The following is a 144,179-nucleotide window of genomic DNA, read 5'->3' as shown; positions in this document are numbered from 1 at the left end:
AATTGTCTTTGTCTGACTTATTTCACTTAGCATTAATACCCTCTAGGTCCATCCTTGTTGTCACAAATGATAAGATTTCATTCTTCTTTATGCCTGAGTAATATCTCATATATATATGGAATATTATCCATATATATATGCATATATATATACATACACACACACACACACACACACACACCCCACATCTTCTTATCCATTCATCACTTGATAAGACGCTTTGAAAAACCCATAAGTGGAATTGCTGGATCATATGTTATTTCTATATTTTTAGGGAAAACTCCATACTTAATGTGTACTGCTTAAGATATTACCTAGTAATGCATCTTACTACATTTAACCTAATGCTGAAGAATTAAAAATTTATAATAAAAATAGTCCTGGGCTTTCCTGGTGGAACAGTGGTTGAGAGTCCGCCTGCCAATGCAGGGGACATGGGTTCGTGCCCCGGTCCGGGAAGATCCCACATGCCGCGGAGCGGCTGGGCCCGTAAGCCATGGCCGCTGAGCCTGTGCTCCGCAACGGGAGAGGCCACAACAGTGAGAGGCCCGCGTACCACAAAAAAAAAAAAAAAAAAATAGTCCTTTTACATCAGAATCGAAAAACTTAGAATTTAAGTTTCATAGCAATCTATTTTAGGAGTCTGAAAACTAACCTGTGGGTCAAATCTGGTCTGTCACCTGCTTATTGTTTAATAAAGTTTTATTGTAACACAGACTTGCACATTTGTTTACATATGTCTACATATCATCTGTGGCTGCTTTTGTGCTACAAATGCTGAGTTTAGTAGTTGTCACAAAGACTGTACCATCTACAAAGCCAAAACTATTTACTATTTGACCCTATAAACAAAGTTTGTTGACTTCTGCATTTATTTAAAAAGTACATATCATTCTATCTTCAGTTTGAATACAGTATCTTCTAAGATTTTTTCACGCAATTTCTCCTGCCTACACTGTTCTTCCCTTCTGTAGATTGTTGTTAAAATTATAGATATATCCATACGATTCACTGCTTGCTTTTTCTGTTTTTCTTACAAGTATCTTCTGAAACTATACTTATTTGATATTCTTTATTACAGAGCCCATTTTAAATACCATTTCACTGAAATATATTTTTATCTATACATTAGTATCCACTTATACAAGCAAGCGTATGACAAGTCAGACAACATCATCAGTTCATAAAAAGTGTCATTAGATGAAAGCATCATTTTTAATTTTTCCATATATTCTCCAATAATAGTGTTTGTCATTTGTTTCCATTAACTGAAATCAAAAGACATAATGGCTATAAACATAAACTCTGCATTATTACTGATACATTAACCAACTAATGTCTTGACAACCTCTCCATTAGAGATACTAAAACTCCCATTCTTGAAAAACAATTAATGCACAACGGTCTGCAAGCAGAGTTAACATCTTGATTTTATAGATAAACTTGAAGAAAAACAATGTTATAAACTATGAAAAGGATAATATATAGTTTTTGAGAAGATAATGCATGCTCAATAGTAAAACTCAAACAATAAAGTACAAGCAGAAAGAAATTCCACAAACTTGGTAATTAAGTAACCATTGTCAATATTTGATGAGACTCATTCAATCAGAAAACTACATAATCCAAAATATTACAGCATGTTGAAGTTTCACAAAATCAACCCATCTTTGCATCAACACCACTCAGATGCAGAAACGAACATCACCACACCTCAAAAGACCCTTAATGTCTCCTACCAGTCAATATGTCCCAAGCACAACCACAATCCTGAATTCTCCCAACATAGACTTGTTTTGTCTATATCGGAACTTTGTGTAATGGGATCGTAAAGAATATGGTTTTTTGTCTTTGGCTTCTTTCACTCAACACTGTGTTTTTGAGATTTATCCATATGGTTGCTAATATACTAAGTGTATAAAATCTCCTTGCTGTATAGTGTTCCATTATTCAAATAAACTATAACTGGTTTATTTTTCTACTCATGAGAAGCATTTAGATAGTTTTCAGTCACTAACTGCTACAGATAATGCTCCTATAGGCATATACACATATTGATTCTAGATAATTATATTACAGATGTGCATATGTTTAATATGGTAGATAATACCAAACTTTTCCAAAGGTGTTCTACCAGTTTACGCTCCAAACAGTAATATATATGAACTCCAGTTGTTAAACACATTCATCACATTTTGGTATTTTTTCTTTTACATTTTAGCCATCGTGTTGAGTATGTAATGAATCCTAACTTTGCTTTAATATACATTTTTCCTGATGACTAATAATGGTATGCATATAAGTTTTGGGTCATCCCTTTCTTTTGCCAACTCTTGTGGGGTTATTTGCCTTTTATTATTAATACATTGGAATTCCTTATATTTGGGGATATGAGTCTTTTCTTAGAAAAATATATATTTTAAATAACTTTATCCATACTTTGGCCTGTGTATTTACTCTTATAAAATGCCTTTTATGAGCAGAAGTTCTTATTCTTAATATAGTCCAATCTCTTATCTTTTCCTGTATGGTTATTGCTTTTCAGGGCCGGGTTAAGAAATAATTCCTACTCCAAGATTTTGAAGATATTTCCCTATGTTTTGTCTTGTAAGAGATAACTATTTTTACTCACATTTAAATCTATAACCTACCTGGAATATATTTTTGTGTTTAGAGTGAGGTAGGGGTCACATTTTTGTTTTCCTGTGTACCTATTTAAATGAAACCACAGTATTTCTAAAAAATACTACATTTCACTGCAGTGGAAGATTTGTCACACATGAGCTAACCATGTAAAGTATATGTCTGTCTGGCTTCTCTTTTATTCTGTTTTACTGACCTTTTTTTTTTTTCTATTATTACACTAATGCTTCACTGTCTTATTTACCAATGTTTTATAAGAGCTTTGCTACCTAGTGGTAAATGATGAGGATACCAGCAATTGTGATACAAAACATCTTTGCTTTATGCAATTTTTCTTATGTTGTTCAGTGGAAGAAATACTTTATCTTCCCACTGAACATTTTGTCATTAAATCGGGGCTCTCTACCTCACTAGTAAACGTTTTGCTGTAAAGCTAATTTTACCCTTGATGATTCTGTTTCCCAGTCTGATACCAATAACTAATAGATCTCAACTTGAGGGTAAGAGAGTTATTTGAGTGCAGACTTTACTGAAAATACAGTGCCATGGGCCACAATACGAAAACAGTTCATATGCAGGCGTGGTGACCGAGCATCCCAGATCTGTCCACTTACATTTGCCATCTTGTGATGCTATCTTCAGAACATTACCTATGGGATTTCTGTAATATCTAGATCTATAAGAGAAAAACTCAATGCTACTGTTGTACTGCTTGGTAACAAAGGCATCAATATGTCTTTTGTTTCCCATCTTTGAGAAATTTTTCCCATACTTGGGGAGTAAGGTAAAAGAAAGCTCTGGGTTGTTTCTTTACTTATAGCTGTAAAGGATACTAGATATCTTGATTACATCAGGAATTCTTTAAATGTATGCTGAAAACTTGTTCAATATGTCATAATTAGTGTACATGCATATTTTATTGGGTTAAAATATCAACATTACTATAGGCAAGGAGACATTACATTAAGATTAAATGAGAGACTGTGTCTATATCACTTTTAGAGTTAAACATTGACAATAAGAGTATATAACAATAATTTCAAGGTTCTCACCTTTTTCATATTAGTCACCAAGTTCTGTCAATTTTGCATGTAATTACACATTTTCCATTCATATAACTTAGCTCACTCTAACATTTCATCCTCACTTTCACCACATTTTTTTACATATTGTAAACATAAGTTACTTGTACTGCATAGCAAATAATGACTAAGTCATAATTGTCCAAGACCTGTGTATGAGTTGATTTTTGGTTTGCAATGTCTATCACACCACCTTCACATGAAATTCTTTGTTACACTTCAAGAATCAGCTTGTGTTTCACTCTTATTATCCTCACATTTACCTTCCATCTCGTCCTCCATAGCACTAAAAGTAATTTCAACATAAACCAAGTGTCCCTTTCCATGGAATTTTGGATTCTGTTGTCCGATTGTGGGATTGGTCTTAGTCTTTATGTTCTACTACTAATAATGGGAAAATAATTTAACTTCTCAATTTTCAACTGTGTAACAGGGATGGTAAATGCATTGTGATGATTAAATTAGATAATGATTAAGCTTAGGAACATTAGAAGGTCTGATGACTACTGTTAGTAGTATTATACATCTATTTAGTTTATTGTAATATGATTATTGATTTTTCCTGTCTTCCACTTCTGAGACATTGTGAGCTCATTAAGGAAGATTCTGAGTTGTTCATGACTTGTTAGGGTCAGGCCAGTTTTCATGTAGTCTAAACCTAAGGCAATGCCTAGTGCTAAAATTGTGTTTACTAATCTTTATAATAAATAGACTCTACCTAATCAGATGGTTATACTGAAGGCTCAGATAGTGTTAATATTTTAGCAGAATACAAAATGTTATACAAATGTGTATATATACATATAATACCAAAATTTACTTTGCAGTTTTCCTCTCCAATCTCTAAAAAGAAGGAAAAAAATGATATTTTTCTTTCTTCATGAAAATTGGATGAGTAATGCTGGCAAATTTAAGACAAATTCTGAAAAACTTTAGAAATGAGCTCTCTGGAGAAAATGTGCAAAAACCACCGTATGTTCTGCTGTTTTTACCTTTCATGATTCATGAGTCCAGAGGTAGTCGTTACAGACATAAACTCCGTATGAAACTAGACAGCTTATTTATTTTCAATAAGAAAAATGGTTAGTGCCTCACGTTAGCAGCTTTTAGGGCATTGAGGAAATGTTTCCTGAACTCTATTCTCCCCAGTATGTATACTCACCTGTGATATTATAAGAAAAACATTTTAGGGCTTCTCTGGTGGCGCAGTGGTTGAGAGTCCGTCTGCCGATGCAGGGGACACGGGTTCGTGACCCAGTCCGGGAAGATCCCACATGCTGCGGAGCGGCTGGGCCCGTGAGCCATGGCCGCTGAGCCTGCGCGTCCGGAGCCTGTGCTCCACAACGGGAGAGGCCACAGCAGTGAGAGGCCCGCGTACTGAAAAAAAAAATTAATAATACCATACTAAATACTCACAAATATTTGATAATTATAAAAGTCACATACATTTTTAAGTATCCTAATAATATAGTCACAGTTTTCAAACAGATTGAAGGTACTTACATATAACTGCCTATAAGCATTAAATATACTTTTATGTACCAAGAAAATTATATGAGTAAAAAATGTAATGACTATATTTGAGTAATATATTTGAAGATATCCAGGGTGGCACAGCTGCCTAGAATATATAAAGTAGAGTTTTGTGCCAAATTCTTAATGTTCTAAGGAACTACTGCTCAAAAAAGAGAAAGAAATTGTGAGCAGGTGGTATTTTTACTCTTTATTATATTATTCTCTGGTTTCTTCCCTTTGGCTACCATTTCCTACCAGATGTGCTTTTGATCTTTATTTTTAATTTAAAATAGACTTTAATGTGATCTATATCTTTACTTGGCTTCATACCCCAGAAGAAAATGTAAGCTTATATACTATTTAATAACCATGATAAGAAAATATTGTAGAGTTAAAGGAAATAATAATAACTTAGTGAAACATGTAGAAAATAATTCTTCAATAAATATTGGATTTTTTTTAAAAAGAAAAAAATTGGAACCACAAAACCACTTTTAAATTTCAGGTTACAACATAGTTAATAGTCAACATATTTCTAAGAGTCAAAAAATACAATTATGTCGCTGTATATCAGCCTTCCGATGGTAGATGGAATACATTTTCAACATTAAAATGGTCTCAGTATCTGTACATGATATGCCTCTAAAATATGTAGACTTAGTAATTTTATTCTCTTTTGGAATTAGTTTCATGACAGAATCATAAATTAATTATTTCTCTTAAATAGTGGAAGATTGAGGAAAAATCTTCTTAAAGAAGTCACAGCCCTTAACAGGGTTTATTTTCTATTTAGATTAAATGTAGATAAGTTAGCCATTATTTTAATCATACTTTTTAATGCAAATATTCATAAATTAGAAAGCCAAATATAAAAGCATATAGTGAATGTAACAGTGGCCAACTGTGTTAGATCCCATAACTATCCAGAAATAAACAACCATTCCTTGGCCACAGGGGACATGGAGCAGAGGTAAATGGAAGGAAGGATTCCATATCTAAAGCTTGAATAGAACGATGACAAATGTAATGTCTGAGTGTTACTGAGCCCTAAATAAAAATGTGACCCAAACTAAAGGAATAAAGGAAAATATCCCATAGAAAATAAGAATGGTTTTTATCTTGAAACTTGAGAAATATTTTTTCAATATAAATTAATGGAAGGGAGTGATTTATGAGGGAGTTCTGGGACGGGGCATTCCTAGAAGTTGAAGGATCTCTTATTGTTTAAAGGTGTGGCAAGAATAGGAAACATAGAAGCTGCTAAAATTACAATATGTTTTCTAACTCCTACACACACACAGAGACACTCATATACACATACACACACACACTCCCCTTTTTTATACTGTGACCAAAATAAATGAACAATTGAATAGAGATAAGGAAGAAAATCTTTTTGTCATTTAGACATGGGGGTATATAACGAGATGAACACCGTGATTAGATGCTTATCTAGTTCCGTGTAACAGATGCGACTTTAGACTAAACACACACGCACATGTCCTTCAAAACAATAAAAAGCATAGTTCTCCTTGCACTGGAGATGCAATATTGGTTCCTAAAATGCTCAAAGAGCATGAACATCAGAGTGAAAATCCACTTCTATCATAGCACAATACTTTTGCAGAGCCTGCAATCCTGTCTTGTTGCACGGCCTCAACTTCTCCTTCTATATCCACCCACTCCTTTAAATTTAGAAACACCAACTGTCTAGAGCTGTCCTGACATTGCACTGAGGGTGCATGGACCCATGCATCCCATATAGTGCATTTATGAGGGAGTTCTGGGACAGGGCATTCCTAGAAGTTGAAGGATCTCAGTATGGAGGTTCCTGAAAAAACTAAAAATAGAACTACCATATGACCCAGCAATCCCACTACTGGGCATATACCCAGAGAAAAACATAATTCAAAAAGAAACGTGCACCTCAGTGTTCACTGCAGCACTATTTACAATAGCCAAGACATGGAAACAACCTAAATGCCCATCAATAGAGGAATGCATAAAGAAGATGTGGTACATATATGCAATGGAATATTACTCAGACATAAAAATGAACAAAATTGGGTCATTTGTAGAGACGTGGGTGGATCTAGAGACTGTCATACAGAGTGAAGTAAGTCAGAAAGAGAAAAACAAATATCATATATTAACGCATGTATGTGGAACCTAGAAAAATGGTACAGATGAACCGGTTTGCAGGGCAGAAGTTGAGACACAGATGTAGAGAACAAACGTATGGACACCAAGGGGGGAAAGCCGTGGAGGGGTGGTGGTGGGATGAATTGGGAGATTGGGATTGACGCATATACACTATTGATACTATGCATAAAATAGATAACTAATGAAAACCTGTATAGCACAGGGAACTCTACTCAGTGCTCTGTGATGATCTAAATGGGAAGGAAATCCAAAACAGAGGGGATATATGAATACGTATAGCTGATTCACTTTGCTGTACAGTAGAAACTAATGCAACATTGTAAAGCAACTATACTCCAATAAAAATTAATTTTAAAAAAAACAGGCATTCTTGGGAAAGACCCTACTTAAGCTTTCAGCTATCATTAGTGTTCACCTGACAATTGTATTCAAGTATCCATGAATTCTGATCTGTTTGTTTAACAGTAAGTACTACCTAGTCAAATACCTTATCTTAGAACTAAGAAAAACAAGGAGCAGACTTGTGACGTTTGTTTATAAAGTCTCACAGCAAATTGGAATGCATTATTGAGACAATAAAAATTTATAAGTAAATTGATACAATTTTTTAACATTAAGCATTGTAGATAAACTGAAAAACTCCTACATTAACCGTTAAAACTTATATTCAAATTTAAGTAACTGTGTTATAATTTTTTAACCTGATTATTTCTTACCTAGTACTGTACCCTGTGATTGGATTACTCCCATCAGATAAGTCAGTTTTAAGAAAACATAATTTGATAACAGTATGTAATGGCTGCTTCTATGTATTGATACTATTTTACTAAGGCCTTTAAATATCTCTGGGAGGAAAATCTACTTTATCAAAATAATAGCTCGATGGTGCATAAATTTCGTTTACTCTTTGTCTGCAACGTCAGTTATGCTGACTTTGCTATTAACATAAATCTCCATTACTTACAACAGTGCTCAGTCTATGCAAAACAAATTACATATTCTGCTACCTCATTATCCTAAACTAATGTCAGCCTTGAATTCTCCTGGATAACAACCTTTAACTGTGTTAGGCAAATTAGGTAAGATAGCAGTGTATAGCTGACTTACCAAGCAATAAATAATAGCCTGTTTTATTTTGGTTGGGCTATGTGATTTAAAAAAGAAAAGGTTTAGAAACACCCCATAAAGCAGTTATTTTCTGCATTATACTGATGTTCTGAAATAAAGGTTTAGTCAGTACGTTTTCAGAAGAGGGAATGTAAGCAAGACTTCCACTTAAAGGTGACAGATTAAATACATTAATTTGGCTCCACTTACCCCCAAATTCAAATGTAATGAACATAATGTAATTTTTAATGCATAAACTTATAAGAACAAAAAGCACGGAAGGGATAAAAATAACAAAAGGAGCAACAGCAAAAATGATCCCAGGTGGAAAGCAGGACTAGTGACAGTTACTAGCTCATTATGTGTTTTCTAGGTGGGAATGAGCATTCTCCAATTCTTACGTTTCTTTCTATGAAAATGAGATATCTTGTTTTAAAATCTGCTCTTTGATACATGCCTTACTCCTTTTCAGAGAACTAAAGTGCTTTGCATCATTTCTCAATCAGGGCCCTTGGTGTCTCTTTCTCTCACCTGGACAAGTGTGAGTCCTGACCTTTTACAAGGTCTATATAGACACAGGAATCTTACAGAAAAATATACTCTAGCTTTGTAGAGAGGCACAAGTGATACTCTGTTCTTCTACTTGGTCACACTTTTGTCTTATTTCAGAACTTGGTTCAGATCCTGAGTGATCAACAGAAGTGCTATTTTATTTTGCCTTTTCAGTTACTTTATTTTTCATCATAAAAATGAATTTAATTATACTTGTAAAGTTAATTCTGTATTATTTCTTCTTTATATTTTCTCTTGTGTACAGGAATAATAATAACTACTTTTACAGCTGTTAGATGTACCAGCGGTTTTAAGCACACACACATAATTTACTCTTCACAACTCTGTGAAATAGATGTTATTATTTCCCAGATTAGGAAGATAACATATAAAAAGTATAACTAACCATTCCTAGGTTACAGACCAAATAAATGATAAAATAGGGATTCACACTCAAGCAGCCTAATTTCAGAGTTCATGTTTTTAAATTTACTTTATATATCACATAAAGTTTTTACTAAAGTCTTCATTAAAATTGTATACAATATAAAATAAAACAAAATAATGTTTTTCAAACTACTGATGTTGTACTTACTTTTTATTAAAAGCCAAGAGTCAAAGTTAAGTGATTTTTCACAACATAAAGCAAGTTCAGAAAAGGACATTAAGTATGTAATAATATATAGGAAGTAGTTTGTTTTGTATTTTATTAACTGTATTTTATGTGCACATAATAACTACCTTTATACAAATATATTAAAAAAGTGAAATAAATATATTAAAAACCTGTCAACAAATCACATGATTAACAATAAAGTCCCCTGAAGTACTGAACTACTTATTAATTATAACTGCAAGAGAGAAAGAGTGGGGGAATTGATTTCTGAATTAATATACTAATTAAAATTTATGAACTAGACTTCTGCTTCTGGCAATATCAAATAAAATAGCCAGACTTAACCTCCACCACAAACAAGTGGAGAATAGGGAAAAAAACACAAACAAAAACAAACAAACAAAAATAGACCTTGGACAATTGACAGCACAGGCCTGGGATTCCCCAAAGTGAGAAAATAAGTAGTGTGAGAAATAAAATTGTCTAGAGACACATTATGAACCACAAGGCAGAGAAAGAGATCCCAAGTAGAGCACAGTAATATCACTGAGCTAAGCATAAAGAGATTGAAGTTCAGGAGCACTGAGGTAGTTGTAAGTTGTAAGGCATAGTTCGACATAGGAGGAACCTATATAGAAAAAGAGCACCAAAACCCTGAACAGTAATTGCACTGAGTCTTTGCAGAATACTAAACTGCATATGTGGACAATGCAATGAAAGTTTATGAGATTAGGAAAAATGACAGGATGGTGGTAAACACTAGAAAATTCTCAGAGATTACATGGGGTGCAGAGATATGAAAGATCCAACCAACATTACTGGAGAATCAATTGTCATAACCTAGGACATTCCGTAAAGTTCCCAGAAGGTTAATATTTTAGTAGTAAAATAATTACAGTAGTAAGCCTAATATTTCTAGCCTAGAAATAAGACTACTAGTAGTAATAAGCCTAAATTTGCTCCAGCGTAAAACCTATTTTACCCTCAAATTAGCAATGCTTCAAAATAAGTCTTGAGAAAAACCAACCTGATATGTGAATAATTTAATTGCCTTCTAGAAAAAAAGTCAGCACTCTTTAAAGGAGGAAAATAAATTTTAGACATTCAGCAATGTAGTAGTTATACTGTCCTGCATCCAATTAAGAAAATTCCTAGACATGCCAAGAATCAGGAAAATGTGACTTATAAGCAGGAGAATAATAGTCAATAGAAGAACTAGAATTGGAAGAAATGATGAAAGTACCAAAGAAGGACTTTGTGTATTTGTGTGTTGTAGGACTCAAGAAACTAAAGGCAAATTAGAATGAGGGAAAGTAGCTATAAGGGAGATATTATCGAAAAGAAGTTATAAGATGATATTAAAAGATTAACACACTTGAAGAATATCAGTAGGGTTTATCCAAAATAGAGTATAGAGACAAAAAATAGATTAGTGGTTACCAGTAGGGAGGAGAGGGAATAGTGGGAAGAGACTGCTAAAGGGTACTAAGTTGCTTTTGGTGTTGAAGAAAATGTTTTGAAATTAAGTAGTGGTAATATTTGCACAACTTTGTAGATACAGTTGACCCTTGAATAACACAGGTTGGAAATGTACAGGTTCATTTATATATGGATCTTTTTTCAATAGTAAATACTACAGTACCACACGGTCCATGGTTGGTTGGATCCGTGGATGCAGAGGAACCCTGGATACAGAGGACTGACTATAAATTATACGCAGATCAACCCCTCGTTGTTCAAGGGTCAACTGTATGCTAAAAACCGCTGGATTGTACATTTAAAAGGGGTGAATTTTATGGTATGTCAAATTATCTCAATATAAAAGTAACCAAAAAAGACATTAAAAATACTACCTAACAAAACTCTTCTTGAACTTAGCCACAAAAATCCTTAACGACATATTAGAAAATTAAATCCAGCAATACATAAATGTATTGATTCCCCATGAAAAGATAAGTTTATTTCCAAGAATGCAAGGTTGGTTTCACTTTTGAAAATAAATCAATGCGATTTTCATAGTAATCAGACTAAAAGCGCCAATCATACTGTCATCTCTGTGGAAACAGATAAGGCGTCTGACAAGATGTAACACAAATTTGTCATAAAAATCTTCAGCAAATTAGGAATAGATGATGGAGTTGCATATTGTCCCTCCAAAATCATGTCTACCCTAAGCCTCAGAATGTGACCATATCTGGAAATAGGGTCTATATTGATAGAATTAGTTGAGATATGGTCATACTAGATTAGGGAGGGCCCTAAATCCAAGTACTCATGTCTTTATAAGAAGAGAAGGGGATACACAGTGACAACACACACGCAGGGGACAGCATTGTGTGAAGACGGAGGTAGACATAAAAGAGATGCATGAACCAGCCAAGGAAGAGCAAGAATTGTCTACAAGGGGCTTCCCTGGTGGTGCAGTGGTTAAGAATCTGCCTGCCAATGCAAGGGACATGGGTTCGAGCTCTGGTCTGGAAGATCGCACATGCCACGGAGCAACTAAGCCCTTGCGCCACAATTACTGAGTCTGTGCTCTAGAGCCCGTGGGCCACAACGAATGAAGCCCAAGTGCCTAGAGCCCGTGCTCTGCAACAAGAGAAGCCACCGCAATGAGAAGCCTGTGCACCGCCATGAAGAGTAGCTCCCGCTCGCTGCAACTAGAGAAAAGCCCGCACGCAGCAACGAAGACCCAATGCAGCCAAAAATAAATATATTAAACAAATAAATTTTAAAAAAAATAAAAAAAAGAATTGTCTACAACCACCAGAAGGCAGGAAAGAGTCAGCCATGAGATGATTTCTCCCTCAGCACCACACAGGGAGCCAACCGTATATTCATCTTGATTTTTTTTTATGCTTATCCAGTTTCTTTTTTTTTTATTAGTTTCTGCTTTATAACACAGTGAATCAGTCATACATATACATCTGTTCCCACATCCCTTCCCTCATGCATCTCCCTCCCTCCCACTCTCCCCATCCCACCCCTCCAGGCGGTCACAAAGCACCGAGCTGATCTCCCTGTGGTATGCGGCTGCTTCCCACTATCTATCTACCTTACGTTTGGTACTGTATTTATGTCCAGGCCCCTCTTTCGCTTTGTCACAGCTTAGCCTTCCCCCTCCCCATATCCTCAAGTCCATTCTCAAGTAGATCTGTGTCTTTATTCCCGTTTTACCCCTAGGTTCTTCATGACATTTTTTTTAATTCCATATATATGTGTTAGCATACAGTATTTGTCTTTCCCTTTCTGACTTACTTCACTCTGTATTACAGACGCTAGGTCTATCCACCTCATTACAAATAGCTCAGTTTCGTTTCTTTTTATGGCTGAGTAATATTCCATTGTATATATGTGCCACATCTTCTTTATCCATTCATCCGATGATGGACACTTAGGTTGTTTCCAGCTCCGGGCTATTGTGAATAGAGCTGCAATGAACATTTTGGTACTTGTCTCTTTTTGAATTATGGTTTTCTCAGGGTATATGCCTAGTAGTGGGATTGCTGGGTCATATGGTAGTTCTATTTTTAGTTTTTTAAGGAACCTCCATACTGTTCTCCATAGTGGCTGTACCAATTCACATTCCCACCAGCAGAGCAAGAGTGTTCCCTTTTCTCCACACCCTCTCCAGCATTTATTGTTTCTAGATTTCTTGATGATGGCCATTCTGACTGGTGTGAGATGATATCTCATTGTAGTTTTGATTTGCATTTCTCTAATGATTAATGATCTTGAGCATTCTTTCATGTGTTTGTTGGCAGTCTGTATATCTTCTTTGGAGAAATGCCTATTGAAGTCTTCTGCCCATTTTTGGATTGGGTTGTTTGTTTTTTTGCTATTGAGCTGCATGAGCTGTATATAAATTTTGGAGATTAATCCTTTGTCAGTTGCTTCATTTGCAAATATCTTCTCCCATTCTGAGGGTTGTCTTTTGGTCTTGTTTATGGTTTCCTTTGCTGTGCAAAAGCTTTGAAGTTTCATTAGGTCCCATTTGTTTATCTTTGTTTTTATTTCCATTTCTCTAGGAGGTGGGTCCAAAAGGATCTTGCTGTGATTGATGTCATAGAGTGTTCTGCCTATGTTTTCCTCTAAGAGTTTGATAGTTTCTGGCCTTACATTTAGGTCTTTAATCCATTTGGAGCTTGTTTTTGTGTATGGTGTTAGGGAATGATCTAATCTCATACTTTTACATGTCCCTGTCCAGTTTTCCCAGCACCACTTATTGAAGAGGCTGTCCTTTCTCCACTGTACATTCCTGCCTCTTTTATCAAAGATAAGTTGACCATATGTGCGTGGGTTTATCTCTGGGCTTTCTATCCTGTTCCATTGATCTATCTTTCTGTTTTTGTGCCAGTACCACACTGTCTTGATTACTGTAGCTTTGTAGTATAGTCTGATGTCAGGGAGCCTGATTCCTCCAGCTCCGTTTTTCGTTCTCAAGATTGCTTTGGCTATTCGGGGTCTTTTGTTTTTCCAAACAAATTTTGAAAGTTTTTGTTCTAGTTCTGTGAAAAATGCCAGTGGTAGTTTGATAGGGATTGCATTGAATCTGTAGATTGCTTTGGGTAGTAGAGTCATTTTCACAATATTGGTTCTTCCAATCCAGGAGCATGGTATATCTCTCCATCTATTTGTATCATCTTTAATTTCTTTCATCAGTGTCTTATAATTTTCTGCATACAGGTCTTTTGTCTCCTTAGGTAGGTTTATTCCTAGATATTTTATTCTTTTTGTTGCAATGGTAAATGGGAGTGTTTTCTTGATTTCATTTTCAGATTTTTCATCATTAGTGTACAGGAATGCCAGAGATTTCTGTGCATTAATTTTGTATCCTGCTACTTTACCAAATCCATTGATTAGCTCTAGTAGTTTTCTGGTAGCATCTTTAGGATTCTCTATGTATAGTATCATGTCATCTGCAAACAGTGACAGCTTTACTTCTTCTTTTCCAATTTGGATTCCTTTTAATTCCTTTTCTTCTCTGATTGCTGTGGCTAAAACTTCCAAAACTAAGTTGAATAAGAGTGGTGAGAGTGGGCAGCCTGGTCTTGTTCCTGATCTTAGTGGAAATGGTTTCAGTTTTTCACCATTGAGGACAATGTTGGCTGTGGGTTTGTCATATATGGCCTTTATTATGTTGAGGAAAGTTCCCTCTATGCCTACTTTCTGCAGGGTTTTTATCATAAATGGGTGTTGAATTTTGTCGAACGCTTTCTCTGCATCTATTGAGATGATCATATGGTTTTTCTCCTTCAACTTGTTAATATGGTGTATCACATTGATTGATTTGCATATATTGAAGAATCTTTGCATTCCTGGAATAAACCCCACTTGATCATGGTGTATGATCCTTTTAATGTGCTGTTGGATTCTGTTTGCTAGTATTTTGTTGAGGATTTTTGCATCTATGTTCATCAGTGATATTGGCCTGTAGTTTTGTTTCTTTGTGACATCCTTGCCTGGTTTTGGTATCAAGGTGATGGTGGCCTTGCAGAATGAGTTTGGGAGTGTTCCTTCCTCTGCTATATTTTGGAAGAGTTTGAGAAGGATGGGTGTTAGCTCTTCTCTAAATGTTTGATAGAATTCACCTGTGAAGCCATCTGGTCCTGGCCTTTTCTTTGTTGGAAGATTTTTAATCACAGTTTCAATTTCAGTGCTTGTGATTGGTCTCTTCATATTTTCTATTTCTTCCTGATTCAGTCTTGGCAGGTTGTGCATTTCTAAGAATTTGTCCATTTCTTCCAGGTTGTCCATTTTATTGGCATAGAGTTGCTTGTAGTAATCTCTCATGATCTTTTGTATTTCTGCAGTGTCAGTTGTTACTTCTCCTTTTTCATTTCTAATTCTATTGATTTGAGTCTTCTCCCTTCTTTTCTTGAAGAGTCTGGCTAATGGTTTGTCAATTTTGTTTATCTTCTCAAAGAACCAGCTTTTAGTTTTATTGATCTTTGCTATCGTTTCCTTCATTTCTTTTTCATTTATTTCTGATCTGATCTTTATGATTTCTTTCCTTCTGCTAACTTTGGGGGTCTTTTGTTCTTCTTTCTCTAATTGCTTTAGGTGCAGGGTCAGGTTGTTTACTCGAAATGTTTCCTGTTTCTTAAGGTGGGATTGTATTGCTATAAACTTCCCCCTTAGAACTGTTTTTGCTTCATCCCATAGGTTTTGGGTCGTCGTGTCTCCATTGTCATTTGTTTCTAGGTATTTTTTTATTTCCTCTTTGATTTCTTCAGTGATCACTTCGTTATTGAGTAGTGTATTGTTTAGCCTCCAGGTGTTTGTATTTTTTACACATCTTTTCCTGTAATTGATGTCTAGTCTCATAGCATTGTGGTCGGAAAAGATACTTGATACAATTTCAATTTTCTTAAATTTACCAAGGCTTGATTTGTGACCCAAGATATGATCTATCCTGGAGAATGTTCCATGAGCACTTGAGAAAAATGTGTATTCTGTTGTTTTTGGATGGAATGTCCTATAAATATCAACTAAGTCCATCTTGTTTAATGTATCATTTCAAGCTTGTGTTTCCTTATTTATTTTCATTTTGGATGATCTGTCCATTGGTGAAAGTGGGCTGTTAAAGTCCCCTACTATGAGTGTGTTACTGTCGATTTCCCCTTTTATGGCTGTTAGTATTTGCCTTATGTATTCAGGTGCTCCTATGTTGGGTGCATAAATATTTACAATTCTTATATCTTCTTCTTGGATCGATCCCTTTATCGTTATGTAGTGTCCTTTTTTGTCTCTTCTAATAGTCTTTATTTTAAAGTCTATTTTGTCTGATATAAGAATTGCTACTCCAGCTTTCTTTTGATTTCCATTTGCATGGAATATCTTTTTCCATCCCCTTACTTTCAATCTGTATGTGTCTCTAGGTCTGAAGTGGGTCTCTTGTAGACAGCATATATATGGGTCTTGTTTTTGTATCCATTCAGCCACTCTGTGTCTTTTGGTGGGAGCATTTAGTCCATTTACATTTAAGGTATTTATTGATATGTATGTTCCTAATCCCATTTCCTAAATTGCTTTGGGTTCGTTATTGTAGGTATATTCCTTCTGTTGTGTTTCTTGCCTAGAGAAGTTCCTTTAGCATTTGTTGTAAAGCTGGTTTGGTGGTGCTGAACTCTCTCAGCTTTTGCTTGTTTGTAAAGGTTTTAATTTCTCCATCAAATCTGAATGAGATCCTTGCTGGGTAGAGTAATCTTGGTTGCAGGTTTCTCTCCTTCATCACTTTAATTATGTCCTGCCACTCCCTTCTGGCTTGTAGAGTTTCTGCTGAGAGATCAGCTGTTATCCTGATGGGGATTCCTTTGTGTGTTATTTGTTGCTTTTCCCTTGCTGCTTTTAATATGATTTCTTTGTGTTTAATTTTTGACAGTTTGATTAATATGTGTCTTGGTGTATTTCTCCTTGGATTTATTCTGTATGGGACTCTCTGTGCCTCCTGGACTTGATTCACTATTTCCTTTCCCATATTAGGGAAGTTTTCAACTATAATCTCTTCAAATCTTTTCTCAGTCCCTTTCTTTTTCTCTTCTTCTTCTGGAACCCCTATAATTCGAATGTTGGTGCGTTTAATGTTGTCCCAGAGGTCTCTGAGACTGTCCTCTGTTCTTTTCATTCTTTTTTCTTTATTTTGCTCTGCATCAGTTATTTCCACTATTTTATCTTCCACCTCACTTATCCATTCTTCTGCCTCAGTTATTCTGCTATTGATCCCATCTAGAGTATTTTTCATTTCATTTATTGTGTTGTTAATCGATGCTTGATTCATCTTTAGTTCTTCTAGGTCCTTGTTAACTGTTTCCTGCATTTTGTCTATTCTAGTTCCAAGATTTTGGATCTTGGAAATAGAATCTTGGATCATCTTTACTATCATTATTCTGAATTCTTTTTCAGGTAGGCTGCCTATTACCTCTTCATTTGTTAGGTCTGGTAGGTTTTTATCTTGCTCCTTCACCTGCTGTGTGTTTTTCTGCCTTCTCATTTTGCTTATCTTACTGTGTTTGGGGTCTCCTTTTTGCAGGCTGCAGATTCGTAGTTCCCGTTGTTTTTGGTGTCTGTCCCCAGTGGCTAAGGTTGTTTCAGTAGGTTGTGTAGGCTTCCTGGTGGGGGGGACTAATGCCTGTGTTCTGGTGGTTAAGGCTCGATTTTGTCTTTCTGGTGGGCAGGTCCACGTCTGGTGGTGTGTTTTGGGGTGCCTGTGGCCTTATTATGTTTTTAGGCAGCCTCTCTGTTAATGGGTGGGGTTGTGTTCCTGCCTTGCTAGTTGCTTGGCATAGGGTGACCAGCACTGTAGCTTGCTCGTCGTTGACTGAAGCTGGGTGCTGGTGTTGAGATGGAGATCTCTGGGAGATTTTTGCTGCTTGATATTATGTGGAGCTGGGAGGTCTCTTGTGGACCCGTGTCCTGAAGTTGGCTCTCCCACTTCAGAGGCACAGCACTGACTCCTGGCTGCAGCACCAAGAGCCTTTCATCCACCCGGCTCAGAATAACAGGGAGAAAAAGTAGAAAGAAAGAATTAGTAGAAGAAAGAAAGAGAGAGGGAAAGAAAGGAAGAAGGGAAGAAAGGAAGGAAGGAAGGAAGAAAGAGAGAAAGGAGGGAGGCAGGAAGGATGGAAAGAAAGAAAGGAGGGAGGGAGGGAGTGAGGAATGAAAGCAAAAGGAAGAGTGAATGGAAGAAGGGAGGGAGGGAGGAAGGAAAGAAAAAGAAAGTGGGAAGAAGAATGGTGGGAGGGCGGGAGGGAGGAAAGAAAAAGAAAGAAGGAAAGGAGGAGCGGAGGGTGCGAGGGAGGAAGGAAAGAAAAAGAAAGTGGGAAGAAGAACGGTGGGAGGGCGGGAGGGAGGAAAGAAAAAGAAAGAAGGAAAGGAGGAGTGGAGGGTGGGAGGGAGGAAGGCAAGGTAGGAAAAAAAGAAAGAGCAGGTAAAGTAAAATAGAATAAAGTATGAAATATAGTAGCGTTATTAAAATTAAAAAGTTATTATTGAAAAAAAAACGGACAGATAGAACCCTGGGACATATGGTGGAAGCAAAGCTATACAGAGAGAATCTTACACAGAAGATTACACATACACATTCACTAAAAGAGAGCAGGGGGAAAAATCAAAACTCTTGCTCTCCAAGTCCACCTCCTCAATTTGGGATAATTCGTTGTAAAAAGAGGAAAAGGGCGAGAAGTCTGAAATCTTGCTCTCTAAGTCCACCTCCTTAATTTGGGATAATTCGTTGTAAAAAGAGGAAAAGGGGGGAAAGTCTTAAATCTTGTCCTCAAATTCCACTTCCTAAATTTGGGATGATTCGCTGTCCATTTATACACTCCACAGACGCAGGGCACATCAAATGGACCGTGCAGCTTTAATCCGCTGCCTCCGAGGCTGCACAGAGAGACTTCCCTGTCTCTGCTCTCACAGCTCCCGGGTCTCAGCCTTGGACCTGGCCCCGCCTCTGCGCGTAGGTCGCCGGAGGGCGTCCGTTCTTCGCTCAGACAGGACGAGTTTAAAGGAGCTGCTGATTCGGGGGCTCTGGCTCACTCAGGCAGAGGGGAGGGAGGGGCGCGCAGTGTGGGGCGGGGCTGTGGCGGCAGAGGCCGGCGTGACGTTGCAGCAGCCCGAGGCGCTCCGTGCGCTTTCCCGGGAAAACCGTCCCCGGGTCCCGGGACCCCGGCAGTGGCGGGGTGCACAGGCCCCCCGGAAGGCGGGGCGGACAGTGACCCGCGCTCGCACACAGGCCCAGCGGCGGCGGCGGCAGCAGCAGCCCCAGCGTCCCACGCCCGTCTCCGAGGTCCGCGCCTTTAGCCGCGGCTCGCGCCCGTCTCCGGTGCTTCCCCAAGCAGCCCTCTTAATGCCCTCTCCTCGCACACCAGGAAACAAAAGGGAAAAAAGTCTCTTGCCTCTTCGGCAGCTCCAGACCCTTTCCCCGGACTCCCTCCGGGCTAGCCGCGGTGCACTAACCCCTTCAGGCTCTCGTCCTTTCGCCAGCCCCAGTCCTCTCCCTGCGCTCCGACTGAAAGCCGATACCCGAGCCTCAGCTCCCAGCCCCGCCCGCCCCGGCGGCCAAGCAGACAAGCCTCTCGGGCTGGTGTGTGCCTGAGGGCACCGATCCTCTGTGCCGGAATCTCTCCGCTTTGCCCTCCACAACCCTGTTGCTGTGCTCTCCTCCGCTACTCCTAAGCTTTCCCCCTCCGCCACCTGCAGTCTCCGCCCGCGAAGGGGCTTGTAGTGTGTGGAAACCTTTCCTCCTTCACGGCTCCCTCCCACTGGTGCAGGTCCCGTCCCTATCCTATTGTCTCTGTTTATTCTTTTTTTCTTTTGCCCTACCCAGGTATGTGGGGAGTTTCTTGCCTTTTGGGGGTCTGAGGTCTTCTGTCAGCGTTCAGTAGGTGTTCTGTAGGAGTTGTTCCACGTGTAGTTGAATTTCTGATGTATCTGTGGGGAGGAAGGTGATCTCCGCGTCTTACTCTTCCGCCATCTTCCCAAGCTCTATCTTGATTACTTCAAATTTTTGGCAATTATGAATAAAGCTGCTCTAAAAATCTGTGTATAGGCTTTCATGTTTTGCATTTGGATAATTAACTAGGAGTGTGACTGCTGGATTGTATGATAGGTAAGCCTATATTTAGCTTCATGAGAAATTTACAAAGTGCTTGTACCATTTTGCATTCCAACAGCAATTAACGAGCTTTCCTGTTGCTCTATATCTCCACCAATATTTGGTGTTTTCCATGTTTTGGAGTTTAGCCATTCTGATAAGTGCTTAGTGGTTTCTCGTGAAATGAAGTTTTCTTTTTTTTAATAAATTTATTTTATTTTTGGCTGCGATGGGTCTTTGTTGTTGCGCGCGGGCTTTAGTTGCGGTGAGCTCGGGCTACTCTTCATTGCGGTGCACGGGCTTCTCATTGCGGTGGCTTCTCTTGTTGCGGAGCTTGGGCTCTAGGCGCGCGGGCTTCAGTAGCTGTGGCACGTGGGCTCAGTAGGTGAGGCTCACAGGCCCTAGAGCGCAGGCTCAGTAGTTTTGGCGCACGAGCTTAGTTGCTCTGTGGCATGTGAGATCTTCCCAGACCAGGGCTCGAACCCATGTCCCCTGCATTGGCAGGTGGATTCTTAACCACTGCGCCACCAGGGAAGCCCAGAAATGGAATTGTATTAATTCTGTTTTACTTTAGTTTGGATGCAGACCCTATTTATTTATTTATTTATTTAGTAATGTAGCTATAGTCTAGTACCTGAAAACGTTTATCCTAGAACCAGATTGTCTAGATTCAAATTCTAACCCTACATTTTGCTCCTTGTGAGACATAGGCTAACTACTTAGCATGTGCTTCAGTAGCCTTATAGATAAGATGGAGATAATAATACCATCTACCTCACAGAATTGTTAAAATTCAGTTAGATTATCATGGAACATATAAATAACAATAAGAGTATCTGGCCTATAGTAAACTCTTTTACCTTTAATTGTATATAATAATTTCATTCTTTTCTTTTATCAAGGGGAAGGAATTTAGAATGTAATTCCAAATATTGATAGAACTAGGGTAATTATTTTAATTTTAAATTAATTAAAAAAACTCAGTTACATAAAGATAGAATTCCTCTATTTCTGCATCATTACCATATTTAGCTTTCAGCACAGTATTTAAATTTCAATTCAGTAACTTCACAGTTGTACGTCTTTTTACAAACTTTCAATATTGAGAACAGTGGCCTGAAGAATTTTTAAGCTGTTTTTTTTTTTTTTTTTTTGGTGGGAGGGAGAAGAAGGATAAGTTTTAACCCCACTATTTTGTAATTTAGTTTGGTCATGACTCTGATTTGATGAAACTGAGATCAGTATGATAAATGAAATTGCAAAGTTCAAGACTTTGCTCCACTGTTTATTGTTAACTATTCAAATGAACTGAATTCTTAAAATTTCAGTTGTTTCCAGAACATGCCGCTTCTGAAGCATCTTAATCTCAATGTGTAAGCAGATTGTTATTATTCATCTAATCCATCAACCATAACTGCATTGCAGGTGGTCTGGCCCTAGGAGGGCACAAAGTTCATAGACTTAATTATTACAAACAGTATGTCTTCTATTTTAATTTTCTAGTGGAGGGTAACTCTGGGTCAGTCATGCAAGGAACTGACTTAAGTTCCATGTCCTTGAAAAATATTGCCACCTCAGTTTAAATTAATGGTCTAACAGCTTCGACCATTTGGGGAGCACTCTCAGTAGTCATATGTCCTAAATTTGACTACTTTCATATTAGCATTGTTAAGACATTATGGGAATTCCCTGGCAGTCCAGTGGTTAGGACTCCACGCTTTCACTACTGACGACCTGCGTTCAATCCCTGGTTGGGGAACTAAGATCCCACAAGCCATGCAGTGTGCCAAAAAAAAAAAAAAGACTTAATTAAACCCCAGAACACAGTCGTGCTTGTCATGGGCATCATGTTTAAGAGTTCTTCTCGATATACAGACTGCCAACAAACACATGAAAGGATGCTCAACATCTTTACTCATTAGAGAAATGCAAATCAAAACTACAATGAGATATCATCTCACACCAGTCAGAATGGCCATCATCAAAAAATCTAGAAACAATAAATGCTGGAGAGGGTGTGGAAAAAAGGGAACACTCTTGCACTGCTGGTGGGAATGTGAATTGGTACAGCCGCTATGGAGAACGGTATGGAGGTTCCTTAAAAAACTACAAATAGAACTACCATATGACCCAGCAATCCCACTACTGGGCATATACCCTGAGAAAACCATAATTCAAAAAGAGACATGTACCAAAATGTTCACAGCAGCCCTATTTACAATAGCCCGGAGATGGAAACAACCTAAGTGTCCATCATCGGATGAATGGATAAAGAAGATGTGGCACATATATACAATGGAATATTACTCAGCCATAAAAAGAAATGAAATTGAGCTATTTGTAGTGAGGTGGATAGACCTAGCATCTGTCATACAGAGTGAAGTAAGTCAGAAAGAGAAAGATAAATACTGTATGCTAACACATATATATGGAATTTAAGAAAAAAAATGTCATGAAGAACATAGGGGTAAGACAGGAATAAAGACACAGACCCACTAGAAAAAAAAAAGAGTTCTTCTGTCACATCAAAATTTTCTTGGACACCAACCACCACATGATAGATCTAATTGGATGGTAATATATATACATATATGTAGCTGAGCTCTCTTCCACTGCAATAGAAACGCCATAAATGATTTAACTTTTTCATAGAATTTGTCCTGTGAATTCTCAGCCTTATCTTCATTACACTGAATAATGGTGTTTGCCTTTGATAATGCTATTTTTGGTTATGGAGTGTGGGGCATGATTTTTCTCCTGCATTCAAGAGATAATCCTTTATAAACTCTCCATTCCTAAAAAAAGTTTTAACGGAGAAAGGGTATTTTTCAATTCCTATGTGATTGGATTTTGCAGCATAATCATTTATTATACATTTAATATTAATGTTTTATAAATCTGGGGAATTTCCAACTCTGCTGAGAAATTCCACTGGGAAAAAGAAAAGAAAAAGAATAATAAAATAAAATGTCCCTGTACTACTCAGTGCTCCTTTCTTGGTAGTGGAAAACACATTTCTAAGAAAAGTGGAAACTTTAACAACTCAAATATCTTCAAGATAAATATTGCCCTAAAACTTGCCTTATCATAAAACCATACAAAAATTAGACAGATTTAAAAAAAGGGAGTCAGAATTGTTTATCTAATTGATCAGAGCCAAAGGGCCAGTGATTCTTTTTTAATATTGAAATAATATAAAAAATAAGGTGAAACATACCTTGTGGTCCATAAGTCAAAGGGATTCCTTAAAAGATATTGTATTTATCATAACTAAATTTAAAAACTCTAGTTTGCAAACAATATTGAAAGCAGAGAGATTAAGAAAAATTACCAATTTTTGAAACCTTTTGGACATTTTTAAAAAAATAATAACAAATGGTATTTTATTAAATTTTAATAAACTGTGTACAACATAGAAATACTTGCCATATACACCATTCTTGGACATTTTCTTACAATTGTAAATATTCAGAGCACTTTACTATATTCCACAACAGCATTTTTTAAGGTTTATTTTTCATAAAGGAACAACTGTGTAAAAGATCAAGCAGCATCAATTGTCTGTTTCATTGCCCTCCAAGGCAATCTGTGGAATTAAATAATTGCAATTTTGACCTCTACTGCAAATGATCAATCAGCTGAGGCTTCTACTAAAAGTCCTTAATATGACAAAGACAAAAGAAGAAGATACAATTGTCAGATGAAGTGGCCAGAGATTTACTGATCTTATTTTTTAAAGTCTTTATTTGCACAGTAACAAATATAAATATTTGATTATTTCATTAAGTTTATCCAGTGAGTATTTATTTATCAGCTAAGAGGCCCTAGGCACTAATCTAGCCATTTGGGATCTAGAAGTAAATAAAACATAAAGAGACCCCTTTACCTTATGGTACAAGAATTCTTTTGAGAAGACAGATATTTATGGGGAAAAAAAAGTAAACATGTTGTGTGTTAGATTGTGATGAAAGTTAGGGGGACAAACATAAGTTAGGGTAACAGTCCCTGTGGTGAGATGTGGTGAGCTATTTTAATAGAATAATGTAGGGTGACTTCTCTAATAAAGCTACCTTTGAAAAGGCATTGGAAGAAATTAAATGAACAAGCCAAGGCTCCAGGATAAACTTGGCAGGCAGAGCGGATACCTAAAGCAAAGGTCCTGAACCTTCCTGCTGGTCCAGTGGTAAAGAATCTGCCTTCCAATGCAGGGGACACACGTTCGATCCCTGGTCGGGGAGCTAAGATCCCACACGCTGCGGGGCAACTAAGCCCGTGCACCTCAAATACTGAGCTTGCGTGCTTCAACTAGAGAGCCTGAGGGCCGCAAACTACAGACCCCATGCACCCTGGTGCCCGTGAGCCACAACTAGAGAGAAGCCCACACTCCACAACGAAAAGATCACGCCTGCTGCAACTAGGACCTGACGCAGCCAAAAAAATACGGGAACTAAATAAATAAATAAGTAAATAGACAAATAAATAAAGAGAAGACCTAAGATAGATAAATAAATAAATGAATAGAAGGCCTAAGATAGATAAATAAAGAGAAGGCCTAAGATAGATAGATAAATAAATAAGTAAATAAGTAAAGAGAAGGCGTAAGATAGATAGATAGGTGAATAAAGAGAAGGCCTAAGATAGATAGATAAATAAACAAATACATAAATAGATTAAATCAATCAATCAATCAATAAAGTAAAGGCCCCAAGGGGCATTGTGTGTGCCTGGAAGTGTGAGGAAGTCAATGTAGTGGATGAAGACAAAGTAAGGTGGTAGGCAGTGAAGTTGGAGGGGTCACCAAAAGGACAACTGGCAGTGACTTAATTTGCTGTGTGTGTATGTATTTACCTTGAACCAGGAACTCTGCGTTCAGGCCACACACCTCAACTCTCCATCCCTAAGTGATACTTTAGAATTTGTTTTTAATGAGAAAGAGGGAAGAGAAATAACAGGTGTGTATCTATTTGCGTGTGTGTGTTTATTCTTTCCTAAAAACAGTACTAAATTCTTTGATTTTATTATTTAAAAGAACTGTTAGGAATTTTTATTTCTATTATACAGTTGAAGAAATGGTCCACAAATTCTGTTTTTTTCTGCTTCCTAAACATATCCTCTTGCTACCTGCCCAAACAGTCATTCTGGGATCCCAGGGTGGCCAACAAAAAGTGCTAATGTATGCCTTCAAAGAAACACAAGGTAGAAATGACTTGGAAGTTGGCCCCAGATTTATCTGGGTTTGAATTCTAGTACTGCTACTCGTTGGCTAGGTTAACACTTGTTAACATAGTCATGCAAATATCCCAGGCACTTATTAGTTTCATTTGCCTGTAAAATGAGTATAATAATATCATGTATGTAAAGATTAACATATATAAGGAAGCTAGCCTAGAATCCCCAGATGAAAATAATAAATATTAGTTCCCATCTTCTCCCTTCCTTCAATTAGGAGATGGAGATCAAGTGGGGATTCAACCTGGTTTGGGGAAATTGATGGACAGAAAGAAAGCATGCGCAGGACCTGCCTTGTGAGGCAAAGCTCACTTCCCAGTGGAGAGTGGAGGTGTGTGGTCTGATCCCTTGAAGAGTTCCTGGTTCAAGGCCTGAAAAGAACTGAAGGTAAGGAAAGGGTGAGAAAGAGGGAAAGGGAAGTAGCAGCTGTGTATCTATTAAAATAATTAACAGCTAACGCTATTAAAATAATTCAGGGGAGGGCTTCCCTGGTGGCACAGTGGTTGAGAGTCCGCCTGCCGATGCAGGGGACACGGGTTCGTGCCCCGGTCCGGGATCCCACATGCTGCGGTGCGGCTGGGCCCATGAGCTATGGCCGCTGAGCCTGCGCGTCCGGAGCCTGTGCTCCGCAATGGGAGAGGCCACAACAGTGAGAGGCCCGCGTACCGCAAAATAAATAAATAAATAAAAATAATTCAGGGGAGATTTGAATTTAGAATTGGTAGAGGTGGAGGTGGGGATGGTGGTGATATTCTGATGGTTGAACTAGCAGATGTGAAATAGGAAGTGAAAGAAAGTGAGGGGTTAATCATGATTATCAGCTTTTTGCCAAAACCCCCCCCCAAAAAAAACTGTAAGGCGTCTGTGGGACTATGGAGTGAAGCAAATTGGGGCAGAGAAAGATCCCTTCTGTTGAGTAGACAACACAATTGAATATGACTCAAAAGTTTGAAGGAGAAGATTCAGGAACACAAACAAATTGGTATGTAAATCTGTGAGACCAAAAGAAAAAAAAAAGAAACAAACAAAAAAAAACGCATTAATTGCTTATACAATAAGATGAAATCATTTTTCATTTTATATTTACTCACTCAAATATTGTCCGAATTTAAGAAATGCTAAGGGTTTATCCATTTTGAAATTTTCCATTTAAAGAAAAAAATAATATTCTCACAGACATATTCATCAAGAATGAGATGACCAGAACTTGAGGAAAGTAAAAATAATAATAATGTTTTGTGAATTTTATGCAAGTGAACTTTCTCGAGATGCTTTTGACTATTAATTTCTCTTCCTATTTTCTCTGCCCTTAGATTTGTTTCATGAACCACTGCTGAGAATGAGCTTAATGAGTAGTTTATTGGAGTTGGAAGTCACAAGAAAAACATACCAGGAGAAAATAAGATTTATGAATATGTACATCATTGCACTCTAGATTATTTCACTTATTAGTCAATACAATCTATTATAATTATAAACTATAATAATAACTAAGGAAATTTAGATTCAAAGAGGTCATGTAAAATGTTTTAAGGTCTTGTCTTAGTTTGCTAGGGCTGCCATCACAAAATACCACAGACTAAGCTGTTCAAAAGACAGAACTCTTATTTTCTCTGGAGGCTGAAGTACAAGATTGAGTTGGTTTCTCCTGAGCCCTCTGTCCTTGGCTTGGAGAGGGCTGCCTTCTCACTGGGTTCTCTAATGGCTTTTTCTCTGTGCAGATACATCCCTAGTGACTCTTCCTCTTCCTATAAGGACACCAGTCACATTGCATTAGGGCCCACCCATATAACCTCATTGAATCTTAATTTTCTCTTTAAAGGCCCTATCGAGAAATACAGTCACATTGTAAGCTATTAGGAATTAAGACTTCAACAAAAAAATTTAGGAGGACAATATTAAGTTCATAACACTCACATGGCTATTAAAAAAATAAAACTGAGATTTTCATACTCTCAGACTCCAAAATCCACCCTCTTTCCAATATACTGTGCACTGTTTGACCTCAGACCTAGGCCTGAGACTAAAGATAGAGGTAGGAACACAGAGCTGATAGGGAGCAGAGATCATTCGAAGAGGCTTATGTAGTGGAGTTATATAAATTTTGATACTTCAGTTATTGCTCACTCTACCTTGATTCAAATTACCTGTATGCCATTTAGAGCTTTTTGGTTTCTTTATTAATTAATTAATTAATTTTTATTGAAGTATAGTTGATTTACAATGTTGTGTTAGCTTTAGGTATACAGCAAAGTGATTCAGTTATACATACATATATACCTAATTTTTTTCAGATTCTTTTCCCTTATAAGTTATTAAAAATTATTGAGTATAGTTCTCTGTGGTATATAGTAGGGCCTTGTTAGTTGTATAATTTATATATGGTGGTGTGTATATTTTAATCCCCAACTCCTAATTTATTCCCTCCCTCTTTCCCCTTTGGTAACCATAAGTTTGTTTTCCATGTCTGTGGGTCTGTTTCTGTTTCATATATAAGTTCATTTGTATCTTCTTTTTTTTGATTCCACATATAAGCAATATCTTATACTTGTCTTTCTCTGTCTGGCTTCACTTAGTATGACAACCTCTAGGTCCATCCATGTTGCTCCAAAATACAGCTGGATTAAAATCTCAGCAAGGCTCTTCGTTAATCGCTTACCAAAGGTAGACTCCTTGACTTTTAATTTACAGTTCTTCATCTCTAACTGGGAAAATCCTGTTTACTTTTCAGAGCTATTGTGATGTGTAAATGAAGCGGTAGGCTGCAGCAGGGTAGCTTTTCAGTAAATGCTATCTCATCCTGTCACTAGAGATTCTGGAAATTTTTAACCCTTGGGTCAAGCGTCTCAGTGTCTTTCATGACTACAAATATACTTTGAGTGGCCCCAACACAAACTATCAAATAATAAGGTATCTTAAACCTGTTACAAGTTTGTTTAATATAGTGTTTGAGATTGGAACAAAAGAACAGTTTCAATATGGAACCATCTGTAGAAGTGAAAGGAAGTTTGTGCCAAAAATATTTCCTCTGGCTAAGTGATGAATGCTTTGATCTAGAAGTTGACTTAATATAAAATTGCCTAATTTGTATGCTGAGAGAGAGAGGAGGTACAGAGCACTGTTAGAGAAGCGTTAGATTTTCCTGAGTTTAGTGTTTTATCAATTGATGCAATTAATTGTTTCTAGTCTATGTGTGTATGTATATGTATTTTATGTATATATATATATATGTATATATATATGTTTCTAGTCTATGTATATATACACATATACATCATAAGACTATATATAAATACATATTTGTAGTATATATAAAATATATAAAAATATATGTAAGGAAATATAACATTTTCTTATTGAAAAGGGGGAAATTAGTAAAGAACAATTATTGTATAGTTAAACTTATGTAATATATGAGTATACCCTAGAAAAAAGATCAATTCATATTTGTCTGATATATACATATGTATAAGACAGTTATTACTTGTCCTATATAGAAAGAAAACTTACTACATTTGAGATAGTATTTAACATGTTTGGAATGACTCCAAAAATGATTTGAAATAACGTGAATATTAGATGAAAATTGCCCTTTGAATATATTACCTACTGTGTGTAATTGTTACTACTGTAAGAAACTTATCACTAGTATTATAAGCATCCTTAATTGTAAGTTATTGTTTTAAACCCAATTTTACATAAGATAACGCACTGCAGTGCATGTTGGTGTCAGTCCTTCTGATTTCAGACAGATCTTGAGTGCAGATGGGGACTGAGGAATGAGTTGAGGACACAGAGCTGAGAGTTCAGAGAAACCAAGACTAGAATTCGTAGGTCAGAGGAACAGTGACAGGGCTGCACAGAGAGAGAATTCCAGATGGCAGCAGAGTGCTCCCCTCCAGCATTTGGCTAAGTGCTGATCAGGGCATGTGTCTGAGGTTAGGGAAAACCACCTCAAGGATTGGGTGTAACAAGGCATGGCATTCACACAAAGACAGTCATAGTGCATGTTCTCACCCCACCTTCCCGACTGGAAAACCTCAAAGTTTACAGGGTGCTGTACACAGAAGGGTTTTGCCTCAGTAGTGGGAAAAAAATTAGCCTAAAACAAAACTGCAAAAGTTCCAAATAACAAATCTTATAAACCAGATCCAGAGGATCAAAACATTCCTAAGGAATTTTAATAAATCTCAAAATTAAGCATAAGAATGTTTATAGAAATAAATATATCTAACACTCACTATGTAAAATTCACAGTGTTAGAAAACCAATGAAAAGTTACCAAGGAAGTGTTAGAAGTAGTAAGCACGGATATTAAAACAATTATTATACCTGTACTGCCTATGTCCAAAAGGAAGTAGAAACAAAGAAGATAAAAAGTAATGCAAAACAGACTTTCAAATTTCTAGAGATGAAAATTACAATGTCCAAGATGAAAATAAATTGGATGTAATTAAAGACAAACTAAATATGGTCAAAAAAAGTTTAATGAACAATAAGCAAAGGGGTAAATAAACTGTACTATATTCATAAAAAGTAATAAAATGACAAAAAGGAATGAATTATTGACATACACAACATGAATAAATCTCACATATGCTGACAGAAAGAAGACAGACAAAAAGGGTATATATGGTGGAATTGAACATATATGGAATTCTAGAAAAATGCAAATTATTGCATGGTGACAACAGATTAGTTGTTGCCCGGGATTAGAGGGGTAGGTAGAGTTGGAAAGAATACATTAAAAAGACCATGAGGAAACTTTTTTGTCAACAGATCTGTTTATTATTTTGATTGTGGTGATAGTTTCATGGTTTTATACATACATCAAAACTCATCAAATTGCATACTATAATATGTGCATTTTATTATATAAACAACTTAATAAAGCTGTTTTAATATTAATTTACATGAAAGTATGAAAGAACATGTAATGGATTTTCCTATCTCTTCAAACTTGTGTTTTAAAGACTTGAAATTACCACTGTAATGTTCAAAGGAGCAGTTTTACAGGGTTCACCACTGTAAAAATTTATATAGCCTCATTTTTCTTCAAATTAAAAAAATAACATGGATTTAATGGCAAGAATGAGGTTTCATTTTTTATTATCTATAAAATTGCAACCACGTGTGGTAAAAAAAATCTCTCTGGGTCTCTTACGTATTTTCTGACCTTGAGAGTAGAGGCAGTGACTTCTAATTTTCCAGATTATCTTTTCAAAGACTCACCATTCAGTCTAAGAACTGAACATGACTCTTACCTTGATATCACTTGCATGACTCTGGTGACCTTTCCTCTTTTCTGATCCCCTCAGAGGTAACCACTATCTTCAGTTTTGCATTTAAAATTTGTTTGCTATGAATTTAAGCTTTACCAAATAAATTGAGAGAATTTATGGGTTATTTTTCTGTTTTTTTTGACATATCTCCTAGTGTTAAATATGCAAGAACAGTTAGGCAAACAACTAATAACAATGTCTGCAGCATAGTGTGATATTTTCAGTTTTTAAAAATTCGATTGTGCCAAATTATTTTCTTGAGGCTTCCCTGGTGGCTCAGTGGTTGAGAGTCCGCCTGCCGATGCAGGGGACACGGGTTCGTGCCCCGGTCCGGGAAGATCCCGTGTGCCGCGGAGCGGCTGGGCCCGTAAGCCATGGCCGCTGAGCCTGCACGTCCGGAGCCTGTGCTCCGCAACGGGAGAGGCCACAACAGTGAGAGGCCCGCGTACTGCAAAAAATAAATAAATAAATAAATAAAATAAAAAAGGCTCTGCTTTCCCCCATTTAAAAAAAATATTTTCTTAATCTCTTGGATCACCATATTCACCCAACAGAACACTAATGTGTGTAATAGTTGCACTACTTCCCTGCCATCTCTTAGTGATATCTCTCTGTGCTTTCAATTTGTATGTTCCTTATCATTAGTGACACTAATCACTTTTTCATATGGTAATGATTCTTTAAATTTTTCCCCCTAAATCCCTGATTTTTTCCCCATATTTTTCTATTTTTAATTAAAAAAATTTATTGGAATATAGTTGCTTTACACTCTTGTGTTAGTTTCAGGTGTACAGCAAAGTGAATCAGCTATACCTATACATATATCCCCTCTATTTTGGATTTCCTTCCCATTTAGGTCACCACAGAGAACTGAGTAGAGTTCCCTGTGCTATACAGTAGGTTCTCATTAGGTATCTATTTTATACATAGTATCAATAGTATATGTATGTCAATCCCAATCTCCCAATTCGTCTCACTCCCCGCTTCTCCCTTGGTATCCATATATTTTTTCTGTATGTCTGTGTTTCTATTTCTCCTTTGCAAATAAGATCATCTATATCATTTTTTTAGATTCCACATACATGTGTTAGTATACAATATTTGTTTTTCTCTTTCTGACTTACTTCACTCTGTATGACACACTCTAGGTCCATCCACGTCTCTACAAATGACCCGTTTTCGTTCCATTTTATGGCTGAGTAATATTCTATTGTATATATGTACCACTTCTTCTTTATCCATTCCTCTGTTGATGGACACTTAGTTTGCTTCCGTGTCCTGGCTATTGTAAGTAGTGCTGCAGTGAACATTGGGGTGCATGCATCTTTTTGAATTATGGTTTTCTCTGGGTATATGCCCAATAGTGGGATTGTTGGGTAATATAGTAGTTCTATTTTTAGTTTTTTAGGAACCTCCATACTGTTCTCCATAGTGGCTGTATCAATTTACATTCCCACCAACAGTGCAAGAGGGATCCCTTTTCTCCACACCCTCTCCAGTATTTATTGTTTGTACATTTTGTGATGATGACCATTCTGACTAATGTGAGGTGATACCTCATTGTAGTTTTGATTTGCATTTCTCTAATGGGAAAATGAAATGTTTTATCTGGGCATTTTTTTTGTGTGTGTGTGTGGTATGCGGGCCTCTCACTGTTGTGGCCTCTCCTGTTGCAGAGCACAGGCTCCGGACGTGCAGGCTCAGTGGCCATGGCTCACGGGACCAGCCGCTCCGCGGCATGTGGGATCTTCCCAGACCAGGGCATGAACCCGTGTCCCCTGCATCGGCAGGCGGACTCTCAACCACTGCGCCACCAGGGAAGCCCGCGGAAAAGCTTTGATGCCTAAAAATGTCTTCTCATCTACTAACTGATGGTTGGCGCTCAACTCTCATCCTTTTATCTCAGAATCTCATCCCTTTAGCTTAAATCTTTTTTTCCCATTAAAATTCAAATACTGGTTGTGCTTTAAGATCGTAGTCATTTTTACCTCAGCCTGAATGATCCAAAAGCAAGTTTTGATGATGTGCAAGAGGGAAGAGAACTTGAGGGCATAAGTGTTCTGCAGAGGGTATTAGGGAATAGAGAAGACAGAGCAATAAATAGACTCACAGGGGAAGCTCAGAAAGTGGAGCTTGATGAAACAAGCAAACATCACGGTTTTGCTAAGGTCTATTCTAATTAGTTGTTATTCGTGTGTAAAAGTTTGCCTAAAAAGCATAACCTATGAGTGATTTGTGCCCCTGCATATTACGGATGTATCATAAAATTCAAACAGTGCAAGGAACACACAGATGACCACATGGCCTCAGCCATGCTCCATTTTGTAGTCTGCCCACTTTGAGCATCAGAAAATGGATTGTAGAAATCTGGTTCATCTTATTTTAAACTTCTCATTCCCCAAATTTGAAATAGTATTTATTTAAAAACCAGGTTCTTTATAAAGATCGCAAAAACACTATAAAGTATTCATTGAAAAGAACCTAACATTTACTACTGTAGTACATTATGTACAATTTATTGACTATTTCTACTGAATATACATGTATGTATTACATAATCTAACATTTATATTAAGTATAACTATAATATGATTTTTTTTAAAATTTATTTTATTTATTTATTTTTGGCTGTGTTGGGTCTTCGTTGTTGCATGCGGGCTTCCTCTAGTTGTAGCGAGCAAGGGCTACTCTTCGTTGCGGTGCACGGGCCTCTCATTGCGGTGGCTTCTCCTGTTGCGGAGCACGGGCTCTAGGCACACGGGCTTCAGCAGTTGTGGCACGTGGGCTCAGTAGTTGTGGCTTGCGGGCTCTAGAGCGCAGGCTCAGCAGTTGTGGCGCACGGGCTTAGTTGCTCCGCGGCATGTGGGATCTTCCCGGACCAGGGCTCGAACCCGTGTCCCCTGCATCGGCAGGCAGACTCTCAACCACTGCGCCACCAGGGAAGCCCCTATAATATGATTCTTGTGTCAACCCTGACAAAGCTGGTGAAATCCTTTGCTACAAAAATATGTCTCTGCCTTATATTTTTGTTTCAGTATTAGTTTCCACATTTGCCAGCAAGATACTTTTCATCCTACTAAACTAATAGGCCACTTAGTTGAATACTGGATAAAATACAAATGGCAGAGAATTCTCCATTTCTGTTTATAATTTTAAAAATTTCAACTAAAAGTGCAAAGCTTTTATCAATTTCTGTAGCTTGCTCTCTTCCTAAACCTACTTGCTTCTTCCATCAATATTTAAGTTTCTGGTTTTAAATAACTGTGACTCTCCTTTAACGTGTTCTCTGTTAAAGGCTTTCTCTCCCTTTAGAATTGTTAGTAGGAGAAGTGGTACTTTTGTGGGAAGAAAACTGCATCTTCTCTACTACCCAGCTGTCAGGACTATAGAGCTACATCCTCAGTTGTATAATCAGAAACCTGGCCTGGCATCAACTAGTGGGATTAATAACCACTTTTTCAATGCCTTGCAATTAAAAGATTTACATCAACTTCTCTTTGTTTTAACAATAGCATATAGAACCCAGTGTGGGTGTGGCTCATGATTCTGCTTCTCTGACTCATGATCTTAGACTTCTTGCTTCCAACTTCCTAATGAATGTGCCCTTTAGCAATTGCTGGGGGCCAGGTTTGTTTACTGCTACTCCTTTCCAACAGTTCAATGCCACGAGGCATCTCTTGAATGTATTTCTTTGCTACAACGTATTTCTCTCCCCTGCCCTCACCCCACTCTCAGGTTCTGTTGCTTATTTAAGATTTGCATCTGTAAAGAGTCCTTTGGGTTTGTTTCCTTGGTGGACTGGCTGTCTTCCAAGATTTTGTTGTTAATCTTGTCTGACCTTTTAAAGATGACCTTTTGGTGTTTTTATAAAACTTCTCAAGAAAAGGAAAACAGAAGTGCTCATCTAACCCTCTTCTAAAGACTATGCAAAAAAGCCAGTTGTTTTAAAACATTATGGCTGGTGATATAAATGGCTGCAGCATATTATATCTACACCTGCATGTTTTTAACTTCCAGAAACTAAAAATCAGCTCTGCAACATGCAATCAGCCATGAAGAAAGAAACAAACAAAAACCCAGTATTGAAAGTTTTTTGCCTGATACCTGAATGTATTGGTGAACAAGCCTGCTACTTCTAGTATTTACATAAAGACAGTAGTCAAATAACCAATGCACTAAAACAAACAATTCTTCTGTGAGAAAAAAAGAATGATGCTACTTAGAGTTGATGGACATGAACTTTAGGAATTTTAGAGCTGAAAGTAATCTTGGAGGCCTCCTTTTATAGATGAGGAATATGAGGTCTATGGTGGTTAAGTGAATTGTCCAAGCCAGAGATGGGACTAGGGTCAAAGTTGAGGTCTTCTGCCAGGATGTTGAGCTTACTCTTTGAACTTGCTGGGTGTTTACATATTGCATCAACAGAGCCCATATGTACTGGATTTTCTTCCATTTACTAATAGAAGCAAGTTAGTGCCTTTACAGGTATTGTAGTATAAAATCAGCCCATTCAGTCAAACTAGTCAAAAATTAGTCAATCTAGGAGTCCCAAAGAGACAATGCTTTGCAGGCTTTTTCTTTTCTTTTCTTTTTTTTTTCCACTGGAAATGGGAATTAGATAGATAATGCATGTTTGTGTGTATGTATGTATGTGTGTGTATATATATATATATATATATATATATATATATATATATACTTATATCTTGTTCAAATTTAAAAGAATACAATTTTTTATAGTCTATGTATGACATAAAAATAGAACGTCATTAATCAAATACATTTGCAGTATTTATTTTTGTAAGTAACTTCCTTTCTTTATGTATCTATACAGTTTTAAAGATAATGGGACAACACAGAAATATTATTCATTTTCAAGCTAACACTGATAAATAATGTTTTGTAAGTGCCCTAAATTATGTAAAGACTAAAACTTCCATTGTTCTATCTATTCTATGGAAAGTGGTTGATGTTTAGCTATGAAATAATGTATCAATCTCAGGAAACAATTCTTAGGTTAAAAAACTCATTTTCCCCGTGATGTCTTTTCACAAAGATTTAATTCAAAGAATTTGCCTTTGTAAGATCTCCATCACTTTTCACCATTGTTCCCATGCATGTTCCTGTTAAGAGTGCCTGATTCTGTTGCTAAGCAACCTTGCAGTCTTTTGGGCTCATGATGATGAACTAATAATTATTTAAAATGTGTCTGTTTGGATAGAGTCTTTTAAAGAATATCATGATACTTTTGTGTAAGAGGCTGGGTAAGAGGGTTCTTCATTTCAACTTACAGTTCTACAGGAATATAAGTGATAGAATGATGTTTTCCAGAAGAGTTGGAAGAATGCCAAGAGTACACTAAAAAGCACTAGGTCTTACTTCCTCCCGGTATGCTTTTTTTCTAGAAAAGGGTAAAAGTCAGTCAGATGACAAGTCAAGAAATTTACCAAAGGACTTCAAAGAAATATGAGGAACATCAATATTCCTTTTATTGACTAGATTAAATTATTATGTTTTTCCTTCTCATCCCAAATTCTTAAGAAAAATTGTCAAGCCATACTATGTTGAAAAATAAGTCCCATGTAAGCGAGACATGGGTATTTGAATTTTATCAGGCTTCCAGAGAAAACTAAATTGTTGATTAAATCCTCATCCTGCTTGCTCTTGTCCCAGACATCCCTCTCCAGTTCAGGAATATCCTCCTTTAAATAGCTTATTTAACCATATGGGACTGATGCCAGTAGCCTTAATATTTTCTGTACGGTATACTGCGATATATAAGGGGACTACCATCATATCTCTAGCATGTAGTGAGAGTTAGTAAATAGCATTCCCAGTGTGTATCTGGAAAAACAAAAAGGTTGTTCCTTTAAACCATCTTTTTTGGTGATAAAGCAAAGAATCAAAGGTATTTCATTACTAAAGAATCTGAGAATGTCCTAACTCTAAGAGAAGAGCACTTCTAATGTCATCTCAAAATCCATCCAATCCAGAAGCAGAGCTGATGGTGCTACCAAGAGACAGAGTCTCCTTGTGGTGACACCACCTTCAAAAGTTTTGCAAGGTACCCCCAAACATCACCAGTTTTCTTTACAACCTTGCTTGTCTCTAGTATTTAAAGACACATCTGATACTTATTGATTCTATTTATATTTTGAGGGTGATCCCTTCTTAGGGATATCATCTCATATGCAAAGTTAAAAGTATTGGTCATTTTTCTCTCCTAAACTTAAACTATTATAATTTATGTTTAAGGCAGCCAAATTTAACAGCTTTGGGGCCATAAAGGTGAGTGTTTAAATCTTGGTTCACTGTTCTGGAGGTGGTATATGGCCACTCCAGGTATCAGTTTTCTTACTTATAAAATAGGGTTTGCAGTGCTTTCTTCACAGATAAAGGATTAAATTTGATATGCTAACATAGTGTCTACCATATAGTGTACATTAAATGTGAGCCCTCTTTCCTATCTCCACTGGGTGTGGCCAACTTCTAGTTTTCTAGGATTTACTAGAAAATTTCATACCTTCTAGGAATATATGGCTTCTGATCATATTCCCTTACCATCTTCATTTTACTAAACTAAAGGCTCTTAATTTTTTTGTAATTCCCACATTCTTATTTCCTATCTCAGCTACTTTTCTGTTAATTTTTTAGAATTCAGTTTATTTTAGCAGGCATGAATTGAGGTAAGGGGAATTACAGTAGGTCCTGTGGTTACAAATGTCAACAGGATCCCTGTTCTCAGGTACCTTACAGTCTAGTGTCAAGAGTAGTAAACAGACAAAAAATTGCAATTTGACCTGATAAATTCTGTGATATTGGTAAGCCTGTGACAACACAAGGGAAATATCTAAATCAGATTAGGGAGGATGGGAGATTAAAGGTAAAGGAGCTTGCCGTACTTGTAGGCTTTTCTCTAGAGTTGGCAAACATCTTTACCTGTGTTCAAGGTTTAGATTGACCAAGACAGCCTTCACATTCCTTTCAGCTTAATAAAACTTTAGACAGGTTTCTTCCTGACTTATAGGCCCTTGACCTCCCCTTATTTAGAACATTCACTCTAAAAAACATGCAAATTCTTTTTTCACCCCTTTGACACGTAAATCTTCTTCTAGTAATCTTGCCAGATTTACAACCCAGGAATGTCTTTCTCATGGACATGGGAGCCATTTTTCGAAATGTAATCATCAAGAAAGATAGCACCGCATTCTCTGTGGGAGGGCAAGAGTCTAACTTCAATAAGTGCTGATTAGCAAACACAGATGGCCTAATCACATTAACCAGTCTCCTCCTAATGTCCTCCAGTACCAGTCCACTAGCTCACTCCAGAATTGGTAAACTGTCCCACCTTTTGTTTCAGCAGAGTTTAGTCCAATCTCTCTCTCCAATTGCAATCGTTTTCAATAAACTTTCCCTTGCCTGTTTAAGTCTGTCCTTGGACAGGATGCATCCAGGTTTTGTACAAGGGGGAAAGACTGACTTTTGCCCAATAATCTACTCACTGATGCCTGGCACTTGGTCAACTTTTGTAATTGCTGATTAAAATAAGTCCATCATGTCAATGTCTAGGGGGAAATGTTTTCAATGGCTCTAAACACTTTGAGCAGTGATCAATGAAATCTCTGAGTCCACCATCTTCTAACTGGAACTAGAATTATTTTTCCAAAAATATATTTCTTTACACTTATGCACAAAATGAGCCTCTGCCTCAAAGAGACTGTGAGTAGGCTCAAGTATCCACTCGTCCTAATAGCTTTATACTCGTTCTTTTGGTATTTCAATTATCTCAAGTGTTCAGAATCATGAATAAAGTTGGGAGCAATTCATGATGATGTTAATCAACTATAAATTACTCAACAAGGGCTCCCCTTATTATACTCTCCATGAAGCTCCCTAGAGGATCAGCTCAGGTACTGGCCTCATGCACAGTCTACATTGAGAGGATTTCCAATAATTGACGGTTTTAGCCAAAATTTTGAATTCTAAAAATGGATGGAAATTTGGAAATTCTAAATCAATCATAGCAAATTACAAATTATCATCAAGAAAGACTGCATAATAAAAATTTCTAAAGGTTACTGTAGAAATTAAGCTTAAATTCAAATTTAATTCTAAGGTAAATAAAAATATGTACTCCATTTTCTTTTTTTATTATAAAATTTATAAAACCAGAATTTTCCTTCTAATGTGCGCATTGGGTGTACTTGCTTTTTCTTTCCAAAAAAAGTTTCACTAACTTAAGGACATATACAACATATGGCACCTTAGAATTAAGGAAATATGGGAGAATGATTTTGATTACCTCCTCATGCTACATGAAAATTCATTACTTCAAACTTTCTTGAGCAGTTTTTTAAAAGATGCCAGTTATCTAACTCATACAAACACCCATATACATATGTACATCTTTCTTGTTGGGGAACAGACTTATATTAGTGTAAATAAGTGGTCATTAAAGTTAATGGGTTCATTTTATATAGTTATAATTTAAGATATAGTAGAAATTGGTTTGAACATGATATATACCTTTTTAAAATATATTAGAGACTTATAGAACCACCTCACAGTGACTGTATTTGTCCATTATGAGGTTTAGAATATACTTTACTACTTAAATGAGTTGAGTATGATATTTTATCATTATACCTTTGCTTTTATCATATATTGTGGATGTAGAGTCTTTGGTCAGAAACACCCTCTATATTATAAAAACATCATTATAGAAAAATGCAGTATTCTTTTAATATATAATTTAACATGAAACTAGGACAGATTTTCAGCAGAAGAAGGGAGCTGCATATATTTGGCTTTTACTGGCGGGCCTGTTTCTGCCCAGTAATTACCCAGTCTTTACATACATGTTACAGTTCAGTGCTTTTAAGGAAATCCAGCTTTCTTTGCTCTCTGATCTTTTCTTCTCACAAAATACTTAGCAAACACATAGCTATTAGCTCCATAGGAAGTGGTTGTATATATCAGGTATTTTTCACAAGCCCACTTAACCAAAGTACCAAGTAATTTGACTAGAATCCAAACCAAATCAGTTGAAGAGCTAAGTGTGCAAAAAATCCTGTAACACACTACATTCCAATGAGCCACAGTTTTATTAACACTGCATCACTTAGCAAACTCAGATGGGGTCTTTGGGTCTTTATGTTGAGTTTCTTTAATTGGCAAATGCTTAAGAGCACACTTTATTTATTGATTGATTGATTTATTAAAGAATCATCTTTTTTTCTAATTTATTTATTTTTGGCTGTGTTGGGTCTTCATTGCTGCACGTGGACTTTCTCTAGTTGCGGGGAGTGGGAGCTACTGTTCGTTGTGGCGCGCGGGCTTCTCATTGCGGTGCCTTCTCTTGTTGCAGAGCACAGGCTCTAGGCACGTGGGCTTCAGTAGTTGTGGCACACGGGCTCAGTAGTTGTGGTGCATGGGCTTAGTTGCTCCACGGCATGTGGGATCCTCCCGGACCAGGGCTCGAACCTGTGTCCCCCGCATTGACAGGTGGATTCTTTTTTTTTTTGCTGTACGTGGGCCTCTCACTGCTGTGGCCTCTCCCGTTGTGGAGCACAGGCTCCGGATGTGCAGGCTCAGCAGCCATGGCTCACGGGCCCAGCCGCTCCCCGGCATGTGGGATCTTCCCGGACCAGGGCACGAACCCGTGTCCCCTGCATCGGCAGGCGGACTCTCAACCACTGTGCCACCAGGGAAGCCCCGACAGGTGGATTGTTAACCACTGCGCCACCAGGGAAGTCCCTAAGAGCCCACTTTAAATGCAGTTACCCAATGACATCATGATAAGAAATGCTATAGGAATATAGGCATAGAAAAAAAAATTATCATCACTCACATATGCCCTGAGCATTTTCTGCTGAAGAGAGAATCTGAACTCCATAATGAGGGTACTAATACATTACATGCTTCTGACAGTAAGTTCTTATCACTTGAGAAATATCATTAAACATTATATCTCTGCAGCTTAATCCTTCTTAACCTGAAATATACCTTTAGAAATAATATTTTAACAGTTTGAGAAAATTCAGCTATTACATAGCTATTTATCTAAATATTTACGTGAGATAATTATGAAGGCATTCTATTAATAATTTTGTGAAGACATTGTAATAACAATTTAGTCTTAGAATTTTAGAAAAAAAATAAACCAATAAAAAGGTACTTCTTCTGGTTCAAACTGTACAAATGAAAATTCTGAAGCTAAGTAAATTGGGCAAAGTATGTTGCTGTTTCATAAGTTAATGAAAGTAAATTTATTTATTAAATTTTTATTTATTTATAGTTTCATGGGTTTATAACACATAAGGTTCAGGTGTATAATATTATATTTTGACATTTATATAAACTACAGTGTGCTCACCACCAAAAGGTTAGTTGTCAACTGTCATATTGTTGACCCCCTTTACCCATCTTGCCCTCCCTCCACCCCCTTCTCCTCTGCTAACCACTACTCTGTTCTCTGTATCTATTTGTTTCAGTTTGGTTTCTTCATTCATTTTGTTTTGCTTGTTTTTATATGCCACATATGAGTTAAATCATATGGGATTGGTCTTTCTCCATCTGGTTTATTTCACTTAACATAATACCCACAAGGTCCATCCATGTTGTCCCAAATGCCAAGATTTCATCTTTTTATGGCTATTCTTCCATTGTAAGTGTGTGTGTATCTTCTTTATCCATTCATCCATCAGTGAACACTTAGGTTGTCTCCACATCTTGTCTATTCTAAATAATGCTGTGATGAACACAGGGGTGCATATATCTTTTCAGATTAGTGTTTTTGTATTCCTTGGATAAACACCCACAAGTGGAACAACATCATATGATAGTTCTAGTCTTAACTTTTTGAGGAATCTCCATGTGATTTACCATAGTGGCTGCACTAATTTACATTCCCACCAAAAGTGCACAAGGGTTCCCTTTTCTTCACTTCCTCTCCAGCACTTATTTCTTGTCTTTTTGATAATAGCCATTCTAATGGGTGTGAAGTGATATCTCCCTGTGGTTTTGATTTACATTTCCCTGATAATTAGTGATGTTGAACATTTTTCACATGCTTGTTGGCCATCTATATACCTTCTTTGGAAAAATATCTATTCAGTTTCTCTGCTCGTTTTTTAATTGGATTGTTAGCTTTTTTGTTGTTGAGTTGCTTGAATTCTTTATCTATTTTGGATATTAGATACATGATTTGCAAATATCTTCTCCCATTTGGTAGGTTTTCATTTTGTTGATGTTTCCTTTGTTGTACAGAAGCTTTTTAGTTTGATAATAGTCCCATTTGTTTAGTTACGCTTTTGTCTCCTTGCCTGAGGAGGCATATGCAGAAAGATATTGCTAAAACCAAAGTCAAAGCGAATACTGCCTATGTTTTCTTCTAGGAGTTTTATTGTTTCAGATCTTACATTGGAGTCTCTAATCCATTTTGAGTTGATATCTATGTATGGTATAAGATAGTGGTCTAGTCCCATTCTTTTGCGTGTGGCTATCCAGAAAAACTAAATTTAGATGCTCTCCATCCTTTCATCAAATTTTCAACCCATTCAGATTAATCTGCAAAACTTCATCAAGAGGTTTGAAGGTAGAGAACTTTTTACTGTCTAGCTGATTTTTAAGAGTGATTAGGGCAGAGTTATAAATCAAATAACTGCAAAAAACGTTCTGGCTAGTCCATGTCAGTCACTTTCCTAAATTTCAAGGTTATTGACTGCTCAACTTATCTTATGACTTTAAATTTGAAAGCCTCAAATTAGCAACAAGTTCTCATAGGATTCAAAGCAGTAGGGGTTTTACAGAATGATTCTGTTAAATTAATCTTTTCCTCATTTGAAACGTAGATGATTAAGATACATATTAATTTATTCAGAAAAGTCATACATTTTTTCAATGGAAAAAATCTTCCCTTCTGTGCTCCCTAGGGCTATTTGTGTGCAAAATTTAACAAATATTGGTTCAACTCTTTTTTTTTCTGATTCAAAACTTCAGCATGAGTGATGATTAGTTGGATGGCTAACGAGACAGTAATCTCCTCAAACATCTTTTAACCCACTTGTACATTCTACATGAAGTAGCAGCTCAGTAACTGTTGAATGAACGAGTGGACAGATCCCACTTACCCAGAAGACTGAATTCTTCTTTAAGAATCTGAGGTTTAATTTTGCGGTCAAATGTTTAGAAATGGAAATCGAACTCAAAGTTCCACTTGACTTATAACGTGACTTCTGTCCTCAGCAGATGGTTAAAAAGGTAGTTCTACCAGTGGCTTCAGAAAACACACAAAAGGTGTTAGCAGAACCATGATATTTACGGTATACATTTGATTGTTTCAAGAACTGAGTGAACAGGTAGTACTTGTAAGGGCAATCAGGTGCCAGTTTCAATGGTCAGGCCTGAACTGCAGGGGTTCCACACTCAGCCCTGCTACTTGTTAATTCTGGCTTCACTCATTATGCTTCCCGATGCTGCCACACAGCTCCTTATTTTGAGGTAACAGGTGATCTGACTATGCTTTTTTGTTTGTTTGTTTTTCTAACGTTACACAGAAAGCTAGAGTCAAAAATTTGTGTGTAGTCTGAGAATGATACTTTGGATATATTGCTATTTATGATAAGCCCAGATTTACATGTTTACCTCGAACTGGAAAAAAATTGCTAACTAGCATTTCCCCCGTAAAAGTAATTACTGACAATGTCTTCCTTCTTAACCACATGGACCTATATCAAGGCTGCTTATCTGTGCAAGATACCAAAGTTGTTACCACAGGACTATGCTATCAGAAGCAGATTTTCTGCCAGTGGGCTGGGCCAGCTTTTGCAAACTACAGGAAACCTGGGCTCCTAAAATAACCTAAGGGACACTCCTGATCTAAACTCAAACAGAATGGGGTTAATACATAAATCCTTGCAGGAAGTTTGGACACTGAAAAGATCTGTCACTGAGGATGGCAATTCAGCTTAACAAATGAGGCAATGAGACTGATGGAATACGCCCTTTCCAAAGAAGTTACAATGATTTCCGTTGACACTATCAGTATTTCCACAGTCCTCTGTTTCCAGGAGGTTATATATAGTATCACAGAAGAACCCTGAGAACAGATAATCAAGCCTTTATAAAGAATCAGAGAAATATATTAAATGTCTCTTAACAAGGAGAATTGAACTTTTTTTACTAACAATAACCATTATTATCATTATAGAATTATTATATTGTTCTTAATATTTTATTATTAAATAAATATTATCTGCAGGGAAGGCAGATTGGCATCACATAAGTGTTACGTCACTGAAAACTAATCAATACACACACAAAATAATGTGCTGGGCTTCCCTGGTGGCGCAGTGGTTGAGAGTCTGCCTGCTAATGCAGGGGACGCGGGTTCGAGCCCTGGTCTGGGAGGATCCCACATGCCGCGGAGCGACTGGGCCCGTGAGCCACGACTACTGAGCCTGCGCGTCTGGAGCCTGTGCTTCGCAACAAGAGGCCGCGATGGTGAGGGGCCCGCGCACCGCGATGAAGAGTGGCCCCCGCTTGCCACAGCTGGAGAAAGCCCTCACACAGAAATGAAGACGCAACACAGCAAAAATAAATTAATTAATTAATAAAAACTCCTACCCCCAACATCTTAAAAAAAAAAAAAAAAAAAAAAATAATGTGCTAAGGCTACACTAGGGAGTCTCACTTCTGATCTCAAGGTTCTGCCAGTTTATCCCAATTTCTCAACAAAACTCTTTATCAAACTTATTGTATCTTATCCCGCACTATATCGGAACTGTTTTAAAAGGGATCTTGTTAGTCATTTTCCTTAAAAAAAAAAAAAAGAGAAATCCAAGTCATGCCTTTTCTATGAAATCTTTGGAGGTTGCTATGACAATGTTATTTGTAGCTCAGCCCACAATTCATATTCTTCAGCTTTTACCCAAAGTAACCTGGTTCTGCTTGCTAGGTATCATCTTCTAAGACTCCAAGAGATATTGCCAAAGCTTTCTCCAGAGACTAGGATTGGAAAAATGACGGCATTATTAAATGCTGAACTTTACAAAAATCATTTCTATTTTGAGCACCCTAACATAGTTATCTTCATTTGGCATAATCCTTTTTTTTTAACAAGGATGTATATTTTTACATGGTTGCAATTACAGCAAACACAGAGTTTTGTGTTATTCCTTCACCATTTCCAATAACGAAAGCATTTTTCATATATTACAATTGGGGGATTATTTTAATGTTAAAGAATACATGATATTTAATGGATACAATCTATATTTAATTTAATCTGCTTCCTATTACTAGCTATTTATCTTCATTTTTTTCCTTATTACAGATAGATTCACAAATAATATTATTATGAATATTTTTTTCCTCTACAGAATTGTTTCTTTGAATGAGACAGGGGTTATGGTTTGTTTGGCTTGTATCGACAGTATTTATAAAAGTGTAAATCTGAATGTGTTTAGGTGAGGCAAGTACAGTAACCTGTATTCCCATTGCCTTCCCCCAGGCCAACATTGTACATTTAGATTACCTGCTTGACCCTGAAAGCATTTGAATTTTTGACTCCTGGATTACTGGCTCAAAGGCGTAAGTATCTTTATGACTTTCAATAACAATGATCATTTAACTCTTCTAAACCAGTTATACATGTATTTCAATGTCACCAACTTTCATTTATTTGAGTACTTTCCAAACGTTAGGTGCTGTATAGGCATTGGGGACACAATGAGCAAGTAAGACAATGAACAGGGAGTTACAATGCAGTCTGAATTAATAGAACTTAGAATAGGGTACTAAGGGAACCCATAAGAGAAGCAGAAACAAGTCTTCTCCAAATCGGGTCATTACATGGGGAAGTGGTAGCAAGTAGAAGAACGGAGGAAGGAGAGAAGTCCAGGCAAAGAGAGCACCACATGCAATGGCCTGGACAACATAAAGCAAGCATATTTTAAGTATTATGAGAATGGAGAGGGTGAGGTTAGTGTTGAAAGACATGAATATATATGAAAAAGCATATATATATGATTTTATAATGTAGTCATCATTAGGTATCATTTAATAATTTTTTGTCAAATTTACTAACTATATAAGCATGTTATACGTGTAAAGTAGATTTAGTATGCATCGCATCTAAGAAAATCCAATTCCTGACATAATCAGCAGAATGAAAAGTGACACAGAGATTAGAAAACTCCCCAGCACTTGAGAGAAGAGAGGTTTGTGCAGTTTGATGGCAGCACAGGCCCATGTGTAGGAGAAGGGGAGGTGATGGAGCAGCAGGGATAGGTTAGAACAGTTGGAGTGCCTGGAGGGCCAGGCCAAGGAGTTCACTTTGTATTAACTCAATGGTCAATGAAATTACATAGCCATTTTAGAGGAAACAAAACTATAATTAAAACTGTAGAGGAAACACTCATTCCTTTCACTAAAGCAAAATGCAGAACATCCTGGTGTCAGCACTGGAAAACAATCTCCAGGTAATTGAAGCAGGAAAACCACATCCATTTAGGGGTTCTCTCATTTTCATTATGACTGCTACCACCATAGCAGCCTCTAGGCTTCCATTCTAACACTTTTGTCCAGGTATGGAGCAATCAAAAACATCTTGCTTTGTTTCACTTTAGTACAAATGATATAGAAAAGACATCAAAAGAATTTATTAAGTGATAAGAGAGAATAACTGGGAAACAAAGCGTGTGTATGAAATATATAAACAGTCTAGTTTACAAAGAACTACTTTATTCTTTATAGAACATTGTTAGCCCATAGTCCATGTTATTCTACATTGGACACCAAGTATCGGTTAACCCTATGAAATAATATGTAAGACATTATGTGCACTTATATAGTCTTTGTATACAGGATGTGATGGAAGAGGACCTCTACCAATAGATAGAAAAGAAGTTCTTGTAATTGTGTGTTATGCAAGCCAAAAGCGGATGGGGTAATTTGCCAGAAATAATACTATAAGGGATATAAGTAATTTGGTCCAAGTACTCCACTCTCTGGGTTGCATTATTCAAGAGTAAATTTTAGAATGTCTGGAAGCAGAGGTCTTACCCAGTGTTCGAGACATATGAGGTCTCTGAGAATTTCTCTGAAATCACACTGAACATCTTGTGTACATGTATGTGTGTGTGTATATCTCCTTGGAAGTCTTTAAAAGGCTCATAAGCTCTTTTGTGGCACTTCTTCAATTCACTTCTGTGCTGGACCTCCCCATTTATGAAAGCAGAAGTTTCAGCCTCTGAGACTTTGGGCACAAGTCAGCAGGTGGTGACAGCTTTCTCTTCCAACACTGCATCTTTTAAGCATTCTTAAGAAAGCAAGCAGCCATCAGTTATGAACATCATTCAGGTGACGTTCTGTATGTATGAACTGTATTTGAGATTAAAAGACGGGGAAGAGATGGGAAGTGAGTAGACATGAGACTATTATAGGGCTCAGGAGAAAAGTGGCAGAATCTAATTACGATGGGATGAGTGGGAATACAGAAATGAGGATGGGCAGAGGATGCACATCTTGGTATTTGGTATATACCGCAGGGTTTTTTTTCACCAAGTTGTCATTCTGTGTTTGGAAAACAAAATTGGGGGGAAAATGAAATCAAAGAGTAAGTCAGTGCTTGGCATATAATAGGAATGTAATAAATTTTGGAAAGACTCACACTACCATGGTGAAACTTTTAGTACTAAACATATATTTAGGATTAAACATATATTCATTTGCAGAACAGACAGAAGTTGGACTTTTATATTACTAATGCTTACAATACTTCAACTTCTGGTCATCTTATACAAGTTCATTAGACCACTGATCGTTGTTGCAATGGAGTTCTGAAAGTTTAATTTTGAGATGTGAATGAGAAATGAGGTCATGGCATAGATGAAGACAGGCAATGAAACTATAAAATTGGTAAGCTTGGTCTATGAGAACCTATATGAGCAAAGAATCTGAAAAAGAATAGATATATGGATATGTATAACTGAATCACTTTGCTGTACACCTAAAACTAACACACTGTAAATCAACTATACTTCAATAAAATTAATTTTTAAAAAATTAATTAGTTAAAATTAAAAAAACATTAAGCTTGGTGAAGTGTAGTTGACCTCATTCAGGAAAGTAGAAGTAGGCGCTGGTTCTGGAGGATACAGGAGTGGTTTGAATAGAGAGAGGGCCAACTTTACTTCCTAACAGTAAGTTAAAATTAGGGGAATACAGAGATTATAGAATAATAATCAGAAAGTGGCCTAAATGTAAGAAGCAGGCTGGCTCTTCTTATACTAGAGAAAGAGAAAGCTAAATTTGTGGTGGAGATGGTAGGGGAATCATTTGAAACAATCCAGATTTCAATTGAAGTGAAGAGGTCAGAAAATATTAAGGATAAATAAAGCTTAGTTTATTCATTAGGAACATGGAAATTAGGAACATGGAAGTTAGAGTTAGTAAAAACCAGTCTCAAAATGGTAATTCTCTAATTCTGAACTAATCAGAAAAAAATATGAACTATAGTGCACATTAAGTCAATGTTGAGGAAAATGATGTATTTATTGGAGTACAATTCAGTTGTTATTTTACAATGCTTTAACAAAAGTACGCACTAAATACATAGAATTTATATATACTATAGTATAAGTATACTTTTTAGCATAGAAAATTACAAAATTATCTAATCACTTAAAAGAAAATAGCATTATCCTTCTCACAAAGTTCTGAAATTAAAGAAAAAATTATGAAGATATAAACTATTCACTGAAGTTTCTGAAATAATCAGAAAGCTTGAATCAAAGAGAGATTGCATTTAAGGAGGATGTGTTATTGTTTAATTCAATGGTTAAAGAAACAGAAAAATTAAATGGGAACACTTTTCTGTTAAACTTTCCCCTCGGGCAGCTGGTATAAATAAGGGAGCTAGCATGGACCCTCCATTTCCCTTGAACAGGTGTTAACTTCTTCCTGTTTAGAGGGTTTCACTTCATGGTTAAGAGCATGGCCTCTGGGCTCAAATCTTTTGTGCCTGAATCCTAGACATGTCACTTGTTAAGTGTGCAACTTTTGGCAAGTTTCTTACTTTCTCTAAGCCTCAATATTTAACTGTGTAGTGTGGATAATATTTGTGAGGGTTAAATGCCACTGACAAACGGTAACTGGTATACATTTAAGCGCTCAATAAATTTGTCTATCAGGAGGAGTTTGGACATAGAGGGAGATGGTAGATAGATTCAGAAGGGAAATGTGAGAATTCATTTAGAGTGAACAGTTTCGAGGAAGATGACAACTGAAAGGGGGGTCCTCCTTCCCATTCAGCTGCTAGAAAAAGAGGTGTGTTTAACAGAACAGAGAAAACAGGCTGAAAACCGGTGGCCCTGTGGGCATTGGAGGAGGGGAAGCATGTTAGAAGTGTTTCACACACAGACCGAAGAAGCTAAATACTACACATCCAACAGAGCTGCGGATATCTATTTCAGTATGTCTGTGGGTCTATCTGTACAATAAAAATGTTTCTCTTGAAAAGTCAGCAAGCGCTGTGAAGATAGAGCTCCAATCCTCTCTGACACTTGTTTAGGGGAGGGGAGGCAGCAGAGAAATCTCAGGGTGGAAGACAACCTACAAATACCTGCAGGGACATACATGACTACTTTCCACTTTCCTCCTGGTGTCAGAAGGCAAACAAGCTAGCACCTCTGTCTTGGACTTCCCAGCCTCCAGAACTGTAAGCAATAATTGCTGTTGTTATAATCTACCCAGTTGGTGGTATTTTGTTATAGCAACATGATTGGAGTAAGATAGCATCTTTGTACCCTAGAGGAATAAGTCCTAGACTAATTACCTAGTAAAATTTGTGCATTACCTCAACATACACCAAGTGATGCTGGATGAGGTAAAATCCAGAAACAAGGTTGCTGAAGAGTTCTGTCATGATCTACTCTCACATACTATCACATACCTCAGAGATACTACATATTTACTTGTGTTAGGAGCTTCACATGGCAGTGGTTTTCTTCATGGCAGTGTGAACACCAGCATCACTGCTACTTGCTACTCCTAAAGGAGCTCGAATGCCTCACTCCTCTTCCTTGGGAGCTATTCAAGTTTTCACTTGGCTGATCTTCAAGCTACTTACCATAAGTGTCCATTCTCTTGATTTTCAGGAACACTCATTACTATTATATCCCTCAGGGCAATTTTAGAAGTTTAAAGCAATGAAGAGTAGCTTCTTACGATAAGAAAAAAGAATAAGGTGGGTTGTTGTTCATTTATTGATCATTTATGAGTAGCTGTCATATGCCAGGCATTGGGGCATTGTGCTTTTGACGTCAGAAGCAGTCCCTGCTTTCAAGTGGTCTCTGGTAAAGCTGGGAGGAGTTTCAACTGGACAGAATAGTATAACATAATGAGTAGATAAGTGCCAGGACAGGGTGCCAGGGTGGGAAGGAGGACACAGAGAAAGAATGAGTTCATCATGAAATATTTTTGAAGAACAGGACACCTGATTTGTGTTTTGAAGGAAATGTAGAAGTGTGAAAGACAACAAAAAAGTTTCAGAAGTGAACATTCTAGGCAGAGGCTACAGCAAGATTTAAAAAGCAAGAGGGCACAAACCACAGAGCTGATCTCCCTGTGCTACGTGGCTGCTTCCCACTAGCTATCTATTTCACATTTGGTAGTGAGTGTATATATGTCCTGTGACCACCTAGAGGCGTGGGATAGGGAGGGTGGGAGGGAGACGCAAGAGGGACGAGATATGGGGATATATGTACATGTATAGCTGATTCACTTTGTTATAAAGCAGAAACTAACACACCATTGTAAAGCAATTAGACTCCAATAAAGATGTTAAAAAAATAAAATTAAATTAAAAAAAAGACACGAGGGCATACAGAGCAATGGTGGGCCTAAAGAACTGCCAATAGGTACGTATGGCTGGAGTGTAAGATCATTTGAGCAAGTAATGCAAAGGATACCAAAATGTGCAGTGGATAATCTAAGGTAAGGATATATCACCTTTCTTTTTTTCACCCTAGAAATATTTACTGAGTGACTCTTATGTGCCAATGATTGTTGTAGGTTCTGCAGTGAAAAAATCATGACTCTACCTGCACGGAATTCGCATTCTACCTAGGGAAGAGACCGAAAATAAACCAATACCAAAATATTGATATATTGTTTGGCAGACGGGAACAAACATATGGAGAAAACTATATCAGAGATGGAATGGAGCATGTGTAGGTTAATGTGTGCACCTGCATGGGGATGCACAACAGCTGTTTTTTATAGGATGATCAAGGTCTCACTGATGTGGTGACATTTGACCAGAGACTTGAAGGTAGTCATATCCTATCTATTATCATAACCTCTAGTATCATATTCTATTTATATGTGTATGGATTACTTTTCTAGAACATTTCCAGAAGATGAAATCGTAAATGCAAGGGCCTTTGGATGGGAGAACGTTGAGTGTTGAAAGTACAAACTAAGAGGCTGGTGTTCCTGGTGTGGAAAGAGTGAGAAGAGCAGTGGATAAACTGGAGAGCTGGTGGTGGCGAAGCGGGTGCAGAAAAGATAGGGCTTTTTAGAGTCTCTTTAAGTACTTGTTCCCTTGTGGCTCCCCACCTCTTAGACAGAATCAAGGAACTGTCTAGCCCCAGGCAGTGGAGAATAGGCATTTGATAGTTTTTGCTAAAGAGTTAAGCTTAAAAGCCTAAAATCTTTATGGACAGAGAGAAATTTTGCTAAATTTCTTCTTTACTACATCAGAGTAATAGGTGGATAAATCCAAAGAATTTTCCACAAAGGGAAAGCACCATCAGGATTTGCGTATTTTTTGTTTTGTCTTGTTTTTTAACAAGAGGGAAGGGAAATTACCGTTACTGTTTGTAATCTAGAAAGACTGGGGTAAAGAGAGGTTAAATGGCTCATTCACTGCAAACCTGGGCTTAAGAGGACAGTCGAGAGTGTTCAACATGATGCCCTCGGGCAATCACTTACTCAGAGGAGGGCCAATTACTTTTTAAATTAAATTAAATTTATTAATTTATACAGCAAGTTCTTATTAGTTATCTATTTTATACATATTAGTGTATACATGTCAATCCCAATCTCCCAATTCATCCCACCACCACCACCCTTGCCCCGCTTTCACCCCGTGGTGTCCATACGTTTCTTCTCTACATCTACGTCTCTATTTCTGCCTTGCAAACTGGTTCATCTGTACCGTTTTTCTAGATTCTACATACATGTGTTAATATACGATATTTGTTTTTCTCTTTCTGACTTACTTCACTCTGTATGACAGTATCTAGGTCCATCCACGTCTCTACAAATGACCCAAGTTCATTCCATTTTATGTACGTACTACGTCTTTTTTATCCATTTGTCTGGCAATGGGCATTTAAGTTGCTTCCATGACCTGGCTATTGTAAATAGCGCTGCAATGAACATTGGGGTGCATGTGTCTTTTTGAATTATGGTTTTCTTTGGGTATTTGCCAGTAGTGGGATTGCTGGGTCATATGGTAATTCTATTTTTAGTTTTCTAAGGAACCTCCATACTGTTCTCCATAGTGGTTGTATCAATTGACATTCCCACCAACAGTGCAAGAGGGTTCCCTTTTCTCCACACCCTCTCCAGCATTTGTTGCTTGTAGATTTTCTGATGATGCCCATTCTAATCCGTGTGACTTTCAATACGCTTCCCTGGGGCAGTAGTGATTATCTTCCCAATAGCTTGGGCAGCTTGGTGAAGAAGATCAGAAGCTGACTTCAGCTTTTCATAGCTCTCCATCTTTCTACTTCCTAAATTCCCATTCCTTTTACTTGAGCAGTGGTTCATCAAATATGTAACAGCAGCAGAAGCTTCTCCTAGAAACTTGTTAGAAATGCAAATTCCCAGCTGAGGCTCCGGAAATCATTGTTTTGACAAGCCTTCTGATTCTAGCTAAAGCTTGAGACCCATTGCTCTTCTTCTGATCTGAGAGAGAGCGAGGGGTGGGGGAAAGATAGAGAAAGCCCAGGAAAGAATGCTGGAAAGTAAATTCAGAGAGCTTTTTATATGGGGTTTTTACTGTGGTAACTTACAAATGGTTGAAAAACACCCACAAATTGAAACATGTAGCTACTTTAAGGACTCTTTAGCAGAAATCAATCTTATTCCCGATCTATTACTTAATAGGTCATTTCCTCATGGGGATGACTAACAGCAATTCAACAGGAAATGCTTTTTTTTTTTTTTTTTTTTTTTTTTGCGTTATGCGGGCCTCTCACTGTTGTGGCCTCTCCCGTTGCGGAGCACAGGCTCCGGACGCGCAGGCTCAGCGGCCATGGCTCACGGGCCCAGCCGCTCCGCGGCATGTGGGATCTTCCCGGACTGGGGCACGAACCCGTGTCCCCTGCATCGGCAGGCGAACCCTCAACCACTGTGCCACCAGGGAAGCCCAGGAAATGCTTTTTATATTTAAATAACACTTTCTGTTCCAAGATGTCAAAATGTTTGACAAGTGGTCAAAATGCAGCTCACTAATATTCTCAACCCCATGGTAGTAAATAACCCACATCTACCATCACTGCTGTTTACTGGTGATTGCTTTTCTGGGAAAGTTGAAGCGCCTTTGCTATCTCTGTAGAAAGTCAATGACTAAAGGAGGAAACGTCCTTCATCTTGGTTCCCATAGGAAACCAAATTGATAAATCACTCACTGACTTCTATTATTGCATCTCAAGGATAGTTAACAATGCTCATCAAGGAAAATTCCCAAAGAACACTCTTGCCCTATCTCTGATTAAACCTGATTTTGGAAAATCATCTGGCTCAATCTACATTTAATTACAATATGAATGCTACTTAATTCCCTATTACTTCTGATTACACAGGATCAATGCCACTTGAAGAGTAAGAAGCAAAGTTTCACTACATTGGGGTCTCCTGGACAGCCAAGCCTGTGCCTTAGTCATTTTGACTCCCTAGTGACCAGCTTGGTATCTGGAATAGTATATGCGATCAGTAATTATTTCTTGAATGTATGATGTATGAATGAGTCAAGATATTTTGAGAGTTGGAGTCATGGGTCAAGAGGAGAAAACGTGGTTTAAAAAAACCCACTGAATTCTCAGAAGCCAGTGCTGCAATGAATGCTAATAACAACTTGACAATGTCCTCTGTCATTGGAAATAATGTGATACCAACATCTACTAATCAATCAAAAAAAGACTTTCAGAATTCAAATTTGGATAGGATTTTGAGCTGGGGATTCCTCTCACCCACCTTTTCTTATGATAAAACTTGGAACTGTAGTGTCAATAGATAATATGCCAGGTTTTCACTTAAAATTGGAAAATTTAATCTAATTTCGGAGGCATGAAATAAAACTGATGGGCAAATATTAGAATTTCCATCAGTGAAAAAGCTTAATTTCTAAAATGCTGAAGGTTAGTTTATCAAAATACTGAAATTGCCTCATATCATAAGTCAAAGCACCCTCTCCTTACTAAATAAGGAGCTACAAAGTTGTACAATTACTGTCAATAATTTTTTTACTTGGTTTGAAAAAAGGTTGCTTGTTTTAAATAAAACAAAGTTCAACTGAAGTGACTATAATACCATCAGTCTTGTAAAACTCCTTGTGTTAGATTTCTTCTATCCCCAAGATGCCAACCATGCATATTAAACGGACTCTTGTTTTTTGCGTATGATTTCTGTACATCTTTCCTATATGAATTTTCATGTTAAGTACCCTTTCTTAGAGTGTGGATTGTAACCACTCTGTTTAAAACTCTATCACCAGTACCTAGAACAGTGCCTGCCACATAAGAAACACTTAATAAAATTTCTAAATTATCTTGATTAAAATCCATACTCATCCTAGCCTTAAGCACATGAAGACAGAAATAGGTTCCAACTGCATAAGAACACGTGACTAATCCAGAGTAAATGTTAACTATACGTACAAATTATCTGTTGATTAAAATACAGAACATGTCTGAGATTTGGAATTCCTTCCTAATAGCCCTGAGTCGGAGCTGTGGTGAAGGCTTACTGGGGGCATGGTACCATTTTCTGAGGACACACTCGGAAGAGGAAGAAGTTGATGAGACAGCATGCAAGATTTTCCAGGCTCAAAATGGAACTTGACTCATCTGCATGGAACCACCCAGCGAAACACAGAAGAGCTCACTCTTCTGCTGGATTAAGCTCACCCTGGTGGAACGGAATGGAACAGAAACAAGAGACTGAGGTCGAGGTTTTGAGGATCTTCACTCCACTTACCTGCTGTCACAGGACCAGGCAACGGACAAGAAGAAATGTGGAACTGTTGCTGTGTACCTCTAAACAAATACAGTCACCCTACGTAATAGAATGTGTCCTAAATCTGACCAATTAGAATAATTCCTCCATTCTTGGTGGAGTAGCTCTGATAGAAATGGACAGAGCTGGGCTCGGGGTGGGAAGGGGGTGGTTTCCTTCTGTTACAAGCTCTAAACTTTCTTCAAGTTTCCTATGATTTAAGCCTAACTACAATTTATGGACTTTTGAAAAAGAGTAGGTACTAAAATTAAATAAGCTGAGAGTGTTGAGGGTGAAAAACATGATAACAAATTTAAGGAAATGTAGAATTATTACTATGAGAATTAACAGAACTGTGTTTGTTCCAAATATGAGCCTGCTATAGCATTTTAATTATGAATAGAATTAAACAGAAATTCACTTGCTGTCACCATCTGATAATATTACCAGAGACTTCCCTTAAGGAAATTTAAAATTATTTCTTCTATGTAAATCTCTACAAGTCCTTAATTTCAACCTTATTATAAGAAATAAAACACAGTAGCAACAAGCTGGCAGAATTTTGACAATTCTCCTGCCTCCCTCCATTCCGCCTTCTTTTCCTCTTTCCCTCCCTCCCTTTCCCTCCTCTTCCCTCACTCCCTTTCTTTCCACAAAGCAAGTAAATGGGTACATAGAAAATAGTAGGGGTCACACGCTTTCATTACAGGGGTTGGGAATGTGGACTCTCACAAAAACAGACTTGATTTTAAATACTGTATCTGTGCCTTACTAGCTGTGTGACCATGAATAATTTAATCATTCTGTGCCTCAGTTTGTCCGGCTGTAAAATAGGTGCAAACGGTACCTACCTCTTAGGATTGTTGTCAGGGGGGATTCCAACTGGTTTTAAAATAGTATTTAGCACAGAGGAAGCATAATAATTATTATTTTTCACTTCTCTGAATATATAAAACATTTAGTATTGGGATTCATAGTCTCAATATCTAACACTCACTGATGTGAATATCTGATTGGCTAAATGGAGAAAAACATTGTTATAGTAATTATTTCTTTAGTTTCTCATTTTGTTTTTTTAACTGAAAACCAGAATCACAATTTCTTGGTATTATCTGTTATCAATGAACAGTATAAGACTGTAATATTATTTTTGACAAGGCACTGAATATTCGAAATGAAGAAAACTAAGAAATAGTAGTAAATAAAACTTTTCTGGTACTAATCCCAAGTGAAAGATGAAATTAATGATGATATATATGTGAAAACTCTGGAGAAGTCATACAGAAAGAACCTCAAGTACTTGAGGCACACTTGAAATTCAAATGACATTAAATGACTAATTCTTAAATCAAGAACCCTTCACTAAAATTAAAAACACAAATGCTTTATTTTTCTTTATTTCTTGTAGGAAGTGAAAGAGTACTCAGTAGGTGTCAGACTATTTTAAAAAGCAGGTTATAGAGATGATATTTCAGGAGTGTAAAAATACTAAGGCGGATCTCATAAATGATTGGTATATTATTTAATTCAGGTTAGCGTCAGAATTGTCAATGTTTGTTTCTTAAGCAATGCAATCCTTTAGGTAGGAAGCATGGTTCTTTGGAGAAGTTGAGAGACACAAGATACACAAACTGGAATATGGTGCAAAAACAGACAGTATCGATTTTTTAAAATTAAACCTAGGAATTATTTAACATGGCCATTTCTTTGGGTTGAAGAAAGAAATTCATATAGATTTTCCTGGTTCAGGCTCCAGTGAGGTCTATAGGCAAATTTGCAACTAGAGCAAGATTCAGACCTATTTCCATTTTTGTGCTTACCTCTTAAATATGTCCAGTTCCTACAGCATAGAGGAAAGCACTAGATTGGCCATGGCATGAATGGCCAGGTTAGGATTCTGGCCCTGCCACTTAATAACTGTGTACGGCTTAAATAGGCAATTTGCTAAACTTCATGAATTTCAATTCCCACTCTCCAACCCCCACCCTGGGCAAAATGCGTAAAATCCTTTTTCTACCAACTCTAGAGAGTTAGGATGGTCTGAGGAGAAAATGTACATAAAAATGCTTTGAAAATTATTTAATGCTTTAAAAATATTATTTATCATTATTATTTCAAGATGAGGGAAAACTCCCCCTCCGCTAATATATTCAGCTTTTTATGGCCACCTAGATCTTCCAGAAAGCTACATAAAAACTGAACATTTTAACAATACTCGGCAATGTTTAGATGTTAAAAAAAAAATTATCCAAACTGGCACATTTCTTCTTAAACAGTTCTAAAAGTAATACATACATAGTGCAATGAATTTGGAAATACAGAATGAGAACGGGAGGAAGTAAAGGTCACCCTGACTCTCTTATGTCTTGAGTTAACCATTGATAAATAATTTTTACATTTTCTTTGGGTCTTTTTTCTCTATGTGTGTGATATTCAAAACCAAGTTGTGAATATGCTGTATTTATTATTTAACATTCTTCTCTTCTCACTTGACATTTTACAAAAAACAATTTTAATTTGTTAACTTCTGTATTGTTTCCATTTCTAAGCATCATAAAATACTTAATAGTGAAGGTTACCTATGAGCTATTATGTAAAAAAAAGTTCAGCATCTATAACCTAAATAAATATATTAGAAATTCATATGCTTTAAAGCAGTGATCCCCAACTGTTTTGGAGCTAGGGACCGGTTTCGTGGAAGACAATTTTTCCACCAACAGGGTGGGTGGGGGGAGGATAGTTGGTTCAGGCTGTAATGCGAGCGATGGCGAGCCATGGGGAGCAGCAGATGAAACTTCGCTCGCTCGCTCGCTCGCTGGCCGCCCACCTCCTGCTGGGCGGCCCATTTCCTCACACAGCCAGGGGGTTGGGGACCCCTGCTTTAAAGGATATCCCTATGTTTTTATGTGATTGACCATTTCAAAAGTTTCATAGACAATTCCACTATTTATATTTAATTAAAGACCATGAAACTTGTTTTTAGTATTTTTAAATAAAAGATAAAGATGACTTCATTTAAAAGCTGATAACAAACCTCTAGAACACGTCCTTCTACTTAAGTGAGGTGTTAGATAAAAAAAGCACAATAGATACATAGATTATACTTGACTTTAAATAAAAATCTGAATAAATACTATAGAATTGTTATCTCCCCTTTATTCTGTTAATAATTGCTAATAGGAATATTATGGAGAATGATTGAAGCTTAATAGTCATATGTCAATTACCAAGATCACATTTGTGTGGTACAATGAATTTGCAAAGGTAGACTATCAAATGTATTTTATTGTCAAAGGTGGTCTGCCAATCGGCAAGTCATTTTGTAAGTTATGCTCTAAAATATATCATTTACCGATACCCAAGAGACATCTCGGTATGTCATTAATAGCGCAGAAACTCTAAGCCAGGGATATTTTTGTCTTTATAATTAATTTGAGACAGCAGCTAATAAAAACCAGAATAATAACACTAATAACCTTCAAATTAATTTTGACCCTAAGCTATAGCAATTTCAACAGAAGTTAGTATATTTACATACCAAATTAAGATTCCTAAACTTGTATTACAATTGATGCAATGTTTTTATGAAATACTACCTATATAATATTTCATTAAGATAATAAAATGAGAATAATATAGAAATGTCATAAATGTTGGTGTCCTAGAAAGGATTTAGAGGGAATTTCTGGTAGTATAAATTAATACATGATTAATCATATTACTTTTATTTATAAAGCATCCAAACATACACATCTGTAATCTTATATGTCTTTACCATCAAGAGAAATATATTCCAGAATTAATTTTAAAAACACTGCTTTTACTGTGCTTATGTATTCTAGTTGAGAAGTCTGGACTTTAAGCATTATTAAATTATAGAACTCATCAGAAAGCAGGAGGAAAACAACAATACAACTGATGGCATTTGTTAATATAAACCTTTGTGTAAAAATGTTATAAAACTAAGAATGGAAAAAGTAGAATTATTAAGCAACAAATGGCTGTTTTAAAAAATCTCGTTAATAGTATATACTACCTGGGTTATTCTTTTACTTGAAAAAATTACAGTGTATTAGGTTGTCCTAATTTGAAACTATGTAACTGCCACTCTCATGTTTCTAGTTTTACTAGAAGAGTGCATTTTTTTGGTTTAAGCGTAAGGAAAAAAAAAAAAACTGGAACGTTCCATACTGCAGTTTCCTTCCTCCCTTTCCCCAACAGAAAAAATAAGAAATACTATACATAACCAACAGATCTGATGATTCCAAAAGGGACAAGTCTCTATTCTGAAACACTATTCAAGTCCGAACATTCCAAATTATGATTTTGTGAGACACTGGAAAATTATGGCATGAAAAATAGAAGAATATTTCTAATGCACTATAAAATGTATTCCTCAAAGCAAAAGAGCTAATGGAAGGCCAGAGCACTTAATGGATAAAATATAATCAAATGAAACAGAAGCATGTTCCAAGCTGAAAGGCAACAATCTCACTATTCTCACATAATTGGATAGTAGACATAACCCAGTAAGATCAGGTTTAAAAACATTTAAATATATATAAATACACATATGTATAAATAACATATATAGCACCTCAAGTAAATACATATTCATATTCATATATTAAAGAATCACTTTAAAATTTAAAAATATTTTTTTAACTATTGAAAAATAAACAGCTAGTGAAAAAATAAGTTTTCTTTGCAAAACTTGACTCTGGAAACAAAGATTCTTCAAATGCTTCTCCAAGAACTTGTCTGTTTATTTTAAATATAACCAAATAAAAAAATAAAAATAAAAAGTAAATAAATATAATCAAATATTTGAAATAGAAGGCAAATGTTCATGAAAGCAGACATATATACATGCATTTATATGCATATATACACATAATTGGATAATATAATGAATATGTATAATACACATAAAATACAGATCTTCCTTAACTTACTATGGCACTGCATCCTGATAAACCCATCATCAATTGAAAATATCATAAATTGTAAATGCTTATACTACACCCAATCTACCAACCATCATAGTTTAGCCTAGTCTACCTTAAATGTGCTCAGAACACTCACATTAGCCTAAAGTTGGGCAAAATCATCTACCACAAAGCCTATTTTATAATAATCTGTTGAATATCTCATTTGTTTTATTGCATACTGTACTGAAGGTGAAAACCAGAACGGTTGTAAGTGTGTCAGTTGTGATCGAGTCGCTGAGTGGGAGGAGTGGCTTGCTGCTGCTGCTGCCCAGCATCACAAGAGAGCATCATGCTGCATATCAGGAGTCTGGGAAAAGTATAGTTTCTACTCTAAATTCAAAGTATACTTTGAAAAAATGAAAAAATTCAAACTATAGTTTCTACTAAACGAGTATCACTTTCGCACCATGGTAAAGTTGAAAAATCGGTAAGTCGAACCATTGTAATTCGGGGAATGTCTGTATATAAATTTTTGTATAATATATGTGTATATGTGTTTGCACGTGTATATTTAAAACTGGAATTTAGACTGTTTGCTACATCTCATCTTAGAAGCAGACTGTGCCCAAAATCTATGCCTCAAGCCTTTGGTGAATAGCTAATGAATTCAGTATTCAAACAGGGATTAAAAATATTGACTTGGAAATTCAGGACAAACTTACTACTAAAAATGTTTTACACTTTTTACTTAAAAGAACATAGTTAGGTACACATGATTAGACTCTACCAACTAAAATAAATTATTGCCGATTTGGCTAGAGTTGTTGATCACCACAAAATTCTCTCTTGCGGACAACTATGGCTTACATATTAAATGGAAGGCTTTAGGCAGTTTTTGTACTTGTTTCCTTAGACCTAAATGGTCCACATAATGATAAAAAGTTAAATAAGAAAAAAATGTAAAATTATGTGCTTTTCAAGCTCAACAAAATTGTTATCATACTAAAGCTCGCCTGTGTACTAACAGTGCAGTTTTTATAGGCAGGTGTTTCTGCTACTAAAGTTTTCACATTAATTGAGGCTCTACTTTTGATTTCAGTTTAAAGGTGTTGCTAGTGATTGAATCTACTCAGTAGTGCACTTTTATGAATAAGACTCTGAATATTAAAATTCTTACATGTACTCTCTCAATTCATTGAGATTCAGTCAAATAGAAAGATATCATATACCAAGAAGATTCCTTTGTATATGATGTACAATGGAGTAACAGATTAATTTTCCTTTTTGGACAACTTAATGATATTGATTAACATTAAAAAATTTCAACAGTTACATATTTAAAAAAAAGACTGGGGTACAAGGCAGATAATTAGTAGTATTACCTTTAAAGGCTTTTGTTAGAGGAAGTGAATGTTAACAACTCTTTATAAATTAAAGTTGCCCTCTCCCAGGAACTTCAATACTGTATCAGAAAAAAATAAAATAAAATTGTCAACTATTGCTTTTAAGAAAGGGAACAATTCCCATTTTCTATAACATTACTTCTGAAATCAACACCCTTATTCAACAACCTTGATATCATTTCTGATAATGAGTCAGTGAAAAGAGTGATTAGACAAATGGTACAATTCAGAAAGAAAATAAGATGCAGAAAGAAATTCAGAAAGAAAATAAGATGCCAACTGAGTTTTCCCAGGTCATCCAATCAACTCCTTGCAGAGTTAAAAATAGAAGCTAAGACTAATTCCCACAGCTACTGCCAGATCAGAGCCTGACAACTTTGCATTGTGGTAGCTTCAACCTCTCCTGCTACTGGGATTCCCTGCATTGAGACATCTTCCTATGAGGTTCAGTTATTTCAAGGTTTGCTTTAAAATGGAGAGGGGTAGGAAAAGGTTCATAATTTTAGGGAAAATCTGTGGTAATGAGATCTCATTGTAAACTGCTCACGAGAATTAGAAAGATAAAAGCTGGAAATATTTACTAACCCTTACTATGTCTCAAACACTGCAGTAAGTTCCCTTTTATGTTATCTTCTTTAATCTTCGCAACAACCCTGTGATTTTCCTGTTTTAAATATCCAGAAACAATTCACAGTGGCTAAGTAACTTACCCTAAGTCATAGAGATAGAAAACAATAGAGGTAGGATTCAAACTAGGTGAGGTTCAAAGTTCAAATTCACTTCCTGAAAAACATGATTAGAACATAAATGGTAGCCAAAACTCCCCAAAATAAATTAAAAAATTAAAAGAAAGAGAGAAAGGAGGGGAGGAGGGCCTAGTGATCTGCATACCTTAAAAATAATGTTTAGAACTTTTTGATTTATCTTAAAAATGACCAAAAGCTAGCTGCCTGAGAGCTCTAAGAATAAAATTATTAACAAACTAAACAAAAAATATTTTTATACTCACTCACTTTGAGATCACCCAATTGCTTTCCTTTCATAACACCGTACTGCCATTTTATTTCATTTTCTATTATATTTATTAAGGGATAATTTAAAGACAAGTATTTTGCCTAACAGGTTAATGATTTTTTTTTCTTCTAAACGATGACCAAGATGCCGATCCTCCTCCCCTTATTCAATGGACTAATTAGTGTCAGATCACTTTAGTGTCATATTTAATTTCTGTGGTGAAATAGTGATTTCACAAACCCTGTGAAGATGTTACACATCCACTATAACATGCATGCAGGTGGAAAAAATTTTCAACTGATGTAGATTTTGCTTTCTCTATGATTGTATTCTTCACAATCAATGAGATAGAAAAAGACACAGAGATAAGAGAACTGTTGACTCATATTTTCTTATTAAAATGTGTATCTTGGGCTTCCCTGGTGGTGCTGCAGTTAAGAATCCACCTGCCAATGCAGGAGACACAGGTTCGAACCCTGGTCTGGGAAGATCCCACATGCCACAAAGCAACTAAGCCCATGGGCCACAACAACTGAGCCTGCGCTCTAGAGCCCGCGAGCCACAACTACTGAGCCCATGCGCTGCAACTACTGAAGCTGGCATGCCCTAGAGCCCGTGCTGTGCAACAAGAGAAGCCACCGCAATGAGAGGCCCGTGCGCCACAACGAAGAGTAGTCCCCACTCCCAGCAACTAGACAAAGCCCAGGCACGGCAACAAAGAACCAACGCTGTCAGAAATAAATAAATTACTTAAGAAAATAAATAAAATCTGTATCTTGCATTTTCAATTTTCTAAAAGTTCAAATCCATGGTGGTTGAAAAAAGAAGAGTAATGTCATATGTTTTCTTGTCCTGGGTAAATGGATTGTGCTTGGTTGAGTGTCTTTTTTTTTTTTGCCAAAATTTCTTTTTTATTATTTTTATATCTACTATTACTTATTTGAATTCTACTCACTGCTTTTTGTTTTTTCATCTTTATTGGAATACAATTGCTTTACAATGGTGTGTTAGTTTCTGCTTTATAACAAAGTCAATCAGTTATACATATACATATGTTCCCATATCTCTTCCCTCTTGCGTCTCCCTCCCTCCCACCCTCCTTTTCCCACCCCTCTAGGTGGTCACAAAGCACGGAGCTGATCTCCCTGTGCTATGTGGCTGCTTCCCACTAGCTATCTATTTTACGTTTGGTAGTGTATATATGTCCATGCCACTCTCTCACTTTGTCACAGCTTACCCTTCCCCCTCCCCATATCCTCAAGTCCATTCTCTAGTAGGTCTGTGTCTTTATTCCCATCTTACCCCTAGGTTCTTCATGACCTATTTTTTTTTCTTAGATTCCATGTATATGTGTTAGCATACGGTATTTGTCTTTCTCTTTCTGACTTACTGGTTGAGTGTCTTGAACTGCTCAAACTTTAAGGTCCATCATCTCTAATTTCCACCCTACCAAAACCTCAGACAAGAAACAGGAGAAAGGGTAGTGCCATCCATAATTCATTCCCACCACACCTACAAAAATAATCACAAGGAACTTGTGTAGAATACCAATTCTTTTGTATTAGGAAGGCAGTTTTCAAAATTAAATGGTATTGGTTCATTTGGTTGTTTAATAAATATCTTGCAGATGCCTATCATAAAGCCAAATACCAAACTGACCATTTAAGTTGCAGGAATTTTTATGGTCTTGATATTTTACTATTTTAAAGTAACAGTTTACATTTGAGTGCTTACCACAATATGTAATACCAATAAGCTCCCTAGAAATCTAAACATTTATAAAATACACCAAATGCTACTGTCTCATGCCTTGCTTTGCAATCCTGGATTGCTTTCTACTATGGAGATGATGTAAGAAATATAAGCTAGATATCTCTTCTATGGGATCACCAGCCATGTCTCAACTAACTTTTATCAGTGGAGACTCTCAGTACATACATATTTATTTATTATAAAACTCCTCGGTACTGATCATTAGGTAATTCCGGTAAATGTGGGCGCGTAATAATAGTTAAGAATGTCAGCCCCATTTCATTTCAGCTTGATCCACTGCAGGAAAGCACAAATTAGATGAAAGCAATTTCCCCAAGAACAACTCACTTCCTTGAGATGAGACATAAACTTGGGTGAGCAGTGATTTGTCACAATTTATTTTTGAGGGTAGTCGTTTAAAAAAAGTGCTAATGTAATCTTTTCAGAATGAATCCTTTTAAAAATGCATTAATTCTCCAGTGAACATAGCTTATAATTAAAAACCTATACATGTAATTTTACTTTTCTAAATTTTTACATATGACCATATATAATAAATATGGAAATCTTAAAATCTTCATTATCTTTAAAATTTGATGGCCTTTAAATCTGAATTTGGATTTGGTGAGTCTGACGGATTATTCTTAGTGACTCTATTGGGTACCACCAATTCAGATTCAACATTATTTCTGCAAGTCTCAGAAGCATTAAGTTTTGTGAATGGATAGAGGGTATTAACATCCTGGTGGTTTTTCACTACATTGAGATGACCAGAGAACCTGAGTGTGAAAGATCATGGAGAGGAGTGTAAGAAATGGCACTAAAGGTATCACTGACTTCTCTCTATTTACTCAGATTCTGCAGTATACAACAGAAGGAACAAAGCAGGTTGTGTTGCTGCTACTGTTGCAATGGCCAAGGATCCTCAGTCTCATAGCCACTGCAGTCCATTGTTTAAGATGTGAGCTTGTTGTTGCTTATTCAGGCAAAAGTCAGAATGCTTATTTGTTTTATGTCTGTTTTTTAATGAGGGTTTGATTAGACAGCAATAAAGACAAAAGTAAATAGGAGAAATGTTTATTAATAGGTCCCTCCATCCCTATCAACCAAAGAAAAGGCATACCTTAAAATATTGTAGTGTAATGTCTAGGGTGTGTCTGTCTGTGTTCTTGCCAGCCTTCACCTTTAAGTAGCTTTTCAAAAATATGTTATAAACATGTTGCTTCATCCTTGCCCTTTTAGCCTGTTAATGTCTAACTTAAGTAAAGCAGGATGCAATCCCCAGCAAGTTATCTGTTTCTCCTTTCTTGGACCATGCAAATCAAAACAGTCTTCTTCTAAGGAGGGTGGTGAAAAGTTGTGCCAATTGTGTTCGTACTTCAGCTATTCCAACGTTCTTTAGTTTATCTTAAATGAGACATTCTCATCTTTGGGCTTTAATTATTCTGTTTAAAAATAAATTTTAAAAGATACTCTGAAGAGAAACTAAGAAAAAAAACAACAAAATAAAAGATTTACCATAATGCAGGTACATAAATATGAACTAAAAATACTTTTAAATTAAAAATTAATCTTTTTTATTTTAAAAATTAATCTAATTAAAATTACAGATTAGGCTGGATAGAATTGATCCATTGCTGAAGCTTAAAAACAAACTAGCTATAAATGTTACTAGTTTTCTACACTGCTGTTACAAGACTTGACTGACATCCGTGATATACTCTGTAATATTTTTGAAATGATGAAATGTGTGATCCAGAGACTTGAAATATTTCAATACTTGTGTATAGGAATTTTCTTCCATGAACTAGAAATGAAAAAAGTGAGAATGTTTCCTTGCTCAAATCACATTAAGTGGATTCCCTTACATTACTTGCATTCATTTTTAAGATAGTCATAAATGGTTACATAAAATACAGGAATATTATCTGTTGAAGAAGTTGATGGTTTTTATAGTCAATGTATGTATTCAAATGATAAATATTTCTGCATAATCTCTGACCCAACAATACCATTCCATGCCACTCCAAGAATTCTTCCATCGAAAGTAAAAGCTCCAGGACATAAAGACATGAACCTCTATGTCCATTACCACATTTCTTGAAATCATAAAACTGTCTGGAACTTAATAAATGTTTATCAATGGGTTTTGACTGAATGAAATTATGGCTCACTCATAGTACACATTACTGGGCATCTACTAAAGGTAATATGGTAGTGATATATGCTAGATATCATTAATATAATAGAAACACAATGTACTAAAAGTGTTTTGCAACTAAAAATCACTATACATTGTATGGCTTTAAAAAGGAATGAAATGCTGCTACATGCTATAACATGGATAAACTTTGAAAACATTATGTTAAGTGAAAGAAGCCAGACACAAAAGGACAACTATTATATGATTCCACTTATATGAGGTAGTTAGAATAGGCAAATTATAAACCCAGAAAATAGAATAGAGTTAACCAGAGGCTAAGGGGAGGGGAGAAATAAGGGGTTATTGTTTAGTGCGTACAGTTTCTGTTTGGGATAACAAGAAAGGTCTTAAAATGGATAATGGTAATGGTTGCTCAACATTGTGAATGTACTTAATACCAATAAATGATACACTTAAAAATGGTTAAAATGGTAAATTTTACATTATGGGACATTTTACCAAAATAAAAAATAAAAATATACTATAAAATAAAGTAAAAATTTACCTCATACTAGGCATACTATGAAGTTTGCATAAAATTGCACTTATTTTAGGAGCTTATATGGTTATTATCATATTTGGAGACGTGTAAAGAAAGCAACAGCTTAAGTAGTCCTCTTGAGTTCTTTCTCTCCATCTTTCCAACCTGGTGTTTTCTAGATTAATGGTTTTGTCACGCCTCTCTTTGAATACTAGCATCAGTAGGAATGCTAGCTAGTACTGGTTTCCTTAAGTATCAGCTAAAAAGTTTAATGTATTTTTATGCTGGTAATTGTTTTAGAACCTGGGAGGGATGTCATTGTTTTCTTAACTTGCCAAAAGCAAATATAGTACTGTAGACAGCATTACTAGAAAGAAATAGTAACTTTGAAGTAGACATATGTCCATCCTAAGCAAACTGAATATATTTCAAAGCAGACCACACCACTCAACTGCTGGCAATGTTCTTCCACATACTTGGCAGTATACTACTCGAAGTCTGAGAACTGTTTCTTTTTTGTAAAAATGATTTTGATTGGAAAACCCTGAATAAATCCTTTGGAATGTGTAACGTTTAGAGCTCCTTCTGGGATTCCTTTTCCATGAATCAAGGTTCTTTGATTCACGATCCTCCTTGGCACTTGCTTCCTAGTCATCTCAGCAGCCTTTGTGCCAGTGCTAATGAAGAGCTCCCACTTTAGGTCCTAAAGCAGGGAGAACAATAAAAGGAGAGCCTCATTTCAAGTACCAGAAATGTCTGGGCTATAAAGGACACACATATTGTCAAAGTAAGCCCAGAGTGGGGTGACATCACCAAGGTCATTCCTGGCTCCACGTCCCCCACAGGAGGAACAACTAACAATTATTTGGAAACAGGACACTATTTGAGAGAATCCTAGAACATGGAGGTGAGGCTGAAGCACCCCCGTGCACCACAGAGACCAAGACAGACTGCATTAGAAGGGTGAGAAAAGGAGCTTGACCACACTGCCCCTCCCCCAAGCCAGTGGAGCACCATGGGTGAGGTGTCCCCTGAACCTCTGGTTCCTCCAGTAGGGGAAGAGAACTGGGGGACAGCAAGCACCACCACTAGCATTGGGGTTGCTTTGTGGGAGCCACTGCTCTAATCTGCTCCACTGGGATTGCAGGGGAATCTGCAGGGTTTGACCACTAAAAGTTGGACTGTGATGAAGGGGGAAGGGGCATGCAACAGCCAGCACATGGATTGTGACCGATGGAATTCATACCTGCAGTGCCCAAGTAGTGATCACAACTGGCACCTTTGCTTATCTACAGAGCCAGGTTGGTGGGACACTACAACCGGGGAATTCAGCAGGGTACAGATCCACCTGATACGCATCTGGCCCTTGAACCTGGTTTGCCCATACCCAGGGAAAGAGCAGAGTCACAGCCCACTCACTGTGGAGAGTGTCTTCTGGCCATCTGACCAAAAGGGCTGGCAATAAATCCTGGAAGCTATTTGGCCCAGTCGTGCTCCAGCCAAGAGGCAGGCAGCCAGAGCTCATCACTGGCTCTGGTACAAAGCAGAGCCAGTATCAGGTGTGGAGGGATCCTGTACCATGCACAGGCAGGGAGATTAATTCATATCCAAGGCTGAGAGGAGCTCCCAGCTCCTCCCAACTGGGGAGTCTGTTTGAGAAATTAAGAGTCGCCTGGACTGGTCCCTCCTCATCCCACCCAGGCAAAGGAACTGGGACTAGCCCCATCCCATCTGCTGGGAGAGTGTCTTCCTGGCCCATCTGACTAGAAGGATTGGTGACAACTCCTAGAAACTGTGCGGCCAAGCAGTGCTCAAGCCTAGAGAAGGGTAGACAGAGCTGATAGTCTGCAAAGCAAAGCCAGTGGCCTTGTTCAGCCACAGAACGTGGAGTGTGGATCAGCTTGAGTTAAGACAACAAAGAGCTTTACTGGCTTTAGAGCTGCTTCTCCTGCTGCACCCAGGCAGGAAATCTAATTCATAGCCCTACTCATCACTGAATACAGCCTTCAGCACGTCCAACGGGGGACCCTAACCAGAGAACATGGGAAGCTGTACAGCCCATTAAACAGCCCTAGATACAGTGGCACTTGAACAGACAGCACAGCCTGTGGCCTCCCCCTTCTGCAGGGCAAAACCAGTGCCCTCACCTGACCAGGGAATTAAGTGCACACTCTGGCCTGATTTGGGTTCCCAAACAATGAACTATACAGGCTCTGGGTCCTGTCCAGAGCCAGGTCCTATACAAGCTCTGATTCTCTGCCAGGAAACTAATTCATAGCCCCATGTACTACTACTACTGAATATAATACCCAGTTAAGTCTGGAGGAAGAGCCCAATTATTCAGATATGCAGATACCAATGTAAGGAATCAAGGATCACAAAAATTAGGCAAATAGGACACCACCAAAGGAAAGTAATAAAACTCCAATAACTGACCCTAAAAAAAAAAAATGAAGATCTGGGCTTCCCTGGTGGCGCAGGGGTTGAGAGTCCGCCTGCCGATGCAGGGGATGCGGGTTCGTGCCCCGGTCCGGGAGGATCCCACATGCCGCAGAGCGGGCTGGGCCCATGAGCCATGGCTGCTGAGCCTGCACGTCCGGAGCCTGTGCTTCGCAACGGGAGAGGACACAACAGTGAGAGGCCCACGCACCGCAAAAAAAAAAAAAGAATATCTATGAACTGTCAAAGAATTCAGAATAATCCTCCTAAGGAAGTTTAGTGAACTACAAGAAAGCACAGACAGCTAAGTGAAATTAGGAAAACAATGCATGAACAAGACAAGGAGTTTGACAAGGAAATAGCAACATCAAAGAAACAGGAACACTAGATTTTAAAAATACAATAACTGAACTGAAGAATTCAATAGAAAGTTTCAAAGGTAGATTCGACCATGCAGAAGAAAGAATCAGCAAACTGGAGGACAGGACTTTAGAAATTACCCAGTGAAAGGAACAAAAAGGAAAAGAATAAAAAGAGTGAAGAAAGCCTATGGAAATTATGGGACACAATAAAGTAAACAATGTTCATGTATGGGAATTCCAGAAGAAGAAAAGAGAGAGAGAAAGGGAAAAAAAGTATATTTAAAGCAATAATGGATGAAACTTTCCCAAACCTAGGATGAGAAATGGACATCCATATCCATGAAGTCCAAACAAGCCCAAATAGGTTGAACTCAAATAGGGCTACTCTGAGACACATTGCAATTAAATCATCAAAAGTCAAAAACAAAGAAAGAATTTTAAGACCAGCAAGAGAAAAGAGAGAAGTTACATACAAGGGAACCCTGGGATAATTGGATATTCACATGTAAAAGAATGAAATTGGACCAATATCTTATACCACTCACAAAACTAACTTGAATTGGATTAAAGACTCAAATGTAAGACCTGAAACTATGCAACTGCCAGAAGAAAACATAGGAATAAAGCTCATTACATGGGTTTGGTAATGACTTTTTGGATATGACACTGAAAACACAAACGACAAAATAAAAAATAAACAAATGGAACTACATCAAACTAAAAAGCTTCTGCACAGCAAACAAAAACAAAAACAAATCAACAAAGTGATTGAAAAGACAACCTATAGAATGCGAAAAACATATTTGTAAACCATATATCTGATAAGGGTTAATATCCAAAATAAATTAAAAATTCATACAAATCAATAGCAAAAAAAAATTACCCAATTAAAAAAATGAGCAAAGGACCCAAATAGACATTCTTCCAAAGAAGACACACGAAAAGCCAACAGGTACATGAAAAGATGCTCAATACCACTAGTCATTAGGGAAATGCACATTAAAACCACATTGAGATATTACCTCACACCTGTTAGAACAGTCATCCTCAAAAATGTCAAGAGATAACAAATGCTCGTGAGGATGTGGAGAAAAGGGAAGCCTTGTGCTGTTGGTGGGATTGTAGATTGGTAAAGCCAGTATGGAAAACAGTATGGAGGATCCTCAAAAATTAAGACTAGAACTACATATATCTAGCAACTCCACTTCTGGGAATATATCCAAAGAAAATGAAAACACTAACTCAAAAAGATATCTGCACCCCCATGTTCATAGCAGCATTATTTATAATAGCCAAGACATGGAAACAATCTAAGTGCCCATTGATGGACAAATGGGTAAAGAGGTTGTTTTATATATTTATAGATATATACATATTATATGTATACACACACACACACACACTCAAATATTATTCATCTGTAAGAAAACAAAGAAATGCTACCATTTGAGACAACAGAAATGGACCTTGAAGGGTTTATGCTAAGTTAAATAAGTCAGAGAAAGAAAGGCAAACACTATATGATCTCACTTATATGTGGAACCTAAAAAAAAAGAAAACAGTCATAGAAAAGGAGATCAGACCTGTGGTTACAGGAGACAGAGGGTCAGGGGAGGGGAAATTGGAGGAAGATGGTCAAAGGTACAAGCTTCCAATTGTAAGATAAATACATACTATGGACATAATGTACAACATGATGACTACAGCTAACACTGAGGTGTGATATATAGAAAAATCATTAAGAATAAATTCTAAGCATTCTCTTCACAGAAAAGTATTATTTGATCTCATTTATATAAATTTGTGTGTTTGTGTGAGAGAGAAGGACAGAATACAAAAATGCAAAAAGAAAAGTTGTAAAGTACGAAGCTGCTTAGGTTTATATCTCAATCTATAACAGATAACAATTTGTTTAATTTTAATAGGTACAAAAATAAATATTAAGCATAGAACAAGCAAAAAGAAAAACTGAGCCCAGCGTAGATGTCCTTAAAGCATTTGCAAAGGAGGGCTTTATTAGGTCCGCGAACACCTGCAATTACAGGCAAAATTCTATGTGTGTGTGTTGTGTATGTACTTGGGGAGTGGACGCATAGCCTTTAGTGAATTATTAAAGGGGATGTTAAGACCCAAAAGTTTAAAAAGCACTGGAAAGCCTGACCACAAAACCATTTTAAACTACTCTGATTATGTTTTTATAGTTTTCCTTCACTCGTTAACACTTCAAAGAACAGCATGTGAATGTGGAAAGAATCTCTGCCATTTAGGTAAGATCTCTGAGTCTCAGTGTAAAATTAGCATATAGTAGAAGGATGAAATTATACACCATAGATGAAAGTACCTAGCAGAGCGCTTTAAGACTAGTACTTATTTATGCAAGACATCTTCCCCTGCTTACTTGTTTTCAGTAGAATGAAAGCATACTGAAAGCTGGTACAATGTCTTCTTTAAAGTTTTCTTTTGTAATGCTTACTATGCTTTTTGATACGGATGAGCCAATATCCACTTAAGGGCATGTAAGCTCACAATAACTTTTGTTGAATATAACTGTTTGAATGTACTTTCACTATATTATTATATAGGGATTTTAAACTAAAATGTACCTGCACACACTATTTAGAGCCTAACTTGGATATTTGAGTAGGTGGATATACACCCCTGGAAAATAATAGCTAATTTCTTCACTAAAATCAAATTGCTGAACATCTACTTTGCATATACATAGCTAGGCACTGTATTATGAGTTTCAGGTAATAAAAAGTTGTTAGTCAAAGACTCTGCTCCCTAGGGTTATTTTACAACAGCAAATCATGTTCAAACTAAAGGATAGACCAAAATAGAAAGTGCCACAGGCGTTTAGACAAGGGAGAAACACATCTGAAATGAGAAGGAAGGTGGGTATGGGGAAGGGTTCATGGAAGAGGCAGTGTATGCTGTGAGCAAGGTTTCAACGTGTAGCAGGGTGAGTGAAAGGAACAAATGAAGACATATAGTCGTGATATCATGAGGCACAAACTAGAAATAAACAGCACTTGTTCTAGGCTGGTCATGAGGTAATTTAAGGGGATTAGTGAGAAACTAGATAAAGAGATATCTCTTTATGTATTACTTATTAATAATACTTTTGAACACAAGTATTTAATTAAAAAAAGAACAATATAGGGATAGGAGACTAGGAGGTACAAACTATTATTATAAAATGAGCTATAAGGATATACTGCATAGCACAGAAAATATAGCCAATATTTTATAACTATAAATGGAGTATAACCTTTAAGAATTGTGAGTCACTATATTTTACACCTGTAACTTATATAATATTACACATCAACTATACTTCAATTAAAAATGCTATTTTAGTGAATAAAACACTAAGCAGTAAAATTTTTAAAAAAGAACTTAGAAGAGAACTTAAAAATAAAGACATAAAGAGCAGGTTGAAACAGCGCAGAAATCTGGCAATTAAGAGGCCATTGATAACTTTCAAAATAGCACTTTTTCTACCTATTCTCAGTGGAGGCAAAGCCTTATGAATCCTACTATTTCTTTTTCTGTTTTTCAAAATCTCAGGATAAGTCTACTTCAATTGTAGCTAATGGCAGTAAAGCAGCACCAGAAAATGCCTTTTGTAAAGAGAGGGCAACTTTGTGAATCCTAAGTGGGTACTCAAGTCTTAAATTACTGATAACACTGACCACCCACCAGACTAAATGTTTTTTTTTACGTGATTGGAAAGCAACAGATTGATTTCAATTCTATCTTGTCATATCTACAAAAAAGTTCCTACAGTTCATTTAGCAACTAATAGAATACATCCTTCTATTTGGTATTACTCCTCCTTAACACGGGGCAATTAATTTTTCCTTTCTCTGGGAAACGTTTTTAACAAAGGAAATAGAGTCATAAATTAATTTCGGTTAGGAAATCATACAACTATTTCTACCTAGGGCTTTGAATTTAGAAACTTTCCTCAGAAATTGTTTAAATATAACGAAGTCCAAATTCAGAAATACCTTAAATTTAATTATCTTAGTTGCACTAAAATAACAAATTCTATTTTCTATCTTGTTTTCTTTCTTCCCCAGAAGGCTTCTCCAACCCTAATCCATAACTTAATGCATTCATCTCACCTATAAAATCACTGGCAGGTATGATGCCGGCTTTGGCGGCTCCAGTCGCCTAATCCTGACCCATTTCTTGCCAAAGAACTCAGTTTCTTCAGAAACCAAGTAACAGACATTTCAATTTCTAACCATCATTAGCATATTTTCATGTACTAATACTCAACATAAAAACACCTTTCAAAATTACAGAAATTTTTACTGTACTTAAGATCAATTGCACTAACCTGTATTTCATAAACCTTGGGCTACTTTCAAAAAAATGAATTATTATTTTAATATGTTTTTCACCTATTATTCAGAATAATTATTCATATAATTAAATATTTTACAATTAGGTAAGAAAGGTGGAAAATCCGATTTCGGAGGAAGATGGCGGAAGAGTAAGACGCGGAGATCACCTTCCTCCCCACAGATACATCAGAAATTCATCTACACGTGGAACAACTCCTACAGAACACCTACTGAACGCTGACAGAAGACCTCAGACCCCCAAAAGGCAAGAAACTCCCCACATACCTGGGTAGGGCAAAAGAAAAAAAGAATAAACAGAGACAATAGGATAGGGACGGGACCTGCACCAGTGGGAGGGAGCCGTGAAGGAGGAAAGGTTTCCACACACTACAAGCCCCTTCGCGGGCGGAGACTGCAGGTGGCGGAGGGGGAAAGCTTAGGAGTAGCGGAGGAGAGCACAGCAACAGGGTTGTGGAGGGCAAAGCGGAGAGATTCCGGCACAGAGGATCGGTGCCCTCAGGCACACACCAGCCCGAGAGGCTTGTCTGCTTGGCCGCCGGGGCGGGCGGGGCTGGGAGCTGAGGCTCGGGTATTGGCTTTCAGTCGGAGCGCAGGGAGTGGACTGGGGCTGGCGAAAGGACGAGAGCCTGAAGGGGTTAGTGCACCACGGCTAGCCCGGAGGGAGTCCGGGGAAAGGGTCTGGAGCTGCCGAAGAGGCAAGAGACTTTTTTCCCTTTTGTTTCCTGGTGCACGAGGAGAGGGCATTAAGAAGGCTGCTTGGGGAAGCGCCGGAGACAGGCGCGAGCCGCGGGTAAGGCGCGGACCTCGGAGACGGGCGTGAGATGCTGGGGCTACTGCCGCCGCCGCCGCCGCCGCCACCGCCGCCGGGCCTGTGTGCGAGCGCGGGTCACTGTCCGCCCCGCCTTCCGGGGGGCCTGTGCACCCCGCCACTGCCGGGGTCCCAGGATCCGGGGACGGCTTTCCCGGGAAAGCGCACGGAGCGCCACGGGCTGCTGCAACGTCACGGCGGCCTCTGCCGCCGCAGGCCCGCCCCACACTGCGCGCCCCTCCCTCCCCTCTGCCGGAGTGAGCCAGAGCCCCCGAATCAGTGGCTCCTTTAAACCCGTCCTGTCTGAGTGAAGAACGGACGCCCTCCGGCGACCTACGCGCAGAGGCGGGGCCAGGTCCAAGGCTGAGACCCGGGAGCTGTGAGAACAGAGCAGAGACAGGGAAATCTCTCTGTGCAGCCTCGGAGGCAGCGGATTAAAGCTCCACGGTCCATTTGATGTGCCCTGTGTCTGTGGAGTGCATGAATGGACAGCGAATCATCCCAAATTTAGGAAGTGGAATTTGAGGACAACATTTAAGACTTTCCCCCCTTTTCCTCTTTTTACAACGAATTATCCCAAATTAAGGAGGTGGACTTAGAGAGCAAGATTTCAGACTTCTCGCCCTTTTCCTTTTTTTACAACGAATTATCCCAAATTGAGGAGGTGGACTTGGAGAGCAAGATTTTTGATTTTTCCCCCTGCTCTCTTTTTGTGAATGTGTATGTGTAATCTTCTGTGTAAGATTCTCTCTGTATAGCTTAGCTTCCACCATATGTCCCAGGGTTCTATCGGGCCGTTTTTTTTTCAATAATTACTTTTTAATTTTAATAACGCTACTATATTTCATATTTTATTCTATTTTACTTTACCTGCTCTTTTTTTCCTACCTTCCCTTCCTCCCTCCCTCCCTCGGCTCCTCCTTTCTTTCTTTCTTTTTCTTTCCTCCCTCCCACCCTTCTTCTTTCCACTTTCTTTTTCTTTCCTTCATCCCTCTCTCCCTCCTGTCTTTCTTTCTTTCGTTCCTTCCTTCCTCCCTCCCTCCCTTCTTCCATTCACTCTTCCTTTTACTTTCATTCCTCACTCCCTCCCTCCCTCCTTTCTTTCTTTCCATCCTTCCTGCCTCCCTCCTTTCTCTCTTTCTTCCTTCCTTCCTTCCTTTCTTCCCTTCTTCCTTTCTTTCCCTCTCTCTTTCTTTCTTCTACTAATTCTTTCTTTCTACTTTTTCTCCCTGTTATTCTGAGCCGGGTGGATGAAAGGCTCTTGGTGCTGCAGCCAGGAGTCAGTGCTGTGCCTCTGAAGTGGGAGAGCCAACTTCAGGACACGGGTCCACAAGAGACCTCCCAGCTCCACATAATATCAAGCAGCAAAACTCTCCCAGAGATCTCCATCTCAACACCAGCACCCAGCTTCAGTCAACGACGAGCAAGCTACAGTGCTGGTCACCCTATGCCAAGCAACTAGCAAGGCAGGAACACAACCCCACCCATTAACAGAGAGGCTGCCTAAAAACATAATAAGGCCACAGGCACCCCAAAACACACCACCAGACGTGGACCTGTCCACCAGAAAGACAAGATCGAGCCTCAACCACCAGAACACAGGCATTAGTCCCCCCCACCAGGAAGCCTACACAACCTACTGAAACAACCTTAGCCACTGGGGACAGACACCAAAAACAACGGGAACTACGAATCTGCAGCCTGCAAAAAGGAGACCCCAAACACAGTAAGATAAGCAAAATGAGAAGACAGAAAAACACACAGCAGGTGAAGGAGCAAGATAAAAACCTACCAGACCTAACAAATGAAGAGGTAATAGGCAGTCTACCTGAAAAAGAATTCAGAATAATGATGGTAAAGCTGATCCAAGATTCTATTTCCAAGATCCATAATCTTGGAAATAGAATAGACAAAATGCAAGAAACAGTTAACAGGGACCTAGAAGAACTAAAGATGAATCAAGCATCGATTAAAAACACAATAAATGAAATGAAAAATACTCTAGATGGGATCAATAGCAGAATAACTGAGGCAGAAGAACGGATAAGTGAGGTGGAAGATAAAATAGTGGAAATAACTGATGCAGAGCAAAATAAAGAAAAAAGAATGAAAAGAACAGAGGACAGTCTCAGAGACCTCTGGGACAACATTAAACGCACCAACATTCGAATTATAGGGGTTCCAGAAGAAGAAGAGAAAAAGAAAGGGACTGAGAAAAGATTTGAAGAGATTATAGTTGAAAACTTCCCTAATATGGGAAAGGAAATAGTGAATCAAGTCCAGGAGGCACAGAGAGTCCCATACAGAATAAATCCAAGGAGAAATACACCAAGACACATATTAATCAAACTGTCAAAAATTAAACACAAAGAAATCATATTAAAAGCAGCAAGGGAAAAGCAACAAATAACACACAAGGGAATCCCCATCAGGTTAACAGCTGATCTCTCAGCAGAAACTCTACAAGCCAGAAGGGAGTGGCAGGACATAATTAAAGTGATGAAGGAGAGAAACCTGCAACCAAGATTACTCTACCCAGCAAGGATCTCATTCAGATTTGATGGAGAAATTAAAAACTTTACAGACAAGCAAAAGCTGAGAGAGTTCAGCACCACCAAACCAGCTTTACAACAAATGCTAAAGGAACTTCTCTAGGCAAGAAACACAACAGAAGGAATATACCTACAATAACGAACCCAAAGCAATTTAGGAAATGGGATTAGGAACATACATATCAATAAATACCTTAAATGTAAACGGACTAAATGCTCCCACCAAAAGACACAGAGTGGCTGAATGGATACAAAAACAAGACCCATATATATGCTGTCTACAAGAGACCCACTTCAGACCTAGAGACACTTACAGATTGAAAGTAAGGGGATGGAAAAAGATATTCCATGCAAATGGAAATCAAAAGAAAGCTGGAGTAGCAATTCTTATATCAGACAAAATAGACTTTAAAATAAAGACTATTAGAAGAGACAAAGAAGGACACTACATAACGATAAAGGGATCGATCCAAGAAGAAGATATAACAATTGTAAATAGTTATGCACCCAACATAGGAGCACCTCAATACATAAGGCAAATACTAACAGCCATAAAAGGGGAAATCGACAGTAACACAATCATAGTAGGGGACTTTAACACCCCACTTTCACCAATGGACAGATCATCCAAAATGAAAATAAATAAGGAAACACAAGCTTGAAATGATACATTAAACAAGATGGACTTAGTTGATATTTATAGGACATTCCATCCAAAAACAACAGAATACACATTTTTCTCAAGTGCTCATGGAACATTCTCCAGGATAGATCATATCTTGGGTCACAAATCAAGCCTCGGTAAATTTAAGAAAATTGAAATTGTATCAAGTATCTTTTCAGACCACAATGCTATGAGACTAGACATCAATTACAGGAAAAGAGCTGTAAAAAATACAAACACATGGAGGCTAAACAATACACTATTCAATAACGAAGTGATCACTGAAGAAATCAAAGAGGAAATAAAAAAATACCTAGAAACAAATGACAATGGAGACATGACGACCCAAAACCAGTGGGACGCAGCAAAAGCAGTTCTAAGGGGGAAGTTTATAGCAATACAATCCCACCTTAAGAAACAGGAAACATTTCGAGTAAACAACCTGACCCTGCACCTAAAGCAATTAGAGAAAGAAGAACAAAAAACCCCCAAAGTTAGCAGAAGGAAAGAAATCATAAAGATCAGATCAGAAATAAATGAAGGAAACGATAGCAAAGATCAACCAAACTAAAAGCTGGTTCTTTGAGAAGATAAACAAAATTGACAAACCATTAGCCAGACTCATCAAGAAAAGAAGGGAGAAGACTCAAATCAATAGAATTAGAAATGAAGAAGGAGAAGTAACAACTGACACTGCAGAAATACAAAAGATCATGAGAGATTACTACAAGCAACTCTATGCCCATAAAATGGACAACCTGGAAGAAATGGACAAATTCTTAGAAATGCACAACCTGCCAAGACTGACTCAGGAAGAAATAGAAAATATGAATAGACCAATCACAAGCACTGAAATTGAAACTGTGATTAAAAATCTTCCATCAAACAAAAGCCCAGGACCAGATGGCTTCACAGGCGAATTCTATCAAACATTTAGAGAAGAGCTAACACCCATCCTTCTCAAACTCTTCCAAACAATATCAGAGGAAGGAACACTCCCAAACTCATTCTACGAGGCCACCATCACCTTGATACCAAAACCAGGCAAGGATGTCACAAAGAAAGATAACTACAGGCCAATATCACTGATGAACATAGATGCAAAAATCCTCAACAAAATACTAGCAAACAGAATCCAACAGCACATCAAAATGATCATACACCATGATCAAGTGGGGTTTATTCCAGGAATGCAAGGATTCTTCAATATATGCAAATCAATCAATGTGATACACCATATTAACAAGTTGAAGGAGAAAAACCATATGATCATCTCAATAGATGCAGAGAAAGCTTTCGACAAAATTCAACACCCATTTATGATAAAAACCCTGCAGAAAGTAGGCATAGAGGGAACTTTCCTCAACATAATAAAGGCCATATATGACAAACCCACAGCCAACATTGTCCTCAATGGTGAAAAACTGAAACCATTTCCACTAAGATCGGGAACAAGACCAGGCTGCCCACTCTCACCACTCTTATTCAACTTAGTTTTGGAAGTTTTAGCCACAGCAATCAGAGAAGAAAAGGAAATAAAAGGAATCGAAATTGGAAAAGAAGAAGTAAAGCTGTCACTGTTTGCAGATGACATGATACTATACATAGAGAATCCTAAAGATGCTACCGAAAAACTACTAGAGCTAATCAATGAATTTGGTAAAGTAGCAGGATACAAAATTAATGCACAGAAATCTCTGGCATTCCTGTACACTAATGATGAAAAATCTGAAAATGAAATCAAGAAAACACTCCCATTTACCACTGCAACAAAAAGAATAAAATATCTAGGAATAAACCTACCTAAGGAGACAAAAGACCTGTATGCAGAAAATTATAAGACACTGATGAAAGAAATTAAAGATGATACAAATAGATGGAGAGATATACCATGCTCCTGGATTGGAAGAATCAATATTGTGAAAATGACTCTACTACCCAAAGCAATCTACAGATTCAATGCAATCCCTATCAAACTCCCACTGGCATTTTTCACAGAACTAGAACAAAAAATTTCACAATTTGTTTGGAAAAACAAAAGACCACGAATAGCCAAAGCAATCTTGAGAACGAAAAACGGAGCTGGAGGAATCAGGCTCCCTGACTTCAGACTATACTACAAAGCTACAGTAATCAAGACAGTGTGGTACTGGCATAAAAACAGAAAGATAGATCAGTGGATCAGGATAGAAAGCCCAGAGATAAACCCACGCACATATGGCCAACTTATCTTTGATAAAGGAGTCAGGAATGTACAGTGGAGAAAGGACAGCCTCTTCAATAAGTGGTGCTGGGAAAACTGGACAGGGACATGTAAAAGTTTGAGATTAGATCATTCCCTAACACCATACACAAAAATAAGCTCAAAATGGATTAAAGACTTAAATGTAAGGCCAGAAACTATCAAACTCTTAGAGGAAAACATAGGTAGAACACTCTATGACATCAATCACAGCAAGATCCTTTTGGACCCACCTCCTAGAGAAATGGAAATAAAAACAAAGATAAACAAATGGGACCTAATGGAACTTCAAAGCTTTTGCACAGCAAAGGAAACCATAAACAAGACCAAAAGACAACCCTCAGAATGGGAGAAAATATTTGCAAATGAAGCAACTGACAAAGGATTAATCTCCGAAATTTATAAACAGCTCATGCAGCTCAATAGCAAAAAAACAAACAACCCAATCCAAAAATGGGCAGAAGACTTCAATAGGCATTTCTCCAAAGAAGATATACAGACTGCCAACAAACACATGAAAGAATGCTCAAGATCATTAATCATTAGAGAAATGCAAATCAAAACTACAATGAGATATCATCTCACACCAGTCAGAATGGCCATCATCAAGAAATCTAGAAACAATAAATGCTGGAGAGGGTGTGGAGAAAAGGGAACACTCTTGCACTGCTGGTGGGAATGTGAATTGGTACAGCCACTATGGAGAACAGTACGGAGGTTCCTCAAAAAACTAAAAATAGAAGTACCATATGAGCCAGCAATCCCACTACTAGGCATATACCCTGAGAAAACCATAATTCAAAAAGAGACATGTACCAAAATGTTCATTGCAGCTCTATTCACAATAGCCCGGAGATGGAAACAACCTAAGTGTCCATCATCGGATGAATGGATAAAGAAGATGTGGCACATATATACAATGGAATATTACTCAGCCATAAAAAGAAACGAAACTGAGCTATTTGTAATGAGGTGGATAGACCTAGAGTCTGTCATACAGAGTGAAGTAAGTCAGAAAGAGAAAGACAAATACCGTATGCTAACACATATATACAGAATTAAAAAACAAATGTCATGAAGAACCTAGGGGTAAAACGGGAATAAAGACACAGACCTACTTGAGAATGGACTTGAGGATATGGGGAGGGGGAAGGCTAAGCTGTGACAAAGCGAAAGAGAGGCATGGACATATGTACACTACCAAACGTAAGGTAGATAGATAGAGGGAAGCAGCCGCAGAGCACAGGGAGATCAGCTCGGTGCTTTGTGACCGCCTGGAGGGGTGGGAAGGGGAGGGTGGGAGGGAGGGAGATGCATGAGGGAAGGGATGTGGGAACAGATGTATATGTATGACTGATTCACTTTGTTATAAAGCAGAAACTAATAAAAATAAATAAATAAATAAATACATTGGGGGAAGAAAAAAAGAAAGGTGGAAAATAGTTTTGCTATTATTGTTCTTTGTTCTCTCTTCTAGTTGGTGTGCCTGAGTCAAAATTTTAGAATATTGAAAATTTAATATTTCAAACCCAAACCACATTTAAAGATAATAATAACAACCAGCCAAAACAATATCGGTCCAGAGGTTTGCATGGTCCGGGGAACAATTCTCTGAGTGGGCCACTTGGAGTGGGATTTGCCCACCCCCCTCCACTCCTTCTGCCTCATATACTGAAGATAGAGACAAAGAAACCAACTCAAATCTTTCCAAAGTGTATTTATAAATAGAGAATTTGTAATCAGAAAAACAATAACAATATATAATAGAAGTAACATGATTTTTCAGAACCAGTATCTTGTTCTAAAGCAATATATAAAAAAGAAGGTTAGCTATAAACCCTGGACCTCTTTTTCATTGATCTCCTATTTTAATTTGTTAAAATAAAATCCATGGCCTTTTGAGTCAAACTGTCTCTTTAATTTCAGATTTAAAGATAACAAATCTCTTCTTAAATGGAATATTGGCACACAGACACCACACAGTCTGGCTTATTGCAACTGTTCTCTGTTGGTGAAGTGGCACATTTGTAATCCCCACCATAGCAATCTTCACTATTTCACAGAATATCATTCAATTGTACATCCCTAGGTGGCAACAAGAATGGGCACTTGAGCTCAGCAGCAAAGCGTTTGTGGGGAAATCCTAGGTCAGAACCCCTAAAAGGGGAGACTAACTTGAGGATGCCCAAATAACCTGAGGTTTACCTTGGCCACCTCCCCTGGCTTTCTGACTGCCTGTGGGAAAAGCCTCTCTGGAAACTCTTTTGAGGTTATTGGGGGAATCCTAGGACAAACACACTGCTTGCTTTTGCAGGAGGACTTGCCCCATACCCTACCCAGCTAGGTGTCTCACAACCTAGCTGGACTAAAAAAGCTTCAAGAAAAACGGGACAGACTGACATTTGCATTTCTACTTCCACCTATTCTTATGCACGTGGAGCAAAATATGTAGGTATAGCCCTCTTTCTCACACCCCAACAGATCCTGCTGTCCTCGAAACCCATCTGGTAGCTGCAGTGACTACAATGAAGGGAGTTATCTGAAACCATGTTGGTACTGAGTTTAAAGGATTTTTCATGCCATGCATTTTGGGGAAGGACACAGATAATAGTCCAAACATGGTATAAGGCAATGCCCTTTCTGGGTCCTTGAAAAATCAGTCACGGAACAGAGGTGGTGGACAGGAGCTGACAAGAGCTGGCTTGTTAATGAGCACAGCATCCCCGGGGTGGGGGGTGGGGGAATCCATGAAATGATTGACAAGAGAAGATGGTAAATGAAGGGAGAAGTGGGGACAAGTGCTGCTCAACCCAAGCTGAACTCCAGGAGGTAAGTTTCTCCTCTAATTGGAGATTCTTTCTAAAGGTTCAGTATTGAAGTGGGTGTTTGACGTTGAAATGTGCAGACCCATTCTAATAACTGGAAGGGGAGAAGACTGAGGAAGGCAAAAGAAGAGGGAAGATTTCCGATTACTTCTCCAGGCTGCTGACAAGAACCTGCTGCTCGCAAACCAAAAATAACCAAGCGAAGGTTGAAGGTAGCAACGTAAAAGTGCAACTCAAATTATTTTACATTCTGAATCCTCTTCAATATCTAAGCGAGTGTGGCACAGCAATGGTTGATTATCTTAAGATTACAGAGGCTGACCGCCTTCTTTGTTTGCCCACTAACACCGCTCCTCCAATAATCTCAAGCACTTGGCTGATTGATAATTCAATTCCAGTTGCTGCTCCTTTTCCCATTGCAGAAGGCGGCAGGGATATTCCCCTTCTTCCCTCTGTATTACAAACCCCATTAGTGTGGCCGAGGCTAATAATAGCCGGGCTGCTTACCTTCTCCGGAGGGATCGAATCAGCGCATGTCCCCGCGCCGGCTGCCCCGGGGCCGCAGTGCCGCCGCGCCGGGTCTGTGCTTGGTCAGTTCGGCCGGCCCCCACCCCACCTGCCAGCTGCAGCAGCTGCTCCCGCCGCTTCCGCCGCCGAGCTCCGGCCGCAGGAAGTCATCCCCCGCGCCGGGCCGGATCGCCACATTCCGCGCCAGCCGCGGGGGGAGAGGGGCCTCTTCCTGCTGCGGGGACCGGCTCCTGGAAACTGCGCTCAAAGATCGCTACCCTTCCCGGTTGTAGGGTTATTTTCTAGGAATGCTTTTACAGAAGAAGCGTCGCCGGCTGGTGGACCGAGAGAGAAGAGCCAGAGTGACTTTCTCTGCAGAGCGCCTTACCTCTGAGCGCTCCCCTGTCACTCCCGCGGCATGCACAGCTCCATTCCGCTGTGTGGGTTTTCCACCCTCTTCATCTTCCTTATCTGTATTGTTCATTTCGCTGAATTTGAGAGTGGGATTAGCTTTGAAGATATCATTCAAACACTCCGAAAATATTTTAAATTGGCGACTAGTTTTTCCAAGCCCCTGTAGCAAGCTCCACTTTCCCTCAACACACACACACACACACACATATACACACACACACACAGTTACTCGCACGTACACACCCAGCCAAACCACTCACAGTTAGGAAAGCTGGGACCTCTCGCCCTCTTGCCTACGTAATGGAACAGGAAACTCCCAAAGGAGTGGGGAAGTAGGACCGGCTAGCGAAAGCACTCGAGGAAAGAGAGAGGGGTCGCCCCAAGATTTTGTTGCTGTTCAGTAGTGTCCTTAGTGGACAGATGTTCCCCCTCTAACCCCCTGGCCCCGCCCCAAGTGGAATGGCTGGTCTGGTGACAGCTGTAACATTTGGACACAAAGAAGCTGAAGCCACATTAACAGGTGGCTGCATCTCTTTCTTTCCCGAAGGATTTATCAGAATTGGCTTTAGGAATAATATTAGCATATACGTATATAATAAACCCTTTCCTTCTCTTTAAATTGGCACCAGCTATTAACAGGTTTCTCTCTCTCTCTCATTTTCCTCCCTCCCTCCTTCCCTTCCTCCCTCTCCTAAGCTGACCAGATCATCAGTTTCCGGACTTAAGGGGGAAAAAAAGGCCAAGGATGTGCTCTCTTTACAGCTGAACCAGGGCTTATTTTCCCGGTGTTCAGCCATTCCCAAGTAGAGAGGCTTTTTGACCCTAGGGTTCTCTGTGAGTGAACTTCTCACATTCAGCTTGCTTTTGGAATTGCCCATCACTAGGTCCAGGCCAGTTTTATCCTTGGATTTGTCCAGCAACCTAAACAGTATAATTGCACAAGGCCAAGGCAGTACTTTTAATCTAGGAAGAGTTCCCAACTCTCTGTTTAGCAGTTCCAAAATTAGGAGGTAGTGTAGCAAACAGTTTCAACAAGGCTCAGTAAGAATTCTTGACCCTAGAATGCGGGCTTTTAAAAAGCTGGAACAACCTAATTCATCTCTCTGAGTTTCACTTTCATAAAATTAGACCTCACCAAAGAGCAGGGGATTCTTAATATGTATCAAAGTGTATGTGGAATCTGGATGGGAATATTACATCTTTAATTTCACTAACCTCTAGCTGCAATTTAGTATTTAGCATGTCCTTTAAATCTAAATGCAGACAACAAACCACAATAATATTAGGAGTACCTGTGACTATATCCCCAGCAGATACCACAGACAATTTCCTAAGGCAGTTTTTATAGATATCTCAAAGTATCACTAGTCTGATGTTACAATCAAATCATCATTACCTTTTTTGTTTTATCTAATAGACTATATCTATTTTAGAATGGTTTTAGATATACAGAAAAATTAAGGGGATAATACAGAGTTCTTATATATCTCATTCCCAATTTCCTCGATTATTGACACCGTACACCAGTGTGGTACCTTTTTTACAATTAATGAGCCAATATTAATACAATAATATTAACCAGAGTCTGTACTTTATTCAGATTTCCTTGGCTTTTGCCTAGTGTCCTTAATTCCATTTCAGGCTTCCATCCAGGACACCACATTACATTTAGTTATCAAGCCCCCTTAGGCTCCTCTGGGCTGTGGTAGTTTCTCAGGCTTTTCTTGTTTTTGATAACCTTGACAGTTTCTTTTTTAAATGTATTTATTTAATTTATTTATTTTTGGCTGTGTTGGGTGTTTGTTGCTACGTGCGGGCTTTCTCTAGTTGCGGAGAGCGGGGGTTACTCTTCGTTGCAGCGCGCCGGCCTCTCATTGCAGTGGCCTCTCTCATTGTGGAGCACGGGCTGTAGGCGCGTGGGCCTCCGTAGTTGCAGCATATGGACTCAGTATTTGTGGTTCACGGGCTTAGTTGCTCCCTGGCATGTGGGATCTTCCCAGGCCAGGGCTCGAACCCGTGTCCCCTGCATTGGCAGGCGGACTCTCAACCACTGCGCCACCAGGGAAGCCCCAACCTTGACGGTTTTGAGGAGCAGTGATCAAGTGTTTTGTAGCATACCTCACTAATGTAAACTGTCCAATGCTTTTCTCACGGTAAGACTGGGATTATGGTTTATTGGGAGGACAACCAGATAAAGTGCCTTTTTAATAACATCTTATCAAGGGTACATGCTATCAATGTGATTTGCCTGTTGATGTTGACCTTGATAACCTGGCTGAGGTCGTGTCTCAGATTTCTCCACTGTAAAGTTACTCCTCCACCCCTTCCACACTACACTTGTTGGAAGGAAGTCACTATGTGAAGCACAAACCCAAAAAGTGGAGAGTTATGATCCACCTCCTTGAGGACAGAGTATGTACATAAAGTATTTGGAATTCTTCCACACAGATTTGTCTATTTTCCCCTAAACATTAATTTATTCAATTATTGATATTTATTTATATCAGTATAGACTCATGGATATCTATTTTATCCTTTGGGTTATAATCCAATACTACTTTATTTTGTTGTTTGAATTGTTCCAGCTTTGGCCATTGGGAGCTTTTGCTTTTGGCACCTGTGCTCCTTTGACATACTCCTTTTGGGGTGTGTGAGTTTGTGTGTGTGTGTGTATCTGTGTGTATCTGTGTTTAGCATGCATGTTTGTGTGTGTGTTTAATACTTCCTGACTTTTTGGTACCACAAGATGCTCCAGGCTCATTTTGTGTATTTCCTGCCCCAGTCCTAGAATCAGTCATTTCTCTGAGGAGCCCTGATTCCTTTTATTGGAGAGTAGTAATAGAAACCAAGATCTGGGCTCTAGATGTGCTGTTGCTAATGGGCTATTATTTGATTAGGCTCTCTTAACTGAGAGAACAAAGAAATATATATGTATACTAACCCATGTATATACACATATCAGTAAATACTTCTATATATAACTATCTATATCTATATTGAGCTGAGTGTATACTGATGTCTGCAACTATAATGCATTAACGCTGAGATTAGTTTAGCCTTCTCCTCTTGTTTATCTGTAAATTCATACTTCAATATTGAGAAATGTGGCTACCACCATCCACCATCTATTTATTTAATTGTTCCAATTTCAGTACACATGTATCAGAGTTGTGAACCCATCTCCCCAACATCACTATTTTTAAGTATAGTAGTTAATAGAGTCTCTGTTATATCTTGTTATTTGATGAGTTTAAATACCCATTCGTTTCTATATCACAAATTTGGTTTTTAAAATATTCTAATGACTACATTTAAAACATAGTAACTAGTTTCTTTTGAGATTCTATGTATTATATTTTATGAATTTAAAAGTGTTATTTTAAGACTATTTAAATGGGCTACTCCATATTGTCAAAGGGATTCACAGTAAAAAGAAGGTTAGGACCCCAACCTCACAAAGATTATTGTCAGTTTATAATGAGATGATGTGAAATTGTCTGGTGCAAATGTTGGGAGCTCATGCTTGATAAGTGTTAGCTTTGTCCACTTGGGCAGGCTTCTTTCTCCTTTAAAGTTCTAAACACCTTGGAAGAGAGAACATGCTAAACCTTATGGTTAATAATTTATAATGTAGTGGAAGGATTTGCTAGGCATCAGTGTTGGAGGTAAAGGTCCATATAAGGTTGACGGAGGATGAGTGATTCCACTGCAGAAGTTTGTACTTGATATAAATTAATATAAGTGCAAGCAATGTATTTTAAGTTCATTCTAGAGGAGTAGTGCAGAATAGCTTCATAGAGGAGAAGACCTGAGCTATCTTGGGAGATGTTTAAACAGATGAGGAGTGGAGCCGGAGTTGAGAAGGCAAAGGCAGTGTAGCCTTAGAATGCAAATGTTCACAGACATGATCTTGTGGTTTATTCACCATCCTTACCAACCTAATAAGGACACCTGCTGGTAGCTGCATCATCATCATCATCACCATCAACATCATCACCATCATGTTAATAAAGAATGGATATATTTGCCAGGTAGTCAAACCAGCTCTTTGCATGTAGCACCTAGATGTTTTCTACGATCCACCTTATGAGTTCAATCCTTGTAATTATTCTCATTTTTCACATACAAAAATGAAGACTTAGAGAGATTAAGTAATTTGTTCAAATCTTGGTGTGTGCCCTCTCAACTCCATGCTCTTTACCTCTGTGCTTAACAGGCTAGGATGATTTGCCCATATTAAGGGCTCAAATATTGGTTGATAAGTATAATAATCTCATAAAAGGAAAAGTGAAGTAATCTACTTTGATGTTTATGGTGCAGTTTGGTGAATGCACTGAAGTGCCAATAGATGAATAATAAAAGTTAGAAACACACAAAAATAGAGAAGAAAAATTCATATGTGTATGTCTGCTGGGAACAAAAAATCCTCCTGAATATCTAACTTCTTAGTAAATATCAGGATATCACATACGCATCATTAGGCAGCATCAATGGAGGATCCTCTGTACCCTGCAAGAGGGCACTGTTATAGATGCACAGAAAGAAAATTCATATTTCCTGTACATTATAAATAAGGACATACTATGATCACTCTTTAAGAATGAAGTAATTTGAGTTTTTAAATTTTCCTTATCAATTGGTGTATATGAATCATGTTAGGTGAAGAATTATTGGTTGATTGGACATTTTATGTTTTAATTCTTTACAGAAAACAGTAAACAAATCCTTTTAGGCTTAAAATATCACATTCAGCAAATGAGTTATTATACTGAAGAAAGTGATGAATTCAGTAAAGTGTCTGGAATCTAAAATAAGAAGTAATTGAAGGAACTGGGAATAGATGACATGAAGCAAGACCAGGAGAGAAGTAGGTGGTCGCTCTAAACTATTTTAGGAGTTGTCCTATGAAAAAGGGTTTAGACTGTCCCACACTGAAGATTTTAGACCAAGTAGACAGGTTTAGGTTGATAAAAGGATGAATATTTTGACAAGTAGAACCTTTCAACTATAAAATGGACCGACTGCATTTTAAACTCAAGAACTCCCTGTTACTGAAGTGCTTTAACAGAGGTTGAAGTTAAGCAGTTGGAAAAGTAAGAGCCTTTACAGTGAGAAAATTCTATGATTCTATGGTTTTCAACTCATAAATTTGTGTAGTTCATCCATTTTACTCATTGTATACACTTAAGTATATTGTTCCTTGAAATGGCCATTCAAAGTTGTTTCCTGTGCCACACACTATGAATGTTAGGGTTAGTCCTGTGTAAATCTTACCCCCATTGAATTAGTATTAACCCTAAGCAAGCAGCTTTCTTACATAAGGAAACAAAAAAAGAGGTTCAGAAATGTCCAAACTAAGTTTTTATAAAACTGTGTTATCAAATCTAATTTATCAAAAAACTTCAAACAGGGGCTTCCCTGGTGGCGCAGTGGTTGAGAGTCCACCTGCCGATGCAGGGGACACGGGTTCGTGACCTGGTCCGGGAAGATCCCACATGCCGTGGAGCGGCTGGGCCCGTGAGCCACGGCCGCTGAGCCTGCACCTCCAGAGCCTGTGCTCCACAACGGGAGAGGCCACAATGGTGAGAGGCCCATGTACCGCAAAAAAATAAAAATAAAAGGAAGATGCAGACGTGTATGCTTCAGGATTTTCTCACCAAAACCCCACACAATTTCTTTACTATTCCAGCCAAGTATGGCCTAGCCCTACCCTCATCCCTGTTTTTCTTGGTTTAGTAATAAAGAAAGAGATGGAAATAAAGAAGAGATATCAGGTAGAAAGATATAAAATAGTGGGGAAAATAATATAAGTGAAGTCAAGTACCACCATCATTTACTAGAAGTGAACTTTCAGCACCAGCATTAATATTTTTTCCTGTTATATCTGTAAATGATAATAACTAATATGTACATAACAATTTTCAATTTAAACAAATCTCATTTTTATAACTAACTACTTCGCAACAAGCAACATGCTAAGGCAACACCAATAGATGAAAAACGGTAGTACCTGGCCCCAAGGAACGTTGTCCAGGAGAACACAGATATATGTAAACAACACAATCACAATACAGTGTAGCGAGTGCAACAATCAGGCATGCAGAAGTGCAAGGGTAGCAAAAAGGAGCATGTGATCACAACACTAAAAAGAAGACTGCACAAAAGACATAATATGTAAACTGAGGTTTGAAAAATGAAGTGGGTTTCCCAGGTGCCCCATAGGGAGAAAGGAATTCTTGGAGGAGGGAAAAGCATAAATGAAGACAGTGAATTGTTCATATAATCCAGAAGTGAAGTAGGCAATGGCAAGAGAAATGATTGGACACAGGCGTCATGAATACTTGCATGTCTGCATTTTAGCAAGTCCATTCTAAAGGAAACTTTGAGGATCAACTCGGGGGTGGGGGGCCGCAGGGGGCACAGAACTAGTCATTGCTGCCAGAAACACGGGAACCACTTTCTACCAACCCACCAAAATAACGACTTCAAAGGCAACATGGTATCACAGAAAAGGTTTGTTTTTTTGTTTGTTTGTTTTTAGTTCATTAGGTCTCACTTAAAATTCTGATTCCACAATGCACTTGCTTTGGGATCTTGAACAACACTCATAACCTCTGCAAGTTTCAGTGTAGTAAGTTTATGTGATTACCTTCATCTGTAATATCCCTGCGTTGCAATCTTCATGGAAACTCAAGTTCAGGTCAAAGACAAGTTTCTCTGTGACCTCTCCTCTGAATTGATTCAAAAGCTGTCTCTCCCGTCCTCATTTGGCTTCTCTTATGGAATCTCATAAAAACTTCTATGACCTCTTTTGTGTTTTTTTGTTGTTGTTGTTGTCTGTTTGTTTGTTTTTTAATTTAAGTATAGTTGATTTACAATGTTGTGTTACTTTCAGGTGTACAGCACAGTGATTCCTTTTTCACATTCTTTTCCCTTATAAGTTATTACAAAATATTGAGTAGAGTTCCCTGTGCCAATAAGGAGATCCTTGTTGTATCTATTCTATGCCTTATTTGAATGACCGTAGCACTCGTTGTCTGTATCATTTTTATGTCTCTGGTTGCTTTGTGACTGAAAATGAAAAATTTCTATTTGTTCATTTCCTGGCCCTTCCTTAAAAATGTGTTCATTTATGTATTTCATATTTATTGACTACATCTTAGACACCGTGTTAACTGCTGGTTCTAGATGTTAGTAAAATATAGACCTTCCTGCTCAAAAGGTCACAGTATTTGTGGGAAAACAAAAAAATGAACTACCTATATCTCAAAGAGCTTTGTACTTCCCAAAGAGAACACACCTAGTAGGTACAATAAATACATGTATCATACATAAATGTATAAATAGTTAATGGGATTAAAAACTAGAGATAATTGCTTTTCGATTCTGAGGAAATGATGATTATATTTCACCAGGAGCTCAATACCACTCTGAGAATGAGGGCTTAACCCCCGTCCTGACTCACTGCATTGCTTTTCTGTATAAAAAATACACAAGTCTGTATATACGCTCTAGAAAAAGGCTTATCTGGCATGAATTTCAGAGAGCAAGAAGAAAACTTCAAGAAGTTCAGAGAAGCATCCAGCAGCTCAGATGATTGGCACTAATACAACTTGCTTGACAGGAAAATTGAGCTGTAAATCTCACAAAATTAGATGATCTTTGAAGAATTTCAAAACCTCCTGCTATTAATTGGAAATCCTAGAAGAACCGCTTCTTTTAAAGCATACTGATAATATGCTTTACAGCTTAATATTCAGAAGCCTATGTTTTGGCTAAGTGAGCTTCAGGAAAGAAGGAAACTTGTGGTTCCGTTCCATCTACTCTGCAAACTCTGGTCAAGACATCTACTTCTGTGCTCAGCCATCTTATCATCTGTAAAATGGAGGCAACTCTAAGAAAACATAGTTACAGAGATGTTGCACAGTTTCATGTGTCATTGTCTTCATTTGTTTCAGAAAACCAATAACATCTAAGCTACTACTGCAAAGAGTGCAATGTTACTTGGGGTCATCTGGTGCAGCTCTGTCAAAGTAAAGAAAAGGAAAGCGGCCTAGAATAACGATAATTTTCCCAAGAGGACACTATTATTTTATGGTAAATCTGGGACAAGAACCCTGATCTCTTTGATGCCATTCCATTGTTCTTTCGTTGGGTTCTGAACAACCCAGAGAAAGAAAGAGAAATAAAACTCCTATGTGCTGTGTCACTGGTACAGGTCGTGGCAAGATTGGAATTGGAGCACTACATATTAACAGGTATTTGGGGAATTCTTCAAACTAATTAAGATATATACCAGGTCCATAAAAAACAGTATGTTTTCTGAAGGTGATTCTGTGGCATGAACAGAACTGGTAACTGAAGGTGTCTGTGTGCTGCAGTTCCAAACAGCATGGATGAATGGTTGTTTTCTGGCACCTTGAAGACTCCATCCCAACATACACATTAAAATAAAATTAACATTTCAACTGGGTCATAGTTAATTCTGCATGCTCTTGTAAGTCAGCAAAATATTCCATATATCATTTAAGTTGTCACTCCCTTTCTTTTTTTTTTTTTTTTTGCCGTACGCAGGCCTCTCACTGTTGTGTCCTCTCCCGTTGCGGAGCAGAGGCTCTGGACGTGCAGGCTCAGCGGCCATGGCTCACGGGCCCAGCCACTCTGCGGCATGTGGGATCTTCCCGGTCCGCAGCACGAACCTGTGTCCCCTGCATCGGCAGGCAGACTCTCAACCACTGCGCCACCAGGGAAGCCCCGTATCTGATTTTCGTATTAGGACTCTTCTAATTTTTTATATACATTGGAAAATAACTGATGTCTTTCTAAGGTGTATATCTTTGATTATGTTTTCTATTTTCATAAAGCTTCTTGTATTCTCTACTCAAAACAGGAGTAAATAATGGCTGCATATAACTAATCATAATCAGCCATTTTGTCCAGATTTTTAGATGTGTTGGTATAAAGCTACCATAGTATTCTTTTGTAATTAAAAAAAAATTCTCTCTGTTTTATAGCTAGTCCCATCTCTATCATATTTGCCAAATATTGCTTATTTTATTGGTGTTTGTAAAGAGCAAGCTTTTGGTTTTCTTTGTCACGTTTACTGCTTTTCTTCTCTATTTTTGACTTTTCTCTTGATTAATTTTGTCCTTCCACTCTTTGGGATTTACCTTGTTCTTTTTCTATGTCTACGGTCCATTTCCTGTAGCTTCAAGAGCCATTTTCCACAACTCAATGAGCTCTGCTGGCTGTGTCATGGCCACTTCATCATATGCCATTAAAACTTAATCTCATACACTGTGTGAAGACTCGGCGGTCTTATTTTGCTTTCAAAATTGTTCTATAGCCTTGGATCCTTCTTATTCTCCTAAATTAGCACTATCATCAGGGAAAATTCTAGTGGGCCTAGAATTCTAGGCTTGCCTTTCCTGCAGTTTCATAATCAAAGAAAAAACATTTCCACCCTTTTTTTGATGTTGATCGAAAATTTAGCAACACTTCTTTGCACTGTACTCAAATCCCCAAATATAAGCAAGCCTTCATGCACACAGGCTCACTGAAATGTCATAACTTTAAACTATGTATGACCTTGAACAATGACCTTTCCAAATACTCCACACTCTTTCTAGGTGTTCAGACTTTTTCATTCCTACAACATCTTTTACATAGGGTCGATTTGTGTCCTAAGTTCTTCCTCACGCCCACTTCTGAGTATATATCCAGAGGAAATATCATCATAATTTGAAGAGATATCTGTACTCCCATGTTTATTGTAGCATTATGCACAAGAGCCAAGGTATGGAAACCACCTAAGTGTCCATAGTAGATTAATGGATAAAGGAAATATGGTATATATATAGAATAGAATATTATTCAACCTTAAAAAAGAAGAAAATCCTATCATTTAAGTCAACATGGATAAAACTGGAGGCCACGATGCTAAGTGAAATAAGACAAAAACAAATAGTGCATGATGTCACTTATATGTGGACTCTAGAAAAATAATGAAATAAATCAACTCTTCCCTCCCTGGACATTTTCCTCAGCAGAATCTAGCAGCCTCTACTATGAGTATTATCTTTTTTCTTTTTATTGTTTGTACCAGATCACAACCCCAGGGAACCTATGTATTTACCGATGTATATCTACATTATAGTTTACCATTGTTCTTTTCCTTTGTAATTCATTCCTTCCACTTCTGGCCTCAGAACCTCATTTTTACTTTGGAGAAGTCCTTGTGATTCAGGTAGGCTGTGTGTCTCCTTCCTAGGCTGTGTGACTTGGGGCTGGCTAGACACAGTGTTTCACATATACTCTATATGTCTTAAGTACTCATTTCTCTGTTTTCCATCATTTTCCCTCCAAATTTTTGTGTAGTTATTTTTTAATTGACATTTGTATTCCTTTCTTTTGTTTGACTAAGGTACTGTTCAACCAATCTTCTGAGTGCTTAATTTCAACTTTTTTAATTCTAGAAGTTTCTTTTGGTTGCATTTCACAGATCATTTTTGCTTAAATTGTACATGTTGCCCTTCTTTTAATACATTAATCATAATTTTAAATAATAGTTTCATTGAGATATATTTTACTTTCCATATTATTTAAAGTGTACAATTTAATGTGTTATGCATCTACCACCACAATCAATTTTAGAACTTTCATCCACCCCCCAAAAGAAAAAGAATCTATTATAGGTCACTCACTCCCCCATTTCTCCAAACCCTAGGCAGCCACTAATATACTTTGTCTTTACAGATTTGTCTAGTCTGGACATTGCATACAAATGGAATCATACAATTACTTAGCATGTTTTCAAGGTTCATCCATGTTGTAGCATGCATCAGTACTTGATGTCTTTTTATGGCTGAATAATAGTCCATGGTGTGGATATTACTATGTTTCATTTATCCATTCACAATAAATGGTCATTTGGTTATTTCCACTTTGGGGCTCTTATGAATAATGCTGCTGTGGTTGGATTTACGTGCAAGTTATGTATGCAGGTCTAGATTTGTTTTTTAAATTAACAGACTATTTCGGAGCGGTTTCTGGTTTACAGAAAAATTAAGCAGAAAGGACAGAGTTCTCATAACTCCTTAGCTCTCTACCCAGTTTCCCCTATTATTAACATCTTACATTAGCGTAAGATGTTTGTTATAGTTAATGAACCCATATTGATACATTATTACTAACTAATATCCATGGTTTACATTAGACTTCACTCTTTGTTTTGTACATTATATGATTTTTGACAAATGTGCAATAACCTGTATCCACCATTACAGAACCATACACAGGAAGTCTCTTTGCCTTTAAAATTCCGCACTTCACCCATCCTTTTCTCCCTCCCCGCAACCTCTGGCAACCATTGATCTTTTGACTGTCTCCACACTTTTGCCTTTTCCTAAATTTCATATAGCTGCAATCATATAATATGCATGTAGCCTTTGCAGATTGGCTTTTTTTCACATAGCAATATACATTTAAGCTTCTTCCATGTCTTTTCATGGCTTCATAGCATTTTCTCTTTATTGCTCAATGTTGTTCCTTTGTACCGATATACCATAGTTTGTTTATCCATTCACCTATTGAAAAACATCTTGGTTGATTTCAAGTTTTGGCAATTATGAAAGAAACTGTTATAAACATCCATGTGCAGGTTTTTATGTGGACATAACTTTTCAGTTCCTATGGGTAAATACCAAAGAGCATGATTACTAGATCACTGTATGGTAAAAGTATGTTTAGTTTTGTAAGAAACTGCCAAGTACCCTGCTAGCAGCAAATGAGAATTTCAGTTGTTCTGCATCATCAACAACTTTGGTATTTCATTATTTGGATTTTAGCTATTTGAATAGGTGTGTAGTGGTATCTCGTTATTCTAATTTAAAATTCCCTGATGACATGGAATGTGTAGCATCTTTTCATATGCTTATTTGCCATGTGTCTATTTTCTTTGTTTAATCATAGTTGTTTTGTTTTGTTTTTTAGCCAATGCCTACTAACTCTTGTCCTCCTGTGTCTATTTATATTGTCTTTTTTCTTTCTTTTTTTTTTTGAGCTTTTGATCATTTAGTCTTTTTCCTGGTATGTCCAATTATTTTTTATATTAAAATTGGGCTTAACTTATTTTAGGAAACTATAAAGATACCTCCATATTCTGGATGTTGTTATCGTTCTCTTGAAAAGATTTCCTTTTGCCCATGGCAGACAGTTACCATAGGGACTGGAAACCTTAGTCCATTCTCAGTTTGAGCTCATTCAAAGCCTTTTTTTCCGTCTGTGTGAAGGGTGCTCTATTTCTGTCTTGTCCTTCCTCTACGGGTGTTGCCGTTTGGGATTACCATGTGAACGTTTGGATTCTCCCTATTCCCAACTACCCTTGTATTTGTTAGGCTTTAAATGTAATGGTTCCCCCAGCCCTGTGAGACTAAGGATACGTGTAACTTGTCATTCCATTAGTTGTTGCTTTTAGCCTCAGCTCTTGCCGTTTGGCTTCTGTGGTTACAGTCTTTTGAACTCCTTGGCTTTTCAGCTCCTAGGCTATAACATTTGAATCAGCAAATGCCCCAAGGAGAAAAGCTGCACCAAATGTCAAGCTTGCATCTGTGTTTCCCTTCTCTCCAGAACTTGGCCCACATGTCTTGGTGTCTCTCTAACATTCGGATGCTGGCGAACACATGTTTTCTTACTGTATCCAGGTTTTCTAAAATTTCTTTAGACTTCACCTGATCTTATGTTATTATTGAAGTATCATCTCAATTAGCCCTAGGAAGAAAATTTACAATTTTATGTTTTTTTAAATTTTCTATATTACCTCAGTTTCTGTAGAGACCTTTTACCTGATTGTTCAGTCTAGTTCCTGTGTTACCAGTAAGATGGAGATAGGTGGAGTCTAAGAATATTGGGGGGAAAATCAGTGATGAATGATATGGCTCGTTCTTTTTGTTTTTCCTCTCCTTATTTACTCTGGCAGCCTACATTTGCCCTTCTTGATTTGACCCAGTTGCCCAGATAACCAACCCACTCTGGCAAAGACATGACTTTACTCTCATAAATGTCTGCATGTTAGGATAAGTTAGATGATGAACACCATGCCAAAGTTCTTTCTGTGACCAGTCAGAATGGCCATCATCAAAAAATCTACAAACAATAAATGCTGGAGAGGGTGTGGAGAAAAGGGAACCCTCTTGCACTGTTGGTGGGAATGTACATTGATACAGCCACTATTGAGTACAGTATGGAGGTTCCCTAAAAAACTAAAAATAGAACTACCGTACGACCCAGCAATCCCACTACTGGGCATATACCCTAATAAAACCATAATTCGAAAAGAGACATGTACCACCATGTTCATTGTGGCAGTATTTACAATCGCCAGGACATGGAAACAACCTAAGTGTCCATCGACAGATGAATGATAAAGAAGATGTGGCACATATATACAGTAGAATATTACTCAGCCATAAAAAGAAATGAAATTGAGTTATTTGCAGTGAGGTGGATGGACCTAGAGACTGTCATACAGAATGAAGTAAGTCAGAAAGAGAAAAACAAATACCGTATGCTAACACAGATATATGGAATCTGAAAAAAAATTCTTCTGAAGAACCTAGGGGCAGGACAGGAATAAAGACGCAGACGTAGAGAATGGACTTGAGGACACGGGGAGGGGGAAGGGTAAGGTGGGATGAAGTGACAGAGTGGCTTGGACATATATACACTCCCAAATGTAAAACACACACTAGTGGGAGGCAGCCACATCGCACAGGGAGATCAGCTTGGTGCTTTGTGACCACCTAGAGGGGTGGGGTAGGGAGGGTGGGAGGGAGACACAAGAGGGAGGAGATATGGGGATATATGTACATGTATAGCTGATTCACTTTGTTATAAAGCAGAAACTAACACAGCATTGTAAAGCAATTCTACTCCAATAAAGATGTTAAAAAAACAAAAAGTTAGAGAGTAAAACAATTCAAAAGAATTGGCCACACTCCTCCAATAGATTCTCTAACATTTAGCAGAACAGAGTTCACACTGAATCTGGTTTATGAGTAAAAGACAAGTCAACTTTAAAGTGGATCAGAGATGACAACATTTCTTTTCCATGTGGCTGCTTTGGAGCCATATTCCTGCTGACCACTCAAAACCTTCCTCTTGAGTATTCTGTGATATATTAGAACCAGGAATAAGGGGTGTTAGTGCTGGTAGGGTCAGACAGTGGTCTGCGATTTAATTCACATATCCTTTCTGCACCAGACTCTTTAAGATCATTGAGTTATCCTAAGAATTTTGAAGCTGTAGAATTCACGACAGTACATTACAATATGCCAATATTACTGTTCTCCTGCTCTGACATTCTCCACTGATGGACAGATGAAGGAGAAGGAAGGGCAGTCAGCAGTAACTGAGAGTAAATGAAACTGGAATATTATAATTCAGTATCATTTGAGTGACTGAATTGGCTGGCCCAGTGTTCTCCAGTTAAGGGTGAGGGAAGATTAATCCTGCACATGACACCACTACTGTATTTATACAAGTCTACTGGGACAGTTGTTTGCCTTGATTTGTTTTCTTCATTCATTTCAGTCAGACAGTTGTGTTGACTGATTTTCCTTTTTGATGTATGAAATGACTGTTTGACTGAATTTACCATTTACTTTACACTAGTGCACTGGAAAAATGATACATTCGTCAAATTGGATTGGCAGGTATGAAAATGTTTACCTCAGAACTAGACAGAAATATAATATTGCCTTCTACAGAAATGTAAGTCATATGCCCTGGATTTTGGGGAAATGTTCCAACTTTAACTATTTTGCCAAATTTCAAAAATGTAGGGTAACTGATCCCATAGTAAAAATAAGAAGATCTGTGAAGTCCAGATAAAAATAGTTTTGTGTGACTCTGACAATCACATAACACAAAAGAAAAAAGTATTATGAGATAAATTTTAGTGATTTTCATACTTATTAAGAGGTGTTTCTATGTTAAACTTTTGAGTCTTATTCTAGAAGTTCTGTAGGAACAAACACTTCAAATATATTCATAGAAAACCCTCTTTATTTATAATTCCATTTTTCCAATATTTATAGTTACTATGACAGGCCATTTCTCCACATCCTATCCCATGATTCTCTGCTCCTATTGAACATTTGGAAATTGGTGGCATGAGCAGGAAAGTGAAGCAGTTTTTGAGATTACTGAATAATGCTGATTTTATAAAGACTGCTTTCTTCCATTGTTGGCAAACTTATTATGGTACCGATGGTTGGATACTACTCTTAGAGATGAAAAAGGTCTTAAGGAATCTTCCATATTCCATTCACCAATCTGTGTTCTTGTTCAAAGCAAAATTAATTCCTTTCAAAATTAACATATTAGCTTAATAATAATTTTTAGTCTAAAATAATCTATCTGGGAGAATGGGAATTTTTGGTGGGAAAAAGCGACAGAAGATGGGACGAAAAGAGAATTCATAGAAAGACAAAACAGCATTTTTTAAATGGTGGGTATGAACTTCTGTTTCCAACTATATCAGTTTACCTTAGGAAAACACACTAGAAAGGCCAGATAAATCATAAGCAACATTTGACTGTGAGCGTTAGAAAGCTACTGAGGTAGCCATGACCTAGAAAAGTAAAATAGAGAAAGAAACTCACTGAAGTGAGAACAATATTCTGCACATGCTTTTCTAGCCCAGACATTTAGAAACTACTGATGAAGAGCAAAAGGCTGAGAAACCAAATGCGGCTCCTAAGAGGTAGAAAAGCCAGTAGATCTTAGGACAATGTCATAGGACTAAGGAAACCAGAATTGGAATTGAGAAATAACAAGGCAGCTAGAATTTTAAGGACCAAAATCACAGAGAGAGTAAAGATTCAGAGAACAGAGCTGGATTCAGCAACAGTGTTCCCTTGCAGTATTTTCCATGTATAATAGGTAGACAAGGCAAGATGCTAAGAAGTCAAACAAAAGCTAACTGAAGTCAAAACAAAGACTTAGTTGGTTCATAATGCTGAAGAGACAAAATTGGGGTTCAGAACCTATGAAAGATTTGTGGCCCAATGGTAAACTAATGATATGAATTAGGACATTGAAATCTCTACATATGTGTGTGTGTGTGTGTCTGTGTTTGTGTGTGTGTGTGTGTGTGTGTGTGTGTTAGGAAGGTTGAGGCAACATCTACATTGAACCTTATAAAGAAGGAAAATGAGTATGAAGTTGGTCCAGTGACTGAGGTGATCTTCCCCTCTGCTCCCTACCTAAGAATAGGAAATTCTCTCCTCAAGAAAATACAGTTGACCCTTGAACAATGTAGGGGTTAGAGACACTGACTCCCTGTGCAGTCAAAAATCCACATATAACTTTATGGTCGGCCCTTCTTATCTGTGGTTCTGAATCTGAGGATTCAACCAACCACACATCATGTAGTACTGTATTACTTATTGAAAAAAAATCCATGTATAAGTGCATCTGTGCAGTTCAAACCCAGGTTGTTCAAAGGGCAACTGTAATGTCATTCAGATTCTATACAACTTGTCATATCCCAAGTCTGGTATTCACTGAAGAGCCACCAAGACAACCAAGAAAAGGAGAATTAGAATAAAAAACAAAACAGAATCAGAATCATAGATGACCTAAACATTAAAGTTCATACATATTTCGGTAAATATTATCAAGTTCAAGAAAATAGATGACAAGGTGGAGAACTTAACTTGACGAGTAGAAACTACAAACTGATTGAAGTTGAACTGATAGAATTAAAAACTATACGAAATTTAAAACTCGGTACTGGATTGGACACAGGTAAAGAGAGGTAAGTGAACTGGAAGATAGAGTAGTAACAATATTAAGAGTAAAGCATGGTTCCCACTATCTATCTACCTTACGTTTGGTAGTGTATACACGTCCATGCCTCTCTTTCGCCTTGTCACAGCAGCCGCAGAGCACAGGGAGATCAGCTCGGTGCTTTGTGACCGCCTGGAGGGGTGGGATGGGGAGGGTGGGAGGGAGGGAGATGCATGAGGGAAGGGATGTGGGAACAGATGTATATGTATGACTGATTCACTTTGTTATAAAGCAGAAACTAATTAAAAAAATAAATAAATAAACTTAAAAAAAAAAAAAAAAAAAAAAAAGAGTAAAGCATGGGAAACGAAAAGAATAAAAAGTAGACAAAAGCGCATTTGAGACACATGGGCCACAGTAAATATTTTTTATCATATGTGTAAACCGGAGTCCAAAGAAAAAAGGAGAGAGAGATTGGGATGAAAACAATATTTCAGAAATATTAACAGCTGAGAGTTCTCTAAAACTAAAAAGAATATATGGAGCCATAAATTCAATAAGCACTAAAAAATGCAACAAGAACAAATCCAAAGAAAACCACACATGAGATCACCACAGTACAATTCATGAATAGCAATGAAAAGCATAACATCTTAAAAGCTGCCCGACGAAAAAGAGAGAGATTACTTTCAAAGGAACAATAGGATTAAGATTACAGCTTTCTTCTCAACGAAACTGACTGGATACTAGAAAATAATGGAATAATATTTTTAAGTGCTAAAGAAAAGAACTGCCCATTGGGAATTCTAGAGGCAGAGAAAATGTTGTTTGGAAGGAAAGATGAAATAAGGAAATTTGCAGACAAACAAAATTTAGAAAATATGTTCTTATCAGAACTGCCTGAATTAAATTATAAAGGGAGACCCGCAGGCTGAAGGAAGATTATCATAGACGAAAATAAGGACTTTATAAAGAATTATGTATAACAGAAGGAATAAATAAGTGGATAAACCTAAATAAAATCTAACAGCACAAAAAAGTAATAATAAAATATATCAAAAATTAAAATGCATTAAAAAAATGGAAGAGAAAAAGTAGTAAAAGATATTTAAGATCTCAGCATTGCTTGAGAAGCAGTAAAAGAGCTAATAAGTCATGGTACATGTGTAACTGCTACTTATGTACAAATAACAAGCTAATACAAGGGAAAATGGAATTTGAAGAAATCTAAAAGGAAGAAAGAAGAGCAAAAGGAACATAACAAGGTGGGACAGATAGTAAACGAGGAGTAAACGGTCTACAAGAAAATACCTTAACTGTAAATACTCAAATTAAAGGACAAGGATTATTCAAACAAAAAACGTAATTCTATGCCACCTACAAGAGACAAGAGTCAGATTGAAAATTAAAGGATTCAAAAATTATGTCCTAACAACAATAAGTAAAATTGAAGAAGATTTTTTAATATTAACATAAATTTGAAAGCAAAAAGTATCACTGGCGATAAGGCAGGATAATAAAACCCACTGTTACTTTACAAGGAATATATTATAAATCTAAACTTCAATGCAATAGATGAAGGGAAATTCCAAAAAACTAAGTAGAAATAGAAAAATCTAAATTACCTAGATCAGTAACATAGAACCACAACAACAAATCAGCAGGTTAGAGAAGATCTGAATACCATCATTAAAAACTTTGGCCTACATTTACATAAAACACTGCAACAACAATGATGGAATATATATATTATGCAGAAAATTTTAGGTGCACATGGCACATTTATAAAATTGACTATATTCCGGTTATAAAACAAGACTCCGAATAAGCAAGAATTTAAAAAATATATAACCAATATTTTGCCAAATAGTTGGATATTAAAAACATACTTCTGATCATTATGTAAGTCAAAGATAAAGTCGCAATGGGAATTAGAATTTTGTTAATTGAATGATAATGAAAATATGCCATAACAAAACCTGTGGGTTGCAAATAAAGCTGTGGCCACAGAGAAGTTTATGTATTCAAATTATATTTTCTAAATGTAAAAGGGAAAGGAATAAAGCAACTAGAAGATAACCTATCACCCTGAGGTAGGCAGCTCCTGAACTGTACCTGGTGGGGAAGGCAGGGCAGAACTTCAGGAGGCCAGCTGAGAGCACGGTGAACGCCACGTCAGGAGCAGTCTCCAAGAAAGAGCATTTAATGTACAAAGGGATGACTAAAATATATTTAAGAGCTAGCACCCTGACTCCTCTTAAGGATGACTTAACTTTGCTGGGGAAAAAATAAGAAGTGCTCGATGTAGAAGGTGAATAGCTTTATAATTCCCAGGAGAATCTTGGTACCAGGACCACACAATGAAGAACTTGGAGTCCCCGTGGCTAATCCAGCAGAGAGAAAAGGAGAAACAGAGATGCGAGAGAAAATAAAGGGAACTCTTGGTGGAATTTGGTGCTGCTGCAGGCCCAAGTCCAGGTATGTGCTCTCTAGCTCCCCATCTTAAATAAAAGCCACCATGTTCCTCAGTCTTTCAGGTACTTAGAATTTCTCTTTAGAACCTGAAAATGGGGTCAGGTTTCCTGTCTGCATTGCTACAGTCCAAAATAGAGGCAGGATGGTTGAAATAGTTCTCTATCTGGCAGAGGAGGCCTTGAAGCTGTGAGCCACTCACTGCAAACCAGCAGGACATGAAGGATTCTTGAGCAGACCTGAAGCTACTGGGAGGCCTTTCAGGTGTTAAATCCCATAGTAAATACTGTACCTTCATTGGCCCCTTCTCCCTCTCTGTCCAGTCTTCCTCCACACCCATGGGGGCCCAAAGGGGTTAAATGAGCACTCTTTGACTTGTACTTGGTGGTCCCAGAACTTGACTTGGGCTTGGAGACTTCCATGAAAAGTCTGCCTTCCACCTACTGGCTTGGGTTTCTTGGTCTCTCTGCTCCAGGCTAATCCCTTCAACCTGCTTTTTCCATTTCTGCCAATAAGCCCCCTCTCCAGACCTTCCTAATGCTCTTCTGGGGTGGGAGGAGACTTACTGAGGGCAATGTTTATTTCTAGAGGGAGAGGTGACCACATGACCTCACAGTGGTCATCCCCTTGATTACTCAGTTTCTGTCTAGATTAGTCGTGGGTGTCTGTGCACCCCAGCCTCACCCCCAGGAGTCTTTAGATCACTGTCCTTATCTCAGCCCTGAGCCTCTCTCTATCCTCCTTCCCTCTCTCTCCTTACCCATCTTTACCCACAGACTCGCAGACTTTCTGGACCTCTGAGGACGACAAGCACTTCACAGAACCTCTGCTACAGAACCAAACATACTGAAATGACTCTTTACAAAGCTATTGAAACAACAGAAAAAGAATACATGAGGATTGTTTCTCCTGAGGGTTCAATTACCTAGGGGGCCTTTAGCAAACTTTGATTGATAAATCTAACCTTTCCTTCCTTGGCAATAGTTGATCACACTGTGAGGAAAACAAGTTAGAGAAAGGAAAAATAATATTTGGATTTCAATGAAATAATAAAGATGCAGGGACTATCTTTGACTTTTGCAAGCTGAGAAGAGGTTTACATTTTGATTATTTGATGGCAGGAATCCCTTTTAAAACAGGGCCAGTATGCATGATGCATTTAAAAATCAACGTTTTCAAATAGAGCCATAACCCCCACAAGATTTCCTGATTTCTCTGGGGTCAGATAAACCATCACATTTCACAGTGGTGCCCTGTATATGAAAGTGATAAACATAATCTGGAAGCACGGCAGTGGCTAAAAATATGGAGCTGGAAGGCATTCGTTGAAATGATTTTTTGCTTTTAATTCATTGCATAAAATGCTAATGTCCAAATTCAGGCAGGTAGATCTTACCAACCATCAAGAGCTTCAACCCTGCTAACAGCTAAGTGTGCACTTTTAAACCCTACTTTGACTGCTCCAGAAACTTACTAGGTTTCTTTAATGCCTCTGTTACTATTTCCTTTGTGTCATTTTGCTTTTCTTTAAAAACATAGCTGTGTGACCTTGGGGAAGTTATATTATTTCCTTGAGACTTGGTTGCCTTCTCTGTGAATATCTGGGTATAATTTTAGTATTGCTCAATAGAATTTTCGGTGATAATGAAAATATTCTATATCTGTACTATGCAAAGCAGTATTCAATAGCTACATGGAGCTAATAAACATCTTTGAAATATGGCAAATGCAACTGAGGAACTGAATTTTTAACCTTATTTTAAAATTTGTTTCCACATAAAGAATGCCACGTGGCTAGCATCTGTTGACAGATGCTAGACAGATCTACATAATATTTTAAGAACACTCTCCACTCAAAAACTCTACTATTCATTAAGTCAACCTAAATAATTTTGCCCTCTGACAAACAGAAAATAATTTATGCTTCCCTTGAAATTATCTGTCAAGACCTTTAGCAGTTAGGGGACATTATATTCTTAAAATTGACTTTGCTTTATGAAACTTTAATAATGTTGGAGTTCTCTGCCCTTGGTACCACCTTTGTGATGATGGGAAATACTGTGGATGATCAAGGACTATTTCAAGAGAACATGGAGAGAAACCGTCTGGATTTAATTTCATTATGAGGATGTCAAAATGTTAAATTACTTAAAATAAAACCCATATTGTTTTTATGCTAAGTTATAGTCTACATGTAGCTGGAAAAATGTTAAAAATATTTTTAAAGAACTACACATCTGGGCTTCCCTGGTGATGCAGTGGTTGAGAGTCTGCCTGCCGATGCAGGGGACACTGGTTCGTGCCCCGGTCCGGGAAGATCCCACATGCCGTGGAGTGGCTGGGCCCATGAGCCATGGATGCTGGGCCTGCGTGTCCGAGCCTGTGCTCCGCAACGGGAGAGACCACAACGGTGAGAGGCCTGCGTACCGCAAACAAACAAACAAAAAAATTAGAAGTATCTGAAATAAGCCTAAATTCAGAGTTAATCAGATTGGCCTGCTTTCTCAGGGGGACTGGAATTCACTGCTCTTTCCCCTCAACTCCCTGATGTCAGTGGCACTTTCCACAGATGAGGTGGCCTTCTCTGCCTACTGCAGAAGCTCAGTTCCCCCAGGCCCACTCCCTGTTTGAATCCCACCCTTGAGGCCAGGTGCCACCCTTCCCAGAACATTCGTGGTCTCATTTCAGTTTTTGACCTGCTCAGATTGAGTCCCTGTAGACTCTTTCTCAGCTTGAAACCTGATCTTCAACCCCTTTCCCTGACCTCGATGGTTACCTTCCTACTTTAGGTCTCAGGTGCTTTAGCTATAAAATGATATAGTTGCTCTTAATTCTAAAGTCTTCTTTCTAAAGCTCTACAATGTGGTGGCTCCTTGAAAATGTTTCTCTTTGCTGGTTTTAATTTTGTAGAGAATTAAAACCACAGCTACTCTAAAAGACAGTATGTTACATTGGATAAGGAAAGTGTGTTTTTGTAGTTAGATTAACAGGGATGGAAGACGACTTAGTATGTTTTAAGATACTCATGATCCATTCTAGTGAGAGTCAGGGGAAGAAGGGGAAGAGAGTTAATAAAATACCAAACCATTGTGACAAATTAAGTTAACCAAGATGTAGCTGATTAGTTACTACTTGAATAAGCCACACATATCCAATTCAAGTTTTCCTTTATTTTTCTAAGAAGGGATCCCAGTGAACTGAGTCCCATGTTCAGGAACTCCACGTTCAATGGCTTAGTCTTTAAAAACTGTTATGTTGCTGGAAGAAGAAATATTTCCCATCAAGTCCTAATTGATGTTTAGCTATCACGCACATTTGAAATAAATTTATTACTTTGCCTGATCTCAGTGTAATACATTCCAAAGGGGCAAAGAGCACACGAAAATTTATGGAGTCTCCATCTTCTACACTAAAGTGTGCAATAAATTACATAATATTGGGCCGTGAAATTCACAAGCCATAGAAACCACACCATTAGCAATGTATACAGTGGTAAACAGCAGGTAATGATAATCATATAAAACAAAATAGACTGTGTGTGTTGGCACTGCTGCCAATAAAGCAATCATTAAATGCATTCATAGGCATCTACGCTAGGTAAGCTCTTTGAGGGTAATTGCTATGAATTCTACATACCTGTCAGGATATTATATATAGTCCAGTTTCTACGGCCTTTATTCAGAGACGCTGAGAAACGGTTACTGTGGGTAAATTCAGACCTTTTCTCAATATAGAATTTGGTCAACATGCATTCTGAACAGCAAAATTTCACACTGCTTTCAATTTCCTACAGTAATTGCCACCTCAACAAATGCAGGATTAAGTAGAATGGATTATAAGAAGTTAGAAAGGAAAGATGGAAGAAAAGAAGGAAGGTAGAAAAAAGTTGCGTATGGAGTACATCAACATTTACATAAAGAGTGGACCTAAAACTAACCTGAGGTTACCCTAAACTATTAGCGTATGATATAGAAGCATAAATGAAAAAAAAAACCAGCAAGGAAAACTCAAAGATTCTTTTTTTGTTTACTTTACTGCATATACACGTCCGTCTTAAACAATCTATATGCTTATATCCAATAAGAGCATTGTTTTGCAAGGCTATTTGGGTTCTATCAGCAGGTAAAGGTCGGACAACTCAACTTTAGCAGAGTTAGCCTTCAGGTGAATAATTGCTTCTTTCAGGTTGTGAGCATTTCAATTTTCCAGAAATGTTTCCCCAAAAATGAAAACTAAAAGAGTCCTAGGACAGCGTCCTTTAGAAGTTTTATAGTATCAAGGTTTTTGGAGGAAGAGTATCCTTGTCGATTATCAACACAATGATTCCAAGCAGGTCAATTTATGCTGAGAATATTATATAACAGACCCCACTTCACCTCCATTATACTGACAATGATCTTCCTTACTTCAACCTTGTGCTTCTTAGTAAAGTTGAAAATACTGAGCCAAGAACAGACAGTGACAATGCCAGAGACTCAGATGTACCTATAGGTGCCTTCAGACAACATCAGTCACCCAGGCTAAAGTCCTGGTTTAAAACAGCCCAACATGAATGAATCTCAAAAACCATATGCTGAGCAAGTGAAGCCAGATCAAAAGGGCACCTACCATATTATTCAACTTACATGAAATTCTAAACTGGGCAAAATTCATCTCTAAAGATAAAAATCAGATCCGTGGTTGCCTTGGGGTGGGAGATGGGGATACTTTTGCAAAAGCCTAGGAGGAAATTTTCTAGGGTTTTAGAATTGTTATCGATCTTATGGGGGTGGTAGTTATACAAATGTGTACATTAATTAAAAGTCATTGAACCGTTGACTAAACATGTCTGCATTTTATTGTGTGTAAATGATACCTTAATAAAGTTGATTACAAAATGAACCAAAAACAAAACAAAGAAGAAGAAAAACCTCTCAAGACCTCAAAGGAAATACACTGTTTTCTTCCAGGGTACCAGATTGGAAATGAGGCACTGGTCTGTTCTACCCTCAGATTATCCCGAGGATTATCTAGTCTATTTGAAAGCACTAGAGTCCCCTATCAGAAAAACTCACCCCATGTTTAATTACTTTGATTTCTTCTCTGCCTCTTCTCCCACACGGTGAAGTCATTTACGGAAGAAAAACCAGCTTTTTCCAACTTTGCATCATCACATATTCTTTCCAAAGCTACTATTTATGGAACAAAATTTGGCTACACTTTGTAAAAATCTAGTTTTTTGAGCCTTACAAATCTTAAAAGTTAACCTATTGCCTCCTTTGGAATTTGGAAAAAAAATTATTTTGAAAATGAATAGCTGAGATTTGACATTTTTGTGTTTTGTGATTTTCTCTTCCCCTAAGAGAGAAGTGAGTAGGAATGAGAAACACATACATAAAGAAAAAACAAATTATCTTGCTGCCTTTGCATGGTTATAATTTATAGGAGGCCCTTTTCAACAATAATCTATTATCAGAATCAATAAAAATAATCTCCATGAAGGCCAGGCCAGGATATTTGTCTCTTTTTCAGCAGATTGCAATACAAACCACATTCATGGATATGCTTCTTCATGATCTTTGTAATACTGTAACAGCTGACCATTTCCTCATGCCTCTTCACCTTAACTTAAACCTGGTTTTTCATTAATGACCTCACATTTCCTTCTCTATCACTTGGTTGTCGGCCTCTTTTCCAACTCCAACTCCAACTCGCATTTCACTCTGGAACCAAAGGAAGACTCACACCTTCCTGCTTTTTAGTGGTACCGCAAGGTCATTACCATATTGTGATCACCCTGAAGAACAGCCAGACAATTGTTATTGCAGAGCCATCTGACAGTTTGTAGCTCTAAAAATTAACTAAGGACCGCATTTGTCAAAAATACCCTAGTTTAAGATTTTGGTAATATAGCAACAGTAATTCCGAAGTCATTTATGACGATCAGTGTGGGAAGCACCCTCCTTCGGGAAGATCCTTTGCCATACAATACACTTTCCCTGTCAGGTAATAAGGAAGCACGGCCGTGGAAATTAAACTTTTGTGGAAAGAAATACTTGGCTTCGAGAAGGCTTGAAGTTCATACATTTTTCTTGAATTAGATTCCCCATTAATTACATTATCCACAGAGAGGTAATTATCAGAATTATGTAAGCAATTAAGGAGATGCTACTCCACATTCTTTCAGCTTGTTGACCTTTCTCACTTTATTTCATGTGGCTATCTGAAACATCAGTGATTTACATGTCTTTCTTTTTTTTTTAACAGATTTCTGTGTGTGTGTGTGTGTGTGTGTCCCCATGATGAAAACATCATTAAAATAAAATATCATGAATAGACTCTTAAGAAGCAGAGTCTACTTAAAGTCCTGGAAAATGTGAAAGCACTAATATTCATGGACAACTCTACACTCTGAACGCTACTCCAAATTTTATTGATCTCTATTTTGTCTAGGAGTTTTTCAAATTTTCTACCATGATCATTTGTTAGTTTTATAATTACATAATAAAGGCATTACATCATACAATCTTTTGTTATCCATTGCAGTTTTAAAACTATTCCTTTCCTTGTCCTCAGCAGATATGTCATAGATTATTAGTACACAAGCAAAGACTTTCAACGTAACAGTACTTTATAGTGAGAAGAACTATACTGAGCTATCTCTATCCTAAGACAATGCACTAGGAAAGCACTAGGAATTCTTAAGCACTAGGAATACAGAGACAATCAAGGGGCAAGTCCCTTGCCTTCGAGTATACATAATCATTATAGCAAATGCTTAAATAGCACTTAGTATATAATTCACCACAGCAGTCTTATTATACTCCTTTTAAATAGGTGAGCAGAGGAAGCCACAGGGAAGTCATAGGGTCAAGCCAGAATTTGAACCTAGGTAGACTAGTACACTGTCCACGGCTTTAACTACTATGATAATATATATATATATATATATATATATATATATATATATATATATATATATATATATATATATATATATATATATATGTCATATATATATCTATATAACTCCAAGTATTCCGAAGTTACAAAGCACTTATCTACCAAAACTCAAAAAGGAGCACACAAAATTGCATAGAAAATAAACATGTAAAAGGTCATAAATAAACCACAATATAACCTGCTCCACATAATATACTGACTGCAGTGTCCTGGGCCTCTCCCATCCTTAGGTAGCTGGAAATTACAATAAAATAATACTTTTCACTTTTGGAAGCCACACTATCTCTCATATCAACCAACCAATTACTTCCTTATAGAGAATAGGAAATTAACCTGAATATCAGAAAAAAATATATATATATAGCATTACTGATGTAGAATCTTTATTTAAAGACAATAACTTCAATAGCAGAGGGAACTTTACCATTGCAGGCTTCAGATAACCTCTATATTTCTCAGATTTTATGCTAAATCATAAAATGCCATATTGTGTCTGAAGCTATTTTTTCAATAGTCCATTTTCTTAAATGGACTAGCAAAGCAGTAAATACTGAGGAAAATTTTGGCTCCCCAATCCTAAAGCCATTCTGATTATGCCTGGGTCATCATGGGGACATCATTGGAACTACCAGAGGACTGGCAGAAATACCAGTGGTCTAGCCAGCTTATAAATTAGAAATTATACAGAATCCAATTTTATTTTTTTGTTAAGTAATTCCTATGAGGTTTTTGGGATGTGAATGTAAAGTCCTTTGATGTGTAATCTTTATCCATTAGATAGGGAACAATGCCAATCCCCATCATAAATACGTTCCCAATCTGACACTGAAAATCCACTGTAGGGCATAGGACCTGCAAATAGGATATGAATCACACACATTCATCCACTCATTCAGACAATCCACAAATATTCATTTTTAAGTCTACTATATGCCAATAATGTACCGGGCTCTAAGATGCTACACCATGCTAAATGCTGAAACAGACATACTCAGTTCTGGCCCTCCTGGAACTTATGACCTACAGAAGTGCCTTCATTGTAAATGGTCAGGACTCAGCCAATGCTATTATCATCAGCAGGTGACCAAATGATAGAGCTTGCTTTCTAAACAAGCTCCACACTCTTTGCTTTCAACATTTTTGCTTTCCTTCAAGCCACATAATCCAGTGGTCAGTTTCTCCCAGTTAGTGAGGTTTGGGGAAAATGTACCCAGTGAACAATTCCTTGTGGCCTCACTCTTTCCTCACACTCTCCTCTGTGCTCTTGAGCTAAAGAGACCTGGATTCAAGTCACTTGCTCTAACCTTATTATTTTAAAATAGGGCTGCTCCTGCTTTGAGGATTTCCACGGGATCAACACAGTAGCAAAGCAGCACTGAATCAGAAGCAGGTAAATTTCAAAATGACAGCTCTAAAAATATCCACTCTCCTTTTGTTCTCCTCCTATCCCTTTGCTCTGAACACCTCTGCTCTGAGGCTTTGCCTTTACCCTTCTCTGATTACTGCTCCAAAAGGGTTTCCAAGAACCGGGAGTATTTATGGTTTCACTTGCTCCCAAGTCCTTGGTGGAAAAGGATGCTTGCTTTCTGATTCTTACTAATTCCACACTCACATTGTTAACACAAAAATCATCATTTAAAAAAAAATTTCCTCAGCTTCATATTTCATCTGGGCCAACACTGAAAGAATATTTTCAAAGAAACAATATCCTCTCTCCTTTGCTCTTCTGAGTTTCACGTTTTTACCTCCAGTCTCATTTTCAACCCTTATTACGGGATGCATCACCAAAATAGAAGAAAGTTCTTTCTGCTTTCCCTGTACCAGCCAATTATTCTACTTTGTTCTGTCTCTAACGAACAGAATGCGAAATCAACACAAAGCCTGATTATGTGACCTCTTCCAAGGGAAAGGTCTGAGAGTTGTCTATTTACTAATGAAGCTCAGTGTGTATTAAGGGTTGACTGAAGCAATCATCAGGAATTTTCATCCCTTAAATTAGTGTTTTCCACCAGATGCACATCGTTCATTTCAGATAATATAACTTTTAAGTTCAGGATACAACTGGACAAAAGAAAAGAAAAAAAAGTAACCAACACAACATTTGCAGTAATAACACAGTAACAGCTATCATCCTTCCCTGAGGAATTCAGCCTACTTTATGGACACAATTTAGTACAAACTCATAAGAAAGCTAACAAAGCCCAAAACCACTTCACAATAGCGTAGAGAGGTAAAGGTCAAAACTTATTACTGCCAGGCCCAGCAGACAATGGCACCTACCGAAAAGAGCACAAGACAGGAAAACCTGGAAGCCTGTGTTCCAGCTTCGGTTATTCCTGTAAGCATTGGTATGATCTGAGTGAACTCAGCCTGCCCTGCTTTTTCCGTTTATAAAAACCTACATCATCCTCTCATTAGAATGAAATGCCGCATCTGAAAAGTTGCAGATCTCTTTAGGAAAGAAACAAAACTCATGTTTCTAACCAAAATGGAATAATTCAGTCAATGGAGACATAATAAAAAGCTGCCATAAAGCAACTGTTTACTTGAAATCTATCTTTTGTGGTGTATTTATATGGGTAAGGAGTGTAAGGATATCATAAGTAGAGTTACCAATTCTTCCAGAAATCAAGGTCATTGAGTTCAGATTCCAACTTTGACCTTGACCCAGGCTTACAGAGATGTAACATGTGCCAATACCTCATATCCACCATACATGGGAGAAACAAGGTATGCAGACAGATCTTCTTCTAAGTATCCCATATGTAGTGGTTTTAATACAGGGTCTCAGATTCGTTGCCATTCTTCACATCCAGATGTGGGCATTTTCCCTTGAATTTGGGCAGGCTTTCCATGGCTTCAAACAATAGAGCAGGGGTCAGTAAATTATGGCTGGTGGGCCAAATCTAGGCCTCTACCGGCTTTTATAAATGAAGCTTTATTGGAACACAGCCATGTTCCTTAGTATATGTATTGTTTGTGTCTGTTTTCACATCACAGCAGCGGAGCTAAGTAGTTGCAAAAGAGACTGCATGGCGTGTAAAGCCTAAAATATTGACCGTCTGACACTTTATGGAAAAAGGTCTCCAACGCCTGCAATAGTATAAAGTGATACTATGTAACATCTAAGACTAGGTCATAAAAGGTCATGCAGCTTTTGCATGATTCTCCTGGAATGCTTCAACCCTGAACGCTCATTCTTGGGATACTCTATCTTGAATCCTAACTACCACGTTATGAGAAGTCCAAGCCACATGGGCAGCCATCTATAGGCACTCCAGGCAACAGTCTTTGTTGGGCACAGTGTTCAAGTCATCCCATCTCAAGGGCCAGACATGTGAATTAAAATTATCTAGATGATTGCAGCCCCAGCCATTTGAATCCTCATGAGCTGAGGTTTCAGACATCAGTCACAGAGTAGAGACAAGCCATCTCCTCTGCGTACTGTTTGAATCGCTGACCCACAGAATCTGGGCACATATTACAATTTTTGTTTATTTCACCACTAAGTTTGGACTTCTTTATTATGTAGCAATAGATAACTACAGCACTGTGTCTGTACACAGGAGATCTACATTTCACAGAGCACATACTTTTAGATGTGAATGTTGACTGCTCAATTTCTAAGAAGAACGTATACACACATATAGGTACAAAATAGTTATGTATATGTAAATATTAGACCTATATAAACTAATCTATATTATCCATAAAATGAGGGGCCCTTGATAATGGCTAACATTTCTTTTCAGTATTTATTGTGTTCCAAGAACTGATAAATTCTTGCATTGTATGAATTTTTTTAACCCTCATAGCAACTCGCTGAGAGAAGTAATGTTATCTCTATATTATAGATGAGAAAACTGAGGCAAAAACAGATAACATGCTCAAGAGTACTCAACAAGTAAATTTTAGAGTCAAGATTGGAACCCAAGTTCTCAAGGTTTAGATCCCTTACTCTTAGTCACCAAGCTATATACTGAGTAAGGAGATGAAAGCTGAAGCCATTACCTCATGCTCAAGAAGGTAGACAGAAACTTAGCAGGCATGGTTGAAAGAAAACAGGACTTGGAGTCGTAAGTCCAGAGCCTGAGTTATGAAATGAATTCTCCTCTCATCTAGATATAGGTTTGTTTTTAGAAAATGAAAAAGATCACTGCATATTTTGATGGTTAATTTCTGTACTTAATGATTACAAAAGAATGGAATTTTACCAGGGAGCTATTTTGCAATGACATAACTTATTGATTCAAAATCAAACCTTTATTATAAATTCTTGATTCAAAAGCAAATCTTTATTAAGTCTCCGTTGCATCAGAAGTCTTTCCCATTCTTCATTTCTTTTAAAACCCTTTCCTGTCTACTCTTGGCCAAAGCTTGAAGCCTAATTTAACATTGGAAATAAAATAATGAAATAGTCATAACACAGCAATTCCAATGCCTACTGAAATGGAAGCTCTAAATAATTTTCCAGATAATTTAGGAAATCAAAAATATTTACATCATAGATGCAAAGAGAGAAGTTACTTGTGTAATAAAATAAATGGTGAGACAAAAAGTTTCTGGTCAAGTAGATTTGTTTAAATATGAACACTAATTTGAGCTCTATCCCGGTGCTAAAACCCAGTGACAGGTTGCATACAGTTTCTAAAGGGATAGTTCAGTGCATTGGGTCAAATTCATGACATAAAATGTGGTATTATTAGTAGTACTAGAAGACAGAGTGTGACTGTCTTCTTTGGGACATAGATAAAGACCCCAAGTTAGACAATATCAAGCACAAGTTATGTAGAATAAGATATTATCTCAGTCTTTGGAACATGTCATCCAGGATTGAACAAGAGGCAGATTTATTATGAAGTACATGAAGCCAGAGACAGTAAGCAATGAGTGGTAGTTGGTTAAAATAGACAGGTTTTAGAAGTAGAGGCAGGGATGTAGAAAACAAACTTAGGGTTACCAGGGGATTGTGGTGGGGAGGCTAAATTGGGAGATTGGGGCTGAAATATACACACTGCTATACATAAAATAGATAACTAATAAGAACCTGCTCTTCTTATTAGCACAGGGAACTCCACTCAATACTCTGTAATGGGCTATTTGGAAATGACTCTAAAAAAACCTAAAAGTGGATATATGTATATGTATAACGGATTCACTTTGCTGTACACGTGAAATTAACACAACACTGTAAATCAACTATATTCCAATAAAAATTTTTTTTAAAATAGGTTTTAAGAACCATAGTCAGGGAGCAGTGTGGATTGGAAAGACCTGGCAAGAAATGTTTCTGCATCCTCAGACAATGCTCCCCAAGCTGGCTATTGCAAGGGTGAGCATTTAAGAGATCTTTGACCTAAGGAGGACAGAAGATTAACAATCAACCCCAATGTGCATGAATTATTCTCCTCTGTGTTATCAGAAATCAGATGGCATCCTAGAGCAAGGGTCAGCAGATCTTTTCTGTAAAGGGTCAGATAGTAAATATTTTGGATTTTGTGTACCATACCTCTCCGTTGCAACTGCCTATCTGCTGCTGTAGCACAGAAACAGCCATGCACCATACATTAATGAATGGGTGTGGCTGTGTTCAAGCAAAATGTTATGTACAAAACCAGGAGTCAAGCGAGATCTGATCAGTGGGCCAGAGTTTGAGGACCCCAGTTCTGGGTCAGTGTTCACAGCTGAATGAGTCATGAGGCCTTAAGTTCCAGTTCTCATTGTACTAATTTCTACCTGGGTGAACTTGGGTTCATCCTTTTATTTATATGGGCCACTATATTAGTCAAGCTTCTCCAGAAAAACAGAACCAACAGCATGTGTATACAATGTGCCCATATATATTGATAGATATAGATCTAGATATCAATAATGATACCTAGATCTATATCCATATCTATATAAAGATAGAGAAAGAGAGAGAGAGATTTTAAACAATTGGTTCACACAATAATAGAGGCTTGGTCAATTCAAAATCTGCAGGTTAGGCTGTCTAGAGACTCTAGGAAGAGTTGCAGTTCAATTTCTGTAGGTCTTCTGGCAGAATTCCTTTTTGCGACAGGGAGGTCAGTCTTTGTTTTATTAAGAGCTTCAACTGATTGGATGAGGCGCACCCATACTATGGAGGATAATCTGCTTTACTCAAAGTCCAACACCAATTTAAATATGAATTTCATCCAAAACACCATCACGGAGACTACCCTGGTGGCGCAGTGGTTAAGAATCCCCCTGCAAATGCAGGGGACACAGGTTTGAGCCCTGGTCTGGGAAGATCCCATGTGCCGTGGAGCAAATAAGCCCGTGCACCACAGCTACTGAGCCCGTGTACCTAGAGCCCATGCTCTGCAACAAGAGAAGCCACCACAATGAGAAGCCTGCACACCACAACAAAGAGTAGCCCTTGCTTGCTGCAAATAGAGAAAGACCACGTGTGACAACGAAGACCCAACGCAGCCAAAAATATAAATAAATAAATAAATAAAAATTGTAAAAAACACGAAAACACCATCACAGAAATATCCAGAATAATATCTGACCAAATAACTGGGCATGGTGGCCCAGACAAATTGACATAGAAAATTAACCACCTAAGCCATAGTTTTGTCATCTTTTACTGAGAAATTTGACTTATCTGAACTATTTTGATAACTAGAAGATACCTTCTAGAGGTAACACCCTCAGGTTTTTACATGATAGGCAGCAGAGGGAAAGAGCCCATTTGTCCAGTCCGATGACACCTAAAGGATAAAATTCTGTCTTCTCTTTCCAACCCACAAGGATGAATGCCAAAAATACATCACTTATATCTGCTTTAGCTAACATAGGATAGGTCTGGAACAGACCTATGCTCCCAGTAAGCCTCATGAAATGCTATTTCATTAAGGGGAGACTTTACTTGCTAAGATTAGAAGCAAAAGAGGGTGGTGGATGAAACACTGCCCAAGGATATAAGTTCATGCAAGGAAGCAGGAGAGAGAATGGGTATCCGAAGATGTGCGCTCTAAGCCAACACTAATTCCAAAGCATCAGGTTATAATTCAGGGAGCACAACTGCTGGGGGTTTTTTCCCCCTCTTTTTTTCCCCCAAAGAGGGACAAATCAAGCATACTGACAAAGGAAGAGCATTAGTCACCACAGATAAATTCCTTTTTAGAGGTGATCTCACAAATAATTTGGCTCAGTGTAGACTATGATTTGGTTCCAAAAACCATAAGCTAGAGCATTTCATTCCAGGTCCCTCCTCAAATATCCATGATAGGTAGAAATTTGGCATCGGTAGTTCTTGAAATCTCCCCAGGTGATTATAATATGCAACCAGGGCTGAGAATCTGGAGATGTAGAGAGAATTTAAATTGAACTTTAGTTAAACAGTAAAACGAGCTCTGACTCTACTGGCTGGAGCTAGAAAAGGGATATGCATTTACTGGGATGAGAAGATAAAGAAAACCAGGGAGTAAATCAAATGCTTTACACCTGTGCTTAGCTAATTGTTACTCAGATAATTCAGACAATCTTACAGCACCTGAACCCTGAAATTCCTTAGTTCTGTTTAAAAAAAAAGTAACTCTTCAAGTAACCGAACTCTGAGAATCATGTAAATCATAAAGAAAAAGAAGAAATCTCATTTTTTGAATTAGTTGATTTCATATATACTGTTTCACTTTCATGATATTAACTAGTTAGCTTTCTTTCCATTTTATGTTTGAGGAAAGTAAGGCTTTAAAAATCTTAGTAATTTTCTCAAGGTCACTTGTTAAGGGTGTGGTAGGCAGCATAATGGCTCCTAAAAATGCCCTCACCCTAATCCCTAGAACCTATTAATATGTTACCTTACATGGTGAAGAGGACTTTGCAGATATGACTGAAGTTACAGACCTTGAGAAAGATTATCCTGGATTACCTCATGGAACAAATCTAATTGCATGAGTCATTAAAAGTAGAAAACCATTCCCAACTGTAGAAAGAGAAAGAGAGAGATGTCTTAATAGAAGCAGAATCAGAGAGATTCAACATTTTGGGTTTTGTAGGTGGAGAAAGGGGACTCTGAGTCAAGGACTACAAGTGACCGCTGGAAGCGGATAAAGTCCAGGGAACAGAAACACCCCTAAGAGCCTCCAGAAAAGAATGTAGCTCTGCCAACACTTTTTTTTCTTTTTTAACCATCTATATTGGAGTATAACTGATTTACAATGGTGTGTTAGTTTCTGCTTCATAACAAAGTGAATCAGCTATACGTATACATATATCCTCATATCTCCTCCCTCTTGCATCTCCCTACCACCCTCCATTCCCGATCGCACCCTTGTAGGTGGACACAAAGCACAGAGCTGATCTCCCTGTGCTTTGCGGCTGCTTCCCACTAACTATCTATTTTACATTTGGTAGTGTATATAAGTCCATGCCACTCTCTCACTTCATCCCAGATTACCCTTCCCCCTTCCTGTATCCACAAGTCCACTCTCTACGGCTGCGTCTTTATTCCTGCCCTGCCCCCTAGGTTCTTCATAACCATTTTTTCTTTTTTTTAGATTCCATATATATGTGTTAGCATACGGTATTTGTTTTTCTCTTTCTGACTTACTTCACTCTGTAGGACAGTCTCTAGGTCAATCCACCTCACTACAAATAACTCAATTTCATTTCTTTTTATGGCTAAGTAATATTCCATTGTATATATGTGCCACATCTTTATCCATTCATCTGTCGATCCTGCCAACACTTTTACTTTACTCAATTGAGACCAATGTCAGACTTGTAAGGTAATCAATTTACATTGTTTTGAGTCACTATATTTGTGGTAATTTGTATGAAAGCAATAAAAAACTATTACAGGGGTCCTACAGGAGCCAGGCTATATATTTATACTTAAGTATTTCTGAAATGAATTTAACCTTGTGATTGACAGCAGCAGCAGCTTCCAAGGGATCCCACCACACACCTGAGGCAAAAGCAGCCTAATACAAAGCAGTGACAGCAGCAGGTCACTGCCCCACACTCGGGGTAGAGGGGGACTTGATCTACTGTAGCAGCAGCATAGCCTGAATGGGAACCCATCCTCCTGTGGCACTAGTCCCATCAACATTAGTCTAATCTGCTAGCACCTGCTGCGCCAACAGGCCCAACATATACAAACCCTCCAACTCAGCAGCATTAAGTGAGCCAGACTCAGTGTTTCCTGAAACTCATATCCAATGGCACTGGAAAGCCCAGATATCACCTAATGTTATGAAAACATAAAAAAAAACAATAACAGAAGACTGGGAACTTCAGAAAGAAAAGGGGAACAATGGAATGGGTGAAAACAAATGGGGTAAATATAAGAGACTATCATTAGCCTCATGAGTTTCTTAAATACTATCTGATGGTCAAAGCAAATATTATGACACCATCTGATGTGGTTCTCAATGTAGAGAAAGGAAATACTACAGAAAATCATACTTTAAAACTGGGGAATATTAAGAGACTAAATGGAAGTAAAATTTTGAAACTTCACTTGAAGTAATAAAACACTGATTCCAGTAGGCTATGGTAAGTTACATATGTATACTGTGATGCCAAAAGTAACCACTAAGAAAACTATACAAACAGTATACACAAATGATTATAAATAAATTAAATTAAAATGGACTTATTAAAAAATGTTTAAGTAACCCACCAGGCAAAATAAGAGAAACACAGGATTGAGAAACTAAGGTAAAAGACAAAACAAAAAATAAAATGGTAGACCTAATCTTTAACATAGCAATAATTACATTAACTGTAAATGATCTAAATAACCAAGTCAAAGACAGAGATTGGAAGAGTAGATTAAAAATTCACAAGCATGATCCAACTATATACTGTCTATAAGAAGTTTACTTTAAACATCATGATATAGGGAGTTCAAAGTAAAAGGAAGATAATGATATATCATGTGAACGTTAATCAGAAAAAGTAGGAATGGCTATATTAATATCAGATAAAGTAGACTTCAGAGCAAAGGAAATTATTAGGGGCAAACAGGGTCATTACATAAAGATAACAGGAATAATCCACCTAGATGACCCAATGATACAAAATGTGTGTGCACCAAACAACAGAACTTCAAAATACATGAAGCAAACACTGAAAAAAGTAGTAAAAGGAGAAAATTTTAAATCCACAATTATTATTTGAGACTTCAGCACAGCAATTTATAGAACTACCAGAGAGAAAAATCAGCAAGAATATGGAAGAAATGAAAACATCATCAATCAATAGGATATAACTGACATTTAAAGAACACACTCAGTAACAGCAGAATACATATTCAAGTGTCCATGGAATATTCACTCATATACTATATACTGGGCAATAAAAAGAACCTTAGCAGATTTAAATTGTAATGTGCCTAAGTGTTGGATGCTAAGACTCAGAGGTTTTCTTATTTCTTTCATTTATATATTCATAAAAAAGTTAGCAGATTTAAAAGAATTAAAATCATAGAGTATGTTCTCTAGCCATAATGGAATCAGACTAGAAATCAATAACAGAAAGACAACAGGAAAATCTTCAATCACGTGAAAACTAAACATCACAATTCCAAATAACTCATGGGTAAAAAAGACAGCATCAAGGAAATATTTTTTAATGCATAGAATAAAAGGAAATGGAGATATAACAGATCAAAGTTTGCAGAATGAAGTGAAAGCAATGCTGAAAGAGAAGTCTATAGCACTAAATTGGGAAAGAAAGTGTTTCAAAGCAATAATCTAATTTTCTATATTACAACAGTAAAAAAGGAAGAGGAAAAAACACTAAACAAGCAGAAAGAAGGAAATAATAAAGATGAAATAGAAATCCATGAAACTGAAAACAGGAAAATAGGGGGGAAAATCAATGAAACAAAAGGCTGGTTCTTGGAAATAAACAATCTAATCAATAAAGATCTAGCAAGACTGATAAAGATAAAAAGATGGATGGCACAAATCACAGATATCAGAAATGCAACCAGGGATACCATGGCATATCCTGCAGGTTAATGAGGAACAAGTTGTTATGAGCAAGTCTACACTATAAATTGAAAAATGTAGGTGAAATGGGCCAATGCTTCTACACTCAAAACTACCAAAACTCAGCCAAGATGAAATAGATAATCTCAGTTTTCCTGTAACCATTAGAAACACTGTTTTTTCATTTAAAAACTCCCAAAAGGAATATTCAGGCTTAGATGTTTCACTTTTACCCAAGACATAAAGAATTAACACCAATTTTACATGATTTGATAAGAAATAGAAGTAGAAGGAACAGTTCCTAATTAAATTTATGAAGCCAGTATTACCTTGATACCAAAACCGGACAGGGATACGATAGAAAGAAGAAAACTACAGACCAATATTTTTTATGAAATTGGCTGTAAAAATCCTCTGCCAAATATTAGCAAATTAAATCCAGAAATATATAAAAAGAATAATATACCATGACCAAGTGGCATTTATTCTAGTTATGCAAAGTTGGTTAAATATTTTAAAATCAAACAATGTTATCCACCATATCCAATAGATTAAAGGGAAAAGTCATGTGATCCTATCCAATAATGCAGAGAAAGCACTTGACAAAATCCAATCCCATTCATGATTTTAAAAAAAGAAGAAAAAAGAACTCCAAGCAAACTAGGAATAGAAAAGGAACATACTGAAACTCATAAAGATGATCTACAAACAACCTATACCGAGATTATATTTAACCGTGAAAGACTGAATGCTTTCTCTGTAAGATCAGAAACAAGGCACAGATATCCGCTCTCACCACTTTTATTAAATGTATTACTGGAGGTTCTAGTAAGAAAATAAAGCAAAAATAAATAAATACATACATTTAAAAGTTAAATTTTTAAAAAGTTCATTTAAAAGATAAAAGGACTATTCCTACTATGTTGAATAGGAAGGAATATATCCTACTGAATGTTGAAGAGTAATATATCCTATTATATTGCCTAAGGAAAAGTAAAACTGTCTGTGTCTGAAGAGGACATGATAATCTAAATGGAGAAAATACCAAGGAATCCACAAAAAGCTTGAGAAATAATATTAGTTTGTAAATGTTTTAGAGTACAAGATCAACACAATTTTATCACATTATATATTAATAACAAATGTGTAGAAGCTTAAATTAAAATATGTGATGCCATTTACAACTGACCTAAATAAATACTTAAATACAAGCCCAATAGGACATTTATAGGACCTCTATACTGAAAATTACAAAATGCTGATGAAGAAAAATTTTAAAGTCCCAAACAAATAGGGAGACATACCTTGTTCATGGATTAGGAAACACAACATAATAAAGATGTCAATTCTCCCCAAGTTAAGAGGCTTAACACAATTACTCTTAAAATGCCCTCAAGGTTTTTGCGGATATAGACAAGCTTTTTCTAAGATTTGTATGGTAAGAAGAGGCTGAAGAATAGCTAAAACAATTTGTAAAGGAAGATTAAAATGGGAGGAATTAATCCACCCAATTTCAAGACTTTGCAGTAATTTTGGAGGGTAGATACATAGATCAATGGAATGGAATAGAGAACCCAGAAATAGACTGACATAAATACATTTAACCTGTTTTTGACAGCAGTGCAAAAGCTATCAAGGAAGAATAGACATTTCAAAAAATGGTACTGAAACAGTTGGACATCCCTTGACAAAAACAAACAAAAAATGAACCTTAACCTAAACCTCCACACCTTACACAAAAATTAAATCAAAGTGGATCATAATCTTAAATGTAAAAGCAGGACATTTTTAGGAAAAAAAATAGAAAATCTTTGGCATCTAGAACTAGGTGAATAATTCTTAGACTTGACACCGAAAGTATGATCAATAAAAGCAAAAACTGATAAATTGTATCTCATCAAAATGAGTTAAAAATGCTTCATAGAAGATCCTTTTAAGTGGATGAAAACTCAGATTACACAGTGGGAAAACATATTTGAAAATCCCATATGAGACAGATGACTTGTATCTATAATATACAAAGAACTCTCCAAACAACTTAAAAAAATCCAACTAGAAAATAGGCAGAGGACAGGAACAGACATTTCATGGAAGAGAATATACACATGGCAAAGAAGCACATGAAAAGATGCTCAACATCATTAGCATTAGGGAAATGCAAATTAAGACCATAATGAGATATCAGAGAATAACTAAAATTATAGTGACAACATCAAATGCTGGCAAGTACGTAGAAAAGTTATATCACGTCACTGGTGGGAAAATAAAATGGTTTAGCCACTCTGAGAAACAGCTTGACAGTCTCTTTTAATCCTAAAAGTAGATTCACCCTACAACGCAGTACTTGTACTCTTGAGCATTTATCCAAAAGAAACAAAAACTTAATTAAGTTCCCACAGAAACTTACACATAAATGTTCATAGCAGTTTTATTTATCATAGCCAATAACTGGCAACTACCCAAATGTCTTTCAATGGATGAATGTTGAAACAAATTGTGATAAAATCTTATGATAGAATACTACGGAGCAACGAAAAGGAACAAATTATTAATATATGCAAAAATTAAAATGAACTTCAAGGGAATGATGCTGAAGAAAAAATTTTTAAAAGCCAATCTCCGAAGATTAAGTAATTCATGATTATGTTTACGTATTATTCTTAAAATAACAAAACTGTGGAGATAGAGAACAGATTAGAAGTTGCCAAGGGTTAGAGATGGGGGTAGAAGGTACAGTGGGGAAACTTTGTGAGGTTTTTGTGGTCCCAGTACAAATAATACAGCACTCTTGGTTTTAATCCCTAAAGATTTTTAAAAACAATTCCTAATAAGAGTTGTCCAGATATTTAGCAATGGCAGCAGATTACAGGTATAGCTCCCCAACATGACAACTTCAAAAGAGATTGTACTAATTCAATGCATATGTTAATTTTAAAAAGGCCAGTCACAGTACTTAAATGGTATATATCTTAACGATATTATTCTAAGTATCTAGCTGTACCAGATGGACTAGCAGGATTTTCTGTACATTCAATCTTATTTAAGACAGGAAATCTTATAATAAGAGAGTTAAAAAAAGAAAAAGAAAAACAAACAAACCTCAACTACAGTTGGATATTCTCATAGGAAGATGAGGTGAAAATATGTAGCAGTGGTTCAAAAGCTTAAGCAGTGGCACCTAAATTTGGCTGCATATTAGAATCATCTGAAGCACTTTTTAAAAACCCTCACACTGACTGTTGGTCATCCTAGACCAATAAAATAACTTTAAATCTCCTCAGACGATGCCAGTGTCTAGCCAGAACTGAGAACCAGCAGACTAAGCAGAAGGGGATGTTTCTACAAAGATTTCTTAACAATAAGTCCTTTCACCCAATCAGATTTACCTTCCCACAAAGGGGTAAAGAAGGCTAGATGCTGACCATACTTGCTTAGCTGTAATTAGCACTTGTGACTCGCCCAAATCCTAGATCATGTTTCCCCTAAATTTCATGTTATTCCCTAAGTTTTTCAAATCCAGGGCTAAGGGGTTTGCCAGGATGAGGTTTTAAGTGTTCACACAGGGGAAGTCCCTGGCAAACCAGGACAGCGGTCACTACATTGAATTGTAAAGCATCCTAAATAACCCTGCCACTGCTCCCAGATACTAGTCTGTGCCAACCAGTGGAGAAAAGGCATTCTCCATTACTACCACGGCAAATGCTGCTGTACTTGCCTTGGCTACTCCCTATCTTTTCCAGGCATCACTCCCCTTCACCTGCTGGTGGACACTTTGGCCAGCTGACAATGCAGATCTTTTCAAACTTTAAGGTGAATAAAAATCATATGGAGGGCCTGTTATAACAGAGATCACTGAGCCCCACTAGAGTTGCTGATTCCATAGGGCTGGGATAGGGCCCTAAAACTTGAATATCTGACACATTATCAGGGGACGCTGGTAAAGCTGGTCAAGTTGTTACCGAATGCAGGTTCATGTGTCTGAAGCACAGTGAGGCCAAACAAACCTAAAGGTTGGAGTCTGGAGAAGAGAAAGGTTTATTGCAGGATCGAGCAAGGAGAGGGGTGGTCCGTGTTCCAAAACCCCTGAAATCTCCAAAGGATTTCAGCAAAGCATTTTTAAAGGCCAGGTGAGGGAGGGACATCCCAGGGCATGTGATCAGCTCATGCACAATCCTCTGATTGGCTGATGTTGAGGCCACAAGGCAGGTAACATTATCCATCCTTAGGTGCCAGGAGGTCTGAGGGCTACGTGCTCATGATCATCAAGGAGTTCATTTCTTCCATTGGGTGGTGGTTTTTAGCATCTGAAAACTCAAGAAATATGCCTGAGATACTATTATCTGAGTACTTCAGAGAGAAACTACAATAGAGGATATGGGGGATGGGTCTGTCCTAGGAAGGCCCCATAGGGTACTGCTTGGTTACAAGGTGACCATACTTTGAGAACCACTGCTCTAGTGGCTTGGAATGTTAAGAAAGCAATGGAAGAATCCCTTCCCAGATCTAGATTCTAGTATCACCAGCTATTTTGGTGGGAGGAAGGGTAAGTTTTGTCCTTGCTTGGACTTCTTGTTCATTTATATCAAAGCCTATTTGAGGCAGTGCGTTCGGCAGTCCTGCAGATCTGTCTTTTGCTTCAACAGTGTTTGGAATGAACAGACCCAGGGACGCTCCTTGCTCCAGCCCCCGACCACCTTCCAACCTTTCTTCCTTTCGCAACCTTTGGAATCAGACACTCAGCTATCCTCAGCCTCCAGGACAGGCCAACACCAGTTTTTGAGCTTAGCTCCTTATCACTGATCAACCACGAGTTCACAGGTTCGTCAGAATTATTCCACCGAGGTGGAGGCCGCCGTCCACCGCCTGTTCAACATGCATCTGTGGACACTTACCTCTCTCTGAGCATCTATTTCGACAGCAACAATGGGACTCTGGACAGTATGGGCCACATTTTTCGCCAACTGGCTGAGGAGAAGTGTGAGGGCGCCCAGCGCCTCTTGAAAATGCAAAACCAGTGCTGCGGCCGCGCCCTCTTCCAGGATGCGCAGAAGCCTTCTCAGGATGAGTGGGGTAAAACCCAGGATGCTGTGGAAGCCGCCATTCTTAGGGAGAAGAATCTGAACCAGGCACTAACGGATCTGCGCGCCCTGGGTCCTGCCCGTGCAGACTCCCAGTTCTGTGATTTCCTGGAGAGCCGCTTCCTGGAGGAGCAGGTAAAACTCATCCAGAAGATGGGAGACCACCTGACCAACCTCCGCAGGCTGGCTGGTCCGCAGGCTGTGCTGGGCGAGTATCTCTTTGAAAGGCTCACCCTCGAGCCAAACAGGAGTCTCTGAAGTCCAGCCGCGTCTGAGGAGACCCTCTGGCGTCAGAGCTTCTGCCTGAAGCCCCGCTCTGCAGCCACTAGGCAGCTTTGTAACCGCCCTGGAGCCCTCTCCCAAGCCTTGGACCAAATGGAAACAATAATGCTTTTTGCAGAAGGAAAAAAAAAAGCCTATTTGAAATACAAACAGAATAAAGTGAAAAAAAGAAATATATACATATATTCACGTTCTTTTAACATATGAATTGCCCCACTTTATCTGTGTGAAATAAGTTTGTTCCCATTATTGGGCTGGTTCTCAAGCTTTGCTGCTCGTTTGAATTACCTAAAGAGCTTTGAAGAAAAACATTGGTGTCTGGGTCCCAGCCCCAGAGATTTTGATTCAGTAGGTCTAGGGAGGAGCCTGGGCACGGGAAGGTCTCAGAGTTCCCCAGGTGATTCTAATGTGCAGCAACTTTGTGAACCACCTCTTGGCTTCAATGCAGCTAGTCATCAGATATTAAATCTAAGACACATGGACTACTAGTGCGTGAGCTCTGTCGCTAGGTGTATTCCATTTTCTTTCTCCTGGAAGATTCGTGCCAGGGAAAATGATTGATAGTTGTGTTACTTCTCTGAAATGGATGGAAATTTCCAATTAGCGTGAACAGGGGAGGGTGAATGGGTGAATGCAATAAGGTGTATCATTTACGTATTGCCCTATGTGTATGGCTAGAAGCTTTTGCAACTGAGGTCTGCCCTACTTTTCATGCTAATGGTAATGCTTGTCCTCCTAATGCAGCCATAAACTTTATAAGCCCATAGGTAGACAGCATCACAAAATATTTACCCCTCCCCACTGGCCCACTCTCAAGCTTCACTCCCCTTCCCCAATACACAAATGTACATCAATGCGCTTGAGACCAATATCAACATACTGACCTTCAATTCTTCTACTCTGCAGCTTCCCTCTTATCAGGAGATGTCAGCATTTAGTGCAAGGACAAATGCTTGCCTCTTGAGGAGTAATGTAGACAAAGCCTCCAAGAGACAAATAGCCCTCAGGGAGGGGGAAAAAGTCTTTCAAAAAGGTTGATGCCCAGAGGAGGCATTTTCAGTCATCTCAGCTTAGAGGTCAAATATCCAAAATTAAAAAGGTTAAAAAAAAGAAGAAGAAAGCAAGGAAGAAAAGAAGGAAACAATTTTCTTATCTCATAGTAATAAGGCAGTTTTCCTTAAAAAAAAAAGACTTAAATTCTCTTTCCTAATCAAAATGTGCTTTTCCATCTTTAGACTATTCCTCTTATATCCTGTATTATTCATGATGTTTAATTCTTGAAATAGCACATGGCTGAAAACAGAAGCTAACCTCTTGTTCACTATGAATTGAATCTTCTTTTCCTAGGACCCGTCTACAATGTACAATTTGGGGTTGGCCAACATAATTATTTTCTCTGAAATACGTTACAGCATTTTGCCTTTTCAATATATAGTTATACAATACATTGATAACACAACATATTTAATATAGTCAATATAGTAAATACAGCTATAACACACATGATATGATGCCACTTTGGTGATTTTCTTCATCCATGTAATTCTGAAATTTGACAGTATAGTTTTCATATTCTAATGAGCTGAGTATTACCTTTGCAAGGATAGAAAAATAAAATAAATTCATAATATTCTTGTGTGGTTTGCCCCTGGGGTGGATTACCATAATGGGGGGATATTTGAGCCTTTCCCCAAGTCATTAAAAATCCTCCAGCGAGCAGCCCCTTGTCCTCTCCAGGGAGTGGGGGGAAAGGATCTTTAATCATAATAATCCTGGGGGGAGAAATCTCGGAAATAAGACATCTGCTTCTGTGCCTTGTTGTTTTGCAGAATAGCAATGATTGCCTTAGCAGCTTCTATTGCCATATGTATACAATAAGTAAATGAACAGAAAATTGAATGAACGCATAAAAGAAGGATAAACCCACCCAGCTTAACAAACCCACTCTCTCACCTGCTGTGCCCCGAAACATGAAAGAAAGAATCATGGGATCATAAGGATTAATAAAATAACAGTCTCTGTTAACAATATTGACAGGAGGTATAAGGATAATTTGTCTGATGTGGGACCAACAGCTTAACTAACTGCTTAATTCTTTTTTTTTAAGGGCAATTCATTCATTTATTGTTTAAAGATTGTAAGACATCTGAATTTTTGTAGCACAATTTAAATGTTTTACTTTTTTGATAAAGCAGAGTATAATAGCAAAAACAATTAGTTTCCAGTAATATCTATATCTCTATTCAGAATTAAGTCTTCCACAGACATGTAACCTGGAAACAAAAGCCTGTTACAATAAGCAAAGCTTCAACGGAGTGGCTACTTTTTGGGCCAGGGAAAGGTTCATCCCTATAGGAGGATGATGTGCTATGTAAAATGGCTGCAAGGTCACAGCCTTGAGGGCGTTGGAAGTCTACTATCCTATTCCACATTACGTAGTTCAGGGAACTTCAAATGTCTGTTCATCTGCAACCAAGCTGGCAACCTTTAACTGATATTTCAAGCAGGTAAGAAATAAATGAAAAGAAATCCCTACATTGATGTTCCTTGATTTACACTGTTAAATGGTTCATTAACATGTAATTCTGGCTAAGAATTACATTTGAGACTCCTTGCTCAGATTTTGGTTAACAGTACAAATCTTTCAGAAATTCATGTTTTTATTAATCAATAATTTGTCAGCTAGGATACGTTCAGGCATCAGCTGCAACATCAAAATAGGTGCACTGCCTCAGCGCTTTGGAAAGACATAATCTAAAACACTAATAGCAGACAAAATATCTGTTACTAGACAGCATATGTGCAGTACAGCAAGACAAAAACATATTCATATGTGCCACGGACCAGCCTCAGAAAGAGGATTTCACCGCCCAGGGTCAGAAGGGACGGGGTAAGGAACTGAAGTAGCACCGACGAATGGGGTCAGAAGGACCAAGACAACTGACGGTTGCAAGGCAAGTTTTATTATGCTACAGTTGCAGATTATATAGACTAGAAAAGGGAAGGTTGCCAGACGGTGGTTTACATTATCTAATGACCGTCTCGGCTCAAGGTTAACTTCCCTGGGAGAAAACCCATAAACCCAGAATCATCCAAAATAACCTGCACGTGCAGGGTGGAGACAGATTGGCTTGTCTCATTTTACATACTTTCTGATTTCTGGACCCTGGTGATTTATCTCCCGTGGAATGGAACAAGGAGGGGAACAAGTAGGGACAGTCCCTTCGAGCAGCAGCGGCATGCCTGGCATGTCTGTAGCCTGCTCTCAAGGCTGATTGCTTCCCACAGGTCCCCCTTCTTTATTTTTTAATTTTTGCTGCAAAATAATTCCATGAAGCTTAGTGCCGAGAGTAGTATACTGAAGCATGAGGATACGAAACAGACATGAGAAGATTATTATCAATAATAGGCAAATTATGGCCAGGGTAATAACTCCTGACAACCCTCTAGTAATCCACGACTAAGGGTTTAACCACTTTAAATGATCCAGTAAAGTTTGAATTACATCTTCTGGTGAAATATCATCAAGATGTGCATGTTGTATATCCTGAATTTCAGCATTTAATTTCTTAAGATCAAGACTAATATTATTATCTGACCAAACATTCAGCAGATGCATTTTTACTTTTTCCCATTCCCAAATACAGTCATTGTACTTGTAAGGAATAACACAAATCCACGTATACTTTGCATGACAAGCTAAACGCATCCTCAATTTTAATGCTGCCATCTGATCTCCAATCCTCAAAATTGCGTTTTTAAATTCATCTAACTTGTTATTAATCTGTAAATCTATGTGACTTTGTAAAGATTAAGCAAGACTGGTATTTTGAGATAATTGATTAGCAAAGTGAGCATGATTAATACTCTGTGAAAGAGCAAGACGGGCAGTAGCCGCGGTAGCAGACAGAGCAGCCAAGGCAAGTAAACTTACTATTAGCCACCCAATAAAGCGTCTCCTTCTCTGCAAGGCTTTAGAGAGTTCCACCCATGCCTGTACTCCAGTATCTTCATACCAAGGTTCTCTCAGATGTACAGGCACCATAACATATATGGGTTGCCTTAGTATAAGCACAGATTGTGTTCCTGCAGAAGGGAACATACAACTGCTAAAAATACAATGAACACAGCTAATATTATATCCTCCTTTGGAAGAATTACCAATGTTAATAGAACCAATCAAAAGTGTATATGGAGGAGCAACACAAGTTATAACAGGTGTATTGGAATAAGTTAGAGCTAGTTTCCATATATCCCAGTTCTTTTGAAATGTGATAAACCTATCTATGATGGGAATAGAAGAGAGAAGAATTGACCCCTTGGTATGATCTGTAGTACACCATATTTGGTTATTATTCCAAGATGCATTGCAACATTCAAAATTGGATCCAGCAAAGTTAATGGTCATAAAAGGAGGAAATTGAGGTTTTGATTTTCTGTTAAGAATAGTAACCTTATGTCCAACTATAAGTATCCCTTGTCCTCCAAGTAAATGCTTCATACAGAAATAATTTCCTGAATCTTCACCTGTAACCTTGGCTATAGTAATAGCGGAATCCCAAAGTGGCGAGGCATATGAGATTCGACCTCTAATATTAATAGCTTGCCCATTTTTATACCAAATGATGGTATCCTTAAGATCCTCTCGTCGGCTGGTAGCCGGGCCTGTAAGAGTAATGTTGGTTCCTGTAAAATGAAGGTTCACAAAAGCAAAACAGTGTAATAAATGAGTGATAACATGTTTAGTAGCTTCTCGGGTCTGTGCTGTAGCACAGAGGAAACCAGAATAAGTATCAATAGTGACATGAACAAATTGTAATTTCCCAAAAGACGGGATATGAGTAACATCCATTTGCCATAAATAACTAGGTAATAATCCACGAGGATTAACACCATAATGTGGAACAGGAAGGTGAGGTAAGCACTGTGGGCATTGCTTAACAATTTGTCGGGTGGCTTCACGAGTAAGGGAAAATTCTTTGCGTAACGTAGCCGCCGACTGATGGTGTAAAGCATGCGACTGCTGTGCTGCTTGTGAAGCAGTTTGATCATAACTTACCATAATATGAGGGTGTCCAGGACATGGACCATGAGTATCAACAGTATGAAGATAATGAATGCAATACCTTAGCCATTCTTGACAGCATGATGAACGGAAAGGAGGAGGACGGTAATTTGGGATATGTCCTGCTTTAGGGAAAAGAGATTGAGGAGGAAGAGTAACTTTAACTTTATTTTTGGGAGGAAAACGCACAGGATAAAGATCACGTTTAGATCGAGTTAAAACATCTGCAGTCACATTAAGTTTAGACAATGGACCAGGCAAGTTAGAATGAGCACGGATATGCAGAGCTGCAACACGGCCATCGTGGGAACGAATAAGCTGTTGAAGCAAACGAAAAGAGGATGATAATTCAGGGTCATTAGTATGTCCTCTGGTCACAGTCTCCAGAAGAAATAATAAGCTGATAAGATATTTACTATCAGAAAACAAATTAAAAGATATAGAAGGCAAATGTTTAAAAGCCATCATGACAGCATACAGTTCAACACGTTGAGCTGAAGTCAAGGAAGTTTGTTTAATGAGTTTTGTTCCGTCGTCAGTGATTACAGTAGCCCCTCCTGAAGAAGAACCGTCTGTAAAAACCAAAGGTACATGAGGAATAGGCTGTTGCCTAATTATAGAAGGAAAGATATAACAGTTAACTTTGTCGAATTGGATCAATTTATCAGCAGGGTAATGGCATTCCAAGGCACCTGAAAATCCTGCAAGAGCAAGACCCCATTCATTACTATGTTGAAAAAGCCAATTTTGTTGACTAACTGAATAAGGGATAATAATTTGAGAAGGTTCTATACCCAGAAGTTGTAAGCATCTAGTTCTACCTTGCATTATTAGCTTACTACTAAGTTCAAAATAAGGGTTAATAACCTTAGAGGATGTAGTTTTCATATGAATCCATTCAATAATGCCAACAGTTTGCCATAAGATGGCAGTAGGCACATGAGGTGTTGGACAAGCAAGTAAAGAAATTGGCAGGTGAGTATGCATTCGAGTTAACTGTGCAGAGCTGATAGCTCTATTAACTACTTGTAAAGCTTGAAGTGCTTCTGGAGTCATAGAGCGTGAAGTAGAAGGAGCTGAGTCACCTTTAAGAATATCAAACAAAGGCTCTAATTGAGCAGTAGTAAGTTTTAAGGAAGGCCTTGGCCAATTAATATCTCCAAGTAATTTTTGAAAATCCTTTAATGTTTTTAAATTATCAACTCGAATTTGCAGTTTCTGAGGCCTAATGGTAGTGTTATCAATATATTTTCCCAAATAGAAAAATGGAGATTGTCTTTGAATTTTTTCTGAGGCAATGACCAAGCCAAATGATTGTAAGGATTGTTGTAAAAATGGAAAAGCAGTCTCTAATAAAGAAATATTATCAGTGGCTAAAAGTATATCATCCATATAATGTATGAGATATAACGTTGGAAACCTTTTTCTCACAGGAGTTAAGGCCTGAGCCACATAGTTTTGGCATAATGTAGGACTATTTGCCATGCCCTGAGGCAATACTTTCCATTGAAAGCTCCTCATGGGCTCCTTAAAATTTAAGGAAGGCAAGCTAAAAGCAAAATGTTTTCTATCTTCAGGAAACAAAGGAATAGTGAAAAAAACAATCTTTTAAATCTATAACTAAAAGATGATAATCGTGTGGTATGGCTGTTGGAGAGGGTAGGCCTGCTTGAAGAGCTCCCATTATTAGCATAGTTTTATTAACAGCTCTTAGATCCGGTAATAACCTATATTTTCCAGATTTTTTCTTGGTAATAAAAATAGGAGTATTCCAAGGACTATTGGAAATTTCTAAATGCCCTAATTGTTTCAGTACTAATTGTTCTGCAGCTTCTAATTTCTCCTTTGTGAGGGGCCATTGGTCCACCCATACAGGGTCATCACTCAGCCAAGTAATTGGATCGGCAGTGAGTGGAGGAGAATCCAAGGCCCCTAAGAAAAACACAAACCTTGTCTATCATATTTTATTTTCACATCAATAGGATAGACAGGTCCTTGTTGATTTGTTCCCAGCCCTTTTGTGGGAAGAAATCCTTGATCCAACATCATATTAGAGACTTGAGAATTTGGACTATAAAGTAATACTCCCATTTCTTTTAATATATCTCGGCCCCAGAGGTTTAAAGGCAGCCTAGGCAAAACATAAGGCTGGAAGTATCCTGAATGGCCCTCACTATCTTGCCATAATAACTGACTACTTTGCATAGGAGAAGAACTCTGTCCTATTCCTTGAAGTTCTGTAATAGTAGGACTAACGGGCCAATGTTTATGCCAGTGAATCTGTGTCATAACAGAGACATCAGCTCCAGTGTCTAACAAACCTGAAAAAACCTTTCCATTAATGGTTCATTTCCTTTCTGGATGTTCTTTCCCTATCTTCTGAATCCAGTAGGCAGCATTAGATGATCCAAAAGCCTTTGTGTCTCTCTTTTGATGTTGTAAAATTTGTCCATGAGGTACAAAGGGCAAAAGTAGCAATTGTGCAATTTTATCCCCAGGAGAAATCATTATTATATTTTTAATAGTTTGTGCCATGATTTTTATTTCTCCTTCGTAGTCACAATCTATGACTCCTGGCATAATAGTTAAACCCTTCATGGTGACACTACTTCTTCCCAATAGTAGTCCCATCAAACCCTTGGGTAAAGGTCCATAGATGCCCGTAGAGAAGGCCTGAGGACCCATTTCAGGAGTTAATACATAGCGGGCGGAGGTACTGTGGTCCAGTCCTGCGCTTCCTGCTGTTTCTCTGGAGAGCAAAGATATTGTATGTTTTTGTTTTTGGTTAATGTCTGATTGATAGTTTGAGGAGGATACACAGACATTGCCCCTATTATCTGTTGGGGCCGGGGAAGGCCCCGGGAGGAGTTTCCCGACAGTGGTGTTCCATCCTTGTGGGCCACTGAGCGACCAACAATCGCGTGCCCAACGTTTTCCCCTATTGCATTTAGGGCATAAACCAGGGATTTTCTGACCATCTGGAGGGTTTTGAGTAGGGAAGGAAGGACCAGGGTTACAGTGAAAAGATCTACATTCTCCAGCAAAATGACCTGCCTTTCCGCATTTAAAACTAGTCTTTGTTCTCTTTGGATTGTTTTTAAACCCCACTTTAGTTGATGCTGCAGCCATAGCAGCACCCTGTATATAAGCAGGCCCAATGTCTGCACAAAGGCGAATATAATCCTCCAATGTTCCCCGTTTTCTCCAAGGTCGAATCGCAGCCTGACATGCATTATTAGCATTTTCAAAAGCAAGTTGCTTAACTACAATTGTACCAGTGAGTCCATCCACAATGAGTCTCCCCACCGGCTGTAACAATCTATCTACAAAATCAGCATATGGTTCATCAGGTCCCTGTCTAATTTTTGAAAGATCCTCAGTTTTGTGTGTAGAAGATAATTTCCTCCAGGCTTGTAATGCCAAATGATTTATTTGAGGATAAGCAACAAAGGGATAAGTTAATCGATCTTGTAAAGAAATATATGGTCCTTCCCCAATCAGCATATGATAATCAACTGGAATATCATGGGTAGCATTCTTTTCTGCTTGTTCAGCAGCCCGTTCATAAAAATCAAACTTCCATATTAAATAATCTCCACCATTTAAACAAGCTCGTGCAATAGACCGCCAATCAGCAGGGGGAAGAGCTTCTCCTGTAATAGTGTCAACCATAGCAGTAGTAAAAGGAGCAGTGGGCCCATATTGAGCACAAGCAGATTTTAAATCTTTCAAAACTTTAAAAGGAAGAGCCTGATGCTCCCTAATAGCCTGTTGAGGATTATTAGGATCAGGTCTTTCCGTGACAGGACAACAGAAAATAGGATCTTCTCCTCGTTTTATTGCTGCTTGTACAGCACGTTGCAAGGGACTGAGCAGTTTTACAGATGGAGAATTTTGAGGAAGACAGTCCTTACTAATTTGCAGCTTTTTCACTGACTTATCTATTATAGCCATTAGAAAATCATCTTCAGGATACTTCTCTCTTTTATGTTTAAAAGCCTCATCTGTTAAGTCAAAATGTTCCTCTTCATCTGAAATATTTAAATTTATTAGCTCTTTTGGTTTAGGAAGTGGCGACACAGTAGCTGATAATACAGTCGTTTCTTCTGTCAGAGGCTTATGTTTTTCTGACTTTACATTCAAATCAACACTATCATGAGAAGAACCTAAACATATTTTTATCAGATTCCACAAACTAAATGTAACAACGGCAGTATGAGTAGGCCCTCGAGACTCATAATAATTTTTAAAATCTTCTCCAACTTTCTGCCAGATTTCTATGTCACAGAGCCGCCATCAGGAAACCAGGGAGATACATCATGGATATGCTGCAAAAATTCAGTCAACTGTGAGGTAGAAACTTTATTACCCCGAGCTTTAAGCATCAAAAGTAAAACCGGAGCAAATAATTCACGCTCCTTTGAGCCCTTTTGCCCCATCTTATTTTACTTCTGACTGTTGCCTTATGCCTCTGTTAGTTTCACTTTTACTCGTGTCCACACATATTTTGCATAAGGGTTCTCTTACCTGCACTTTCTTTTTCTTTTCATTGGCTTCACGCTTCAGGTCCCTGTTCAGGCGCCACTTGCCGCGGACCAGCCTCAGAAAGAGGATTTCACCGCCCAGGGTCAGAAGGGACGGGGTAAGGAACTGAAGTAGCACCGACAAATGGGGTCAGAAGGACCAAGACAACTGACGGTTGCAAGGCAAGTTTTATTATGCTACAGTTGCAGATTATATCGACTAGAAAAGGGAAGGTTGCCAGACGGTGGTTTACATCATCTAATGACTGTCTCGGCTCAAGGATAACTTCCCTGGGAGAAAACCCATAAACCCAGAATCATCCAAAATAACCTGCACGTGCAGGGTGGAGACAGATTGGCTTGTCTCATTTTACATTCTTTCTGATTTCTGGGCCCTGGTGATTTATCTCCCGTGGAATGGAACAAGGAGGGGAACAAGTAGGGACAGTCCCTTCGAGCAGCGGCGGCATGCCTGGCATGTCCGTAGCCTGCTCTCAAGGCTGACTGCTTCCCACACATATGTTGGCTTGTTTAAGCCTCAAGCCCTCGATCCTTTGATGAAATACAATAATTTCATTCCTATGGTTTTCAATACCAAAAACTCAACCTCCAGGAGGGCTAAAGTCTAATTTGTACTCCAAACCAAGTAGCAGTGCAGTTCGCTACTACTGAGGCTGAATCCATAAAGACTTCAAGACCACGACCAGAAGACAAGTTATTATATATAATACCCTAGAAGGCCTGAAACATAATTATCATATACATAGCTGGTCCTTCAGAGCTTTTCACCTATAACATGTTTTTTGATGAAAGTTATTTAATGTACTGGAGATAACTGTGACTTACTGATCAAATATTTGAATACTTATACTTACCTGGGATTTCATTTCTGCTGAAAGAAAAAGGAAGAACAGGACTCACCTAAAAAAAACAAACTTTAGAAATGAAAGTAAAAATCTTATCACACACTCTCACTTTTGGAAGCAGCATAGAGGGGCAGTCAATGGTAAAACACTGGTGAAATAGGTCAAAACTCTAGGCCAAAAATCCATTATTATTATCGTCAGTGACAGTACCACAACTGTGCCCTTCATAATTAATAAGCACTCCTAACAATCTTCATTTGGCACCAGATGATGTGTTGAAGAGAAACATTCTGGGAGGTTTTGAATCACACTTGGTATTTTGTTAGCCAAGTTACAGGAGAATTTTTAAAGTGGGGGGAAGGGAAGAAGGAAATGGACCAGAAAAAGAATTGAAGCCATCATCTACAGACCAACAAAGCACTGAGAGTTCCAAACGTTATGTCAGACACTAAAGTGACTGATAGAGGCTCAAGTGGTTTATAAAACCTATAAAAAGACTACACCAGCAAAGTCCCCATTTATCGGTAGAGTTCAGAAACTAAAACAAGGAATATTTTAGCTTAAAACCTTATCTCAAGAGAATCATATACACTTCACATGAATAAAAATACCTGAAACCAAACATTTTTAAAAGCTCCAATACCCAAAATATAAAGAAAAAAATTAATTCAGAAGACTCAATCAATCCGTGATAATCACAAAACGGCCGGGCAATCTCTATCTCCCTTCCACATTAACCATCCATCCCCTGGAAGACCAAGGGAGATCAGACCTTCCAGACTTACCTTCCAGACTCACCTTCCAGACCTTCCAGACACCTGGCTGCTGCAAAATTCGATGGAGACTCCTTGTGGAACAGCAGTTTCGCATCTCTTGGGTTTCTCCCTATCGTGATCATGCAGGAAGCAAGTCTGGCTGTGCTATTTCTTATCATTGTCTGTCACCCATCTGCACCATGATATTGAAAAAGTAGTTCCCTTTCCCCCAGAAGGTTGAGGCTCAGCTACAGGGGTAATTCTCCTGGGCACACAGTCATTATTTAGGCCGACTCAGTGACTTCAACCGGCTTAATCATGTGATCAGGTTTGTTGCCAGCTGCATAATGCTCCCACATCTGTAGGTAGAGCCGCTCTAGTTCCATTGTATATTGTTTGGTGTTGAACAGAGGGCTAGATGTTCTCTGCTTCCAGACTTTGCCACGAATTTTCTTCAGGTATTCGAGATCAGTTCCCAGTTTCACAGCTATCTCTTCATATTCTTGCCGATTTTTAGCAATCAGCTCAAGACAGCCTAAACAAGTGAGCTGGGAACCTGCAACTCGGGAAGCAAGAGTCTCTCCTGGCATAGTCACCATGGGGGTCCCTGCCCAAAGGACATCCATCCCTGTGGTGTGGCCATTACAGAGTGGAGTGTCCAAGCAGACATCAGCCAGCTGGCCTCTCCGAACATGTTCCTCTTTAGGAGCAACAGGTGAAAAAATGATACGGTTTGGGGGAAGGCCCATATTTTGTGCGTACTGTTGAATATTAGCTTCTCCTGCTGCTGGAAAACGCAACAGCCACAGTACACTATTGGGAACACGCTTCAGAATATTTGCCCACATCTGCAAAGTAGATGGGTCAATTTTGTATAACTGATTAAAGTTACAGTACACAATGGCATCTTCCGGTAACCCGTACTGAGAACGTGTGGTTACAATAATGGTACGGGGAACCTCCTCTCCAGTGGCAGCCTTATTGTTGATCAGGGTAATTGCCAGGCCATTGCTAATACTGAATCCATTCATTGTAATCTGAATTTGTCCTCTGTTAATCATTTCAATAACTGCTTCTGCAACAGTATTCATAGGAATGACAGGCATATTAAGAGCTGTATTACTGCTGTCTGCGTTGTCTTCTCCATCAGGACATTTCATCTTGACTATTTGCACATCTGATAGACTATCAAGAAATGCTTGGAGGTCGATGCCATTCAGCACAATCCGATTGTCATAAATGTGCCCATTGGACTTAAAATCGATGACGGCTTTTTTCTTCAGGTGAGGGAACATATTAGCATGATCACCAATAAAGAACGTATGGGGCATATAAGCCAGTTTCTCAGAATACTGCTCAGCAACTTCAGCAGGTGACGTTTCCTGATCAGTGATGATATAATCCATGAAAAGCACGCCACTAGTCCCAGGGTACCCCAGCCACATTGCCTGAATAGGAGCTGGCCTGAGAGCAAAGAGTTCATTTCGAGCACCCCTGGTATAACCATTCATATTTACAAGGATGTGTATACCATCTTGATGGATGCGATCAGCTGCTTTCCCATTGCATGGAATCTGAGAAAGATCAGTGAAATGATTGGCTTCTGCCATCACCTTCGCTCGGAAGTTTGTGCCATCATGTGGGCTCAGGGCATAACAGAATATCTCAAATTTATCAGGACTGTGCATGCCTGGAATAGACTGCATAAGGTGAGAAGTAGGATGGTTCCCAAAGTCAGAACTCACGTATCCTACACGCAGTCGACCATCACTGAGCTTCAAGTCTGTTATATGTTCATACGGTGGTTTATGAAGGGCACTTATATTAGCCAAGCAGAGGTTCCCATGCCTCTCAGCAATAGCCTTCCTGAAGCCATGAGGAAGAGGATAGAGCATACTATGATGAGGCTGCACAGAAGGCAACCTATTCTTCTCCAACTGGTCAGCCACAATGCTGACCAACTTCTTCATTCGCTCATCATAGTCTGTCCAATCACAGACAACCTGCAGGCAATGAGCCAAATTACAATAAGCGTCAGGAAAATCAGGTTGAAGCTTCAGAACAGTGCGATAAGAAGCAATTGCTTCTGGAATATTCCCTGAATCCTGGTGAATGGAAGCCAGATTGCTGTGGGCATCCGCAAATGCAGGGTTGATCTGCACGGCACGAGTATAACACTCTAAGGCTCCCTGAACATCCTGCATCTCCCATAGAGTGTTTCCCATATTACAGTACGCATCAGCAAAGGTAGGACTGATTCGAATAGCCTCCTTATAATGCATCAGAGCTTCGTGCAGTTTTCCCTGCTGCTTCAATACACTTGCTAAATTTGAATGGGCATCAGCAAAGTCTGGGCAGAGCTCTAATGCTTTACGATACAAGTGAACCGCGTCTTCACTGTTTCCCTGTTCTCCTTTGATATTGGCTAGGTTATTCAGAGAGTCTGCATGGGTGGGACACAGCCGGAGAGCTGTATGATAACAATCTTCTGCTTCAGCAACACTGCCCTTCTCTTTGAGAGCGTTGGCTAGGTTGCAGTAAGCATCAGGGAAATGTGGTTGCAATTCAATAGCTCGCCTGTAGGTGTCTATTGCCAGATCCATCAGGCCTTGCTCATAGTATACACAAGCCAGGTTGCCATGTACCACTGCATGATTTGGACTCAAGCTTAGGGCACGAAGGTAAGCTGCCACAGCTCTGTCAAAAATCCGTGCCTCATTGAAGACATTTCCTAAATTGATATAAGCATCCAGAAAATTGGGGTCAAGGGTGACAGCCTTTTCAAAGTGATGAATTGCAAGCCAAATCTCCCCTTGTGCATTGAAAACACAGCCAAGATTACTCCAAGCTACTGCAAAGTTCGGTTGCATCTCAATTGCTTTCAAATAACATGCCTTGGCTTCTTCTAAGCCACCCAGGGCTTTGAGCAGGTTCCCCAGGTCACTGCGAACACAGTACAAAGAAGGATTGTACTGAAGAGCAGAGACGTAAGCTTGTACTGCCCCTTCCATGTCGCCTGCTGCTACCAAAGCGGCTGCCAGGTTAATATAACCATCGATGAAATCTGGTTTGAGACGCAATGCATGCCGGTAATGCTCAGTTGCTTCCTGCAACTGCCCTCTTTCCTTGTACACATTCCCCAAATTCGAATAGGCTTCTGCCAGAAGAGGGTTCTGTTTAATTGCCAGAGTACTAAAGTGGGCAGATCTGTCCAGCCTTCGACACTGGAAGTGTATAGATGAAAGTAATAAAAGTACACCAGTATTGCCTGGCTCTTGTCTCCAGAGCTGCATGCAGTGTCTCTCAGCTGTCTCAAAATCTCCTGCCTGATATTCTCGATGTGCCAGCTCAGCTAACCCTTGGAAGGAAAGCATACGTTTCGTTGGTTCTGTGCTGTCGGCCACGTTGCCCACGGAAGACGCCATCTGGAGCTTCTGGAGAGAGTGAAAAAAGGGAGTAATTGAGTCCCGCTGCCGCCACTACTGGCAAGAATGTTTCTAGTGGTAGCAAACACGAGCGCAGCAGCCATACCACTGCTTTGGCACGCTTAAGCAGCGGCAACAGTTACAGGCACCGAACCTTAGGAACTATGGTTGGCCATCTACCTCTCATGCTCTTGAAATCTTAATTCTTAACCCTGCCCTCTTCCCCCATTTTTCTCCTAATCAGGGAATAAAAATTACCTATCCATTTGCCTTAGAAGAAATCAAAAGTCAGTAGGCCAAACACTTTTCAAAATATTGTTTTCTGTCCAGTTGGAAATGAAATACATGATTGACTTTTCTTCATCATTCATATAGTCAACGTGGAGAACATTAGGGCCGTGAATTTCAATACAGTAAGATGAGAAAATTTTAAATTGGCCTTCCCAAACCACTAATAAGTAACCGATGTTGTATAGAATGCTAAAATCTTAGAGACTGAGTTTGATATTTTAAAAGTTCTGCAAACATGAGCTAATTTCTCCTCATCAAATTTCTCATGCCTCAAACCTGAGTATTACTTTTTAAAAGATAAATTTATTTTTATTTATTTATTTATTTTTATCTTGGCTGCGTTGGGTCTTCAGTGCTGCGTGCAGGCTTTCTCTAGTTGCGGCGAGTGGGGACTACTCTTTGTTGCGGTGTCCGGGCTTCTCATCACAGTAGCTTCTATTGTTGTTCCACAACTCTATGGGTTCCTTTTTAGGTCCTACGAAGAACCCTAGAAATTAGTTCATGTCATTATAGGTTTTTGCAAAATTGTCAAAAGTGAGATATTTTTATTTCCATCAGGTAAGTCCAGCGTCTATTTCTTTGTCAATTTTCCTTCTATCATATTCTGCTATGTTGGATCATATTGGATTGGTCACAGGCTTTCTTGAAATCTGGCTAAGGAGATGTTTTAAGTGAGGCTATTATGTGATTTTCAGACACCACCATATGTAACTGACTATATAATATCCCATTACAGGAATAACTTCCAGTACTCTTACTGACTACTCTACTGACTTAACTAGCACAAGACACAGAAGCGTAAGGACAAAAACCACCTTACAATATAGCCATGTCTTGCACTTCACAGCTCTCAAAGCATGTGCGTTTGAAGAAGAAAAAAAGAACTGAAAAGTATAAAACCAGAAGTTATTCTGTGGAAAATTATTTCAATCATCAGGCATGTGAAGGATAAGTCAAAGATTCAGTTTTCTTCAATGCTTAGTCAAAACGGAAATTTCCTTCTGTCAAGAATATACCCCAGGGCTTCCCTGGTGGTGCAGTGGTTGAGAGTCTGCCTGCCGATGCAGGGGACACGGGTTCGTGCCCCAGTCCGGGAAGATCCCATATGCCACGTAGCAGCTAGGCCCGTGAGCCATGGCCACTGAGCCTGCATGTCCGGAGCCTGTGCCCCACAACGGGGAGAGGCCACAACAGTGAGAGGCCAGCATACCGCAAAAAAAAAAAAAAAAACAATATACTCCAGGGGCTTCCCTGATGGCACAGTGGTTAGGAAGTCACCTGCCAATGCAGGCGACACGGGTTCGAGCCCTGGTCCGGGAAGATCCCACATGCCGCGGAACAACTAAGACCGTGTGCCACGACTATGGAGCCTTCGCTCTAGAGCCCGTGAGCCACAACTACTGAGCCTGCGAGCCACAACTACTGAAGCTTGTGTGCCTAGAGCCTGTGCTTTGCAACAAGAGAAGCCACCACAATAAGAAGCCTGCACACCGCAACAAAGAGTATCCCCCAGTCGCTGCAACTAGAGAAAGCCTGCGCACAGCAACGAAGACACAACACAGTCAAAAATAAATAAAGAAAGAAATAAAAGAATATACCCCATCAATAATGTGTGTAATGGAATGGTGTGAATGAGTATTTTATCAGAATTCCTGTAATGCACAAACCTATAGCAGTACTGAAATCAGTAATGCATTTATAATAGTAAATATTTATGAGGAAGTAATCCATAGAGGTTTTCTCAAAGTTAACAATGAACATTAATGCGACATTATCAATAATAAATTGTGATGCTGAAATAAACTTTTCTAAACTATTAATAACTAAAAGCAAACTCTAATCAACCATGTGAAAAGAAATCTATGTCTATAAACTACAAAGTTTATTTCTTAAAATTTTATTTCTAAAACAGGAGGCAGTTAAAGAATATATAGCTACAAGAGTGGGGAAAAAGTTTTATAGAGACACATCTGGCAGTAGTTAATTTTCAAATGTCATTTTTCTAGATTTTGTGACACCTATAGTATTGATATTTCAAAGCATTTAACAAATTGTAATTTGAAGATTTGCTACTTCCAGGTAGAGTAAAATATTTTGAAGCAAAACAACATTTCCACTGAGAAAAATTTTAAAAGCCAAATAAAATAGTCAGCATTCAATCAAAAAGTTCTAGACATACCAAGAGATAGAATCATATGACTAAAATTCTAAGAAAAGAACAGATAATACACAAATATTTATATAAGATATTGTGTATATTTATCAGGAAAAGTCTTTATCAAGAAAAGACTTTTAAATCATCAAAATTAATATTACATTTTATTTATTTGTATATTTTATTTATATATAGATATTTAGATATTTATATAAAGAACTTAAAGTTAAAGCTCTAGTTAAGGCAGTGACAAAAGTAGTAGCAGTGGCAGTGAAAAGAAATGGTTATATTCAATGATATTTTGTCAGTAAAAGTCCAAGATCAAATGTCTGACTGCATACATGGGATGGATAGACGGAGTGGGAAAAATCAAAGTTAACTATAGAGGTTCTAGTGAAGATGGGGTTGCCATCACCCAACCCAAGGGGTTGCTATCATGCCCAAGGTCTAGGAGACTCAAAAGGAAGGTCATGGTCGAGGAAAAGTTAATTGCTGGGAAAATAAGACTCCCAGTCTCTCC

The 144,179-nt window shown here is 38.0% G+C and overlaps 1 protein-coding gene and 1 pseudogene across 2 annotated transcripts; one reads left to right on the top strand and one right to left on the bottom strand.

Annotated features, from left to right (window-relative positions):
• The first annotated feature begins 65,082 nt into the window (after positions 1-65,082).
• On the top strand, positions 65,083-126,721 carry LOC308611062 (ferritin light chain-like; annotated as a pseudogene). Its single transcript has 2 exons — positions 65,083-65,132; positions 126,031-126,721. The product of its transcript is annotated as a ferritin light chain-like (transcript).
• Positions 126,722-137,848: 11,127 nt separating this feature from the next.
• On the bottom strand, positions 137,849-141,386 carry LOC308611063 (UDP-N-acetylglucosamine--peptide N-acetylglucosaminyltransferase 110 kDa subunit-like). Its single transcript, XM_081259996.1, has one exon. The coding sequence runs from the start codon at positions 141,211-141,213 to the stop codon at positions 138,073-138,075; it is 3,141 nt and encodes a 1,046-aa protein (XP_081116122.1). The 5' UTR covers positions 141,214-141,386; the 3' UTR covers positions 137,849-138,072.
• Positions 141,387-144,179: the final 2,793 nt, after the last annotated feature.

This window comes from Mesoplodon bidens (assembly GCF_964165515.1).
Source record: "Mesoplodon bidens genome assembly, contig: HAP1_SCAFFOLD_500, whole genome shotgun sequence".
NCBI classification, from domain to species: domain Eukaryota; kingdom Metazoa; phylum Chordata; class Mammalia; order Artiodactyla; family Ziphiidae; genus Mesoplodon; species Mesoplodon bidens.
This window is presented reverse-complemented; position numbering and strand designations above follow the sequence as displayed.

Coding starts and splice junctions, on each gene's coding strand:
- LOC308611063 (XM_081259996.1), bottom strand. CDS start 141,213: ATGGCGTCTTCCGTGGGCAACGTGGCCGACAGCACAGAACCAACGAAA.